Source organism: Toxorhynchites rutilus, chromosome 3, assembly GCF_029784135.1.
Source record: "Toxorhynchites rutilus septentrionalis strain SRP chromosome 3, ASM2978413v1, whole genome shotgun sequence".
Lineage (NCBI taxonomy): Eukaryota > Metazoa > Arthropoda > Insecta > Diptera > Culicidae > Toxorhynchites > Toxorhynchites rutilus.
This window is the reverse complement of record NC_073746.1, coordinates 277,461,863-277,579,262: the sequence shown is the minus strand read 5'-3', so window position 1 is coordinate 277,579,262 and position 117,400 is coordinate 277,461,863. Positions and strand designations below refer to the sequence as shown.

The 117,400-nt window shown below is 39.6% G+C and overlaps 5 protein-coding genes across 6 annotated transcripts; 2 read left to right on the top strand and 3 right to left on the bottom strand.

Annotated features, from left to right (window-relative positions):
* The first annotated feature begins 21,953 nt into the window (after positions 1 to 21,953).
* LOC129776235 (uncharacterized) lies at positions 21,954 to 35,654 on the top strand. Its single transcript, XM_055781765.1, has 3 exons — positions 21,954 to 22,540; positions 34,280 to 35,026; positions 35,084 to 35,654. Exons 1-3 carry the CDS (start codon positions 22,418 to 22,420, stop codon positions 35,507 to 35,509), a joined length of 1,296 nt encoding a protein of 431 aa, XP_055637740.1. The 5' UTR covers positions 21,954 to 22,417; the 3' UTR covers positions 35,510 to 35,654.
* An 8-nt stretch (positions 35,655 to 35,662) lies between these two features.
* LOC129776233 (hexosaminidase D) lies at positions 35,663 to 48,820 on the bottom strand. 2 transcript variants are annotated; one of them, XM_055781763.1, is made up of 4 exons: positions 47,923 to 48,820; positions 37,981 to 38,297; positions 36,319 to 37,892; positions 35,663 to 36,260 (listed from the first exon to the last, which is right to left on the bottom strand). In XM_055781763.1, the coding sequence occupies exons 2-4, from the start codon at positions 38,282 to 38,284 to the stop codon at positions 36,096 to 36,098; spliced, it is 2,043 nt and encodes a 680-aa protein (XP_055637738.1). In that variant the 5' UTR covers positions 38,285 to 38,297; positions 47,923 to 48,820; the 3' UTR covers positions 35,663 to 36,095. The 2 variants fall into 2 exon arrangements, with proteins under 2 accessions (XP_055637738.1, XP_055637739.1); XM_055781764.1 differs by lacking the exon at positions 47,923 to 48,820 and having other exon boundaries at positions 37,981 to 38,315.
* A 16,223-nt stretch (positions 48,821 to 65,043) lies between these two features.
* Positions 65,044 to 65,799, bottom strand: LOC129774261 (uncharacterized). Its single transcript, XM_055777978.1, has one exon. It carries the CDS (start codon positions 65,797 to 65,799, stop codon positions 65,044 to 65,046), a length of 756 nt encoding a protein of 251 aa, XP_055633953.1.
* Positions 65,800 to 74,292: 8,493 nt separating this feature from the next.
* Positions 74,293 to 75,293, bottom strand: LOC129776236 (uncharacterized). The gene is made up of 2 exons (XM_055781766.1): positions 74,796 to 75,293; positions 74,293 to 74,738 (listed from the first exon to the last, which is right to left on the bottom strand). Exons 1-2 carry the CDS (start codon positions 74,919 to 74,921, stop codon positions 74,337 to 74,339), a joined length of 528 nt encoding a protein of 175 aa, XP_055637741.1. The 5' UTR covers positions 74,922 to 75,293; the 3' UTR covers positions 74,293 to 74,336.
* Positions 75,294 to 92,408: 17,115 nt separating this feature from the next.
* LOC129774260 (uncharacterized) lies at positions 92,409 to 93,221 on the top strand. The gene has a single exon (XM_055777977.1). The coding sequence runs from the start codon at positions 92,409 to 92,411 to the stop codon at positions 93,219 to 93,221; it is 813 nt and encodes a 270-aa protein (XP_055633952.1).
* Positions 93,222 to 117,400: the final 24,179 nt, after the last annotated feature.

The window sequence follows — 117,400 nt, the reverse complement described above, 5'->3', positions numbered from 1 at the left end:
TACAGGCCTATCGTGACGAGACACACGGGGTTAGCGGGTCAATATTGTTCAGATTAGCTTGATGACATTCATTTCACACCCCCACCCAAAATCGGCTTTTTTTTCAATGATCTCTACGATCTCTATAATCTAAAAATTAAACGGCTGCACCTTGTACCATAGACTAATATTGGTCGTATCTTTACAAGCGTTTGCTACTTTTGTAAGGTTCTCCTCATATTTAGAACACGAAAAAAATGGCATTTGGTTTTTATATTTCATCAAAATAGCTCTTGAGGTCCATTGGTCTATCAAAGCACATGTTTCTAGTTATGGATTGCCAATGTATATTTGATTTCATGAAAAAGCTGTTTGTTATTCATCCGACGATTCATCCAAAATAATCGATTAATCGTTTAATCGCTACACTGAGATAAATGATTAGCTACAGTGATTTTGCTAATTTGAAAGTTTTTTTGGGACGTTATAATTATTTGTAATTGTAAATATTTTAGTTACTAGTGGTGCGGTTGCTGTTTGGTTTACCAACCTGTTTATGACATCTCTTTATCAGCCGTAAAAAAGGAAATCGAACTATGTATCGTGCCACAAACTCTGCAATCCATTAGGGGCTGTCCACATACAACGTTAAGAAAATGTCCACGCTTGTCCACGGAGAGAAGGGAGGGTGTATAGACTGAGTCCACGTGGACAGGAAGATTTTTTTTTTAAATACAATCGGCTATACATCCAAAATTAAATTAATGTTCAAGAATTTCAAACTCTCCGTATTTATCAATAAATGGATTGAGCAGCCTGAGAGAGCTGGCCAGTCAAAAGTTCATATATTTTATCTACTTCTTCAAAGAAATCTGTATTATAAAAATATCTCACGTAAACTGTGAATGACCAAGTTATTTCCTTCGATCGAACCTTTATAGTTACGGCGTATGCTACAAAATAAACGATTCAATAATGGTTGAAATGTCATGATATGCGTGAATATATAATTTTCTACACATTTTGTTTTATTTCGAGAACAGTTAGTCTTATACCAGTGACAGACATACAGCTGTACTTGCGTTGTACGTGTACAGCGTTGTACAGGTACCATCATACCATGACAGACATACTTTGGTTGTACATTGTACCGTATGTCAAACTGACAATCAGATATTTTTCCAATTTCCACCACATATTTCAATGAAAAAGGTTTTTATTTAGTGTCTAAACTATCAAACACAACAAAAAAGTTTCCAATCTGAGTTATTAACTTAAAAGAAAGTCAATGAAAAGAACGTTTATCAAGTGATTTGATTCTGCTTGTTCATGCTACCCACCACTAACCGTCTATGGCGCTGCGCACAGTACAACTGTAGCCATGTACAGCGGTAAAACAGGTCGGTACAGGTACAGCGATTGTACCGAGTTGCTTGCATGGTTCTAGCGCTGTACATGGTGACAGACATACAATTTTCGAAGTACAACGCAAGTACAGCTGTATGTCTGTCATAAGTATTAGGATAATAATGTCTGTATAGTTTTTCAAACAGAATTGCGTGTAACATAATTTTTCCAAAGTATTTTAATTTCGTCAATTTCTAGGAAACAATATTTACATTTGCGTGAGATTGTCAATGCATTACTAGTCATCAAACTTAAAAAAATGAGTGGGTTATATCTATGATATAACCGCAAGGTTGACGTGGGACTGCCGTTGGCTTATTAATCATTTGTTTGTATTGATTAAATTATTGATTGAATAAGACAATTTTCGAATTTAATTGAATTCAACATATTTGCTGTGTGAGTAAAGAATACGAACAAACGTCACGTAATGTAAGGCTTTGATGGTTGGAACACATTTCGATGGGAACAAAAATTCCCACAACTTGCGTGTATTTGCAATGCCAATTTCTCCAGGCATCTAGGTCTTAATGCCTGTGTTGGGGAACATACTTCGATAGGAACAAAAATCCCCCCTTCATTTGCTTGTATTTGCAAAGCGGATTTCCCCAGATATATTGATTTAAAATTTTGTGTTGGGGAAACCGTAAATCGGACCAATCAAAATGTGGCCGGAAGGGTGTTTAGATAACGCTTAACATTTCACAGGTGTTCAGTTGTCTATCTCAAGAAAAATAACATTTTATTCATTGTGATAGATGCGTAGAAATATTACCTATCAATTGATGCAAACAAAATATTCGAGTTATAAGCATTCGAACTCTTTCAGTTTTTCCTGCATGTACTGTGTTTAGGTTTTCATTGATTTAAGCGGAGGAAAATCAAAACAACATAAATGGGAGAAACTAAAAAGCAATACAAATAACTTTTCAGGCAAGATTAGTAAAAAAACAATGAGTCGTGGGATTTTTGGTGTAATTTATCCCCACGAGCTCTTTGGAAGTCATCTAGACACTCAATGCAGAATTGTCAATAAGCAGTTGAAAAATAAGAAAATATATATTGGAAATATTTTGAATACGCTATTAGTGCCCTCTGAAAATTCCCCGAACTATTGCGGAAAAGGTCTCGTATTGTCTTGACGACTAAAAGTGAATCGAGTGTGTAAATGAACCGATATTTCCTGTGACTAATCGTATTCCGGAGTGGGCAAAAAACTACACTCGACAAAAAAAAATAAAGGTGCAAAATGCGACATCGAAAATTTTGAGTGATTTTTGAAGAGTGATTTTTGAAACGCTGTAACTCTGTTATAAAATAATTCGTCAAAGCAACAACTGGACCTTGTATAGAATATTTTCAAGTTTGCAGTGGGCAGTTTTGACCATCGATTTCCTGTGCGTTCATTATTTCATGAAGTATTATTGTTACTTCAAAATTGAAGCATAATTTTTCATTCGATAGAGAATAACTCTATATTAAATAGTCCTACTGAAAATTACTATGAATCAAATGGAAGCGAAATAATCAGGTTGATTGGATTGTTATTGGGAACATATTTTTAAAATCTATAAAAACTTTGGAAGCAAAACAAAACAATTTTTTTGTTGCAATGTCTTCTGTCTAGAACGCATCTAAATATCAAACTAAAAATATGTACGTACGACATCCTAAACTAGAAATTTGTAGCTTGAAAATGCTGTATTTTTTATCTTCATGTAATAAAATATATCGAAACTACAGGCGTTCCGAAATCGCTGAATTTCGACCCTTTACTCCTCAATCCTTTGTCAAATGAAGATCTATAAATATCAGTACATGTTTCCTACTTCATCTTTTCTTTTCTTAAAATTCTTCTTAATTGATAAAAAAAACGATGCCTATGAAATTGTTCAGTTTGTTATGGTGCGCTTAAAAAACTCGAAAAGTTCGATACTGATGAAGTTCATATTATGACACAATATACAATCCACTTCCACAATCCACAATCCACAAGGATTGTTGTTGCTACTACCAACACCTCAGGAAGCTTTAAGATTTCCAGATAGAAGAAACACACTTCTGAAATAAAGCTGTAAACGTAAATTAAGTTTCTAGTTTTGAATATGTATCTTTGGAATTGTGTGATTCATATTCGGATGCGGATTATTCAACTGTATATTATGCGTTTCCGTGTTGGAAAACCAGATAGCCTACATATTTTCGCAGATAATAGAAAAACAAAGTATTTCGAAATTGAACTTATATGAAACATATGTTTTGTTTTGCTACTCATTTCTTTGACATAAAACCTCAATGTACCACAGCAAAGCGTGGTTGGGTACAGCTAGTAAAGTTTGAAGCAAAATAAACTTAAATGGAATTAAAATTTGATTTCTGCGCAATTCAGTTATTTCCTCAATAATTCTAATAAAATAAGGAAAATGTAGGAGGAAAAAATCTAATAAAACGTGGACAATAGGGGGAGGGGTATGAAAATGTCCACGGAGGGGGAGGGGGAGTCTAAAATCGTGCTTTTTCTGTCCACGTGGTATGTGGACGGCCCCTTATAATATTAGTAGAGTAGAATGAGTAGAATCAGATGGAAAACTGTCACCCCTCTACAAAATTAAAATCAGGTTCACATGAATTAGAACTAGTTTTCGTGGATTACATTGAGTTATCAATCAGTTTAATCAGTTAATCGAATTGTACGTTATATCGAAGCATAATAAAGTACTCACAAACGTAGTCTATAATACATTATTGTGAAAAAATTTTTCCTTTACACTTTGGAAATGTGTACGTTATATCGAGGTAAAATGTACGTTGTATCGAATGACGTTATATCGAGGGTACGTTATATCGAAGTTTCCCTGTAATATGGCATTGGCATGTGTTATTATTGAATGCTTCAAAGCATTCAAATATTGCTTGTTAACTACATATACTATTCGTATGATCACTCTCCATAAATTCTCGATTGGGTTTTGATCTGGTAAATGTAGTGTCCTGAAAATAGCAAAGGTTATTTGGTTCAGACTCCTAGCGTTGTGAACGGATCATTGTAGTGAAGCTCCCTACGATAGAACGCTACAGTAAACAAGCTGGCTCGTTCAGATTCTAAAGTCTCTATTCATTAAATCATACAATGGCCGTCCGGCTTTTATGAACTAATGTGTTATCCTATCGGATTACCCAATTATGTATCACGGTGGTTTTGGTGAAATTTGTCAAAATTCGAAAATAGTTATTAACGTCAATTTTATTTCATAAAAACGTGACAAGTTTTTGATTTGGCATGAGTGTTTGTATTTCGATCAATATCGAATGATACACAATGTGTCTTGCAAGTAACCTCTCACGAACATATAACCAAATATGAGTGGATCATTCAGATACTTGTATGAATGACAGTAATCGCTTGTGTTACATTAGATGATTATCCCTTTAACGGGCCTTGGGAACTAGACGACGAATCGACTCCAACTTCAGGGAACTACTCCTTACATGAGGAATAACACATATTTACATCTGAAAATTTTTTAACTATTGAAACAATTGAAAAAATTGGTGGCAATATAGTTGCCATGGCCCGTTAACCCCAAAAACACTTCACTTTATTGCGCCTTTAGTTATGCAAAAATGAAAACAATATTTTTAGTGCAGTGATACCATTTATTTCAGCGCTTTACAATATTTCTAGTGCAGCGAAAAAACTTGTTTTTTATATATAGAGTTTCAAAGGAAAAAATAAAAATTTTAATTACATCAAATACACCATTTATTTTATTGAAAGAACTACATGACCTTACACAGTAGATCCTAAGTAGTACGTTTACAGCGAAAAACTTTTCAACTTATTGCATTTTCAACGAATTTAACCAGAATTTTCTGCCGGCGCTCTAAAATCGTGGTTTTAATACATAATATATTTTTTTTGATGGCAATATAGTTGCCAGTACCAGTTAAAGGGTTAAACCAAGAGAGGAACGAAAACTGTTGTTAGCCATCCCTAGTTGGCTGCGCATCTTCACCGATAAGTCCCTCAATGATCGAGGAAGAACAACCCTACCTGTGACGGAGTGGGGGGGTGGGTTGTCACTCTACGAAAAATGTAACGATTCATTAAAAGATTTCAAACGCATATTACTCAAAATCGTAATTGTGACATATGTTGTGTTGTACACCATTAGACAGGAAATTTATCTAGCATTTTTTTGTTGAAACATAAACAGAAAATATAGTAAAAATGTTGAATAATTTGACGAATACAATGGGTATGTTTTTTCGATTCCACTAACCACTCACTTTCCTCCCCGTCGCAACGTGCAGCTGTAGAAATTTAATTTTTAATTTTTTTTTATTTTCAGCGTTCCGGAGGAGATTCGCAAGCAGAAACTATCCAAGTTTGCCAAAAAGTACATGGTGTGGCAAGCGATCTGCTCTTGCGGAAAGCGGAGCGCCCCCTTCGTGATGACCGGCACGGTAAACGGGCAGGTTTATCTTAAGGAGTGCCTACAGAAGCGCTTACTACCACTATTGAAGCAGCACGAGGGCCCGACCATCTTCTGGCCGGGTCTCGCTTCGTGCCACTATTCAAAGGACGTGTTGGAGTGGTACGAAGCCAACGGGGTCACCTTCGTGCCAAAGGAAATGAACCCGCCCAACGCGCCGGAGCTTCGCCCAATAGAGAAATATTGGGCGATTATGAAGCAGGCCCTCCGGAAGAACCCAAAAGTTGTCAAATCGGAGGCGGACTTCAAGAGAAAATGAATTTCTGTTAAAAAAAAACTACAACCTGACGTTGTACAGAACCTTATGGACGGGGTAAAGAGGAAGGTGCGAGCATGCGGGCTTGGGCTCGAAGTATGAATAAAAAGAAAATGCCAAAAGTTGTTTAATAGTTTTTATTTTACTGTCTAAAATTTTCAAAAGGATCGGTCTACTGGGCGAATTTCTACAGCGTTTTTTCCGTGATGCAATTTGATGTGACACACCCTTTAGTAACAATTTAAGTTTTTTTTTTACAAAACATATCCAAAAATTAGAGATGTGCTATGAATTTTCTAAATTAACCGATGGTTAAAAAATCAAATTTTCCCCCTTTTCCAAAAAAATAAAAAAATTGTAACTTTTGAACGGCTGGACCGATTCAGATGATCTCAGTCTTTTCAGTCTTTTTTGAAAAAGATATTACATTTGCGAAAAAAAATGAATTTTCTTTTTTGTAATTATTGATTGCGTTAGTTTTCCATAGTTTTCTCGGTTGAAGATAAAGGACGCAATTTTTTTCATAATTTTGCTCTTTGCCTCTTGAATGCTGAGGTTTTTTTACATACCATATACAAAAATTAAAGATGTATCTTTTTCCGTTTTTGACTTACGATTTTTCAAATTTAACTAGTTCTCAGTCTTCGTTCAATATTCCTATGCGACTAGAATCCAATTGTTTCACAAGTGTAATATTTTTTCATAAAACTAGCCCGTTGGCTTCCAGTTCCAGTAATTCAAAAGTTATGAATTTTTTAAAAAGATGTGAAATTGATGTTTCGCATTTTTTGTCTTTCCTATCAAAAATGACTTTTTCAAAGATTCATAAACATCGGTTGATTTAGAAAAATCATAACTTAGAAACGACAAAAATCACATCTCTGAATATAACAAAATATAGCGCCCTTTAGTCCAAAGTCATGAAAAACAACAAAAAGCAAATACAATCAATAATTACAAAAACAAAATCCAAAATTTTGGCAACGGTCATATTTTTACACACCTACACTTTACACTGCTATACTAAGTAATTGGCTTATATTTGATATGGCGATCATCTAAATCGGTCCAGTAGTTCAAACGCTATGAATTTTCGAAAAAAAGACATTTTTGGGGAAAAGGCGAAAAATGGATTTTCCGGACCACCCTAAAATGAAAATGGGCACCCTAATGAAAAAATTAATAATACGGGTCTAATATTTTGCGATAAAGAACAAATCTACCACTTTTCACGAAAATCTGAGATCCACTATATCGGTTTGACAGCTGTATATGTCTTCCTTAGAAGCTCGCTTCACTTCCTCGAATGTACTTGCCCATTCTCCATTCCCTTCCCTATACATAAGCAGAACTTAGCACCCAATGAGATCAGTTCACTACAGCAGTTACACGAACTTCCCAAGAGAGCACTCATGGCCATAGTATACTCAATATATATCACCTGGCTATAAAGTTAATCTAACCACCTACAAACAATGTCCCGGACAACATGGCGACGAAGGAGAAAATGCTATTTTTTTGCTATGCATTTCTGTAGTCATAGATTTATTTGACTTGAGTTTATATTTATGTAGATCTTAACTATTTAGACTTGTGTTTGAAAAAATAAATGATGACCCTTGTCTTCTTCTGCATAATTGAATAAACAAAAGAAAAGGGTTGTAATTGCTTTAATAGTATGATTGTGTACATTTCTGAACAGAATGTGGTTCCGGATTCTAACCGTTGTCTCATTTAACCCGTAAAGAATATACTTCATACTCGAAACAATTTTTTTTCAGGGCTTCCATTTGATGTATCAAAAATAAAAAATAAATATTTTGAACAATGAAAAAACTCAATTCAAATGCAATTACTAAACACAATCACAGTCCTATGTCAAGATCCCGTCCGTGCTCCTAGGCCCAGACCAATCAACTTATTTAACATATTCGTTGTCCCGTCACCCAGATATGCGTGACACTTTCCTCGTTCAAATTGGAAGGAATTTGATAAAATAGGCACCTAAATGTAACCACAGGATATGTAGAAAAATAATAAAATCATAACCATATTATTATAATGTTTATTCTTGAATAGCGTTAATGTTCCCTGTGGAACTTTTATCGTCTCAAAGTATGTATTAACTAGCGTCATTTCCTGATACTTAGTTGAGATTTCCTAAGCCAAATAACACGCCTTGAATGTATTCCGGAGGGGCACACTCTAGAAATCTCTGACGAAAAATCCCCCGGCCAGAACGGGAATCGAACCCGAACACCCGGCATGATAATGTGAGACGCTAACCACTCGGCCACGGGAGCATTGTAGTGCTCCCGTTTTTGTAGTGTGTGGTTTATACTATACTTTTTATTAATTTATAGTACGGATGGTTTGTACTGCAGTTATTTGCGAAACCCATATAATATGACTTTGGCATGTGTTCTTCTTCGTCTTAATTGGCACTCACGTTCCTAGAGAAACGTTCGCCGTCTCAACGTAGTATTACTAGCGTCATTTTTATTAGTACTTAGTTGAGATTTCTATGCCAAATAACGCGCCTTGAATGCATTCTGAGTGGCAAGCTCTAGAGTACGCGTGACCACAGTGCGAATCGGAGGAAATTTCTTTGACGAAAAACTTCCCCGACCAGAACGGGAATCGAACCCGAACCCCCGGCATGTTAGGTGTGACGCTGACCACAAGGCCACGGGAGCACATGTGTTACCGTTGTCAATTCGTCTTCAAATTAAAGAAAATATTGCTAGATTAGGTAAAAGTTGTCTATAAACTAAGTTTGATCTTCATTAAATAATTTATTCGCAAGTCTTGCAAGGAACTCAAAAACGTCGCGTTGTGCGACGAACGTGTTAACAGAGAAAATCTCTTGAAAACGTAATCCAGCTTACATTACTTGCCACGTTATCCTTCGACAGACAACTTTGGAGAGGAATCATGGAGAGGGAAAGTCAGCGTTCACCTAATGAAAACCCAATTCCAAACTTGTAGGGATTGATCGTAAGAAAAGTACACTAAAACAAGAGGCAGTATGGAAGTGTGCCTCTGGTGCTAAACGAGCAGTTTTATCGACGTGAAACGTAATGCAATTTTTTACATGCCGCAGCTTGATTGAAAGCATTGCGAATATTCTGTTTGGACTGATTGAGAAACAAGAAGGACCTGCAATTCGTCAGCAACATTGTTCGTTGTATCACAAACTACACTATACCATCATTTTTGTAATGAGACAAACGACAGCTAACTCTTTGTTAAAATGCATGTGTTCAGTTTAATTTAGATTGACAAATAACTCCCGTCCACGAAGATATACGGCGCTGCAAGCTGTAAAATAAATTGAATCAAATATGATGCTCTTGTTCATTAGTAGTGATATGTACGCGGGGAATTCGCATTCAAAGAAACCAACCGGCTGAGCATTTTTTCAATCTATGATAAGAGGAATTGTTTTCAAGCTCGGCCGTATTAGATGAGGACTACAGTACTATACACACATCTGGTGGAAGCATTGTATGGTGTCTATGCGCCGTTCTACTCTAATTTGTTCATTATTTGACCTGTCGCCTGTGAAATCATAGCGTGTTGCTTCGTGAACAATGTTAGCAACAATAGTTCAGTATTATTCAATTCATAAAAATGCAATTTTTAGGAGACAATCGTTTGTAACATGTAGTGCGTCCCATGGAAAAGATCGACAATAGAATATATTATGTATACCACTATCGGTAAAAGTAGGGGGTAAATTTTGATACGCTACTACACTGCGTTTCACAACTGTAGAACAACTCATTTCTTCTGAGTTTCCAGAGATATGTAAGAAGTCGGTTGAACTGAAGTATATAGTGTAGGATATAATGACTATCTTCATTTATAAGATTGGCCATTTTTTTTTTTTTTTTTTTTTTTTTATAATTCGTTTATTTGTACAGGCTCAGTTACATAGGTTTAAAGAAGCCAAACTCTCAACTATACTTTTACTATTAACATGTTTTCTTAATTCTACGGTTAATGAAATAGGAAACCGATTACTCGCGGTCGACTCGAGTTTAGAAGGGTGACACATTTTCTTTAGGAAAAGGATGGGATGTAAGGAGATTGTAACCATGTTCACACTCACACTCACACTCACTTTCACATTCATACTCACACATCACACTGAATTCTTAAACTATCCTCACATCTAATATGTATTAACAATTTAACTTATTCTAATGTTAGGGAACCGATAGCTCGCGAAGGACGAAAAGGAGGAGAAAATGGGGGGGGAAAGGATGTAAGAACAATCACACTCGAAGATCGATATCTTTAAGGAAAACATATATTTGGGACATGTAATCAAGGTCTAACCGAGCCAACACATCTCTCACCGGCACATTGGGCTGCCTTCCTCGAGCCCGAAGGGAGTTTTCTAAATTCGATCTGGCGACAAAATATAGCTCGCACGACCAAACAACGTGTTCGATGTCATGGTAACCATGGCCACAAACGCAGAGATTGCTGTCGGCAAGCTTGAAACGAAAAAGCAGCGCATCTAAAGAACAGTGATTGGACATGAGTCGGGAGAAGGTCCGAATAAAGTCCCGACTCAAGTCCAGACTTTTGAACCATGGTTTGAGGCTAACCTTAGGGATAATCGAGTGGAACCACCGGCCCAATTCATCTTCGTTCCACTTGCGTTGCCAGTTAGCGATGGTATTTTTACGAACTAAAGAATAAAATTCATTGAAGGCGATTTGACGCTGATAAATATCGCCTTCAATTGCACCTACCTTTGCTAATGAGTCAGCCCTCTCATTACCCGAAATGGAGCAATGTGAAGGGACCCAGACAAAGGTAATGACATAACAGCGTCTGGATAAAGCACTCAAAATTTCTCGTATTCTCTCAAGGAAGTACGGCGAGTGCTTTTCCGGCCTCACTGAACGGATAGCTTCGACAGAGCTAAGACTATCCGTTACAATGTAATAGTGTTCAACAGGTCGTGAGGCGACGCTGTCCAGCGCCCAGTGTATTGCTGCCAATTCAGCAATATATACTGAGCAAGGATACTGAAGACTGTGTGAGGTGCTAAAAAATACGTTGAACACTCCAAATCCTATGGACTCATTCATAGAGGACCCATCAGTAAAGTACATATTATCACAATTGACACGCCCATACTTTGCTTTGAAGATCGTAGGAGCGATCCTCGATCGAAGATAATCTGGAATTTCATGGATTTTCTCCTTCATGAACAGATCAAAATATACAGAGGAATTGATGTAGTCAGAAAAACAAACACGGTTGGGAATATACGAAGAAGGATCAACCTGCATGGTGATGAATTCATGATATGAGCTCATGAATCCAGAATGAAAATTTAGCTCGATAAGCTGCTCAAAATTTCCGATCACCAATGGGTTCATAACCTTACACCGGATGAGGAACCGAAGAGATAATAAATTGAAGCGATCTTTTAGTGGGAGTAGGCCTGCCAAAACCTCGAGACTCATGGTATGCGTTGAGGGCATACATCCCAACGCGATACGGAGACAAAGATACTGAATTCGCTCGAGTTTAATGAGGTGTGTTTTGGCATCTGATTGAAAACAGAAACTGCCATACTCCATCACTGAGAGAATAGTTGTTCGATACAACATTATAAGATCTTCTGGGTGGGCTCCCCACCAGGTGCCGGTAATTGTACGGAGAAAGTTTATTCTTTGTTGGCATTTTTTACTCAGATACCTAATATGGGCCCCCCAAGTACATTTGGAGTCGAACCAGACCCCAAGATACTTGAATGACATAGCATGAGTGATCGGTTTACCCAAAAGTTGAAGCTTTGGTTTTGCTGGTCTATGCTTCCTAGAAAAAACCACCATCTCTGTTTTCTCCGTGGAGAATTCGATCCCTAGCCCAATGGCCCAGGTTGAAAAATTGTTCAAAGTATCTTGTAAGGGTCCTTGCAGGTCGGATTCGTTTGATCCTACGACAGACACCACTCCATCATCTGCAAGTTGTCTTAGGTTGCAATTTTGTGTAAGGCAATTGTCGATGTCGCTTACATAGAAGCTGTACAAAAGGGGGCTTAAACATGAGCCCTGGGGGAGGCCCATGTAAGAGATCCGACTCACTGCCGAATCTCCATGAGAAAAATTCAAATGTTTCTCACAAAGCAAGTTATATAACATATTATTCAATAGAGGCGGCAGACCCCGAGAGTGTAATTTGTCTGACAAAACCTCTATTGAAACTGAATCAAAGGCCCCCTTTATGTCCAAGAATACTGAAGCCATTTGTTTTTTTTCGGCGTAAGCCATTTGAATTTCTGAAGAAAGCAACGCAAGACAATCATTCGTCCCCTTGCCCCTGCGGAACCCATATTGTGTATCTGAGAGTAGGCCATTCGTTTCAACCCATCGATCAAGGCGAAACAAGATCATTTTCTCCAACAATTTCCGTATACAAGACAGCATTGCTATTGGGCGGTACGAATTGAAGTCGGACGCGGGCTTTCCAGGTTTTTGAATAGCTATAACTCGTACTTGTCTCCAATCATCTGGAACAATATTATGTTCCAGAAACCGATTGAATAAATTCAACAAGCGATGTTTCGCCACACCAGGGAGGTTTTTCAACAAGTTGAACTTAATTCTATCCGATCCTGGAGCCGAATTGTTACAAGAAAGGAGAGCAAGAGAGAATTCTACCATCGAAAACTCGGAATCAAGATCGCACCTATCTTGTGGTATGTCTCGAACAATTTTTTGCACAGGAGCGGAATCAGGACAAACCTTCCGTGCAAAATTAAAAATCCATCGATGTGAATATTCTTCGCTTTCATTCGTTGATGAGCGATTTCGCATGTTTCGAGCCACTTTCCATAATTTTTTCATTGACGTTTCTCGTGACAAACCTCCCACGAAATTTCGCCAATAAGCACGTTTTTTCCCTTTGATCAAGTTTTTAAATTGATTTTCAAGGTCCAAATACGTTTGAAAATTCTCAATGGTTCCACGTTTTCGAAAAGCTTTAAATGCGTTCGATTTATCCTGATAAAGCTTGGAACATTGGCTATCCCACCATAGATTGGGAGGCCTTCGACGAATAGTGGAACCTGGGATGGGTTTCGTTTGAGCGCGAACCGCGCTGTCATAGATCAAACGAGAAAGGAAGTTATACTCCTCCAATGGAGGCAAACCATCTCTGGAATTGATGGCTAGAGCAATCGCGTCCGCATATTTTTTCCAGTCAATGTGTCTTGTGAGGTCATATGCCATGTTTATAGATTCAGAAGAATTCGACCCAATGGTGATGGAAATTTTGATTGGCAAGTGATCACTACCGTTGGGGTTCTGGATTACATTCCACTTGCAATCTAACGATAGTGAATTCGAGCAAAGCGAGAGGTCAAGAGCACTAGGGTTAGCAGGAGGTTTAGGTACACGTGTTGTTTCCCCAGTGTTCAAAATGGTCATATTGAAGCTGTTACAAAGGTCATATATCAACAATGAACGATTGTCGTCGTGCTGTTCCCCCCAGGCAGTTCCGTGAGAGTTGAAGTCTCCCAAGATCAATCGTGGCTCAGGAAGGAGTGAGCACATGTCAACAAGTTGCTTGCGGCTAACCGCAGCTCTCGGAGGCCAATACAAGCAGACAATACAGAGGTCTTTGCCTCTGATGTTTGCATGACAAGCAACAGCTTCGATCCGTCCAATAGTTGGAAGGTCAATTCTAAAAAATGAGTGGCACTTATTGATCCCCAAAAGCACCCCTCCGTATCTATCATCACGGTCCAAGCGTATAATATTAAAATCGTGGAAAGAGATATCATCTCGCGAAGAAAGCCAAGTTTCGGACAGAGCAAAAACATCACAATTGAAGTTATGAATTAAAAATTTGAATGTATCCAATTTAGGGATAAGACTACGACAATTCCACTGTAAAACAGTGATATCTCCGACCTCTCTATTTGAATTAGACATCAAGAGAGATAATCATTGCAAGGAGGGGCCATGTTTGCATCAATTGTTGCAAAATTGTCTTTAATACTGGAAGCATTGAGATGACAATGGTTCTGATGGAGTCGGAAACATTAAAACACTTGAAGATTTGATCCAAAAGGTCAGACAACTTTATAAATCCCGATTGGGAAGTTGAACTGGACGGAAAAATAGGGACAGTTGGGGTTTTTGATGTCCCCTCGAGTGCTGGGTCGTTCGAAGATGAAATATTCCCACGGAAGCCAGGAGAAACCTGATTTTGCTTGTCCGCTGCACTCGATTTTTTAGGCAAGCTAACAGAGGATATAACCGTGGGGACTTGTTCTTGAACTTTGGGAGTGGTCACATTTTTGCGCCGGGGATTCCCTTTGAAAATAAACGGTGTGCCCTCGCTAGCTGTGTCCGCTTCCATTTCATCAACTGGCAACGCGGAAAAGGTATTGTGTGTTGAGATTGGTTGTTGTTGTTGAGCCAGTGGAGAAGCGCCCTTTAAAATTTCCGCAAAAGTGCGTTTCGAGCGTTCCTTTAAAGAGCGCTTCTGCTTCTCCCAGCGACTCTTGTAAGTTTCACAAGCTGAGAGCACGTGTGGGGATCCTCCGCAATATGGACACTTATGCTCAGTCGCACTGCAGGATTTCCCCACATGTTGCTCTCCGCAAGTGGCACAGCGCTCCTTGTTGGCACAATAATCTGCTGTGTGACCAACTGACTTGCATTTGTTGCAAGTCATGGGCTTTGGCACGAAGAGTCGCAGTGGTAGCCTCAATTTGTCTACCATAACGTAGTCAGGGAGGGCGGAACCAGCAAAAGTTACTCGAAACGAGTCGGACGGCGTGAATTTTGTTTTTCCCTCTTCCTGGGACACTTTTCCTAACTGTTGGCAGTCCAAAATTTTAACTATCGACCGAGGAAGCTTTTTAAATCTGCCATCTCCCTTTTTTATAAATTCGCTCGTCAGACCCGTTTCTGTAATCACCCCCGAAATTTCTACGTTATGGCAGGGCACATAGGCGCGATATTCTAGGATGAATCTATTGTCGACAACAATTTCGTTAGCTTGCTTCCGATCAGCCACGACAACACGCAGTTTGTTCGGTCTAACCTTTCTCATTTCGACCACGGAGGAATAATTTTTTGTCAGATCTTTCATAATCTGAATGACGTTCAGCGATTTCCCGTTGGGTTTGGGCCGGAAGAAAACAACCCATGGACCAGTTCCAGGTGCATCCTCTGGATAAACCTTGACACGGGGAGAGGACAAAACAGAAGAAGAAGACGAGGACGAGGTTTGGGCGGGAACGGGGACGGTAGAGGGGGGAGATGAGGTGGATGGTTGGATGGATGGATCAGGAGCAACAGATGAGGAATGCGGGGTCGATGGTTGAGTTAAAACGGGGGGGTTCGGGGGATGAGTGGCGAGGTTTGTGGATTTCTTAGAGGGGGGCTTTTTAATCGACGACTCTTCTGTATCACACGGAACGCGCTTAAGCGACTTTCCGGCACCTTTTTGTGCAACGGAAAGGGAGTCATCGAAGGAGATCTCCATATTAAAAGATCCCCCACCTTCATCCATCATTTATGTGGCTGATAATTGCAATAGTTTGAATGATTCCTATAACCTAATAAAAAAAAACAAAGAAAAACAAAAAATAATAAAACTACTTGCTAACGCACACCAGTGCGATGATTGCGGTAACGGCTGCTGCTCGATCGGATGATTGCAGACGCCGCTGCGATTGTGCACTTTTCAGTCCGGTGCTCGTTCTCACGTTCTCACTCACAGCGATTCACACGAGATGCACTAGCACAATTGAACTTAGCGATCGGCTGATCGCGTGTTGGGCGCTCGGCACAAATGAAATGGTGTATCACACCACTAAGCGCGTTCTTCCACACTGATATTGTGTGCGTGCGACTGACCACCGTGTCCGACTCCAATTTGCGATGGCGATGAATTGGCGAGAAATGAAAGTCAGCCACTTTGGCAGGCCTTGTTGCGGCTTCTCCACTCGCTGATTGCGAGGTTGAACACAATGTCCACAAGACCACGGTAAACGCGTGATAATAAAAACACCAGGGCGAGTAAGGTTAATAACAGCTTACGGCACTCGATCACGATTACGGGAACGCGAAAGTAAACGACTGATTGCTTGCGCTGTCCAGACTTGAATGTAGATTGGCCATTTGAACTTTATTGTTGTGTTCAGGCGCGAAATATTTAAAAACCAAAAATTTTCATAACTATAGAACCAGATGGAAAAACTCTCACTCCTTAACAAAATTAACGTCAATTTCACATGAATTACAATAAGTTTCTAATTCCTAGGTCATCTTCAGTTCTCGATCAGTTCAAATAACCCCATCGGGGTGGTTTTGACCAAGTTGCGCCATGTTATAGTGTGTATCTCGTTCTACGCAGAAGATACTGCTCGTTCAAGCTCTTCAAATCACTCATACTGCTTGTAAGCTGTTTCTACTATTAGTACGATCACCATAAGTTATTAATTTGTTATTAATAGTTAAAATAAAATATTCGGGAAAAGAGCCGCTGAAAAACTTAGAATTTCTGAATTTTTTTCTATTTCATGAATAACCAAAACAACATTCTCATTAATGTTTTTTTGGGGAAAGAGCGGTTCCGGACTTCACCACTTTAAGACTTTTGGAATACTTCTGTGGTTTCTTGATTACAACATTAATCACTGCTTATGCTGCTGCGTAGCGGTTGATCAATGGTGATACAATAGACTGGGTATACTTTCTGTTCCAGATTCATACGTTAAGCTGTTTTCCTGCACCTTTTTTTCGCTTAAAAAAGGATAGCTAATTGTTATTCATACTACTGTTCGATATGAATTATACACTCATTTTATCGAAAACTAAAAAAAAAAATGGGCATTCAGCCCAACGAATTATTATTCCTATTCCACATTTCGAAATGAGCTCCTCTCCAAAAACATTGATTTTTAGATTACTCCTTCAAATGTCTGATGAACCATATGTTCAAAACTTTGATATTTCTTTCTGTGCAAGTGACAGGGAACACGAGCAATTAGTTCCACGTGAATGGTTATTGAATTGCCTGCAGGCTAGTGGGTGAAAATTATATGAGGCCCCTCGCATTTAGGTGCTCCGAAAAAGTATTAGAATTGAAGGAAGAGCCCATGTTTTGTAGTCGCAAGGTTGCAAAAAAAAGTAAATGTCGATCAAACGAGAATTTACGGCTCAAATAATTATACTGTGAATAGTTTACTTCCTGATCCATAGCCTACTTTTCACGATGTCTGAGTTTTACTGAGATATGAAAACATGTTATGTTTAAGGCGACTAAACAAATCATAGTTTGATTAAGTTTAAATTGAAGTATGTACATGAGTGGGTATTTCACTCCTTGGAACGAATGATTAGCAAGGTCTTAGATATACATCACTATACACTATACACTACATATATCAGACATTCCATGCCAAACCGATATATTGGTTTTCAGATTTTCGTGAAAATTGGTAGTTTTGTTCTTTATCGCAAAACATTTGTCCCGTATTTTTTTTTTTCATTAGAGTGACCATTTCCATTTAGGGTTGTCCGAAAAATCAACTTTTTCCTCTATTTTGCAAAAATGACTTTTTTCAAAACATTCAAAATTTTTGAACTTTTATTTTATATATATTTTTTACCGATTCAGATGATCGACATATCAAATGAAAGTCAATCACCTGGTCTTTTTTGAAAAAAAAAAAACTATACCTGCAGAAAATTTGAATGCTACTCTCGTTATTATTGATTGTATTCGTTTTTTATTGTTTTCATAGTCTCGAGACAGGGGGTTGGTGCAGGCCCTGCAAGCCATCCGTGAAAATAAAACGCACAGGAAAATTCACAAAGAAATTCGAGACAGGACAATCGGACTAGACCCACGCAAAGAACACGGACTAGAGATTGGAAACTCGGAACATGGAACTGCAATACTCTCAATTTTCTTGCGAGTATCCGAATTCTTTCGGAAATATTGAGAGGCCGCAATTTCAACATCGTAGCGTTGCTGGAGGTGCGATTCGATGGTGCGATCGTTGCAAGGTGGGTATACCATCTACCAGAACTGCGGCAACACACACGAGCTGGGTACAGCTTTCATTGTGAGGGGGGAGATGCAAAAACGGGTGATTGGCTGGTGGCCGATCAATGAAAGAATGTGCAGATTGAGGATGCGAGGCCACTTCTTCAATATCAGCATTATCAACGTCCACAGCCCCCATCTGGTTAGCACCGATGACAATAAACCGTACCAACGGTACCACCTACAGGAGCCGAACGTTGCTGCAACATACTTGCAGCATCTTGAAGCTGCATTACCGGGGGTTGACGAACTGGATGCTGCTCCCCTCGATGAATGCTGGAACACGTTGTAAGCGGCAATAAGCAGCTCAGCAGAGACCGTCATTGGGTATGAACAACGAGGACAACGGAATGAATGGTTTGACGACGAGTGCCGAGCGCTCTTGAATGAGAAGGAAGCAGCACGCGCAGCCATGCTGCAACGAGCGACTCGACAAAACGTGGAACGATACAGACTGAAGCGAAGGCAGCAAACACATCTCTTTCGGGAAAAAAGCGCCGCCTGGAAGAGAAAGAGTGTGAGGAGATGGAGCTGCTTTATCGTTCTCGAGAATCGCGGAAGTTCTTCAAGAAACTAAACGCCTCGCACAAAGCCGCGGGCCGAAATATGCAGAAACAAGGAAGGTGGCATCTTGACGAAAGAACGCGAGGTGATCGAATGGTGGAGGCAGCACTACGATGAACACCTGAACAGCGCGCAGACAAGAGACCAAGACGGCGTTGAGGAGGACTACACCGGTGCAATGAACAACGACGATGTACCACCCCGATGAAGGAGGATGTTAAGGAGGCCATTAATCAGCTCAAGAACCACAAAGCAGCTGGCAAGGATGGCCTCATAGCGGAACTCTTCAAGGGAGGTTCGGGAAAACTTGTGGAGTGTATGCACCGGTTGATAGTCAGGATCTGGGACACAGAACAGCTACCGGAGGAGTAGAAGAACGGAGTAATCTGCCTCATCTATAAAAAAGGCGACAAGCTGGATTGTGGGAACTATCGTGCTATCACAATCCTGAATGGTGCCTACAAAATTCTGTCTCAGATACTCTTCAGCCGTCTATCGCCAATAGTAAGTAGATTTGTGGGAAGTTATCAGGATTCATGCCCGGTTGCTCGACGACGGACCAGATTTTCACACTGCGGCAGATCCTCCAAAAATGCCGTAAGTATCACGTCTCTACGCACCACATCTTTGTTGACTTCAAGGCCGCATATGATACAATCGACCAATGACAGCTATGGAGGATCATGGACGAACACGGCTTTCCCCGAAAGCTGACAAGACTAATTCAGGCAACGATGAATGGTGTGCGGTGCAGTGGGCGGATCTCAGGCGAGCTGTCGGAATCATTTGAGACTCACAGGGGACTTCGACAAGGCCTCTCCTGTCTAGTCTTCAACGTGGCGCTGGAAGGTGTTATGCGGAGAGTGGGCTTCAACATGCTGGCACGATTTTCAACAAGTCTAGTCAGTTTATCTGCTTCGCCGACGACGTGGACATAATCGGAAAAACACATGCGACGGTAGCCGACTTGTATACCGGACTGAAACACGAAGCAGGGCAAATTGGGCTTGGGATCAATGCGTTTAAGACTAAATACATGCTAGCAGGAGGGACTGATCGCAACAGAGTTCTTCTTGGTAACAGTGTTATGATCGACGGCGACGCGATATATCGGTTATTTCAAAAGATAGAAAAAAAACTGTGTTCCACAAATATGACTCAAATAACAACATTGTCGAACTATGTTCATCTCTATCTACAAAACTAAGAAAGTTATATTTTTTATTTCATCGACAATTTTGGTCACCCAATTTTGAATACATAAAAATGAGCGCTCTATCATATGTAACAACTCGAAGATAGTTTTTGTCTAGAAAATAACTGTCGAGCTCTAAATGCTAATTTCCACTTAAATGCATCTCCTGGACCATTGTGCAATGGATGTATGAGAAAAAAGTAACCTTCAAATTATTGAACGGGACTTTCTTAAAAATGTTGACACCCACGTAAATAAACTATGCAACATTTCAGCTCAATCGGATTTCATCTACAAGTGTCGCACAGCTGTCAAAGTTTGAGTTTTTTGAAAACCGAAAAATCAGCCAAATTGTGGTTTTTAACGAAACGTGGAGATCTACTGTCATCTCGAATTTTTGTTGTTGTCAAAAATCGACTCTCTGGGTCATTTTACGGGAAGTGAGTCAAGACGAATGATCATTCCAATTTTTCATATGTGACTTCTTGCGAAATGTAAAGTACCCTATGCAAAATATTAGCTCAAACGGACTTCATTTACTAATGTCACAGTCGTCAAAATTCCGTTTGAAAAGCAGAATTTTGAAAAAAATAAATATATAGTGTAATATTTTTACAAAAAGACTTACTCATTGGTTTCAATTTTTTATATCGATCACCTCAATCGGTCCAGTAGTTCAAAAGTTATGATTAAAAAAAGTCATTCTTGAAAAAAGAGAAAAACTTGATTTTTCGAACCATTGGTTGATTTTGAAAAATCACAATTCAAAAAAGAAAAGAAACGCCTCTCTGATTTTTGGATATGTTATGTACAACGAAACCCTCAGCTCTCAAGAAAAAAATTATAGCGCCCTCTATCTTTAACCGATTGAATTGAAAAACAAATACAACCAATAATTACGAAAACTAAATTCGCAAGTGTATTATTTTTGTAATCCGATCTTCTGAATCGGTCGAGTAGTTCAAAAGTTATGAATTTTTAAATAAAGTCAGTTTAAAAAAAATGGAAAAAACATTTTTTTGGACCACCCTATAATGGAAAGTGGCACCCTAATGAAAAAATTAAAAATTTGGGTCTAATATTTTGCCATAAGCGACAAATCTACCACTACTACGAAAATCTGTAAACCACTATATCGGTTAGGCTTGGAATGGCTGATATTCTACATTCGGGTAGATGGAAATCGGGTAAATATTATGAAATCGGTGGAAATGTTTCTTTTCCTTGGAACTGATTTTAGGAAAATGGGTATATCATAGTCGTTTCCCAGCGGATCTTGACTCTTCGGCCAGCACTGAACTGTTCATCAATTTTAGTATCTCGAAACTATGTAAATATAATACTAAGAAAACAGGCAAGCAATGGAAAAATGCAGCTTTTAACATACTCAGCGGGAATCCAGAACATCTCCGGTGTCAGATAATTATCTTGGAATAATATATTAGATGAATTTCCCCGTCAAATGCAATCAGAGGTTCGATGGGTTCATCTTACTATAAGTTATGACCATTTGAGCATAACATATTTTCAGAATAATAAATCGGAGGGAATACCTTAGAATTCCAGAAATACATTCGGTGATTTGAAATAGTTCAAAAAAGGAGCAAAAGGGTTAGAACATGGAATTAATGATTCAACTTCCGTCAACTCTTGCGTCAACCATTTGTTTTAGAATAAAGAGACACACATTTGAACGTATTCGATATTCTCTATATCCTCTCGTATAGTGAAGTTTTTATTTTCGGATACTAGAATATATGCATGTTATACGTAGACTAACCCAATAAATGCGAGCCCTTCCCCTAATGACCCTGTATCTGATGCTGCTAAACGGTTCCAGTCAATTGTTCAGCGTATATTGCAACGAACTTGATTTGGTCGGCAAATGAAATTACTTTCGGTGTGGTACACACGACATACGATGCGCTGATCCATAACACCGGACTGTTTCGTCCACCAAGCCTCAGTAGTGAGTCTACGCGCGTTCGGTGCAGTTGCCGCATATCCCACGCATCCGAGAAGCGGTTCGAATGGGATAGATATAATTTTTGTCGCTCTCGCCAGCAATCAAAACGGAGATCCTAGCGGATGGAAACGTAAAATCGATAACACCTACATTCCCTGTTTGTGGTGCGACTGTGTGCGTTTCGTATCCTTTTCGGCGGCTATTCGTCCCCTCGGAGCTGGGCTCTGCAGGCAAAATTTTGTGTGAATGAAAAACATCTGATCTGGAGTTGCTGTTGATCAGCAGTTATCAGCGTGTTGCTGGAATAAGGCTGTGTGCTAGCTGTTACCGATTTGTACTTCCTGGTTGATTGATGCAGAAAAGAGGCTACTTTTGGGTAAACTGTTTAAGGGAAAGCGAACCAACGAGGTTGTGAAGTGCAATCCACCCGATTGTTGTGAAACAAACAAATAAAAATGGGAGTGAATGATACCGGAAATGAGAGCGAGCTTACATCATCGACATCCAAGATGAATCTGGAGATGCTGCAGAAGATTTTCCTGAAAATCGAACCCGATGTGATTATCGACTCGTATGAAGTGAGTGAATTGCCAATAATATGAGAATTAAATTTCATTTTATGTATCGTTCAAATGAATGTTCGAATAACATATACGGTGCATAATGCAACAAAAAACTGGGTTCTTCTTTTCGGTACCCATGCCATAATTATTTTCAGTTATAATTGTTAGTCTAACACAGTCTAACACAGTCTAACAGTCTAATAACATTTGATTCTTCAGGGTAGAGTATGTTATATAAATTTTATTAATGTGCAAAACAACTGCATTATTTATGTGAATTTCGTTTATCGTTATCGTTTATCATTAAAAGAAATTCACTGATTTTTTATGTTAATATTCTTGAAACATCTGTACCAAAGCATTTATTCTCAATGTAGAGCATAAGTCATAGACAACAATGTGATCCCCCCTTGTTTGTTATTAATATTTGTTCAATGGATGTACTATTTTAAACTATAAACTTCGCCTTCGCCTGTCTCATGTCAGGGATTTGTTGTCTGAAGAAGATTCTTCACTAAGTATTCGCCTGCAAATGTTAGATGGCGATGCAAACGGCCATTACTTACGCATATGGTGCGTTTTTCTTGTTTATGATTTTTGTTTGTCATTTGCTTTTTTCTATCAAAATTTCGTCGATAAGCATGCCATTTTTTGTGTATTAAACAAAAATATCCAATACAAATTATCAGTCGTTTCATACAACCACAAAATGGGGGATTTTGTGCTTGTACTTATCTGCGGAGAAATTGATTCTTTGCTATAAAATAAGAAAATTCGCTTTCGATCCGCTGGATGGAGGCTCACGGCATGCACTCAGCAAATGTTAATAAAGTTTGAAAGAGACAAGTTCCATGCAAGGTACAGAGAAAACTGGTATACACTCTGTCCAACTTTTATAAGACCACCTCGAATATTTATTGTTGCTGTTAGTATTTCAAAAAGATACTTCCATACATTGTTGAATGCTTAGAATAAAGTATATTTAACATCAATTACGTTCAAAGTTTGTTCATTTATTGGGATTAAATATGATAATTTCAGCTGTTCAGTTTCTATAAGACCACCTCCAAATTCACAAGCATTATCAATGAAAAATACAAAACAATCAGCAGATTTACATTTCAATAATTGGTAACTTTGCCGTTTCGGTTAATAACCTGGAAAAATCATGTTGGCATACTATTTACCAAATTCTGGAGAACGGATTTCTCGATATTTTCCCATGCCTCCGAAATTGCGGCCTTTAGTTCATCAACCGTGGTGTATTGCTTTCCCTCAGCGTAAATTCTGCGTACTAGGATTCCCCAAAGATTTCCAACAGAATTTAGGTCTGCCGGCCATTCCAATAAATCAAGTTTTTGGTCCTTAATCCATTGCTTCCTTGCTAGTATGAATAGCGGCATTGTCTTGTTGTAATGTGATTTTTTTGCGACGATATCTACGCAAAAACTGTAGGGGAGATGATTCCAGAACATGTATGTAATCCGTGCTATTCATTTTGAAGGATGTGTTTCTCCTTCCGTAAATACGCCAGTACCCGTTGAAACCATCAGGATCATCAAAATGGAACTTCTTTTCGTCACTGAAAATAACCTAGCAAAGTAAAAAGTAAAAAAAAATAATTGTAGAACTTTTCGTTATGGTATATGTATAGCAAAATGTACTCTTTTGAAAACGTTCTTTGTCATGACATACCATGCCCCACTATTGATTCATGTGAGCTTTGGCAAAACTCAGACGTCTTTCGATGTGAGATGATTCCCGTATCTTTGAGGATTCGTCAAATAGTTGAGAACTACTTGATGGGATGATCCAATCCGACGAGCAATTTTTCTAATTCCAACATTTTCTTGGTGAAATGCATCGGTTTGTCTTTTTTCTCTATCCGTGAGCACTTTTCCTTTCGGCATTTTCCAGATTTATTAATCAAACTTACTAAAAACAACGGAAAATGCAACTGGTCTTATAGAAACTTGACACTTGAAAAATAATAAAACATTTGTTTATGCTCAACGCTTGCACACACACATATGATGTGTGTGTTATAGGAAATGTATGATAACTACCAGTACAAGTTCACTAGAATATTAATTGAAGCGTTGTTTCTTTACAATGACACAAAATAGCAAGATCGTCACCTGGTCTTATAGAAGTTGGACAGAGTGTATATATTGGGTTGGGGAAAAAGAAATGTATGGCAACACTTAAACATATTTTGTGTTGTACTTATCGCATCGGGTCATACTATACGACTATTTAAAGACGACAATCTGTGCTACAAGTGTAGTTTTGACAGTGTTGTAATTGTCCTTTTCAGTCTCAAGTTATAGCGCGTTAAAGATGGGGTCCACCAAGCAAGAAATTCGTCATATTTTACGTTTTTACTACCTGCGAAGTAAAACTGCGACGAAGGCAGCCGAAAAAAATCGTGTAGTTTATGGACCCGATACTGTAACGATTCGCACAGCACAGCGTTGGTTTGATCGATTTCGTTCTGGTGTAGTGGCTGTCGAAGATACACCCCGTACTGGTAGGCCAATCGTCGTGGAAACCGATAAAATCGTTGAAATCATCCAAGTAGACCGGCATGTGAGCACTCGCTCGATTGGCCAGGAACTGGGTATATACTATAAAACCGTTGGGAACCAGATTTGATTCCAAAAAAGCTGGATATATGGGTGCCACACGAGTAGACGCAAAAAAATCTTTTAGACCGAATCAACGCCTGCGATGCACTGCTGAAACGGAATGAAGTCGATCCATTTTTGAAGAAGATGATAATTAGTGATGAAAAGTGGATCACGTACGACAACATAAAGCGAAAAAAGTCGTGGTCGAAGCGCGGTGAGCTGGCCCAAACCATCGCCAAGCCCGGATTGGCGGCCAGTAAGGTTTTGTTGCATGTTTGGTGGGATTGGAAGGGAATCATCCACTATGAGCTGCTCAACTATGGCCAGACCCTCAACTCGATTCTCTACTGTGAGCAGCTTGACCGTTTGAAGCAGGCGATTGACCAGAAGCGGCCAGAAATGATCAATAGGAACGGTGTTGTTTTCCACCAGGACAACGCTCGGCCCCACACATCTTTGATGACCCGCCAGAAGCTACGGGAGCTCAGATGTGATGTCCTATTGCACCCACCGTATAGTCCGGACCTGGCTCCAAGTGATTATCATCTCTTCCGGTCCATGCAAAATGCTCTTGGTGATACTCAAAAGATCGCATATTTGACTTAAATTGGATAAAGCGTCAAATTTCGATTACAAATACGACATTTCTTTTTCCCCAACCCTATATATACAGCCATTCCATGCCAAACCGATATAGTGGTTCTCAGATTTTCGTGAAAGGTGGTAGTTTTGTTCTTTATCGCTAAACATTAGACCCGTATTTTTTTTTTCAGTGGGGTGTGGCCAGGTGATTGACTTTAATTTGATATGTCGATCATCCGAATCAGTAGTTCAAAAGTTATGAATTTTTGAAAAAAGTCATTTTTCAAAAAAGAGGAAAAAGTTGATTTTTCGGAAATCAATGGAAATGGTCACCCTTCTGAAAAAAACAAAAAAAAACGGGTCTAATGTTTTGCGATAAAGAACAAAACTACCACTTTTCACTAAAATCTGAGAACCACTAGGGTAGAAGTAGGGTAGGGCGGGGCTAGTTGGTCATTTTTGAATACATTTGGTTATAACTTTGTAATAGTTTTGCGTTAGAATGTTATGTACCACAATGAAGCTTACTTTTTACCCTTTCAATGAAAAATAACCAGAGAATCAATTATTTGACATTTTTCTTTTATTTAACGTCTTTGTATTTCAGAATAAATTGACCAACTAATCCCACACACGGGGTAAATTGGTCAATAATAGGCATGTTAATTTTGAGCAAATAATAAGCGTTTTTCCATTAGAAGTTTCCTTCATTATGTATAAATTAACTAAATCAAAACAAAAACAGGTAACTAATATCATGTAGCAGGTAATAAAACAAATTAATGAAAATTTCAAATTATCATAGTTGAAAATTAGTCAGACAATCTTTTCTAGCGATTTTGTCTCTCTTCCACTTTGTGGCGAACCAGAGATGCCAGGTTTGAAGACATGTCTTCATTTTAAAGACATTTGATTTTGTGAAGACATTTGATTTTGTGAAGACATTTGATTTTGTGAAGACACTTTGAAGACATTATGAAATATATGAAGAAATTTCAGTATGATAGCGTACGTGAGTTTTTAAAAAAAAATATTTCCATGAGATTCTAACTATTGACCGACAATATCGTCAAAAAAGTAGGGCTTTAGTCTCAGCGATCGAAGCGGTCCGAATACATATTCTCTCTAGAGGACATTAGATCTTTTGCGCTCGAAAATTCGAATGATTTTGACATTAAAATTCTATTATTTTGGTCCTACTATACAATAGATTAACCTAGATCTTTCAAACGACCACTTCACAAATCTAAGGTCTTCCGGTTACATGTCTTTTCTACAATTAGTTTCATGAATATGGTTTGAGTTACAACCAAAATTTCAAAGCTGAAATAAACGAATAGAGTTATCACAGTTCCGTTTTTGTGTGAAGAACTTTCCTCCGATATTATGAAGAATACATTTTCTCGTATCATGTCAAGATTTTTGAAAAAAATCACCTGGCACCCTTGCGATGCACAACCCCTTGCATTCTTGCTTGCATTTGTTTTGATGACTTTTGTACCGTTCGCCCCAAAGTATATAGAAATAGCGTCCAAGTATGCTACATTACTCAATGCATTTTTGTGAGTTCTGATATTCAATGTGAGCGTTCAATATATTTAATGAAAATTTTACAACAAAAAATATAAATATGACAATTATATTGCAAGTGGTTTGTGTGGTATTTGTCTCGTTTCAAATACACTGAGTTTAGCAGTAAAACATATGCCTTCTATATTTGTTTATAGCTTGCGTAATGAAACACAGCATACCTGAACATTTTATAAGCGTTGCTCTCAAACGATCAATTTGTGTGACCAACCTCTATATATAAAAAAGAATATTCATGAAAATTCAACAAAAATAATTTTAAAAGCGGATTTCATTAACACTTAAAGCTAATACGTACAATAAAGCTTAGTTTTACGTTTGAGCCGATTTTTTTCATGGTTATTAACCAGTTTCAGAATACATTTTATAATGCGCAAACCGTGAATGATTTGTGGCGAAATCGGAACCATGTCCGTATATTTTAACCTACTTAGTAAAAAGTTTTTCCGATTTGCTTATTTTTTTGTATCAGCAATTCGCTTTTTTTCAACCATAGATCGCTAATTTTCGGACGCTCAGATTCCAAGATATCGTCACTGACCAACTTACCCATATGACCAACTAGCCCTACCCTACCTATCATCGCAATAGTACCTATTATGGTAATACGAGTGAGTTTTTTATTAGTTTAGAAAACATATCTTATTTTTAAAGGCTATAATATGATTTTTAAACATGAGAAATCTCTGCTTTTTTTATGCTGTGAAGTGGCTATTTTGATGCAAACACAGTGTAGACGCATACATTACAACCTTCTTGATGTTGTGATTCGACCAATTTATACGATTTTATCGAAATAAACACGTATTTTTGTATTACCATAATTGATACAATTTTACATCTACGTGCCAATTATCGCAATATCGCAAGCTGCCTCGTTCCTATTATGGTTGTATGAAATCGCTGGAAATCTGAAAAGCAAATCTTCTATGTCCCTATTGTGGATGTACGTTGTTATGTTATGGTTGTTATGCTATCATAGTTGTACCTCACGTTTTTACGATGTGTAATTGCATATCATAGGGCGCTTTTAAACGCTCAGTAGTGTTGTGAAATAACACTATGCGTGTCCGACCGAAGCATATTTGTTTGTTCCACTCTGTTGAAAATTAAATCTTAGGTGAATGTGTTACATCCTTTGTTCAGTTCCTGAAGAGGAGCGAAAACTGTATCACAGCTCTCACGTCTTTGTGATTCTCCTGTCAGCTAGCAGAGCGGCCCAACAACGAGGAGCAGGCAGTTATTTTACAACCGAGAAGCACATAACAGTCTAATCTAGAGATGAAACGGATATTCGGTATCCTGCCTATCCGTCAATATTTGGTATCCGGCCGGATACCGGATATTAAAAAAAACAATAATTTCTCATAACAGAAGATAGATCATAACCGGAACTTGTAATGTTTGTTAATTATTTTTTTGATTTGCAGTTAATTAAGTGTACCCTTATCATCCCGGAAGTTCTTATTTTTTTTAATTTTGAATACATGTTCTTTGCATATTAAAATAAAGTGGCACAAAATCTGACTGGAAGGCCATGGTTATCGTAAGAGAAAGTCAATTAAGAAAATCGATCAAAGCAAAAGCAAAAATTGCAGAAAAAAAAAAAAAAAAAAATGAGTCTTATACAGAATTTATTGGAATTTTCAAAACTGCTTTCCGATTTGGGAATAAGCGCGTTATTGAAAAAGTATTCATTAGAAAAAGGGATTTTTTTCATTCTATCGAAACTCCTGTAGTAAAATGACCTACAGGAGCGTTCTTGGAATCAAATGAATGCTGATTGATAAGGTTTATTGGATTTACCATTGACTTGGTTATTGAAACACTGTGTTAAACTACAAAATCTTTTTAGAAAAACTGAAAAAATGATTTTTTTTTCCAGTATTGTTCTCCACTACAAATACACACAAAAAGATAGAAGCATTCAAGTATTACATCTCAAAACTTGAAGCTTTAAAGAAGCTTTAAAATTATGTGTACCCCATCTTCATGCGTTGGTTTTCCATAAAGTTACAGCGTTTCTAAAATCACTTAAAAACTTCGACTTCGCGCTCCGTTTGCATAGTTTTTGTCGAGTGTAGAATCAACGACATAGTATTGCATACTAGGAATAAGATTTAGAAGCATAGTTTTATTTAAAAAATATTTAAAAAAAATATTATTGAAGTATTATTTGAATCCTATTAACACTTCTCCATGTGACACCGACTATTACCATAATAGGTACACTTATTACGAAACTCCAGGAACACTATCACCATAATGGGTACATCTTCTTCTTCTTCAATGGCACTAACGTTCCTAGAGGAACTTCGCCGTCTCAACGTAGTATTACTTGCGTCATTTTTATTAGTACTTAGTTAAGATTTCTATGCCAAATAACACGCCTTGAATGCATTCTGAGTGGCAAGCTCTAGAATACGCGTGATCACATTGCAAGTCGGAGGAAATTTCTTCGACGAAAAATTCCCCCAACCAGAACGGGAATCGAACCCGAACACCCGGCATGTTAGTTATGACGCTAACCACTCGGCCACGGGTGCACTTATAATGGGTACATGGAAGTGGCATTTTCAAACATTTTTTTTTTAAATTTAGTCAATTAATCATCAAAATATCGATGAGAGTCTGCAAAAACACAGTTCAAACTACTCGAGAAAGTATACTTTTGTATACTTTTGATCAAAAATAGAGTATTTGTTCGCCAATTTCTGCAAGTTGGTGACATATGTCCTCTATAATTGGTACACTTACCTTATATCAATTCGATTATTTTTGCTTTTAATACCAATACATTCTCTATGCAGAGAATTATTATAGGAAATGTAACGTTTTTTCCTCTCACCTTGCTATTTCTATTGGATTCTTTATGACAACGAATTTGAATCTGAAATATTTAAGGTAACCTAACCATGTACTGACAGGTTCGAAGAACAGATCGAACAAATATTTTAGGAATCCAATAGCTGAATATTTCCTTGTCAAATATATTTGATCAGTACACGTTGATCAAATATCTGTCAAAAACAGTCAAATATTTGGCTTCGGTCAAACAGTGTATGAGCACCCTTAGCATACACAACCTTTGATATAGATGTACTCACATTTTTCGAAACAGATGTACCTAGTACGTACTGACGCTGAACATTCCGGCCGATTTTTGGTAGAACCTGAAGAGAGTTCTCCTCACCATACTAGCGGATCGCTGTACGAACTGCTTTGATACTTAGGTTACCTTCTTTCGCTAATTTCCTCAGCGACAGTCCTCGTTCATTACCCTATTTGTGTACGATATCTTTGTGGCGTTTCGGTGAAACCAGTGTATACAAACGAACGCAGCCAATCATCCGTATGGAGAGCATCTCTCGGTTGAATGGTAGCGTTTTTCCAATGTGCTAATATTTTGTGTTGCGGTCTATAGTATGGTTTAACAAGTTCCAAACATCGCTCTGAAATAGTTACATGTTTCCATTTTCATATGTAAATACTGTTGTAGTATGTTTCCCACACGCCCTTTTGAGTTTTTTGTGATGGCCAGCAACTTTTGATTACCTTGGGGCCAACATACGAACAAGAAACGAGAAAATGTATGTATATCAAAGAAAAATTTAATGTTTATTTACCACAATATATTCTTTTGAGAATATAAACCAAATCCGAAATTGATCGAATCTTTTTGAATCAATATCCTTTAAGTGCGATTCACATACAACATCCACGTCACGTTCACGTTCCGTGCCGTCACGTTGCGTTAATCATTCTTCCAAGCAGTTCTTATACAAACATTCACATACACCGGCAACGGCAACTTCGACTTGCCGTTGCTGGTGTATGTGAATCAGCTGTGTCGCACCCACCATGTTTTTGGTGCCAACATCTCAAACATCAAAATTATTTGTTTTCTTTAAAACAGCGATCTGCGTTGACGGCATTGAGCTTCGTTTACTAGTTTAGGGGAGCGTTGAAGAGTAGCTGATTTTCAGTCAAAGTGAACGTTTTCAAAATTAAAATTATGAATGAAAATTAGCTTTTCCATATCAAATTAGTATTCTATTTAAATTAAAAACATTTTTGTTTGCAGGTGGGGAAAAAGTCTCATACGAAAATTGTTTATGAAGACAACTTTATATTATAATAAAAAAATTCAGCAACAATGTTGGAATTGTCTGGCCATATGGTTGAATGAAAGTCAGAAATACGTGTTTCTAATAATTAAATAACATAATGTGAAAATTTTCATTTAAATTTTAAATTTGAAAACCGGCTCCGTGTCTTCTAATCTGATAGAGATTACACTAACAAGTTTGGGACCCAAATTATGGCTCTAATTTGAAGTCGCGTCATCGCGAATTACCAATTTACCACCATCTGACATATCGTGATGTCGATGATGAACTTTTACAGCAGAGGGATCTCACTAGGCGGTGACAGTAGGAAGAGTGAGATAGCGATAATATTGCCATACACCTGATGTGAATGCTTCAATAGGAATTGCATGGAAGAATAATTGACGCAACGTGACGTGGATGTTGTATGTGAATCGTGCCTTTAAGTCTCACGAAATGTTGTGCCAAGATGATTCATGTATACCCTTTTTCTACCACAAGTGAACCGCATTTAAAATGTTATATATTACTATGCATAGCAAAAAAAAAAAGAAGTAGTATTTAGCATAATTAGGTACATGAATAAAACAATTTGATTAAATTTTATACAATTCAAAATTGTTGACGATATGATAATGTTATTTGCAAGAAACTCTGACAAAAAGTACAATATGGGTTATCTGATCCGTCGTGGTAGGTTTACTGTTAATAAAGGAAAAGAAAATGGAATTATATACGTCCCAATTGAACTGAACTGTAATTGAACACAATTATAAAGTGTGATTCAACCATAAAAATATGAACCGTTGATAGAAGGACAAACGAAGCTAACTCTTATTAGGACCATTTAATTATTTAATTATTTCTGTTTCCGGCACATCCGTATGTTTAGTGAAGTGGAACGAAGTTTTATTTATTCCTCGATAATTGCGTACGTGCTCCGGCAAGGATCTCACGGATCAGTGGAAGCCATGTAACCCTTCGCTCAACAAATAATACTATTGGGTGGCAACCATTGTTTTATGTTTTTTTTAGTGGTCACAAAAATTTTCTCGAGTTGGTGGTTTATTAAGTTTTAATTTTCACTTGACTGATTTTGTCGAATCGGTAAGTAATTTATCACTCTCAATTTTCATATATTGTTCATACATACAACGGTAGCGTTCATCAATTTTCATTTTTATGGCATTGTATAAAGTGGTGGAGGTTATCCGTTCCATTCCACGGAATGGGTTTATTATTCAGTCCGAGCGTGTTTCCAAATTGGTGTTCCAAGGTGTTTTCGCAGTGGGTGAGGGGCGATGCCCATCTGTCTTGGAACGTGTCACGCACGAGTGGCTCTTCCAAAGAACACCCGCTGCTTTTGATAATTATCAACATAGTTGTTATTTGGCTTGATTAGGAGTAATAAAAACATATCGCGTTAGCTCTATTTACACCAGTTTTAATAGTTTATAATTTAAGTTTAACCCTTTTTTCAGAACAAAGATACTAAATTTTAATGTGATTATGAATTGTTTTATTTTAATCCGTTCCATTCGCTTTATTCGGATATTAAAATGAATATTAAAATTAAAATTCGGGAATGTGGCTTATTCATTGAATTTGGCTTGAATCTTAAAAGTAAAAATTTCGGAAGGATGAAAGTAATACTTCTGTTTAGCGCTTGTTCTTCATCATAGGAGCGGCTGATAAAAGGTATTTTTTTTGCTGTTTGGTTTTTCAGTGTACTGTTTTCTACAGATTTCGGGTGATCCCTGCCATGTGCCAGAACGAAAGTTGTGTAGTTTTCATTGCCATTTCATTATGGAAAGACTTACAAACGAACAGATTCATTGAATTTTATTATCAAAATCAATGCAATCCAATGTGTCCTCTTTGTTTTATCGTAAAATTATCTCAGTGGTGAAGCACATTTTTGGTTGAATGGACACGTTAATAAACAAAATTGTCGCATTTGATCCGATGAGCAGCCGCGAGGAATACGAAAAATGTACTGTTTGGTGCGGTTTGTGGTTCGGAGGAATCATTGGCTCGTACTTCATTGAAGACGAAATGAGAACAAGATCGTTATCGTACTAAGTTTCCAACTATTTATTGCCCATAATACACGAGCTGAATTTGATCGACATGTGGCTTCAACAAGACGGTACCACGTGCCACACGGCAGACGAAACGAACCTATTGCGCAATGAGTTTGGTTAACAATTAATGTATTGCTTTGGACCAGTGTATTGATCGCAAACCAGACCTTGCAAACCATCCATGAAACCAACACGTATACGAAAATTTATGACAAAAGAATAAAAAGGTCAATCGCTATAAACCCAGGAACAAAACAGGGACTAGAGATTGGATCTGTCGGATATCAAATTGTTAGTCTCTCTATTTCCACACGAGCATTCTTTCAGAATTGGGAGATCGCCATTACCAAAGCGTAGCGTTGCAAAGGGTTGATGTACGTCTTTTGCGGCTTTGATAGTTATGATTTGGACGAATAAAAAAAAATAGCAGTGGAGTAAAGGATGAAATAATTTGCGCAGTTTTACGAAAAGCAACAATGTGATTTGGAGAACTAGTTCATGCTCTTTAAGAGTTGATTAATGTTACTTGTAGTCTACATACATGTCTAAAGTTGTGCTTCTTGATAACTTGGACAACTGTCAGTAACAACTGAACATTTAACACGCATCGCAACCGAAAAATATTTTGTTTTACGATGATGAGTTTACTCGAAAAGAACATTTGCGACGAAAAAGTAACTGAAGCATGTAGTATGTCCAGAGTTGTGCTATTGTTTTTAAATATAAAGTTTAAATATTTTTTTTCTCTCGTCATTACAGGAATCGAAGGGGGCCGATCGCGGTGACAACTACACGGCCGCTCTCTTTCGGCTGACCCTCAAAGGTCACACCCCATCGAGTGATGGCTCGAAGAAGCTACGGTGGGAGAAGACGGTGATATGCAAGCGCCTGCCGGACTGCAAGGTCAAGCGGGAGGCATTCAAAAGTGAAACGCTGTTCCGCAACGAGGTTGAGTTCTACAACACCATTATGCCCGAGTTCTTGGCCTTCCAGAAGCGTAAAAGTGGCAGCGGCAACGCATCGGAGATATTCACGGCTGTTCCCCAGTGCTATCTGGCCCAGGATGACCTGGTGATTCTGGAGGATTTACGCGTCCGACGATTCAGCATGCCAAATCGACAGCGGGGTCTCGGGATGGAGCAGATGAAGGTTACCCTGGTGGAGCTGGCCAAGTACCATGCGGTCAGTCTCGCGTACAGAGAACAGCACCCGACGGAGTTTAAGAAATTAATCTCGAAAATATCGGAGGGAATTTTCGCCAAAGCTAATACCGAGTGGTATAAAAACTATTACGGTATTTTGACTAAAAATGCGATTCAAATGGTGACGCAAACTGTTCCCGGAAAGGCAGAGTATGCAGATAAGCTGAAAGCGTTCGTGAAGAATTTCTTTGGAAATATGGTAGACCTTGTGAACAAGGATACGAAGTTGTCGGTTATTTGTCACGGAGATTGTTGGACGAACAATATACTCTACAAGTATGACGATAAAGGATCGATTTGTGAGGTATGTAAATGTAATGTTGAGTGAGGAGACAAAGCTAAAATTGGACCTCTTCTTCAGACCTATTTTGTAGATTTCCAAATGATCCGGTACGGATCCTTCGCGCTCGATCTGTCCTATATGATCTACTGCTGCACCGATGCTTCCTTGCGTAAGACCAATTTGCAGAATTGGTTGAAAATTTACCACCAGCAACTGGTAAAGTCGCTAAAACTTCTCGGCTCTCTCGAGGACCTATGTACGGATGAGGAAGATCTTTTGCAGCAGATCAAGGATGAGTTCAAGGAATGCGCTCGCTTCGGGCTAGGAACGGCTATGGATATGTTACCGATTAGTACTTGTTCGTCAGAGGAAGCGCCTGATCTGTACGTGAGTGCATCGGAGGGAGTTCCAGCACCTCCGGAGCTGAACGTCCCGACAAATGAGGATTGCCGACGGAAAATGACTGATATTGTGATGGAACTAGTCGACGGAGAGATGCTCTAGGCGCCAAGACGGTGCTTCCCACTGGTCCGAGCATAACTTATGACTTTTACTAGTTACTAGTGAGACTGTGTAGGCCGTTTGTTGTACTAAATAATTACTGAATCTATTTGTGATGGGGAAATAAAACTGAAACTGAAAGCATGTTTTGTTCGGTTTCTTCAATGTTATATTTTCTGGTATATCGAGGATAGTTCTACAACATTCACTAAATTTGTTTTAGATTTTCAGTCTTGTTTTACCGAAACGTTTTGCTAACAAAGTGGGATTGGACTCGGCCTTTTTCAATGGAATGTGTGGTGGTATTGTGATGATAAGAGTTTCCCAGTATGTGCCTCTCCTCAACATAATATCACATCACAACTTGGCAGCTAAAGTTTTTCGAAAGTGAATTCATCTACAACTGATTGTTTTTTTGGTTTGGTCACTAACACACTCTAAAATGTTTTTCGATTCACTCCTGGTTAGCGATGTATAGTTTGTGATGAAAATATTCCTTAATGAATGAGTAAAATGGGAAAACCTTTTGACACTTGCTAAAACTCCGGACGCATCAATGCCTCAGTGGAATTTTAACGTACTTTTCTAGCTAGGTTTTCTCATCGATTCCCAGCGCTTCGAATGGCTTCAGGTAAGACAGCGGCCGCTGTGGCCAAGTTTTCCGCTTCTTGAGTCCTTCGCCGATTCGCTCAAGGTTTTTGAGTTCAGCCAGTATCGGATATATGCGTTGCTCAATAAATTCGCCAGAGGTCCACTGCAAGAAACAGTGAAACTTAAGGAATCGTTACATTAGGCTCCAAATAAATACATACATGATCGTAAACGTCAGCTAACGTAGATGCCGCGTTCCGCGCTAGGTTAGTGATCGAATTCAGTAATCGATAATCGTCCCCGAGGATGTCATCTACACGTGTGCCCGAGGTAAAATTATGCCGTATGTTGTACTCGGTCAGCCATCCCCGCTTTTGTTTCACATCGTCTATGTACTCCTTAGCCTCTGCCATCAGTGTCATCAATCGAAGGACGAAGCGATATATTGTACTTCCTGGAAACATGCAGCGCGAGAATGTTGATAGCATTGAATCTTTGTGCAGTTCGATCCACGTGTGTCGATCACTTGTAGGCTCCGGACAGGTGAGACTGCTCAGAATAGGATTGGTTTTGGGGTTGACATCGAAGTACCCTCGGGAAGCAGTCGAGAGGCAAATGGCTAGCGATGGAAGCGAGCTGGGCAACAGTTCACAGAGAACGGCAAAATGGTCATACCGTTGCCACCCGGTTAGTGCTAATCCCTGCAGTCCTTGACTGAACCGTGTTCCTTCTCCTTGCATAACTGCCAGCCAGCGAAGAGTATTCTCCAAGTGCCGTCTGATGGGAGGAAGCATCAATGTCTCACCGTGTGCCCCTTTAAAAGCGGATGCAGCCCAAGCCGTGTTGAAAACGGTAGAATATTTATCCCACGTGGAGGACTGCATGAACTTGTAGATATCCTCGGCGTAAACCCAGATCATAGGTTCGACAAGTTTTCCAATCCCTGAAGATTGCAGAGTCTCTAGCGACATATGCCGAAGCATATCGTCCCAGATTATAATTTTGAGATGTGGCCATTTCTTGTGGATCATAGAGGCCACATTATAAACATGATCAAGAAAAAGTTTATCCCTGAGGTGATTCTTACAACGACTGCAGCGAGCTATCTGGTACACTTCATCACAACCTATATGAATATGTGTTAACTTTGGCGTTAGCTTATCTATATCGTCTTTGTGGAGTAGATTGGCGTTTTGGGATGGAATATGATACTCAATCACCTGATCGAGGAGCTCCTCAAGGAATAACAAAGAAGAATTTTGACTGGGACAAAGTGCTTGCGGAGAATCATCCACTTCTCGAAGATGTTGGAATTCCTGCAACTTAAGAACGAACTCCAAATGGCCAAAGGTTTGAACTAACGGGATAACGTTCAAGCCCAGAGCGAAAGCCGTTTTCAAAATTTCCAATATTTCGTCTTTATTGTAAGCATTTTTCGCAGCGATCGCAGATAATGCTCCGCTAAATGGGAACATATCTTCATATTCGAGAAGAATATCGGTGGCCCCCAGTGTTTTTATAATCGGCATTAGTCTCTTGAGATAGGATATTTTTGGTGGAGCTCCTTTCAGATCTAAATGGACCAATCGATGCAATGGTGGTGGATGACCGCCTGGTCCAAGGCCAGCAATAATCGGGACGCCCATTTTTTTCAGCTCGTGTTCGTAGTGATTCTGTTTCTCGGCTGCGATTCGTAGTTCCTCGGACGATTTGCGCTTCACGGCTTCCTGCTTCGAACTGTGTTGCTTTTCGTCACGGTCCTGCATGATGGATTCCCATTCGTTGAAGAATCTTCCTATTAGATGACGATTTAAAAGATTTATCAAATTCGTCAATCTGACTCTGACTCTGACTCTGACTCTGATTCTGACAATCTGACTCACCTTTATTTCGCAACGAAAAGCTCCCTGTCGGCTTGACAAACTTCACTCCGGCTGCGTTAGGAAACTGGCCATCATCTGCCGAGCCCTCGTCATACAATCCTAGTTTTTGCAGTAAGCTCTCGTGGTGATTTCCGCTGCCACTGCCACCCATCATTAGCTCTCGCACGGAAACAATCTTCCCCCCGTCCGTAATGTGCGTTGTGTACAGAAACCCCCAGAACCATAGAGCCACTAGAAAAAGAAGCGAGGTGGCAAGCAGGAGCAGTTTCTTCCGCCAAAACAGCATCAATATACGGGAATGCATTACGATTTTTTGTCTACAAATGGAGAAAGGGAGGCTAAAATTAGGGGAACGATTGAATTATTTTGTATTTATTGTTTACTTTACAAAACCGGAAAATTTTACCACCCACTTTACTAACTGATTTCGACTACAAATGGAATCATTCATCCTGTTATTTTAATTTGATACACTACTTTATAGGGGTATAAGGGTATATACCTAGTCTACCTAAGGTATATACTTAGGGTCACGGACGAAAGCATGACGTAGTACTGTGATTGTCCGGAACAATTGTTTTGACGTAGGATTACGTGTTATGTATCTTATTTCGTAATACTTATTGGGGGTACACATTGTGTTTGAGCTACACAGCTGTACACTTCGTAGTTGCTCTCCGTGATTGACCTGAACCAGGGAAATTGCACAAAGAACATACTGATCCGCCTTTGGGATTAGCAATCCATTTCCGTTGTGCATGTTTCGGCGATGGGTGCTTTGAATAGTTTAAACGGTTTGTAATATTTACATAATTTCATAAAAGTAGCGAAACAGAGCTGAGAACTTATGAGAACTTGGGATGAGATTAGTAAAACCTAACAATTTATATTTTCCCGTAATGTCAACAACGGCCGGCGACAAGCCAGGTAATCCGAATGTGCTTTTTCTTGGCTTTTTTTTAAATTTTATGCGTTCAAACCACTTAACTAAATTCTACTGAAATTCTCACATGTGATTTTCTCAGACGAGAAATCGTTCAACTTGAACGGACCGGATGATTATAACGTCCATTGGCAAAATTTGCGCAAGGAACCACGAATCCTCTATGAGGAATTTTTGGGAAGGGTCTGTCATTGTCTGGAGAACATTTTGTGACTCCGGAAAACTATAATTTAAATTTTTTTCACACAAAACGAATAGTTTTGACTACATTAAAGTACTTGAAGCTGATTTTCTACCAATGATTCACACAAAACGAGGAGCAAAGATTATTTTGCGGTAAGTCAATACCAGTACTCAAACGATGTCGTGGTTTACGTCTAGAAGTTGATGTTATGGACTGACCGACATGTTTTCCTGACTTGAACCCTATTGAGAACCTCTGTGGAATGATTGTTCAACAGATTTATGCTGATAATCGTCAATTTTCAACGGTTGATGAGCTGAAAACTGCTATTCGTCAGTCGTGAAATGATATTGAACTGACAAAAATGCAAAACTTGACACAAAGAATACCAGAGCGTATCTTTCAAGTAATCAACAGTTCACTCTACGAAAAATGTAACGAAAAATTAAGAGATTTCAAATGAATTTTACGCAGAATCGTTCTTACTACAGGGAAACTTCGATATAACGTACCCTCGTTATAACGTACCCTCGATATAACGTCACTCGATATAACGTACACCTTTTCAAAGTGTAAAGGAAATTTTTTTCTGATAGAACAATGAATTATCTGTATTGTGATGCTAAAACATGTTTTGTACCTTCAATCGATCTCGATATACAGCTGGTTTTGTGATTCCAGATTCTAAATGAATCAAGCTCTAATCAACAGTACGAAGGGAAACATCATGAGAAAGGCTGGCTTCGTCTTCTGATTGAAGTTATTCGTTAACTTGACTAAAACAGCAACACAATAATGTATTATAGACTACGTTTGTGAGTACTTTATTATGCTTCGATATAACGTACAATTCGATACAACGTACAATTTTGAGAGTGAAATGTACGTTATATAAAGTTTACCTGTATATATGTTATAATATGTTATATATATGATGTAATATATTAGAATATAATATATTTATCGAGCTTTTTTTTGCGTGATACCTCAACAGTGGAAACAGTAAAACAAGTGAGCAATTTGACGAATAAAAGAGATATGTTTTGCGAGCGAATCCAAAGGTAAACCATGTATTATGCATAGCTTGGTTCCCCGTGAATGTTGTATGCAACACAAAATTGTGTACAATAATCATTTCTTTCGAACAAATTCAATTTGTAGGAATAAGGGTTATGTAGATTGTGGAATGGGTTAGTAAGATTGCTGCAATTCCATAGAAAATCATTATTTCAGTGATACTAAGGTGATATTGTCATGGTCCACAGTGTGTGTGACGTGAAATAAAGTCTGCAAACGAACATTATTTCACCGAAAAAGCTACTACTCCCGATGACTTAGAATAAGACTTATAATGAAAATAAGATAATGGAAAGACATCAAAATACCATTAAAAATTAAGCAGCTTTATGATTTCATTTGTATTTTGTCTCAAAACATCACGAAATCGTAAGTACCTTCAACATTTATTTGTTTCTTTCCTGTTAACATCATATTCAATGTAATCAATGATGACATTTTTTTTTGTTTATCGATCCACATATATTTCGTCTACCATTCCACCCTTTTATTTGTCACACTGATATCCATTATTCATTTTCAGTTAGACAGTTGAATCTCCTGCCAGAAGCTAATTTTATTTTTTGGTCGTTATAATCCGTTTGACGGTTATGAGTACATGAGGGCCACCATTTGGAGTTTCAAAAGAGTTAAAACAACAGATTTATGAACAATGAAAAGAATTACAAGAATGACAAGAATTAAAAGAATTACATTGTTTCGAACAATCACAGTCCTACATCAAACTCACGTCCGTGCTCCTAGGTTCAGATCTTTCTACTTTTGTTCGAAAATTTCATAGTAATCATAACTGAAGACGGGGGTCTTCGTAGCCTAATTGGTTGCGTGTCCGCTCACTAAGCGAACGATCATGAGCTCATAACTCAGGGCCCCTCAACTGACCACCTTAGTGTGTTATTCTAGCTACTATGTCCACGCAACAATCATCATGTATCGGTAATCTCAGTCCCTTACCGCTCACATTTTCGGTCTGCTGCATCGGTAATTGGCACTATTAATAACGCAACAAAGGAAGCCTCATATCAACAGTCCCGCTGTGAACAGCTCAACTGCGAACATTCGAACAATAGCAATATTCTTACGCCGGAAAAAGGCGACATGTGTTGTGCATCGATAGAATAGGAATCCTTTGGGCCTAAACGGCTACTGTGTTATAGATAAAACTAATGTTTATTGATAGATAGTGATACTCTTACGCCACGAAATGGTAACAGTGTAATATACAACAAAAGTTATCTTAAGATAAAAAATGTACACGAATGAATTCGGCTCTGTTACAGCTGAATTGCTCATTTACATAATAAAATAAACTGTTGGGATAAAAAAAATAACTGAAGACATACTTGAACGATCTAATTCTGATTCTATGTTTATCGCACGCATAATTACCAGCGATAAGACATGGGTGTACGAGTATGACATACAAACGAGTCAACGATTATCAGCATGGCCCCGCTGTAGACGAAACCGAAAAAACCACGTTAATGTGTCGATCAAAAGTGAAAGTAACGTTGACTATTTTCTTCGATATTCGTGGTGTTGTTGATTCGCAAGTCCTTCCGGAGGGGCCAAACGGTGAAAAAAAGAGTATTACTTTGGCGTTATGAGGCGTTTGAGAATTTTTCGCAAACAGCCAGATTAGTGGAAAGATAACACTTGGATTTTACACCACGATCATGCACCAGCTGATCGATCGATCATTGTGAACGAATGTTCGTGACCAAAAATGACACGAACGTGATTGAGCAAGCACCGTATTCTCCAAATATAGCCCCGTGTAATTTTTAACCATTCCCGAAAGTCGAATTACCGTTACGTGTAACCCGTTTTGACAGCATTGAAGACATAAAAACGAATTCACTGCGTGAACTGAAGGCAACTCCCGAATACTGCTTAAAAGAGTTTCGATGACTGACTAATTTTACGTCAAGTATACGGTCGTGTCTCGAACACAACCTTCCTGTAACTTTTTTTAATGCTTACGTTAGTTATGTCAATTTATACTGATGAAAAGCACAATATCACTTCTAGGAGGAATAAATGAGTTTTTGATGGAAATTCGAAATAACTCCATACGTTGGTTGAATGAAATTATTCCTCTCGCGAGCGATAAACTTCTCATATATTAGAAACCTGTCTGTTTCATCTCCACAATATTTCCGATTTACCCGCATCATTTTTGGTGAAACTTTTGACCGATTGATCCAAAAAAAAACAGCGAGCGTTTAGGTTTTGGGAAACATGACTTTAGAAAGATAGAATTTATGTTCTAGTGAACATGTCCGTATTACCCCGACTTCTCCTTCAACTTCTCAATGAAACCATATGAGGGGTTTAGAATGAAAGGGGTGTAAGTGATTTGATCGATTTCTCTACATCGACTCTCTCTTCTGGTCATAACTTAGCTGCAAATACATTCCCAGTTGTATTTGACAATGTGGAAGATAGGTCAAAACCTCATTTATCGGATTCTATAGCGAACTTAAATTGGAACTTTTTTGCAGTTGAGTTATTAACTAAAGAAAAAGTTGATGAATCAAAAGCTAACAAGAACTATAAACATAACAGAATATCATACTCTTCTTCTTCCAGTATGATATCAGATTTTTGGTTTCCGTAAAATTGACCCAATTTATCTGTCGAACGGCTCCAGAATCTGTTCTATAAACCCAATACTAAACAAAGTGCATACCGCAAGTCTTTTCGAAGTTTCTTCTCTGCTGAACGTGTGACGATAATCATGAATGCTACATCCGGATCACAGGGTCATTCTTTTAGAAATCTACCCATACATCATCTTGTATGAATTCAAGTACCATTCTGAACGTGTTCAATGCTACGGAAAGCACTTTCCTGGATCGATTATTATGAGTAGGTGGTTGCTCATTCGTGATACAGTAGCACATCATCAACTTTGTAGGGCGGCTGTTGAAACATTGTTCGATTTACAGGATGCAGTAAATAAATAAAATATTGTTCGATTCTATTTGTTTAGTTTCGGTGACATCAAACATTTGTTATGGAAACCTCTTGGTTGATTTCTTCATGAAAATAATCCTGCATTTGAAAGTAATTAGAATAGATTATAGAAAATGAACTACAATACATCAACTATTAATTTCAAAGCTGTGACGGCAAAAAAAAACCGATACCGGTAACACTAGAGCCGCTCTATCCAGCGATGATACAATTCAGCAGCGCGCTCTTTGGCAGCCCGTCAAAACCATCAATTGAATGAGGTTTCCCATTATCTATATAATTTTCTATATTTACAAGCAAAAACATCAAATTTAAAATTAATTGAACTACGTAAGTCAAAATGAACTGAACATTGAACTTAAAAACTATATAAATATGCACATACTCAATTGTAGAGAGGATAAAAGCTAAAAGCTAACAGGTCGTCTTGATAGGATCTTTTCTTCGCGATAGCTTCACCAAAATTGTGAGTTACACAGAATGAAATCCAACATAAAATAATAATAACATATTTACAGCAAAAAGTCAACTACAACCAGATCGTGTTTTCTTTATTGACTTGTTGCAATCTAACCCAACAAAAGCAACACAATCATCGCATTAGAAGAACGTGTGCTTACGCGTAACAGGTCACAAAAGTTTGTCTTATACAGTAATATCAACCTCCTAAAAAATTCTCGACCGATCCAGTAATGACATCCAACGTTTTTTTTTTGCCGCTGTATTAATTTGTTTCTGCTTGGAAAATATATTTTTCCGCATCTTCATCCTCCTCAGTTTGTTTCGCTTTTGAATTATTCACCATCCGGGGCCCATCCATTAGCTTCTCTGGAAGCTGCGACTTGCATCGCGTTGTGTCTACCGATTTTGATGCCACTTAAAAATTCCGTCACTTTGCTGAAATCTAACGAATGTGGCTGTAAGTATTTCGCATGGAATGTGAATTTGTCGGCACAGACTGTGGAGTTCATGTTGCCACTCCGAATCAGAAAAAAATCTGTTTTCCCCCGGATGATGCTCGCAAGCATTTATGTATGAGTTTATCGCCGAGAACAGGTTGGAGCAGAGCGATACGAATTTGACAACGAACAAGAACGAATAACGAAGACAGGATTTTTTGTTGTTTTCCAACGAATGTCACGTGTATGCCAATCGAATACAAATTGTTTCTAATCAATCACTTCTGGAATGGTGTTTAAAAAGAGTGAAGCTGTTCATATACTTTGTCTATTTATGTTATTATTTTGCTATTTGAATGTAACAGCAAAATTTCAAATGTTAAGCTAGATTCATTCGCTAGTTTCGTATAATTCGATTATTGAATAAGCGAATACCTCAGGATACAGTAGAAAACCATCTAATAAGCATCGAAATGTTACAAACTGAATAGTAGCCGCAACCGTTGAACAATATATTTCCCAAACAAATATATATGATAAAATTCTTTTACTATTCTCTGACCGAAAAAGACATCGATGTAAAAAAAATTGAGAAAACCTTGAGGAAATCTAAGATTTATTAGTGGAACATCGTTAAATACTAGATTTGTAGCAGAGAGAACCTATTCTGAGTTATTAAAAACCCCTTGACATTCACCAAATTTAGGACCATGTGACTTCTTTTTATTCGATGCTCAATGCTAATGCTAATGGTAATGTGACTTCTTTTTATTCGATGCACTTAAAAACCACTACGAGGAATCCAATTTGAGAGTGTGGAGACAATAGGGAAAATAAATACATTCTTTGAAATATATACCTGGAATTTGTGTGCTTTTTGGAATTTAAATGCTTTATTTATCATCTAAATATATATTATCACCTTCAAAATAGGCCCCTTTTGAAGCAATACACTTTTTCCATACACTTTTTCTTTTTCGAACAATCCAGTCATGGAAACACTTTTTATAGCTGTATTCATGAATTGCCTTCAGTTCACGCAACGAATACATTTTTATGTCTTCAATGCTGTCAAAACGGGTCCCACTGAGCGGATTTGAGTTTCAGAAATAGGAAAAACCCATGTCTCGTCGCCAGTATCTTTTTTTTTCTTAATTTGTAGGATATTTTTCAATGAAAGATAAAACAATTTTCTATATTTCATTCTCTGATCAAAACTATGTAGCTACTAGCTGGCCCGGCAAACTTCGTCCCGCCCAAAATTTATTTTTTGTTATCAATACCTCCAAACATTCACGTATTCTTACTTACGATCATGGGTCCAATCGCAGATCTGTTCATTGATTCTTCTTCTAATTGACCCTTTACAATTTACTTTTGATATACATTTTCTAGGACAGAACCTATCCCCCCCCCACCCTCTTAGAGAAGGAGGAGGAGTGTCTATCTAGCATAAAAACATGTATTGCACCCTAAAACCTCCACATGCCAAATTTGGGTTCGTTTGCATGCTTAATTCTCGAGTTATGCTGAAATTTTTATTTAATTTGTATGGCAGCCCCCCTTAGAGAGGGGGAAGAGTGTCGAAATTTGCAAAATAATTAGACAGCTTTTTGGAAAAATCTCATTTTTTTTCTCAAATTTTAACAAAAATTTATAATTTAAAAACTATGATACCTAGAAAATTCATGTCAAAGGATGAAATGTAGGAAATTGTTTAAATTTTTAGGAAAAAATACCAAATTTTTTTGGAAAAAAATTTCACTGGAAAAAAGTTATTTTAAAAATTAAAATTAATTTTTCTCAAGATTTTTTTTATTCAAATTCCCAAAAAAAAAAAAAAAAAAAAAAAAAAAATATATATATATATATATATATATATATATATATATATATATATATGAATAGCCATTAAAATTTACAACAAGTCGTCCATACATCGGAAGATGGGCACTTTTATAGGGAAAAAGTTTTTCTAACAATAACTTTTTTATATTTTCTTTGAAAAAATACAACTAATCCTAATTTTGTTTAAAGTCAAGATAGCGATTAAGTGTATTCGACAAAGTTTCAGATCTTATTAAAATGTGATCTTTTGTGGAAGATGTCAACTTTCTATCTGTTATAGTTTTCGGAATATAAGTCATTTTTGTATTGAGACTCCTGAAAAAAATTATGTTTTGCTCGTAACATTTTCGTGTGTTTCACGTTTGACATGTTCTTGACATGTTTTCAAATAGAGAAAAGTTAGCAGAGCATGTAAATTGCGATAATTTATACAAAAAATGTTACGAATTAAACATTAATAGTATTTTTCGAAGAATAAAAAATTAAAAAGTTGTTGTTAGAAAAACTTTTTCCATGTAAATGTGCCCATCGTCCAATGCATGAAAAACTTGTTGGAAATTCTAAGGGCTATTTATATATCAATTTTTTATATCAATATTATATCAATTTTTTCAGAATTTTGAAAGCATATGTTTTCGACAAAAATGAATTTTAATTTTCAAAATATTTTTTTTCAATTAAATGTTTATCCAAAAAATTCTTTGATAATTTTTAATGGAAACCTAAGTAATTTCCTACATTTCATTCTCTGACCATCTTTTTGTAGACGTTATAGTTTTTAAATTAGGATTTTTCGAAAAAAAGTTGAAAAAACTCAAAATTTCAAAAAAACCTACAACAAAAAAATCCGACCTATAAACATTTAGTCAACGAATTGAATGTAGGAAATTATTTTGGTTTTCAAAAAAAATTCATTGAAAAAAATATTTTGAAAATTAAAATTCATTTTTCTCGAAAACATATGCTTTTAAAACTGTGAAAAAATAGATATAAATAGCCCTTAGAATTTCCAACAAGTTTTCCAAACATTGGACGATGGGCACATTTACATGGAAAAATTTTTCTAACAACATTTTTTTTTCATGTCATTACACCCACAACGTTTCACTACTATCTGAGATTGTGCTGCCAACTCCTGAGACGAGTTGGCATGAAATTCGTCATATAGATTATAGTTTTTCAATTGGAATCTTTTGTAAAAAATTGACAAAAAAAACTTTGGCTTTTTCAAAAAAGTAGTCTAATTCTTTTTTGAAGATTTCAAGTGTGCAAAGAGGCTTAAACAATCAATGTATTCACAAAGTTTCGCTGCCAATGGCCAGTCGAGTTGACATGAAATTCGTCATTACTTGCGTTAGTTCCAAATTATCTTTTCACTGTTACAATGTTTGAAATCACGAATTGTATTTTGAATGTATCAATCATAACATGTTCAATGCATCAATATTTTTAGTGTCACATTAGTGTATCATTATTCCTCACGTGGAAAAACGATGAGAGCTTATTCAAGGTATCAATTATTTTTAAAGCATGGAAAAATTAGAATTGGGTATTTTTACTCAACATGTTCAGATAATTACTGGCAATACAAGTTTAAGGCAAAATTCACCGCTCAGTCTGCTTCTAGAGGTATACATTTATAGGTGCTTCAAAAACACCTGAACCAAAGCAGAAATTAACTGTGAAAAATCTGGAAAGAATAGGTTACTGTAAGAAACCATCCGTCTTACACTGATTTACATAAACTGAACCCAAGTTGATTTGTTTTCACCCGAAAGCACATGTTTTACATAAATTTCATAGCTCTATTAAGAGCTCAGAAGTTAATAATGAAGGTAAGTTGCAAGGCTATTCAAAAGTAATAATGTTTCTAATAATCTTCATTGTCCAAAATCCGGTTATATACTAGTTTTAGTTTTTGCACTAAAAATTCTCAGTCATATCGCAATCGTTTTTTGTATATACATTCGAATAAAATATTCACTAAAACATAAAATATCTGCAAGATGTACCTTTTCAATGTTTTGTATCGGTGAAATTGTATTATTCAGTCGCCAGGAGAATATGCTATCCAATTGTGTGTTTACTTTAAGTTATTACGTTTAGTATTCAACAATCCTTTTGTTTCACTACTAAAATGAACATCTCGTTCATTCCAGTCGATCGTAGCAAGAAAACCCACATTCAATGTCAACAATGAGCATTGCAATCACCAAAAATTCGATTCAATTTTTCTCATTCTCAAATCCTGTATTCGGACCAATCACATCTGGTTTCACTCACGAGAAATCACAGGGAATCCGTTTTCACACCACACAAACCACAATTTTTCATTAATCCTTTCCAATCGGTTCTGCCTGCACTCGCTTCGCTAGCGAGAATGAGAACGCAAACTTATAACTCGCATAAACTTCCTGCAGCAGTCAATAACTTATAATATCCGAACCGAATTCCAGACGCTTAGGTTGTGGACACTAAGTGCAAATGCTTCCGCCCAGATACAGATTTCCGTTTGCTCTTGGGAAAAGCTTTTATATGTTCTGGGGGGAGGCAAAACATGCTCGCTGGGCGTCTCTCATTTTGCAATCATGTAGCGTCATTTCTGGTGAAGGAGAGGGATAAGGAATCACTCTCTAACTTCTCTCGGGTTCTCTATTACAAGAGGTGTTGTTAAGGTATCATGTATTACATTGTGCTGCTACGGTATCATTGTTATATTATTCCTTTCACTTCATGATTCACAAAGGCAGACTTGCGCGAAGATACACTAAATTATATTTTATTTTTCTCCTAAATGAACTTGACTGACTGATGTCTGAGTCCCTCATCCTTTCTGTTTCCTTTGTTTATCGTAACCGAGAAGAATACGCCAGAGAGGGGTTTGTTGATAACCGGCAAAACCAGGGTCGCGTTCAAAACAAACATCGCGATTCTCGCACTAGAGGGAAAATCAATCGTGAGCATACACGCAGGCGCTCTCCTAATTTCGGAAAACCAGTGTGGAATGTGCAATGTTTTCATAAAGAGCGGGTTTAGGGGAAGTAATGGTAAAGTGGTCATCGTGAGGAAAATTACCATTTCCTTCGTCCGTATTGCATATCATGCATGTCATATCGTGCTAAATGGGATATGCGTTGCTTCTTGTTCAAATTTGTTTAAATCATTTTTCAAATAGTCGGTACATGAATGGAAATATCAGAGCCTAATCACCTAGAGTTGTGATTGAATTTTCTCATACGTACAAAAACGTAGAAGGAAACACATAACGCTTCTCAAAATGAGGCTTGGTTTTGGTTGAAGAAGCCAGTTTTCCCGGGGTCAACGTTCAAAAATGGGCTCTTCAAGAGCAACGTGTGTTGAGGGTCTAAGTAAACGGAATATTGTAAGAACCATTTTGCCCCCAAAAACATAGTAATACAGCCATTCCATGTCAAACCGAGATGGTGGCTCACAGATTTTCGTGAAAAGTGGTAATTTCGTTCCTTTTCGCAAAATATTAGACCCGTATTTTTTACTTTTTTTTTAATAGGGTGCGCATTTCGATTCGATTTCGATTTCCGAAAAATCAACAACCCCCCCCCCTTTTTTTTTTCTTTCCAAAAATGACTTTCTTTTAAAATTCATAACTATAGAATTACTGGACCTATTTCGATGATCGACATATCAAATTGAAAAAATAGAAAAAATATCACATTTACAAAAAAAATATTTATTTTATTCTTCTAATTATAAATTGTAATTGTTTACTATTGTTTACATGGTCTCGGAACCAAGGGCGCTTTATTTTTTTTTCTTAAAGCTGGGTTTTTTACATAACATATAAAAAATCAGATATGTGTTGTTTTTCGTTTTTTGTTATTATTTTTCTGTATACAATCCAATTCTGTATATTAGCGAGAAAAAAGTTTTTTTTGCTTGTTGTATATACATATATTTTTTTTTTGTTGTATATACATACTAGCTGACCCGGCAAACGTTGTTCTACCATATATATTGTTTTTTGAGAATATTTTTGGTGTGAAATAAAACATAACTAATGTATATTAAGCGTGTTTGAATGTTTTAAGAATCTATAAAATTATTTGAATGTTATCGATAAAAAGAACGAATGAAACAATTTCTACGGAAGTTGGTATGATGTTTCATGATGCAATGTATTTTATTAACGTGACTGATATGTTTGATTTCTAAAAAGTTAAATGTAAACATGTTTACAATTTAATTTTAGTTAACTTTTGAGAGATCAAACATATCAGTTACGTTAATGAAATACATTGCAATAGAGGGCGTGTCACATCAAATTGCATCACGGAAAAAACGCTGTAGAAATTCGCCCAGTAGACCGATCCTTTTGAAAATTTTAGACAGTAAAATAAAAACTATTAAACAACTTTTGGCATTTTCTTTTTATTAATACTTCGAGCCCAAGCCCGTATGGTCGCACCTTCCTCTTTACCCCGTCCATAAGGTTCTGTACAACGTCAGGTTGTAGTTTTTTTTGAACAGAAATCCATTTTCTCTTGAAGTCCGCCTCCGATTTGACAACTTTTGGGTTCTTCCGGAGGCCCTGCTTCATAATCGCCCAATATTTCTCTATTGGGCGAAGCTCCGGCGCGTTGGGCGGGTTCATTTCCTTTGGCACGAAGGTGACCCCGTTGGCTTCGTACCACTCCAACACGTCCTTTGAATAGTGGCACGAAGCGAGATCTGGCCAGAAGATGGTCGGGCCCTCGTGCTGCTTCAATAATGGTAGTAAGCGCTTCTGTAGGCACTCCTTAAGGTAAACCTGCCCGTTTACCGTGCCGGTCATCACGAAGGGGGCACTCCGCTTTCCGCAAGAGCAGATCGCTTGCCACACCATGTACTTTTTGGCAAACTTGGATAGTTTCTGCTTGCGAATCTCCTCCGGAACGCTGAATTTGTCCTCTGCGGAGAAGAACAACAGGCCCGGCAGCTGACGAAAGTCCGCTTTGACGTAGGTTTCGTCGTCCATTACCAGGCAATGCGGCTTCATCAGCATTTCGGTGTACAGCTTCCGGGCTCGCGTCTTCCCCACCATGTTTTGCCTTTCGTCGCGGTTAGGAGCCTTCTGAACCTTGTATGTACGCAGGCCCTCCCGCTGCTTGGTCCGCTGGACGAATGAACTTGACAAATTCAACTTATTGGCGACATCCCGGACCGAACTTCTCGGATCACGTCTAAACTGCTTAACTACGCGCTTGCGATCTTTTTCACTGACGGAGCATCCATTTTTGCCGTTCTTCACCTTCCGGTCGATGGTTAGGTTCTCGAAGTATCGTTTTAGTACTCTGCTGGCCGTGGATTGGACGATTCCCAGCATCTTACCGATGTCCCGATGTGACAACTCCGGATTCTCGAAATGAGTGCACAGGATTAATTCACGACATTCTTTTTCGTTCGACGACATTTTTCCAAATTTACGAAAAATTGACAGTGAAGCATGGCCAACGTGATCTATACACTCTTATCTGTTTATAAGCGAAAGCTGAAGATATAATTCCTAAAAATTAAATTTCTACAGCGTTTTTTCCGTGATGCAATTTAATGTGACACACCCTTTAACATGTTTTTGTCGTGAAGTAGAAAAATGAATTAAGAAAAACAATATTCATATCGTTCAAATGCTGTTTCGTTGGAAGAAAATACGCATTTCTCTTTTTCAATATGCATGGCTAAATTTATGGGTCTCGTTCATAAATTGGCAAACCAACGATACGCCAAACAACAATGGAGCTGATGTATCGTTCTTATTTGGAACCGCATTACTTCGTTTTTTTTTTTTTATTAAATCGTTTATTTTTACAGGCTCAGTTACATAAGTTTAAAGGAGCCAAACTCCTATCTGTATAGTTACAAGTATACATAAACATTTTTTATTAATTCTAATGTTAATGAAGTAGAGAACCGATTACTCGCGGCTTGCTCGAGTTTAGAAGGGTGACATTTTGTTTCAGGAAAAGGATGGGATATAAGGATATGTTGACAATGTTCACACTCACATTCGCACTCACATTCATCATACTCAATTCTTAAGCCTATCTTATATCTAACATGTATTTACATTTCACCTTATTCTATTGTTAGTAAGAAGGGATTTGATTTCTCGCGAAGGAAAAGGAAAAGGAGAATATAAGGATATAAGGACAATCACACACGAAGATCGATAGCTTTTAGGAAGACATATATTTGGGACATGTAATCAAGGTCTAACCGAGCCAACACATCTCTCACCGGCACATTGGGCTACCTTCCTCTAGCCCGAAGAGAGTTTTCTAAATTCGATCTGGCAACAAGATACTCCTCGCACGACCAAACAACGTGTTCGATGTCGTGGTAACCTTGGCCACAAGCACAGATATTGCCATCGGCAAGATTAAAACGAAAGAGTAGTGCGTCTAACGAACAGTGATTGGACATGAGTCGAGAGAAGGTGCGAATAAAGTCCCGACTCAAGTTCAGACTTTTGAACCATGGTTTGAGGCTAACCTTAGGGATAACCGAGTGAAGCCACCGACCCAATTCATCTTCGTTCCACTTACGTTGCCAGTTAGCGATGGTATTTTTACGGACTAAAGAATAAAATTCATTGAAAGCGATTTGACGCTGATAAATATCGCCTTCAATTGCACCTACCTTTGCTAATGAGTCAGCCCTCTCATTACCCGGAATTGAGCAATGTGAAGGGACCCAGACAAAGGTAATGACATAACAGCGTCTGGTTAAAGCACTCAAATTTTCTCGTATTCTCTCAAGGAAGTACGGCGAGTGCTTTTCCGGCCTCACTGAACGGATAGCTTCGACAGAGCTAAGACTATCCGTTACAATGTAATAGTGTTCAACAGGTCGTGAGGCGACGCTGTCCAGCGCCCAATGTATTGTTGCCAATTCAGCAATATACACAGAGCAAGGATTCTGAAGACTGTGGGAGGTGCTAAAAATTTCGTTGAACACTCCAAATCCTGTGGACTCATTCATAGAGGACCCATCAGTAAAGTACATATTATCACAATTGACACGCCCATACTTTGCATTGAAGATCGTAGGAACTATCCCCGATCGATGATAATCTGGAATTCCATGGATTTTCTCCTTCATGAACAGATCAAAATGTACAGAGGAATTGATGTAGTGATGTAGGTTTACCCAAAAGTTGAAGCTTTGGTTTTGCTGGTCTATGCTTCCTAGAAAAAACCACCATCTCTGTTTTCTCCGTGGAGAATTCGATCCCTAGCCCAATGGCCCAGGTTGAAAAATTGTTCAAAGTATCTTGTAAGGGTCTTTGCAGGTCGGATTCGTTTGATCCTACGACAGACACCACTCCGTCATCTGCAAGTTGTCTTAGGCTGCAATTTTGTGTAAGACAATTGTCGATGTCGCTTACATAGAAGTTGTACAAAAGGGGGCTTAAACATGAGCCCTGGGGGAGGCCCATGTAGGAGACCCGATTTACTGTCGAATCCCCGTGAGAAAAGTTCAACTGTTTCTCACAAAGCAAGTTATATAACATATTATTCAACAGAGGCGGCAGACCCCGAGAGTGTAATTTGTCTGACAAAACCTCTATTGAAACAGAATCAAAGGCCCCCTTTATGTCCAAGAATACTGAAGCCATTTGTTTTTTTTCGGCGTAAGCCATTTGAATTTCTGAAGAAAGCAACGCAAGACAATCATTCGTCCCCTTGCCCCTGCGGAACCCATATTGTGTATCTGAGAGTAAGCCATTCGTTTCAACCCAATGATCAAGGCGAAACAAGATCATTTTCTCCAACAATTTCCGTATACAAGACAGCATTGCTTTTGGGCGGTACGAATTGAAGTCGGACGCGGGTTTTCCGGGTTTTTGAATAGCTATAATTCGCACTTGTCTCCAATCATCTGGAACAATATTATGCTCCAGAAACCGATTGAATAAATTCAACAAGCGATGTTTCGCCACATCAGGGAGGTTTTTTTAACAAGTTGAACTTAATTCTATCCGTTCCTGGAGCCGAATTGTTACAAGAAAGGAGAGCAAGAGAGAATTCTACCATCGAAAACTCGGAATCAAGATCGCACCTATCTTGTGGTATATCTCGAACAATTTTTTGCACAGGAACGGAATCGGGACAAACCTTCCGTGCAAAATTAAAAATCCATCGATGTGAATATTCTTTGCTTTCATTCGATGAAGAGCGATTTCTCATGTTTCGAGCCACTTTCCATAATTTTTTCATTGACGTTTCTCGTGACAAACCTCCCACGAAATTTCGCCAATAAGCACGTTTTTTCCCTTTGATCAAGTTTTTAAATTGATTTTCAAGGTCCAAATACGTTTGAAAATTCTCAATGGTTCCACGTTTCCGAAAAGCTTTAAATGCGTTCGATTTATCCTGATAAAGCTTGGAACATTGGCTATCCCACCATAGATTGGGAGGCCTTTGACGAAAAGTGGAGCCTGGGATGGGTTTCGTTTGAGCGCGAACCGCGCTGTCATATATCAAACGAGAAAGGAAGTTATACTCCTCCAATGGAGGCAAACCATCTCTGGAATTGATGGCTAGAGCAATCGCGTCCGTATATTTTTTCCAGTCAATGTGTCTTGTGAGGTCATATGCCATGTTTATAGATTCAGAAGAATTCGACCCAATGGTGATGGAAATTTTGATTGGCAAGTGATCACTACCGTTGGGGTCCTGGATTACATTCCACTTGCAATCTAACGATAGTGAATTCGAGCAAAGCGAGAGGTCAAGAGCACTTGGGTTAGCAGGAGGTTTAGGAACACGTGTTGTTTCCCCAGTATTCAAAACGGTCATATTGAAGCTGTTACAAAGGTCATATATCATCGATGAACGATTGTCGTCGTACTGTTCCCCCCAGGCAGTTCCGTGAGAGTTGAAGTCTCCCAAGATCAATCGTGGCTCAGGAAGGAGTGAGCACATGTCAACAAGTTGCTTGCGGCTAACCGCAGCTCTCGGAGGCCAATACAAGCTGACTATACAAAGGTCTTTGCCTCTGATGTTTGCATGACAGGCAACAGCTTCGATCCCTCCAATAGGTGGAAGGTCAATTCTAAAAAAAGAGTGACACTTATTGATCCCCAATAGTACCCCTCCGTATCTGTCATCACGGTCCAAGCGTATAATATTAAAATCGTGGAAAGAGATATCATCTCGCGAAGAAAGCCAAGTTTCGGACAGAGCAAAAACGTCACAATTGAAGTTATGAGTTAAACATTTGAATGTATCAAATTTAGGGATAAGACTACGACAATTCCACTGTAAAACAGTGATATCTCCGACCTCTCTATTTGAATTAGACATCAAGAGAGATAATCATTGCAAGGAGGGGCCATGTTTGCATCAATTATTGCAAAATTGTCTTTAATACTGGAAGCATTGAAATGACAATGGTTCTGATGGAGTCGGAAACATTAAAACACTTGAAGATTTGGTCCAAAAGGTCAGACAACTTTATAAATCCCGATTGGGGAGTTGAGCTGGACGGAAAAATAGGGACATTTGGGGTTTTTGATGTCCCCTCGAGTGCTGGGTCGTTCGAAGGTGAACTATTCCCACGGAAGCCAGGAGGAACCTGATTTTGCTTGTCCGCTGCACTCGATTTTTTAGGCATGCTAACAGGAGGTATAACCGGAGGGGCTTGTCCTTGAACTTTGGGAGTGGTCACATTTTTGCGCCAGGGATTCCCTTGGAAAATGAACGGTGTGCCCCCGTTAGCTGTATCCGCTTCCATTTCGTCAACGGGGAACGTGGCGAAGACATTTTGTGTGATGATTGGTTGTTGTTGTTGGGCCAGTGGAGAAGCGCCCTTTAAAATATCCGCAAAAGTGCGTTTCGAGCGTTCCTTCAAAGAGCGCTTCTGTTTCTCCCAGCGACTCTTGTAAGTTTCACAAACTGAGAGCTCGTGTGGGGATCCCCCACAATATGGACATTTATGCTCAGTCGCACTGCAGGATTTCCCCTCATGTTGCTCTCCGCAAGTGGCACAGCGCTCCTTGTTGGCACAATAATCTGAAGTGTGACCAACTGACTTGCATTTTTGGCAAGTCATGGGCTTTGGCACGAAGAGTCGCACAGGCAGTCTTAATTTACCCACCATGACGTAGTCAGGGAAAGCGGAACCAGCAAAAGTTACTCGAAACGAGTCTGACGGCGTGAATTTAGTTTTTCCCTTTTCTTGGGATACTTTCCCTAGTTGGCGGCTGTCCAAAATTTTAACACCCACCAACGGGAGTCTTTTAAATTTACCAACTCCTTCCTTTATCATTTCACACGTCAGACCCGTTTCAGTTATCACCCCCGAGATTTCTACGTCATGGGACGGCACGTAGACATGATACTCTAGGGAGAATCTCTCGTCGATCACAACTGCATTTGCGTGTTTCCGATCACTCACGACAACACGCAGTTTGTTCGGTCTAACCTTAGAGATTTCGACCACGGAGGAATAATATCTTGCCAGATCTTTCGAAACCTGAATGACATTGATGGATTTTCCGTTCGGTTTGGGCCGGAAAAAAACAACCCATGGGCCAGCTCCAGGTGAATCTTCTGGATAGACCTTGACACGAGGAGAGGAAGCAACTGAGGGGGAGGTCGAGGTCGATTGTTGAGCGGGAGCGGGATCAGTAGGGCTGGGAGGCAAGTTCGGGAGTTGAGTGGAAACGGGAGCGGGAGAATGAGGGGGTGAAGAGGAAAGGTTTGCAAATTTTCTTGAGGGAGGCTTGTTGAGGTGAGTTAACTCTTCCTGTGAAGAGACATCTTCTGAGGGGGGAACGCGTTTAAGCGACTTCCCAGCACCCGTAGCTGGGGAGGGGGAGACAGTGGATTCGATATCCATGTCAACGCTTTCTTCCCCTTCTGCCATTTAAAATGGCAGATGTACACTTTCTTATAATTTTTGCAATTTTTTTTTATAATTAACCTTAACCTAATAACCTTAACCTATTAATTTCAGTATACTTATTATGCACACCAGTGCGGATTATTTATAACGGTGCTGCGTGTTGATCGTTCGGTACAGCTGAACCCGTGTATCGCACCACGCGGTGATGATGTCGAAGACGGTGCTACGGCGATAACACACCAGCACACAGCGCTCGCGTGCAGGGTTTCTTCCTCTCGCTTGTTGTGTCTGCTTCAATGAATTCACAGGGAATCCCGTTAGTGTCCAACACGGTGACCGGAATAAATCGCCACAGTAAACAACTGCAACAGAAACAACCGCTTAGAAAAAGTGTAGTAGGCTAGAAATATTTGGCGCGGGAAAAACATCATGTGCCTCACATTTCTATTATAAATTTATTCTCTTGTTCTCGTTTTTCGAAATTTATTCTGAGGACAATGTAATGGGGACGAAGTCCCCATTTGGCGAGGATAAGGAATCGAGGCGGCCCATGCCGCCAAGATGACGCAATCCGAGTCCACCGCCGACCCGCCGTCGGAAGCGGCGGTGTCTCGCACGCAAACCTGGGATCCACTGATTGCCCGGTTAGTTTGAAACATAGGATACGATCCTTTAGCAATGTCCGACCGAGCTCTAGCGAGCGTCGGACGGTATACGTCTGCCCGGGGCGTTACGTTTGCCTGGGGCGATACGTTTGCCCGGTTAATTCTTGTTTTGAAATACAATACCGCGCCACAATATTTATAGCCTACTACACATTTTATAAGCGGTGGTTTCTGTTGCAGTCGTTTTCTGTGGCGATTTATTCCGGGAACCGTCCAACACTCACTTCACCAGCCACGAAAATAACGGTATCACTTCAACGATGGACGATAACGATATAAAACCGTCCGGCGGCTTCGAGCTTAGGAAGGCGAATGACACATTACTTCGTTGTTGTCAATCAATCGAGAAGTTTTCACAGCGGTATTCCAATTTAGAATCACAGCCACATCGCCACTTTCTTATTCACGGACTTGCAAATATATTAATTGCCCTTTGCTCAGCTGAGGCGAATATGTACTACTCAACGTTTTTCAATTTCAATGTCTGTTGATATATTAGGTATCCGCCTACGCTTGCGATCGTGTCGTTGGTGAAATCTCAAGGAAAATGCCTTGTACATATTTCATCTACCATGCAAGGCGATAAAGGTTTCGAATTCCCACATCGACCATACAGTAACATGATAACAGTATCGAATAGTTATTAATACTCCGCAATCCGATTGGTTTGAAATTCGGTTGAATTTCAAGTTCGATGTCGTATAAATACATAAAAGACATAGTCCTAACCCTAACTTAACTTTTTTGTCTATAAATTTCCTCGCATTTCCACCAAAACTTTGTACATTACATAAAATTATAGTCAGACACAATTTTCGTTCAAGATTTATCCCTCCAATTGCAGTAAATGTGTTGCTTTTTCACATCGAACACATTTTTGATATGTAGAATTAATTTTCATTAACAAATTTTGGTTCAGTGTGTTTATTCCTCCCGAATATATATTTTCCATTTTTTCTTCACAGAAATGTAACACGGAGCTCAATGTTGTCTATGTCGAATTGCGTCGCAAGGTCGACACATTTGCACAACTCGATTGGACTTGAGTCGAACGGATTTCAGAATGCAGAATGTTGACATCGGCGTTTCTGAGGAACAGGTATAGATGAAGCAGAAGATCAGGATCACGGCTACCTAAGATATCCCGGACGGGGATATCCGATTGTCTGCCTTTTGCTCTCAGTGCTCTAGAGAGCTGAGAGCGAGCAGCATGGAACCGGATACACGACCAGACAATATGCTCAATGTCGTGGTAGCCATCGCCACAATCACAAAGATTGTTTGCTGCGAGCCCAATGCGATAGAGATGCGCGTTTAGGTTGTAGTGATTGGACATAAGCCGAGATATCACGCGAATGAAATCACGACCGACATTCAATCCCTTAAACCAAGCTATCGTCGAAACCTTAGGGATAATCGTGTGTAACCAACGACCGAACTCATCTTCACTCCACATGCGCTGCCAACTAACGAGTGTGTCCTGACGAGGAATGTGAAAAAATTCGTTATAAGCAATTTGCCTTTCAAAAAGTGTGCCTTCTGAAGCGCCCACCTTAGCTAGCGAGTCCGCTTTCTCATTCCCCGGAATCGAGCAATAAGAGGGAACCCATGCTAAGGTAATCTTGAATAATTTTTCGACCAAAACACTCAATAGTTGTCTTATTCTTGTTAGGAAATAAGATGAGCGTTTATCAACTTTCATTGAGCGGATTGCCTCTATTGAGCTGAGACTGTCTGAAAAAATAGGTGTGTGGTTGTTTGGTTTGGAGATTTTCTCAAGGTGTGTTGTTTGGTATAGAAATCTCAACTACTAAAAATGTTGCAAGTAATACTACGATGAGAAGCCTAACGTTGGGAACGTTAGTGCCATTGAAGAAGAACACGGAGAAAGTCGTATGAACGACGTGCGTCAACAATGAATTCCAGATTATAGTTTTTTCTTCGAATCACAATTTCTCGCGTCTTTGTTCAGACACCTTCTATGATTTTAGTAACGCTTGCTTACTGAATCTAGACACATGCTCTTCAGGAGATGATTTATTAGAATTGATGACAATAACGTGATTGTCATTTTGCAAACCGAGCAAGCGTGATTTGAAGTATTTCAATAATTCGTTGTGCTCATTCAAAAAAACTTCCAGCTTGCCAACGATACGCTTGGCTTTAGACGAAGTGAGGTTACTTGCGAATGTGGGGATGAAAGTTCGATGCAACGGGGCGCTAAGTCTGCCATTTGAGATCATAAATACATTCGTTCTTCGTTCTGTTTGAAAAACGACCGACGGTTGAATTATTTAAATATTGTTTGTACAAAACTACTAAAATCGCGATTTATAATATGGTATGGGGGCTTTAAAATTGTTTGAAAAAAAATTAAAGAAAAAAAAATATTCAGATTTTTTTTTCTGCATAGAGGCACCCTTATCCGTATTAAATATTGAAATATACGGTATCCACGAGTTTTGTAAATATATATATATATATATATATATATATATATATATATATATATATATATATATATATATATATATATATATATGTGTGTGTGTGTGTGTGTGTGTAATGTAATTTTTGAATTCAATCTGTCCGGAATTTGATTTAGTGTCCGAAGTTTGATTCTTTTTCGCTTCATTTGAAAAGCATTTTTTTCGATGATTTTTTTATGTTTTCAATCAAATTGGTAACAAAGCATATTGAACTAATTCATTAAAAATATCAACCAAATACATGTGCATAAAGTTTAGATCTGTTTTCTGCATCATATGCCTTAAGCGTCCGAAATATGATTCAGAACGGTATATATGAACGAAAAAACTTCAGAAAATATGTTTTCTTTGTCTTTATTCAGTTTTAATAGTCATCTAATTCAGCCCTCTCAAAACAGATTAATTTTTGATACTCCAACACAAATAACGAAATTCGATTTTTTTCCTGTTATTAATTGAAAGTAAGCAACTGAATATAATTCATGAAAGTATAAAGAGCTAGAAAATAACACAAAAACGTATTAATCGATTGTGGTTTCAATGGTGTGAGAATCGGAACATACCATAACTGCATGCTCGAGACAAACATATTTTTTACATTTCATGCAGTTGTAGCGCGTTTTCGGGTCTTTTTTTTCGAAAAGGCCAGGTATAGACATGGTGCGGGCCGCATTATAGCCGCGGCCCACATTTTTTTTCTTACTACTATTCATAATGAAATGTGAAATATACGTATTTAACTGGTACTTTTTTAGACTCACTTTTTATTTCAAATTAGAAAGCATTCAGTTCTATATCTGTAAAATTCATAACTCGGAAACAAAATGAGATAAAAACTCAAAACTTTTATTGAAGGTATTAAAGTATCCACAATTAAAATTTTTAGCAAAACTATACGACTTCTTCACACAGAGTCGAAAACGCTAAGGCGAATCGTGAATCGGTGCAGCTTATCGATAGAAATCTTTGACGACCTCGGACGTCCCTTTTTGGGCCTATCGCCCACATCAGTTGTTTGTCGTAGACCTGTTTTGACGTTTTCCCGCTATTAAATAACGTGACAATTGCCACACGTTTCTCGTACAGACCGAACTTCATCGTTGCTAGGAAACCGAACAAATGCTGATGGGATCACGAAACTTGGCGAGAGTGAAGGGGAACATCGAACTACACAACCCTCCTGTGACTTTTATTACCACCTTAAGAATAGGGCTCTTCTGAAGCAATCCTTTTTTTCCAACGAACAATCCAGTCGTCGAAACACTTTGTATAGCTGTATGTTCTTTTTCAATTCAATTCTTCAGTTTACGCATTGAATTCGTTTTTATGTCTTCAATGTTGTCAAAACGGGTCCCACGAAGCGGTAATTTCAGTTTCGGAAATTGGAAAAAGTCACACCCGTGTCTCTTCGCTAGTAATTATGCGTTGGGTAAACATGGGATCACAATTTGATCATACAAGCATGTCGTCGGCCACTTGATAGCGATGAAATTTTTGAAGAAAATTGAGCACTTCTGGCACTAGTCGTACTGCGACTTTTCTCATGCTCAAAATATCTAACAAAGTATGACGAACGGTCTCGTGAGAGATATTTAGTTGACGGGCTGGCGTCAAAAAAAGGACATCGAAAAAGTGTCTGCTCAACACTCGTTGCGGTTTGATTTTATTTTTTTATTGTATGATGTGAATATAGAACGTTTCCTTGACTTTTGGACGAATTTTGGCGATCCTTTTCTCCGAGCAATGATTAGAAACGAGAGATTAGGATTCCTTTCCGGCATCTTGTTTTAATTTGTGTTAGCGATCCTTTAACAATGTTTGTAATGAATTTGATTTTACTTTGTGTGTTAAGAAAATGTTCTTAACGCACTGTGTACTTACAGTAGAAACCCGATTATCCGCGGAATAGACTGGCTGAGTAACCGCGAATAACAAAAATCGCGGTTAACGCAATAGAGGACTTAAAATGAGATGCAAACACAAAAAACAAGATAGATCAGCTTGAAAACTATGTTAATCAGTATTTAAATCATGAAACTATCCATCTGTAAGATCGTGACACCATTGGTCAGATAATGTGAAGCCAATACATTATCAAGCCTACCACTCACTGACAAATTTCGCGATGGCCTATAGAATCAATATGGAATTTCGCTTTCACGGATAATGCCTAGATTCATCTGGCTGCGGCGTTCATATCCGGTATGTTCGATTATTAGACTAGCGACCAAAGATAAAAACATATAAGAACGGTTTTTGTACAAATTCAATTTTTTTCCAATTCAAAGTTTACGTGATTATCATTGTCCCGACCTTTCAGTTCAATCAACCCCACTCTAATCATCGAACATACCGGATACGAATCCCTCAGCCTGATGAATCTGTGCATTATAAATGAGAACTAGCTAAAAAAGCAGTCATACACACTGGTGCACTTTGATATAGTACCAAAAAATAGCATTTCATTGCATATCATATTGCACCAATACGTTTTGCGCTGATTTCATCCTTCGAATATTTGCCGAAAAAATTCTCCAATCTTCCAAATCGAACATATGTCAGCCCAAGCTCTAGCTGCTCAATCAGTTGAATCGAATTCAGCGATAGGCAAATATTCAAAGTGACTTGCATTGGGAATGTTGAGTGCACTATTTCCTTTTTTTTCGCCCTCAGAGCTTACAGTCAGTCGATCATTGTTTCAGTTGAGTGCACTATTTCGTTCGCTTTTCTCTAAAGTGCGATTCACATACACAGTAACGGAACGTAGCGTCGATGCTGACGTATATGGTGTATGTGAATGTGGTCATGAGATCACACTCGTTCACGTTGACGTTACGTTAAATGTGTACCGCATTTGAACCTCTCGTAATGGAAGCGAAAGTAAATTGACAAAGAACCAACTGAGGAGAAGAATTTCCAATTAGAGATTGGATCGAGCTCGTTTCGGGAACAATTGAGCAGCATTCGATTTCCAGCAGCTCGGTTGAACGTTGAGTTAAGCTGGTTGAGTAAGTTTCACAAAGAAAGTTCCCCTTCCAAGCGTAGATTTATTTGTGAAATGCCACCTCTATGGCGTCATAAACGATGTCGGTATTGTTTGAAAGCTTCTGTTGTGTCGAAGCTGGTGTTATTGCTATAATTGCAATTATTGATTCGTTTTCCCCTATGCACGCAACGTAGATTTCACGATGATGGTGTTGTAATGTTGAACAAATGACTCACCTGAGATTTCCGTTTTTAATTGACGAGATTTTCCATTACACCACCATTGGGGATAAGGATTCTAGCCGTTATCGCGATTGGACTGGCTTTGGGGCGATTGGCGAACAAACTTCACGCATTGCTTCAATTGCTTGCTGGGCATAGATTCGGAAGTGGAACTACAAGGTGTTAATCCAACTGAAGATAGTTTGAAATGATTTGACTGGAAGCAATTAAAAATAGAACGATAGAACGTTGTTAATTGCGCATATACTTCAAAGAACTAACCCAACGTTCGAGATCACAGAAATGAACGGTGTAGCTTGCTTGTCCTGTGCTTAGCACTGAGTGAAACTTTCTCAACTGTAATCCTCTTTTGGAGGTAAACAATACCGGAACCGAGCGATTAACAAAATGCTCCGGTTGATCTGGTTCACTGACCGTGTCGACAATTGACTCACATCGATTTGTCATTGTCACTAAACAGCTCGACCGCAAAACGTTCCCACGATCTCTTTTCGACTCAAAATACTATTCCCTACTGCCACAGGATGAACCGAACCATCCGTGTGTCAACAGGCGGTCACGTATAGGAGTATATAATAATTATTCATGTAGACTGGTTGAACGTGCGAAAGCGGTCACATTTCATGAATAGAACAGACGTAGGGTAGAGCAGACAAATATTGTTAGACGGACACAAACCAAGCAATATTTTGCATTTTGTGAACATCGAAGACTTGACGTTAGCAGGCTCCGAAAACTAATTCGATGTATTTCTTCTCATATTTTGACGCCACCACAATCACGCATTTCACCTTTGGAAAATTTTGTCAAATGCTTATCAAATCATACCTTTTAACGACAAAACCGAAATATGGAGACGTATGGTATTCGACACTGAGTCGTGGTGAACGTGAGTGCGCCAAAATGTAGGCTACTCATAATATCTATATCAAGACGGTGAGTTCTGGCCTGAATAGTTCGTAGGGGAGGATGGTCTTAAATCGACTCTCTAAATTGGAAGGACCATTGAATACCTAAAATATTTGTTTTCTTTGCGATTTCATCAATGAATTGTTTTAGTTAACAGCACAGCACACAGCGAAAATCGATTTTATTCTTCGAGTATACATTAAAAACACAAGATTGCACTTAAACTCTAGAATGAAGTTTGTTTCATCTGGCTCAACGGTTGCTGGAATGCGACCCGGATATCACAGTCTTTATAGTTGGGCTCATCTACACGCTGATGTGTCGAATACCAATCCACTGATCGTGCAACAATTTTGGGCTCCAAGTCGCATCTGAGTCCTAAATTATTCGCCATACTCACCTGAAGCAATATTAAATGGACATTTTTAACGACACTATGGGCATTCGTGTGGCTTTAACGACTAAACTATAATGGAATTTACAAATTCAAAGATAAGATTAAGAATAGCCATAAGTACTGTCATTGAAATCACGACTGCTGCCACCATGGCGCATGGCGCGAAATGCGAAATGGCGTCTGAGGTCGGCACGGCTGCACAATGACATCCGTGCCGTTCGTTAACGCGTTCGGCACAATCCTTCTCGCGAACAAAAGCGTTTAGCAGCCGAAATGAACATTTACAAGCGCAGCAAAAATCGTATTTTGCGTCAAGATTTACAGCTTGGTGCGTACAGTCGATGTATTAGTATTAGATGTATTACCACGGCGTGTCCACCGGATAGAGCTGAGCCGGTATTTACAACACCCTCTTCCTTCGGAAGATGTATTACCACGGCGTGTCCACCGGATAGAGCTAAGCCGGTATTTACACACACATACACACACATAATCAGTTGAGGGCCGTGGTGGCTCGTGCTGTCTCAATTATTCGTCTCCACTCCTGGGCCACTCGTCGCCAATTCCGTAAGCGTCCCTTCACTCGCAAGTCGGTTCGATCTGGTCGAACCACCTGGCACGTTGAGCCCCTCTATTTCTGGTGCCGGCGGGGTCATTGAAGAGATCGGATTTCACTGCACTGTCGTCTGGCATCCTCGCGACATGTGCGGCCCACCGTAACCTCCCGACTTTCGCCAGCTGTACAATGGGAATCTCTCCAATTAGTGCCTGTAGCTCGTGGTTCATACGTCTGCGCCACTCTCCGCTCTCCGTTTGTACTCCACCAAAAATAGTCCGCAGCACTTTCCGCTCAAAGACGGCCAGAGCGCGTATGTCCTCCGTGAGCAGCGTCACAGTCTCGAGTCCATAAAGGACCACTGGTCTTATTAAGGTTTTGTACACCGTTAGCTTTGTGCGACGCCATATTCTCCTTGACCAAAGCGTCTTGCGGAGCGCAAAGTATGCACGATTTCCAGCTTGAATGCGTCGTTGGATCTCTTTCGTGGTATTGTTGTCGGCGGTGATCAGAGATCCCAAGTACACGAATTCATCAACCACTTCCACTTCATCGCCGTCTACTGTCACTGGTCGGAGGTCGAAGCCACCAGCCAAACTGTCAACAAGTACATGACTAAATTGGACATTCTTATGCGGAAGTGACAAGATAGACCGGTCATGTGTGAGCAGCAGGCAATCACCCAGAAAGAGCGGCTGCAGATAGACGTTGTACCGAAGTCCGTCAATCCTCCCGAAGTCCCCTAGCTGCGACCGATAGAAAATTGCTGGGGCAACCATAAACAGAGAATCTACACCAATAATTTTGTGCTCAAACAAAGAAGCAGCTGATCATCCAGACCGCGAAAGATCTGAAGAACATGACATTTATCTTTTGTAATTTTTTTTTGTCACCATCCAAAATTAGTCCCTTTTTTTTAAAATACCTACGCTAACAATGGAACAGAACCATATTCGAATGCGAGTTTCTCAACACCAATTGCTACGGTTCGATATGTTTGAGATTTGGAGTTCCCATCATGGTCCTAAATTGAAACGAGATGCGAATGAGTGATAGCACCCGTTTCATCTATGTAAAAAAAATCGTTTAGTAGATTACTTCCAAACTTGTAAAACAATGGACTAAGTTTATTATTGAAACATTTGTTGGATAGAACTGGTTTACAAAAGATAAAAATAATTTTTCACACTGCTCAAATGACCATCGCGGAAATCAGTAAATTTAAAGTATGGGCTGTTCCTACTTTCACCCTATTATCGGAATAATGGGCCATCGCTCAAGAATTTAATGCCTGTGGCGGGGTTAACATATAATTATCTGTATTACAGATAAAAAAAAGCCAAGAATCTGCAGTTACAGATTACAGATTTTTTGAGCTTAGTATAGAATTTACATATTTTTGAAAAATCTCGATCGAAATATCTCTTACACATTTACATAAGCAGACACAGAAACTCTACATACCATAGTGATGCTAATCAATGCCCACCAAATACAAGAGACTGTGTTTTACGCTTCTATTAATAACTAGCTGACCCGGCAAACTTCGTCCCGCCCAAAATTTGTTTTTGACATCCGGCGATCCTTTTTTTTGGTATAGATAGAAGAAGATATAGGAGTGCGTTTCATCACATTAAAATCCATTTCCAGTTTCGATCATAAACCAATTTCGCTAGCGCAAACATCAAATGGACTAACAGCACTTGTCACTATGTAATTGTAGAAAATATGGGAATTTAATTTTCCGAATTTTCCCTTTTTCCTTCAGAGTTTTCCGATAATTTTCAATTGTCATGTTTGGAGAGGTGTCATACCATCATAGAAACATTCCTCATACCCTAAAACCCGCACCTCCCAGATGGACGATGGACCAGTTCCACTATATGCTGGATGTCCTCACCGTGGAGCTCGCCGAACGAAAACCAGTCGTTATAGGAGGGGATTTCAATGCTTGGGCAGTAGATTGGGGAAGCAGATGCACCAACGCGAGAGGGACTTGCTTACTAGAAGCTCTGGCCAAGCTGGATGTTACCCTGTGTAACGAGGGTACCACTAGTACCTTCCGTCGAGATGGCCGAGAGTCCATCATCGAAATCACCATCGGAGAGCACTTGATAACTTCGAAGCGAGATTTAAAATACCTGGGGGTGCAGATCGATGATCGACTGAACTTCAACAGTCACGTCGACTACGCTTGTAAAAAAGCAACGAAGACAATCAATGCACTGACACGAATCATGCCCAACAACTTTGGCCCAAGCAGCAGCAAGAGGCACCTTTTAGCTAGTGTCTCCTCATCGACATTAGGATACGGGGGTCCAGCCTGGATAGCGACGTTAGAAACTCAGCGGAACACGAGGAGGCTGAATAGTACGTACCGGCTCATGGCGATGCGAGTCGCAAGTGCGTACAGAACCATATCAACAGAAGCGGTCTGCGTCATAGCCAGGTTGGTCCCTATCAACATCATCTTGGCGGAAGACAGCGAGTGCTATATGAGGAGGGGAACCAGAGGAATCCGGAAGCTAATGAGGGCAGAGTCGATGGCTAGGTGGCAGCAAGAGTGGAGTGCGGCTCAAAACGGCAGATGGACACACAGGCTCATACCGACACTAATGGGCTGGGTAAACAGGAAACATGGAGAGGTGAATTTTCACCTAACGCAGTTTTTGTCTGGGCATGGCTGCTTCAGGCAGTATCTGCACCGGTTTGGACATGCAAGATCGCCTCTTTGTCCGGAGTGTGGAGATGTGGAGGAAACACCGGAACACGTCGTATTTGTATGTCCAAGATTCACCACAAGGCGCGAGGGGCTGCCTACCCTTCATGCTGGGAACATCGTAGAGGAAATGTGTCGTGACGAGGGCACCTGGAACGCAGTGAACAGTGCAATCGTCCACATCATGTCCGAGCTACAGCGGAAGTGGAGGACCGACCAGCGTGCGGATAACGCCTGACTATAAAAGATGAACCACAGTGAGATCTGAAGCACCGGAGTATCCCACGAGAGCGGCCGTGACGGAGTGCGCGATATGTTGGAGGGCACTACCTAATCGGCGCTCCGCTGGGAAGAGAAATCCTGCGAGGGTGACTGTGACGGGGCGCGCGTTACGTTGGAGGGCGCTTCCTAATCGGTTCACGTTTCGACAGGTGAGAAATCCCGCGAGGGTGGCTGTGACGGGTTGCACGTCAAGTTGGAGGGCAATTCCTAATCGGTACACGTCTCGACGGGTAAGCGGAATCTGGCAAGGAGGATTGACAAATTGCTGGCAATGCCTTATGGTGGATTGTAAAGAAGAATACTGCGAGGACTTCGACGTAGCGAGCGCCTAGGAAGGCGTCACCAAATCGGTGTGTACCTCACGAGAGTTGCTGTGACGGAGTGCGCGTTATGTTGGAGGGCACTACCTAATCGGCGCTCCGTTGGGAAGCGAAATCCTGCGAGGGTGGCTGTGACGGGGCGCGCGTCAAGTTGGAGGGCGCTTCCTAATCGGTGCACGTCTCGACAGGTGAACGGATACTGTCGCGAAGAACAGAAAAATGCCTGCCTGTCAACGCCTTATCGTGGCCTGGATGGAGGAACACTGCGAACATTTCGAAGGAGGGAGCATCATGGAGGAAGCCATCGACAAACTGGTGCATACCCCACGAGAGTAGCTGTGACGGAGTGCGCGTCATGTTGGAGGGCACTACCTAATCGGCGCTCCGTTGGGAAGAGAAATCCTGCGAGGGTGACAGTGACGGGGCGCGCGTTAGGCCAGGCGCAAATTGAGACGCGTATAGCGCGAGTAACCTGCCGCGATATAGCGCCTGTTTTTGTGACTAATGAAAACAGATAGAACGGCGCAAATTGGCCAGATGACGCGAGAGTGTGGAGCGCTCGTGAGACACGACTCGCGTGACGCTGTGGCTGAACCACAGTTTCTCGTGCTGGTCGTACCGGTCGGGTGATTGTGTTAGTAAATAAATATAGCAAATCTGTGTGAATCAGACGTTGTATGCGAGTGGCACGTTATTTACACCAAACTCCACCACGCTCCACCACGCTACGTTTGTGGCACGTATGAGTCATGCTGGTAGTCTCGTGTTCGTTTACGAGCGCTATACGCTTCTCAATTTGCGCCTTGCCTTAAGTTGGAGGGCGCTTCCTAATCGGTGCACGTCTCGACGGGTAAATGGATGCCTGCAAAATGGTCATAAGCGCAGTGGAGAGCAACGAATGGTGAATAAGAATATAGAGAAAAAGGGAAGGATCAACGCTAGTTTGCGTTGAAAACTCGTGAAGTGCATGAGCACAGCCGCTCCCTGAAGTAGTCGCCTAGATGTGGTCCCGGGGGGAATGAGGCTACGAGTAGAGGGCTTGGTTTTTGTGGGTGCGATCCCCACTCGACGTCTGGGTTATCCCTTCCCAGATAAGGCTGGAAGAGCGTTCCTCACCTCTATAAAAAAAAACATACCCTAAAACCCTCACATCCCAAATTGTGCTTGATTAGCTCTCGAGTTTTGCAGAAGTTAGTGTTTCGTTTGTAAGGCAGCCTCCCTTAGAGAGGGGGATGAGTGTATTCACCATAAAAACGTTTCGTACCCCGTAAAACCTTCACATGCCAAATTTGGCTCCATTCGCTTAATTAGTTTTCGAGTTATGAAGAAATTTGTATTTCATTTGTATGACAGCCCACCCTCAGAGAGCGGGTGGACTGTCTCACCACCGTAAAAACATTTATTGCACCCTAAAACCTCCACATGCCAATTTGGTTTCATTTGCTTCATTAGTTCTTGAGTAATGCAGAAATTTGTGTTTCATTTGTATGGCAGCCACCCCCCCCCCCCCCTCCCTAAAGAGAGGGGGAGGGGTATTTAACCACCATAAAAACATTTATTGCACTCTAATACCTCAATATGCCCAATTTGGTTTCATTTGCCTGAATAATTCGCGAGTAATGCAGAAATTTGTGTTTCATTCGTATGGCAGCCCCCCCTTAGAGCGGGGGGAGGGGCTCAAACTATCACGAAAACCTTCCCCGGCCTCAAAAAACCCTACATACCAATTTTCATGTTGATCGGTTCAGTAGTTTCCGAGTTCATAAGAATCAGACAGACAGACAGACAGAAATCCTTTTTTATATATATGGATAAGGATGCGCAACTTTGAAAAATAATAAAACTCTGTTTACAGGCACATTTGCACATATTTGACTTCTTCGGGGCGTGTTGTCCAGCGTTCCTCTAAATGCCCATTCACAGAATTGTACATGGCTAAATAAATAAGACGTTCGGAAACTGGGGCAGGTGAAAGCAGCAACAGTTAACGAAAAATCGATACATAAAATGATTCGCATGAAAATAGTTATTTATTTATTCATTGTTATTTATTTATTTTGCTATACTAGAGCAATAAGCCCTTACGAACACTCGTTGCACTAGTTCCAGATGGTTCTTGTTCTTGTTCTTGAGCTATAATATATTCCTGAGAGAAGGTGCAGATGGGCATGAACATGAACTTGAACATTAGTTATATCAGACAAACCTATTATTATTGCAATCGATGATCGCTCTCGAAGGATTCACATTATATTTCTTCCATGGCATAGTAAATCGAATATATATATATATATATATATATATATATATATATATATATATATATATATATATATATATATATATATATATATATATATATATATATATATATATATATATATATATATATATATATATATATATATATATATATATATATATATATATATATATATATATATATATATATATATATATAAGGGTGTCAAAAAAGTCCTGCGGTACTTCCGCTATAGTACTATTACTATAGCTTGTTGGAAAGGTATTTTTGCGCGCTATAATATAGTCCTTGACAGTGTTTTGTTTGGTTAAGTCGTTCGTGAGTTATAGTGTCGCAAATATGGAGCAAAATAAAGAGAAAATCCGACATATTTTACTGTACTACTATGACAAAGGCAAAAATGCATCTCAAGCTGCCAATAACATTTGTGCAGTTTATGGACCCGATACAGTTTCCATTTCCACCGCACAACGATGGTTTCAACGTTTTCGTTCTGGTGCAGAGGTCGTCGAAGATGCGCCACGCTCCGGAAGGCCTGTCGTCGAAAATTGCGACAAAATCCCGTATCGACGCATGTGAATCGCTGCTGAATCGCAACAAAATCAACCCGTTTCTGAAGCGGATGGTGACTGGCGATGAAAAATGGGTCACTTACGACAACGTGAAGCGCAAACGGTCGTGGTCGAAGCCTGCTGAAGCGGCTCAGACGGTGGCCAAGCCCTCATTAACGGCCAGGAAGGTTCTGCTGTGTGTTTGGTGGGATTGTCAAGGAATAATCTATTATGAGCTGCTTCCCTATGGCCAAACGCTCAATTCGGAGCTGTACTGCCAACAACTGGACCGCTTGAAGGTAGCACTCATGAAGAAGAGGCCATCTTTGATAAACCGAGGCCGCATTGTCTTCCATCAGGACAACGCCAGGCCACACACTTCTTTGGTGACGCGCCAGAAGCTCCGGGAGTTCGGATGGGAGGTTCTTTTGCATCCGCCGTATAGTCCGGACATTGCACCAAGTGACTACCACCTGTGTTTGTCCATGGCGAACGAGCTAGGTAGTCAGAAGTTAGCCACAAACGAGGCCTGTGAAAATTGGCTATCCGAGTTTTTTGCCAATAAGGAAGCGAGCTTCTATAACAGGGGTATTATGAAGTTGGCATCTCGTTGGGAACAAGTCATCGAACAATACGGCGCATATTTGACTTAAAACAGATGATTGTAACTAATTTTATGAACAAATGAAAATTCAAAAAAAATACCGCAGGACTTTTTTGACAGCCTAATATGTTTTTCAATGTAATCCGGGGCTTTTGTCTTCTTTCGGCCCTTTATTCTAACTCGTTTCAACGTTTTTCAGATGTACGGTACGTTGGGGTGATTTGGATTTGGATTTTTTATAATATCATCTGCTTTTATTATTGAAATATTTGTACTCAGCGGTACCAAGAACAAAGCAAGCATTTGATTCTAATAAAATGTAAGTTTTGACGTAGGACTACGTCTTTCATTTCTATACCGGGTGTAAAATCAAAGTTTCGAAAACTAAAGCGTTACGCCGGAGAACGAGATTTTGAGCGTTAATAGCTCCTAAACAACTGAACGAAATGGTATGATAAACACTTCGTTCGAAAGATAAAATGTCTACGCGTTATATACTTGTTACTTTCTCATCCAAAAAACTGTTTCAATAGCCTTAAAATTGCTTTCAAAACAGGTTATTGAAATCACCAATCGGTATATAAGCGAGCGCCGCTCGGAAATCCACTCAGTTCTAATTGAACAGCGATTGGAGCATGTTGTCGCTGTTGTGGTGAAGCTAACTTCGTTTATCTTGAAAGCGCTGATGCACGGTATCACCAAGAGCCTATTTGTGCACCTTAGGCCAGAAGGGAATCCATCAGGACGAGAGTGATGCCACGGTTCCGCTTGAAACATCGGAGCAGCCGCCACACACACATACACGCGCGGAACCCTCGTTGCTCTCATCTTTGCTGAAAAATGATCTACCAGTTCCCCTGGGAATTGAAAAATACATTGATGTGAAAGAGTTTATTTTAATGTTTTCTATCCATACAACACTGCAACCAAATACATTTGGTTTTGTGATTTTTCAATCAATCGCAATTGACAAGAAAGCTTCTGAATATTATTTTTCCCCATCAGTAGATAATTTTGGTATCCAATATTGGATGCATAACATGAAAAACGGAAAATGTTTCACATCGCGAAAATCATGTAATTTTCGAGCGATTATTTGCTTCCTACTCATATAATGCTGCGACCAAATACATTTCGTTTTGGATTTTTCAATCAAGTGCGATCAAAGAAAGACCACGTCTTTCGGCAATTTATTAAAGGTGCAATGAATCCTAAGAAGTAATTCCCGTTCTACGCGCACTGGCAAACGATGTTTGCTCAAAAATTTCTCAAATGATAAATGGGTGTTGTGAGAAAGGATGAGCGAACGCAAAAAATATGTAGACTGATTCGATGCAACAGTTATTTTGTATTTTGTTATTTTTGAAATGGAATACAAATCATATCACAATACAAGCAATGTATTATGTATTATACAACTTTCGTGTGATTGCTTTTTTTGCTGAATATTGTGCCTTCAACGTAACGCTCTCGTTTTCGAAGTCTCCCAGATATTCATTTATTCATTCATTCAGAATTGATTCAGAACCAACTAAAAACAAATGATCACTAAATCAAAGATAGTCCTACGTCACCCTTGCGGTTATGCCACAGATATAACCCACTTCCTGTTTTTCGATCATGGTTTTAGTTTTTTCCGCTGATTCAACAAACTTTTCCTGTATTGTACAGTAAGAAGGCCATTAAAGACGGCTTTTCTTTGTACAAAGCATCGGAAGTGATTGAAAATGCCCGAAAAACAGTGACAAGATTCATGCAAAATTCAAAATGCAATTTTGCTGGTCTGGCTTCTGGCCAAGACAGCTGATTGTAATATTATCCCAAATTATATAACATAAACATAAGTATGTTTTTTTCGATGGAACACACACATGATCAATTCACCCCACAAACTGTCCAAATCACCCCGCATCAAATTTCATCCATAAATCATCTTTTTCATTTCATGATATATTTGGTAATTTGAAGCTCGATATAATGATCAAACATTATTGATTGAGAGAAAACAGGTGGCTCAGTGTACAATGTGACTTTTTTTTTTGTTTAGATCGTATTGGTTTGTAAATATTGGGCGATTTGCATAGGGGGTCCAAATTGCTCCCAATTACCCTACCGATGAGAACAGTTGAACTTTTTTGCGGCATCCCGTTGGCATGCCGCATTTACTTTAAAAGCACAGATTCCTGTCATATATTTGACAGGATGTATTACTAATACGTCAACGTCTGAGAACGTCAGGAAACTCTGTAATCATGGGAGCTGGTTCAATTTTTTAACAAAGTGAAAGAGGAAGTCGACACCAAGCATTGGTTCAATATCTGAATTTATATAAAAAAAAATCTAGAACTAGTCTAGAAGTCTAGAAGAACAGACTTCATTGCAGGGCAAGATATGGAACATAAAGTTGAATTCCGACTATCGAGAAAATAACATAAAACAAGTGGAAACCAGTGGAAATGAATTACGTTTTCACTTCTAAATTATAACATAACATACATATAACATTATAACTACTCTCCCTTCTATTCCCTTCTATAGATAACCGAAACGAATCATATCCCTTACAACGTCCCCGATTCATTTCCTGTACTTTGCCCCCGATTGCTCGTTCATCCCGGATGGCAAATCCATCTGTTTGGTCTCATCCAACTTCTCTGCTTCGGCGTCAATAGTAGGGAGGTCTGTTTTGTTGGTGTACAAGAGCGGTACAATTAAGACCGCCATCAACAAGCCAAACTTGCCGCACGTCTGCAGTTGTTGAAACAGCGCTGTGAATGGAAATTGCCTTGCCGTGTCGCCTCCCAGTCTTTCGAGGAGTTCTTTTAATGATGCGTAGTAAAGATGTATTAGAGCGTTGTAGTGCTGTCTGCGGAGCTTCTCGTCGGTACAGCAGAAAATGAAATACAACAGGTCTAGAGCTGGAGAAACGTATCGGGAGATTTGCCAGTCCAGCAAAATGATATCCACGGGATAACCATCCTACGATAAAACACAAAATAAAATTCATCAATTCGTTGCATTGTTTCGCAAACCCACCTTGTAAGCGAACATCATATTATTGATCCAACAATCGCCGTTGCCTAGAACGCTATACGGTTCGCTCAACTGTGGATCTGTTAGAGTTGTCAGTTCTTCACCTATGTGGCTTTTGAGATTCATCATCTTTTAACGAGCTATATCTTCGTTCGGCTCTAGGGCGCCTATCGCTCCGTCCATCGAAGTTGTCATCAATCCCATGAATGTTTTGCTCGTGACCATTTTACTAAACATCGGATCAGGCACTTTGAATTGTTCGAAGAGCTCCGGTCGCTGTTCCTTCAAAGCGAATGACACAGCGTGTAATCTTCCCAGCTGAATCGTCAATAGCCTGGCGTGCTCGAGGTTAACTGGGTACGATTTGTCGCATATAGGGTAGTTTCGCAGCCGCAGATCTTCCAACAAAATTGCCGACTCCTGTTTATCGCTATCGAGATGGGAGAAATAACATTTCGGTGTGTGGAAGAATCCAATCCCAAGCTCTTCGGTGACGCCCTTTTCCCGTTGGAATTAGAAAATCTCAGGCAACAACAGCGAATTCGCTTGCACTTCCCGCTCGAATAATCGTATTACATGGTACCGTTCACGTTGTGAACTGTTTATCGGAAGAATCTTACATATTATCACAAGTTCGCGATTGTCCTCGATTATCCGTGCGCAGAAAATCTCGGCTACAAAACCATCGCCTTTGTTGTAGCCCAACTCGAAGCTGATTTCATATATACCTGGAGTGAATCCTTGCTGGAGAGCGATGTGAGCGATGGCATCGTGCAAGTATTGGGGTAACGAACTAGATTCCGAGGAAGTCATCACGACAGATGACTTCGAAGGTTCGAGAGGTTCTTCCATATTTATCTGTTGTTATTCTGGCAAAATTCCAACTGCAACTGATTTTTTTACATTTTTACAAGGTTAGAAATACTCACCGATGTTATCTTATCAAAATCTTATATTTGCCACTCATATGTCTGTCGGGTGTAATGTAGTGCATTTTTGCATTTTTTTCTGCTCCAGCAATGTTGTTTATTGTTTTCGTTTATACCAAAATTTGCCAGAACACGAGCGTTGGTGGTGCTGAGCAGCTTATAGCTTTATTTGGTACAAAATATTTTGAGTACATTTCTTCTTTTGATGCATATTAATAACACACACATTACTCACTAATTATGCGCGAAACAAAATTTCGTTTTATGTTTTTTGTTAATTATTTATATCAAAAAATTAAAAAAAAAATCTATTCTAAGCATCGCAAAATTGAATGTACACCTTAAATTTATCCAAACAAATTAACCTTTGAGGTAAGATGTTTGCGAATTAGCGTCCTTTTTCGTCAGTGGGTGATGTTAATGCCAAACCCCAGTTATGGTTTTTGTTTTTTTGTATTTGAAAAAGTTTTTATCAAAATGGCAAGTGAGAGGAAAGAAATAGATATTGTTACACGTACAATGAAAATAAGTAAGACTTGTCGAGGAAAGACATTGCGGAAAATAGCAGCTGCTGGCGGAAGAACCCACTATACAGTAAAGAAAACCATAAACAAAAGGAAATACGAAGAAATCATGAAAAATCTCCCGGATAGAGGACGCAAACGGATCCTGATGATGAACGAGTAATTTTGCGAACATTGCGAAAGAACCCTATAACAAACATTCTCAAATTGACTACCGAAGTAGTCGGCATCATTGGAAGACCTGTCTGCGCAAACACTATCCGGAGAGCAGCATACAGGAACAATCTGAGAGGTCGTGTTGGCCGTGAAAAGTATTTCATCTCAAAGATGAATATGAAAAAACCACTACAGTTCACTAAGCCATATGTAAACAGACTAAGGCATATTCTTTTTATGCAAAACTTGAACTGTACACTCAATTTTGCCACTTCTTAACTAGAGATTTTTTGTTTCTATTTCAAATATGGAATAGAAATGTTACCATTTTATTTTTTTTTCTTATCGATTTTACGATGAATATAAGTCGCATTTAATTATTTACCTTTTAACCCCGAAAAACCCATAAATAACAAACCAGCACGAGGTGTATACTCAATTTTGAGATTGACAGAATGTTTCGTTCTGTAAAAGTGATTATTATGTAGACACTAGCTGAACCGGCAAACTTCGTTCCGCCCAAAATTTGTTTTTTGTTATCAATACCTTCAAACATTCACGTTTTCTCACTATAAGCAAGTTCATGGGTCCAACCGCAGAACTGTTCATTGATTGATCTTCTAATTGACCTCGTTGAATTTACCTTTTACTATAAAATTCCTAGTATTTGAAATATGTGTAATATGTGTATGACACACCTCCATTCCAGAGGAGGGACGTGTGTCATACCATCATAGAAACATTTCTCATACCCAAAAACCCTCACATCCCAAATTTTGCTTGATTAGTTCTCGAGTTATGCAGAAGTTTGTGTTTGTGTGCACCCTGTAATTTGTGTTTCGTTTATATGGCAGCCCATCCCCTCCCCTAGAGAGGGGGGCGGAGTGTTTAACCATCATAGAAACATTTATTGTACCCTAACACCTCCATATGCCTAATTTGTTTCCATTTGCTTGATTAGATCTCGAGTTATGCAGAAATTTGTGTTTCATTTCTATGACAAATTTGTGTTTCTCATTGTTGGTTTTTTCACGCATCCGTCACCAGTTTCGGTCCGTTCGCGTCCGTTACAGCCGTCCAGTAATCTTAAGAACTGATAGATAGAAGACGTCAACATTTAACGGTTGTAGAATTTTCTTGATCAGCAAGGCTTCGACTTGAAGTTGCTCGCTGCGACTAGACAATCGGACTAGCCTGGACAAGAGAATGATAATTCGGGACATGACATCTCAACATTCTTGCGATTTTTACTATTTTCTCGCCATGTGTGGAGATTCTAGTGGAGAGAACCTTATTAGATTATAACGATGTATCAAAAGTAATGGTCGGGATATAGTTCAATGTCACCTATTTCAGCTATCGTTCGTGCCGCAGAATGTTCACACTTTCTACAGTTTGCCGGAATTTATAGTGCAGAGTCTTCTCGATCCGGTTCATTCGACGATTTGCAGTCGCATGCAGGACCTCTACAGTACTTCCAATCGATGCGCATAGAAACTCGTTCATCATACCCGATGCTTCTTTAGAAATTGGTGGACACGTTGTCTGTCTGCAAGAAACTGGAATTGACATTGATTCAACGCCAATAGGTCGAAGTGGATATGAATGCATTTGCTAAATACACGTCTTCAGTTGTTTCTGCATTTCGTTCGAAGACTGGAAAGAGATCTGAAGAACTGAAGGGGAGGGAAGAACAAAAACGCCAAGATTTGGGAGTATCAGTTCCCCAAAAGTGCACTGCAGTTGTCATCCGCCTAGATACCGAGGAGTAGGCCGTAAAATTAGGGCTGAGGTTCTTTTCTGCAAACTGGAACTGCTTGTCGTATTCTGAGTTGGTAAGTAGCTTGACGGGTGAGAGATTCGGAACAGTAGATCACCAAAACATGCATGGTTGACAAACAACTACTGAAAAGTGCTATGGAGGCCGGAGAAAGGTCAAGCTTCGGGTGACCAAATTCCGGGAATCCCGATAGGGATTTGTCATTTTTTCTGGTGTTGCCGTTTCCCTCTTACATTCCTTCGAACCATAAAGTCCTCAGGAATATTAACCATCGATTGGTGGTGCTAAAAGAAACTAATGGTATTAGGCCCAAGCCCAGTGAACGTTCTCTGATCATCCTCTTTGGGTGCTTCGGTGCTAAGGCTTGGCCTATCCTTCATAGAGTAGTACGCAGGACTGGGATTGAACATTTCTTACCTAGATACGGGGTCAGTTTCAGGTTTCGATATAACAATAAACACAAATTGTTGTTTACTGATTTATGCATTCTTTATTATTTATCAAGGAAAATAAGTTTAGATATTCCTGCAATTATCAATGGTACCCGTTAACAGATGAAAAAATTGTACAACGCAAACCAAAAAAATGTATTTGTATTGACAAGTTTGCTTGTGATTGAAGAAAAGTTCGCTTTTGGCGTGGAGATCTTGATACTCTAAACCATCATTATTTGATATAATTTGGCCATCGACTTGAAAATAAAAGTTAATTGAGAATCTGAACAATGAAAACAAAACAAAACAATTTACTGTATCAATCCATAAAATTGCGTTAAGAGAAATTGATAAACGAAATGTTATTGCTACTGCGAACGCCAACCGGATGGGGAGTAATAATCCCACTAATCCATCCCAAAAACCGTGATGCTACTCGCCACACATGTCCATAAAGATGTGAACTTGGCATTCCCATTACCTCTGCCACGGGAGCGAAACAGTTACAAACTTTGCCGTCGTCGCTTTCGTCGAAATCATCGTCAGCGCGCGTCTGAGAAGGCAAGAACCCGTTAAATCTACTTGGCACCGGTCACAGTGTGACCATACAATCCGGCCCGGCCCGTTGGGCCATCGATCATTTATTCGATTAGCAGCCACACAAATTAAAGCAAAATAGGAAACAAATTATTATACAATTAAGCACGCTACAAATGGCATAATGGCTTCGGTGTCGGTGCGCGGGAGAAGATCGGAAGAAATGGGGGAAAATCCCAGCTTCACAAGCGGCTCAATTGTTGTGCCATCATCCACACCTATCTTTAAGGAATAATATCGATCTCTTTCATGGCAATCACTCATTGCTGTGCACTGCCAGAAAAAAATACGCATACACTCGTGGAAGCGAAGCTATACTGGAACTAGTTGTTTTTTAAAATTCCATATATGGAAAGATACACACAATTCGGTTTGTTATTTTGGGTACGCAAATTATGTAATTGAAAAAAAAATATTGAAAACAACAAACGCTCGTTAACGGTTTCGAACAATGTGATGAATTAATGCAAGGATGAACGACGATAATATGTACCATCAATTCGAAGTAAACGAAATATATTTAAGGAATTCATCGATAAAAGGTTATAGGCAAGCATTCGTTTATATTTTTTTTTGTTAACAAAAACTTCTATTAAATTTATGGCTGTAACAAAATGGTAGTTCTTTCTCATGATAAATTCAGATGAAAGCACAAATTGATTCATATTTCTGAGCGCTACCGACGAGACTGAGATGGGTTCCACAGTCAGTTTGAATGCCGCATATTGAACCCGTATGAGATAGAAATATTCAAACTATTTTCCCACACTTTTCGGCAAATTCGCCATAGACAAGATGGAAAGAAAGATCTGCCGAAAGGCTGTCTGCGAGAATGCGTCCGCTACGCGAGGAGACGAACGAACCGTTGATTTTTTTGCTCGTCTCATTATTCATCTATTAGCACCAACTTATTAATTAGCTCGCACACATATGGTACTAGTCGAACCCAGTTCATGCGGGAACAGTCAAAAATGGTCACCAAGTGGACCAAGTCACTGCAAGCCAAATGCTCCCCACGGCGAACTTGTAACTGTTTCCAAATCTCCGTTTAATTGGGGAATGTGGTTGCTCGCGCGGGGGGTTACGAGGAAGTGAAATACAGGTCGGACTCGATTATCCGGAGTATTCATTTTTTTTCACTCCAGATAATCGAATAAAAGAGGCATTTTATTTTTGATTCATCCCTATAAAGTCAGAAAACACCTTTCTCACATGAAAAAAAAATATCCAGATTCTCTCAGGAGGTGATAGACGATCATATTTAATGAGAAAATTCCTCCTACGCATATGTTCGAATTTCAACAATGACAGAGTTACAGAACAATTTTTTTTGTTTCGGGCTCTGTTGCTTCAAACTGACTCTACATTAAAAAGTACGCTACGGAAGACGATTCTGAGGCTTTCATTTGAAAGAAATTTAGTACAGGATATAGTAATGGAACAACTAAATTAGTGAATTTTAATAACATTTTGAAAAGTTAATAATTTTTAATGTGTTATTATTAATTTTATCCTAAAAATTTGTTTCTATCAATTAAAATGAAGTTCTTTAACCGCTCCACAATTTGTTCTTTGACGCACAACTTCTATCTTTCTTAATTTGGCTGCAATATCGATATGAACAATTCCTGTTGAAAATTGAAGTAAAATCTTCAAAAATCACGATTTTTACCCCACTGTACATGTAATAGCCACTTAAACTTCACCCTAACGTTCATTTCTCCCCATGAAATAAGCCATATTTGAAATATAAAAGAAATATTTTTTTCCAAACTGAATATAATCGAGTCCTACCTGTACCGTATTCTATTAGTTGACTATCATTTCATTTCAATATTGAGGGGATTGCAAAAAATACATAGTCAACCATTATGTGGCGGCGACCTTTTCGAATTTATGTTGTTCATAGTGTAGTGTTTTCTCCAAATCAAGCCATTCAGCCATTTTTTGCGGCGACCAAATTGAATTTTTCAAGATCATGGAATACGCAGTTTTATAATGACAGTAGAATTAAATGTATGTTCCAAATTGCAGATTAATCATTCAACAGGAACGGGGTCAATTTTCTATTAATGTGGGACAACCCAGCAAACATTCAATCATATAATACATAGTAACAGGTCAAGTAGAATGAAACCATTCAAAAAGTAATTAGTTGTTTGGGCACTGCGGCCATCTTGAAATTGGATTTTTCATTATCTGCTATGTTCTACTAGTCGAGAACTTTCTTTTGATACATTTTTGGGCATTTTTCATAAATAATTGTGTTTTACTAGTCAAGCTCTTTCATTTGATACCCATATTGATGGGGTTGTGAAATGAATATATATGGCACCATTTTGTGGTGGTGGCCATTTTGGATTTGAATTTTTCATAAAGAACTGTATTCTACTAGTCAAGCCCTTTCATTAGATACCCATATTGATGGGGTTGTGAAAAAAATATATATGGCGCCATTTTGCGGTGGCGGCCATTTTGGATTTGTATTTTTCATAAATAACTGTGCCACTAGTCAAGCCCTTTCATTTGATACCCATATTGATAGGGTTCTGAGAAAGTATGAAATCCACCATTTTGTAGTGCCGCCATCTTGGATTTGCATTTTTCATAAATAGCTGTGTTCTACTAGGTAAGCCCTTTCGTTTGATACCCATATTGATGGGGTTCTGAAAAAATCTGTAATCCGCCATTTTGTAGTGGCCGCCATCTTGGATTTGCATTTTTCATAAATAACTGCATTCTACTAGTCAAGCCCTTTCTTTTGATACCCATATTAGCTATTTAATATAGAATCATTATACAAATTATTCAAAGCTTCCGAAAATCAAAAAAATAACATACTCCGGATAATCGAGTCTAAAATTCCGGATAATCGAATCCCGGATAAACGAGTCTCCAGATAATCGAATCTCCGGATAATCGAGTCCGAAGTGCAGTTGGTTTTTGTTGGTGTTGTAGTTTTGTTTTTAACATGTTTTATTTTTGAGCAAGAAAGTTTAATGATTGATAGACGCTATTGAACAGTCATTTTGAGAGGACTTGTTATTTAGATATAGAACAATTCCATGCCAAACCAGCCGAAAAACAGAAAACTTTCACGCGAACCTCTTCGATTTTATTGAACTTTGGTACATATGATGGAAACTACCCAATGTCACTGTTCACTCACGAGACGCGACACGGAACTAGGACATAACACTTATAATCCTTACAAACATTAAAAGGATTATAAGTGTTATCCCGTTAAGGAAGGTAATTTTATTTTATTAAAATTACCTTTTTCGTCGACCGGTTTCGGGCTCAAAGTTGCCCATCTACTGGACGGTGTCCTACCTGTGTACCCAACGTCACAATTTTTCTTACCATATGACCAATTCATATTACGACAGTTTTTTGAAGGGCGTATTCAAAATTGATCTTATTGATCTTTTTTTTCAAAAAATCGTTACTCAAAATCCAGATGTCTGATTAAAATATGATGTTTGACAAAAAAGATAGTGAAATTTCTATACGAAATCGGAGCCTTAGTTGTACTGTCCAGCAGCAGTATGCATTTTCTAATATTTCACGAACATGGTTTGAATTATATTAAATTGGTTATGCCGACACGACATCACTATACGTCAAACATTGTTGAATAAGAAGGGTTTTCCAATAAAAATATACAACAATATATCGAACGGGGGATGTTTTCAGATATAAACGCTTTTAATATTAAATTCAATTTTCAAGTAAGAATATACTTTTCTACGATCAATTATCCCAAGTTTTGATCTGGTGAATAAACTGTCCAGTCCATAATCTAAATCGCCTGTTCAATGATAGACGAAGTCCGTTTGTTCAAGATAACGAACGGTTTTATCATAAAAACTGAAAATAGTAAACTTTTCAATTTCATTAGCAAAAAAGCTGAAAATTCGAACTTTTTTCAGTGTGGAGCACAGCAAATGACTGCGAGGTTAACGGAGATGATTATTATATTCCATTCCATGTACATCATTTCAACCGAGCTCTGTAATATATCTTGATAACTGAAAGCAAAAATTGGTGGTGCTCTAGTTATGAATCATAGTGTAGTTCCAATCTATTTGTCAAATATATGCGGAATATATGCTGATGATGAATGCTTTCATATGTATTGTCACCTCTTCATTGAGTACTTTCAAAGTTTCTGAAAAAAAAACCTTAGAACTGGAATATACTGGGAACAATATTTAAGAATTGTTAGAAGGCCAAATCGTCAGTGCAGAACAAAAAACATTTATTGCAAGCTATTATCAGTCAAGCAAATATATTAGCTTAAACTACACAGTATGCATTAGCCTCCCACCATTACAGAGCTGATTAGCAGCTATCCAATCTATAAATCCCAACATTTTTTGCCATTAAACAATAATTTATGCCCATTAGCCAGGTAAGACCAACTCAAATTTGATCGCACGCCCGCGACAGAAGCATCCTGAGGCGGGCTAAGAAGTACCGCTATCTTGCCCTCTATTGCCCCATCTGAGCCCACGAGAGAGCCACGGGCAATAATTTTGATTACGCGCTGCAGAAGAATAAAAAAAACAAGCGGAGTCTTGAACTCCAACTTCGGAGAGACCCTCCGATCGGTATTTGCCATTTGAAATCTCACATAAGTAGAACTTATTTTATCATGCCCTCGTTTTTGCGTGAATTGCAATTACCCACTCTTTAAATGCAGCTTGCAAGCTATATGGTACACGAAGGGCAGACGGGCATGCAGGCTCTCCCCGTTTGCATCAACGTGATTTCCTTCCAGCTGCGGCCAACAATTGGTTCTTGGTTATAAGAAGCCTTTTCTCTGGTTCATGATTTTTTTTGCCCGTTCCAAGTTTCAGCCGGATAATTCAATATCTGTTAGCATCAGCAGCAGTAGTTATTGCAACCCATGCCAGCTTGAATATGGCTTTGAACTTGATCCCCGCCAACTTGCTAACAGGCTCATCTAGATTCCTCTCTTGAGTAACAACGGAAGAAAAAATTGTAAAATTATTGAGTAGTTGTTCAGTTACTGGGTGGAGCAATCAAACCAAGCAGATATTTTCGATCGTATACCAGGGTTGGGTGTTTCTTTGGAGTCATATTACCAAAACCAACATGGGACATCCATACATGGATCACCTTGGATCTACTTATTTTTTCCTCACTGCAGATCCATGAGAAGTTACATCTACCTACTGAGACAACAGTTAATGGAGTTTGAAACAGGTGACTATATAAAATGTCATTATAACTTTCTTGAAGTGACACGAGTGAGAAGTAATGTGATCGTGGTGGAAGAGAACTTAGACAACGCCCTTACAATGGACACCCTAGCAAGAATGTAACACAACGGACACACGTCGTTGGGGGATTTTTTACGATTATTTCCATCTTCATTACATTTTAACATCACACTTTATTGGAATGTGTTGCGCTGAAATGTTACTCTCGAACAGTAATCTAATGAATATAACAATATATTCTTCGATCAGACACAACCTGGCCACACCACAAGTGGCTGAAAGGCGTCTGAAGAACAAAGTTTATGGACCACATTCAAGAGCAATCCATATTATACGTAACGGGTATTGCAGGAAATCACACACAAGAAAAAAAGTAGAAGGGTCTATGTATAGAGGCACGGACGGAAACTTGACGTAGGACTTTAAGGACAATTGCTTTTGAATTGAGTTTTTGTAACTATTTAGAAACACATGAATTCAACCTATCCAATAACCCAAATGGTGGGGCCCAGGAAAACAGTTTGTTATATGGACTAAACTGAACTTCAAACGGGTTGTAAGAGTTGTAGTGATAGAAAGAGTTCGGAACCATTAATAATTAATACTTTCTATTTTCAATAGAAAACTGTTGAAAATATTTTGTAAGGGGTTGTATCTTGACATGACCATATTTTCGACATAGAACTATGGAATTATATTATTCAATCCACTTGTGTATCATTTAATAATATCATATCGGATATTATTTTAGAATTTTTGAAATAACTTTTTAGTTAAATAATTATTTTTACTACTTCTGTAGTAAAAATTATCATTTAAAATTTGAACAATTTCAAACTGCGTTCGGGCCTGGTAAAATGATAGATAATAATTTGTCTCCCAAAATAGATATCCCCAGACGTCGACACTGTAGTTTTGCATATTAGATATAGGAAAGTTATTTTTCATTCATTTTTTTTTTTTATCCAAAATATATATTTTTATTAAGGCTCATATGGCGTCAACCTGACGGGGCCGGGAGTTCAATATTTCGACAATGTTTGCCTTATAACTATGTTAGTAATATGTAACCGATTACTCGCGGTTGGCTCGAGGTTAGTATTACAAGTGTTTTCGTAATTGTGATGTTGCTGTCTCCAATGCTCTGTACCTGTGCCCGACACGGGATACTTCCTTTTGGGATGCAGCTGACCATTAATCAGCAACGCCCCCTAGTCTGTACCCCATATCTAGCGTGGTGCGTCTTCTCGACTCGAGGAATCCAGGATAGGATGGTCACTAGCCGGCGCAAACATCAGCTCTTGTAGAGTTGTCATGAGCGGTATAACCTTTGGCTCTTGTTGAATGATCAGTGGACTGCACAACCTTTGGCCCGTGTATCTGTAAAGAGTGTGTGTATGTATTGCCGCGACTAAGTAAAAGTTTATAGATCGGATAGGAGGGATATGAAACAGGGACACAACGAAGGAAACATCATTAAACGTTGACATGGGCGTTTCTGAGGAACAGGTATAGATGAAGCAGAAGATCAGGATCACGGCTACCTAAGATATCCCGGACGGGGATATCCGATTGTCTGCCTTTTGCTCTCAGTGCTCTAGAGAGCTGAGAGCGAGCAGCATGGAACCGGATACACGACCAGACAACATGCTCGATGTCGTGGTAGCCATCGCCACAATCACAAAGATTGTTTGCTGCGAGCCCAATGCGATAGAGATGCGCGTTTAGGTTGTAGTGATTGGACATAAGCCGAGATATCACGCGAATGAAATCACGACCTACATTCAATCCCTTGAACCATGCACTCGTCGAGACCTTAGGGATAATCGTGTGTAACCAACGACCGAACTCATCTTCACTCCACATGCGCTGCCAACTTACGAGCGTATACTGACGAGGAATGTGGAAAAATTCATTATAAGCAATTTGCCTTTCAAAAAGTGTGCCTTCTAAAGCGCCCACCTTAGCTAGCGAGTCCGCTTTCTCATTCCCCGGAATCGAGCAATGAGAGGGAACCCATGCTAAGGTAATCTTGAATAATTTTTCGACCAAAACACTCAATAGATGTCTTATTCTTGTTAGGAAATAAGATGAGCGTTTATCAACTTTCATTGAACGAATTGCCTCTATTGAGCTGAGACTGTCTGAAAAAATAAAATAATGGTCGATGGGCAGTGTTTCAATGATCCCTAGTGCGTAGTATATCGCACCCAGTTCAGCGACATACACGGAACAAGGATCTTTGAGTTTGAAAGAGGCACTAGAATTTTCATTGAAGATGCCGAAGCCAGTGGACCCGTTTATGAATGAACCGTCAGTAAAGAACATTTTATCAGATCTGACTTTCCCATATTCTGCCGAAAATATCGGCGGAATAGAATCGGAGCGTAGATGATCTGGGATTCCATGGATTTTTTGTCGCATGGACAGATCAAAATTGACAGAGGATTTGCAAAAGTATGGGAAGCAAACTTGGTTGGAGATGCCCGGTGAAGGGTGCACTTCATGGGTAAGGAAATCATGGTACAAAGACATAAAACTTGACTGAGGAGTCAGTTGGAGTAGATTTTCGAAGTTATCAATCACCAATGGATTCATGATCTTGCAACGGATGAGAAATCTGTAGGATAATTCTGTGAATCGAAGAGTAAGCGAGGGTACTCCTGCCAACACTTCGAGACTCATCGTATGTGTCGAATGCAAACACCCCATGGCTATACGCAAGCAACGATATTGTATTCTCTCCAGCTTGAGAATATGAATCCTGGCAGCTGATCGGAAGCAAAAACTGCCATATTCTAACACTGATAATATCGTTGTTTTGTACAACTGAATGAGGTCTCCTGGATGGGCGCCCCACCATGTTCCGGTTATTGTTTGGAGAAAATTGATTCTTTGCTGGCATTTCTGTTTCAAATACGCAATGTGTATTCCCCAGGTACATTTAGAGTCAAAATATACTCCAAGGTATTTGAAAAACATCGAGTGCTTGATCGTTTTGCCGGATAGGTGAAGCTGGAATTGGGCGGGTTCGTGCTTCCTAGAAAAAACGACCATTTCGGTTTTCTCCGTAGAGAATTCGATACCCAGCTTGAGAGCCCACGTGAACAGGTTGTTCAGGGTATCTTGCAAGGATTTTTGCAGAACGGCGGGATTAGTACCGGTGATGGAAATAACTCCATCGTCTGCAAGTTGTCTCAGCGTGCAGTTTCTAGTTAGACAATCATCCATATCATTGACGTAAAAACTATACAAGAGGGGGCTTAGGCAGGAGCCTTGTGGTAGGCCCATAAAACTGTATCAAGAAGATTTCAAGCTGCCATGATTGAAAAACATGTGCTTTTCTGAGAGTAAATTGTACAGGAAATTATTCAGAATTGGCGAAAGTCCACGATTATGAAGTTTCTCTGAGAGAATTTCCATGGAAACTGAATCAAATGCCCCTTTGATATCGAGAAAAACGGAAGCCATTTGTTCTTTACGAGCAAATGCGATTTGGATTTCAGAAGATAGCAGCGCGAGACAATCGTTCGTCCCTTTACCTCGGCGGAAGCCAAACTGCGTATTTGACAGCAAATTGTTCGCTTCAACCCACTTGTCCAAACGAAGTAGAATCATTTTCTCTAACAATTTACGAATACAGGATAACATTGCAATCGGCCTATACGAATTGTGATCGCAAGCCGGCTTGTTGGGTTTCCGTATGGCTATCACTCTCACTTGTCTCCAGTCATGCGGGACAATATTCAGCTCCAGAAACTTGTCGAACAAGTTCTGCAAACGCTGTTTTGCCAAGTCGGGAAGATTCTTCAACAAGTTGAATTTAATCTTGTCCGACCCCGGAGCTGAATTGTTACATGAGAGAAGGGCAATTGAGAATTCCACCATCGAAAAATTCTCATAATCGCTTTGAAGTGGAATGTCGCGTACGACGTTTTGTGCAGGAACGGTGTCGGGGCAAACCTTCCTTGCAAAGTTAAAAATCCAACGGTCAGAGTATTCCTCACTTTCGTTTGTATGGTTCCAGCCACGCATTTTCCTAGCCGTATTCCAAAGAGTGCTCATAGCGGTCTCCCTTGACAAACCATTGACGAACTTCCGCCAATATCCACGCTTTTTTGCTTTAATCAGACCTTTTAGTTTGGCTTCTAGAGTTTGGTACTTTAGAAACCATTCCACTAATCCAGTTTTCCTGAATTTTTTGAAAGCGGATGATTTTTCAAGGTAGACCTTTGAACACTCCTTGTCCCACCAAAGTGATGGAGGACGACGTCGGAAAGTGGTAGCAGGAACACGTTTCTTTTGAGCTTGAAGTGCGCTTTCGTAAATCAAACTCGATATAAAGTTATACTCTTCGAGTGGAGGAAGTTCATGCATTGAAACAAGTGCTTCAGATATTGTTTCTGCAAATTTTCTCCAGTCAATATTTTTCGTGAGGTCATACGCAATATCGACTGACTCACGAGAACCTGATTCATTGGCGATCGATAAAATTATTGGCAGGTGATCACTACCGTGGGGATCTTGGATTACCTTCCACGTGCAATCCAGGGATAACGAAGAAGAGCAAAGTGATATGTCTAGCATACTTGCCCGTGCAGGAGGGTTGGCTATCCTAGTTGCTTCCCCTGTATTTAAAACTGTCATGTTGAAGTTGTCGCACAGATCATAAATCAACGTGGCACGGCTGTCATCGTAGTGTGACCCCCATGCTGTTCCATGGGAGTTGAGGTCACCTAAGATTAGCCGCGGCTCCGGCAATGCCTCGATGATATCAAAAAACTGATGGCGGCCGACCATGGTTCTTGGAGGAATATATATCGTGGCAATGCAGAAGTCTTTGCCATTGATTTGTGTCTGGCAAGCGACAACTTCAATGCCTGTCATCGATGGGAGAGTGACTCTATAGAAGGAGTGACATTTTTTGATCCCCAATAGTACGCCATAAAACGAGTCATTTCGATCGAGGCGAATAATGTTGAAATCGTGGAAATTCAGCTCGTCGGCTGAAGAAAGCCATGTTTCACAGAGGGAAAATACATCACAGTTAGAACTATGAACTAAAAATTTAAATTAATCTAGTTTAGGGATGGTGCTTCTGCAATTCCACTCGGGACATTTTCATTTTTCATTCATAATTTTCATCTTAAGTGGTATAAACTCACTTGAAAATCCTTTATAGTTTTTGTCGCTTTCCAATCTCATGATAGGAAGCTCAATGTCGTCAACGCGTTTAGTTTAGTTTAGATTTTTTTTATTTATACGACACCATCACATGTCGAATTTGGTTCCGTTTGCTTGATTAGTTCTTGAGTTATGTAGAAATTAATGCTTTACTAGCTGACCCGGCAAACTTCGTCCCGCCCAAAATTTGTTTTTTGGTATCAATGCCTTCATACATTCACGTTTTCTTACTATGAGCAAGTTCATTAGTCCAATCGCAGAATTGTTCATTAATTGATCTTCTATTCGACCCCTTTGAATTTACCTTTTACTATAAAATTCCAAGTATTTATAACAAAGCTCATCATTATAATATCAGATTATTTTCAGACACAATTCTCGTTCAAGATTTTCCAACCACTTGCAAACAACATGTTTCTCCGTTACATGGAATAAATGTTCGATGCAGAAAATATGATAGAACAAAGACAGCCCTAAATCGGACAATTCCTTCCTCGAGTTCTGCTCTTATCAACACATCCGGCGATCCTTTTTTTTAGTATAGATAGAAGAAGATATAGGAGTGCGTTTCATCACATTAAAATCCATTTTCAGTTACATTAGAATCCCCTTGTTAGTAAATGGTTAAAATTCATGAAAACTTTAAGTGTTTCTATTTTCCCATACATTTGTTCTGTCCATTTGAGTGCTTTCCCGAACAGAGCTATCAATAACGAGCAACTTATCGACGACCAACGGAGGGGAAATCGTAGGATTTAAAGTCTCCGTGAACAAAGGAAAAGAAGAAGAATGAAGGGGAATTCTTGCCTAGAGTATAAACAGTGGATCTCGCTGAGGCAAACTTTCATTCGGCATCGGACTGTTGAGTAATCCAGTTCACTTTGCTTTCGCTGCGCTTCGATCTAAGATTGGACCACACCAGTGGTAATCCAACTTGGAAATCGTCGTTTGATTTTTCTGTTCGTTTTTCGCGTTATTCGTATCGTGTGTTCTTCTTTCCGCGTCATAAATTGGACGCTTCGCGTAGTGTGCGATGAGCAAGAAGAAGAGGAAGGCAGGCTCGAGCCCTGCAAAAAACGAACGCATTGCCAGGGGCAATAAAATTTCGAGGTAAGCGTCATCTAATGATGCGGCGGTGTTGGTGCAGTGAAAAGCGCTCGCACTGAACCGAGCCTTCGCGAATGTGACACCGCACCGAACAATAGCGAAGTAGGCGATTTCGGCACGTCGATCGAAAATGTAAACGCCGTTACCCAGGCAGCAACCAAAATCAAGCTCCCCCCGCTGGTGGTGAAGGCGGTCGCTTTTGACAAACTCATCAGCGAATTCGCATCGATGGATGTTACAGCAGAGTACAAGCTGTGTGGCATAATTCAGTCTTTTTCCAAGCAGTTAACATTGTTTGTTTTCCGTCATCATAAAGGCCGTTTTATATTATCCAGCACGTAGCGTAAACGGCACGTACCGTATCATGCACGTACCGTACATGATGAGCGGAGAAATGCTACTGGTGATTGAACCGATGTCGTACCGAAGAGCGACGAACGCACCCATACCACGAACTTCGACGTTTTATTTGTATGTATGGTGCTACTCGCCCGTGTAGTTCGTGGCCGGCACCGGCATTCCTTCATGCATTTGTCTGAAACGTGCTGTGTATGCACGGAGCCGTTCCGCTATATGTACGAATACACATTTGAAACACACGCAACAATATTTGTCTTGCATGAAAAGTGCCGTGCCGGTTACGCTACGTGCTTGATAATATAATATTACCTTAAGGGCTTCATTGGTGCCTTTGAGAATGCATCAATGCATCAAACTGACGTTATGGCGAAGCAGGCGTTAAGGTTGTGCGCCAAAAAATTATTTGGGGAATACCAAGCATCTTGAATGTCTTACTGGAATGTTATAAGTTATTTGGGTTCGCGTGCCAGTCGCAGAACTGCCTTCAACTAGGATTGCATTTGCGCTAATATTGATGATAATGAAGCATTGCTACTGTTTTTGAGGTTGTTATTAACAAAAAGAGTTTATTTCTCTTGTTTAGTCATCAAGAAAGTAAATGTTCTGGAATTTTGTATGTGATTAGGTTTTGCTTGCTAGTAGCAAAACTCCATTCACTAAGGGAGACAGCTGCGCTTATCTCGAGCATAAGAAAGTAATGCAACTCTTTTCGAGGCCAGTAATATTAACAGAAGCGTTTCTTTTGAGAATAACGCAAAATGATGAGAAATGTTTATATTGCTAGTAGTTTCAAGCCACCAATGTATGGCTCTGTATGCATGCTATGGCAAACGCTTGTTTGGCGCTTGGTTTACGCTTAGTTTGTACGAACGATATCTAGAGGTGCGATTCCTTTGAGGCAATACTAAATAACATGTAGCATGATATTTGATACTTGCAAGTGTTGTCATTGTTGTTGTTTCCATGCGGTGCCAATCATTTCATTCTCCATTCAGTATTGTGGTGTTTGTTTTGATCGTTATTCCTTACCGTTTTTATTGTGATTTCGCACTCAAATATTTTTTAATTAGTGACTGTCCATTGACTGTTTGTTGTGCGAATGTGACAAAGTTGTCGATATTATCGTTCTTACGTTTGTGTTGCAACTGTAGCTGCCTAAAAGTTTTCGTTTTGTTCATCTGATTTATGATCCACTTTTACACAAAAACAATAAACATTCCTCGGCACCTCTTTGCTGTTCTTGTGTTTGTGCTGTGCTGTAAGCCTACCGATAGGCGAATAAGTTCGACGGTTATCATGGAGAAGATTTGTGCAAACTGCTGCCAAATGATAAACGGCATTGAATTCGTCACATGCCGTGGATATTGTGGTGGCATATTCCACTTGCAATGTGCTGGCCAGCCGGTAGTGACACGTGCCCTTCTGGGCTATTTCTCGTCACATCGGAAAAATCTCTTTTGGATGTGCGATGAATGCGCTGAGCTGTTCAGCAATTCCCATCTCCGCTCCATTACTAAGGTAGCAGATGAAAAATCTCCGCTGGCTGCACTCACGGAAGCAATCACCAATTTGCAATCGGAAATAAAGCAATTGTCATCTAGGCCCACTTCGTTGACCATGTCACCCGCAGTGAAGCGTTGGCCCTCATTAGAACCTGTTCGAGCTGCCAAACGTCTTCGTGGACCTGATGTCACACAAATATCGTCTGAATGTCAGTCTGGCTCTAAGCTGATTGGGAATGATGTTGTATCTGTTGCCATCAGTGCAAAACCAGCACCCAAATTTTGGCTCTACCTGTCTCGCATACGTCCCGATGTGACCAATGGGGAAATTTCAGCAATGGTGCGTGCAAATTTGCAATTAACCCAGGATCCCGATGTAGTCAAACTGGTCCCCAAAGGAGCAGACATCGGCAACATGACCTTCATCTCGTTCAAAGTCGGGCTTGATCCAGCTTTGAAATCCAAAGCAATGGACCCTTCGTCTTGGCCAGAGGGCATCATGTTCCGTGAGTTCGAGGAGATTACTGTCCGAAAATTTCGGAAACCTCCCGTTGTCAACCTGACGCCAACATCCATCACACCACCGGTAGATGCAATGCAGAATTGATCGATGTTCCAATGCGTTATGATGAGGACGGTGGGAACCCAAGGGTTCCCATCACAGGCGAGTATATCCATTCTATTCTCTCGACCCCAGCACTCAATCAGTCTGTGTTGCAGCATACTTCTACTTCCATCGATGATGCCGTCTGGATTTATTACCAAAATGTAAGAGGATTGAGAACCAAGCTGGACAATATATTTCTTACTTCCCTCGACTGCGGTTATGACGTTATATTGCTGACGGAAACTGGACTAAACGATAGCATCAATTCACTGCAAATTTTCGGATCATCGTACAACGTTTTTCGATGTGATCGATGTTCTCTGAATAGCGACAAGCGTAATTTTGGCGGTGTACTGATATCTGTCGCCAATCGACACGTGAGCACACGCATCGACACGCTTAACGGAAATCGACTGGAGCAAGTGTGTGTTTCTGCGAATATTCGGGGCCATCGTTTCCTGATGTGTAACATTTACATTCCACCCGATAAAAGCCGGGACGTTGTTTTGATGGAAGATCATATCGCCACCGTCCGTGAACTAAGTGTGTCCGCCAACTCCGAAGCTATCATTCTCGCTTGTGGCGACTATAACCAGCCGCGTTTAGCATGGTCTAACGACGACAACAGCTTACGTCTCGACAACCCGATACTTTTGACTCCGGCGAGCGCAGCGCTGATTGACGGAATGGATTTCTTGAACATGAATCAAATTAATGCACAACTAAATCACCTGCGCCGTACATTGGATTTGGTTTTTTTAACCGAAGGAAGCCATGCTGAAGTATTGACCGCCGTTGATTCACTAGTGTCCGTAGATCCTCATCACCCTCCTTTGACCATTCGCTTCAACGCACCAGCTAAATCAGTGACTTCGCTTCCAGTGGGAAATGTAGAAGAAAGGAAAATAAATTACCGCAAAATTGATTTTGACAGCCTTTCTGCCCATCTGTCCGGTTCTGATTGGAGTTGTATCTACGATTGTACGAACGTCCATGACATGGCATTCAAATTTTGCGACATCATTCGCCAATGGCTGATTGCGAACGTTCCTTTGAAACGGTGCCCAATTTCACCTCCTTGGAGTACGCCTCTCCTCCGGAGGGCGAAGCGTGTACGCAATCAATGGCAGCGACGTATGCGAACTCATCGATCCAACTTTACAAAAGTCAATTTCAAACATGCAAGCGATGACTACAGGCATCTAAATGCTGCACTCTACAAATCACATGTATTAAGGGTGCAGTTTGGTCTACGTCGTGATCCAAAATCCTTCTGGAGCTTTGTCAATAGCAAACGCAAAAACCCAATAGTTTCGTCCAATTTAGTGTATGAAGACAAGGAATCCAGTGATGAAGCCGAAGCGTGCAACTTCTTCGCGAGACATTTTGCTTCCGTCTTTCAACCCGAGCCATCTAGCGATTCCGATGCTGAACTGGCTGCGTCTAACATCGTTGCGGATGCAGTAGATTTGGATACGTTTGAAATATTACCTGCAATGATCATCCACGCCTCCAAGAAATTGAAGAATTCATTTTCTCCTGGACCGGATGGTATCCCTGCATCTGTCTTCTGTCGCTGCATAATTGCAGTTGCAGAGCCGCTTGCCTTCATTTTCAGACACTCGTTTGAAAGAGGAGTGTTTCCCATGTGCTGGAAAGAATCATATATGTTACCTGTACACAAAAGTGGGGATCGACGTAATGTGAAGAACTATCGTGGAATAACCAGCCTCCCCGCTGCATCGAAAATTTTTGAGATTATCGTCAGTGATCAAATTCTACATGCTACTAAGTCCCATATTTCGTCCGATCAGCACGGTTTCATTCCCGGTAGATCCGTAAGTACCAATCTGTTGGATTTCACCAGTACTTGTTTCGAAGCTTTAGAACAAAAGGCACAGGTAGACGTGATCTACACAGACCTAAAGGCAGCCTTTGATAAGATCGACCACAAAGTGCTACTGTGTAAACTATCACGGATGGGCGCATCGAACAGATTGGTGTCGTGGTTGTCGTCGTACCTTACTGATAGGAAGCTTCGTGTCAAGCATGGCTCTAGCGTATCATCATCGTTTGTGAGCGTATCTGGTGTCCCACAAGGAAGCAATTTGGGACCTTTATTGTTCGTGTTATATTTCAATGACGCTGCATCTTCGTTAGGCTTCAAGAACAAACTTATGTATGCTGATGATTTGAAGATCTATGTCGTGGTACGTTGCATCGGGGATTGTCTACGTCTTCAAAGGCTACTCGATGAGTTTGTTCACTGGTGCCGCAAGAACAAACTTGTTATTAGCATCGGTAAATGCCATGTAATGACCTTTCATCGATCCAAGGACCCAATCATTTTTGACTATCACATCGTTGGAAATGTTCTTGAGAGAGTAGATGAAGTGGTAGATCTTGGCGTAGTGCTGGATCCTAAACTTTCCTTCCATTCTCATTATACCTGGACCATATCTAGGGCAAACCGATAACTTGGTTTTCTATTCAAGATTGCCAAAGATTTCAAGGACCCGCATTGCCTAAAAGCATTGTATTGCTCTCTTGTTCGCCCGATCCTGGAGAATGCATCTGCTGTTTGGGCTCCTAATGATGTCACGTGGAACCTAAGGATTGAACGAGTGCAAAAGAGGTTTGTACGGCTTGCGCTCAGAAATTTACCGTGGCGTGACCCATTGAACCTACCAGCATATGCTGACAGGTGTCGCTTGCTTGGACTTGAAACACTTGATCGGAGACGAAAGATTCAACAAGCGACGTTTGTAGTTAAACTACTCAATGGCGATGTCGACTGCTCGTATCTCCTATCGCTTTTGGACTTTCGAGCCTCGGGTAGGATGCTGAGATACCGATCCCTAATGCAGCCGGGATTTCATCGTACTTTGTATGGATACAACCAACCTGTTTGTGCAATGATCCGCATGTTTTCGTCCGTTGAATCAGTGTTTGAATTTGGAATGTCTACGTCACAATTTGTTAATAGTATTAGAAGACTGCATGTATTTTAAAACGTGATAGATTATTCATTAAGACTATTTCTGTCAGATGAATCAATAATAATAAAGAATAATAAAGAATAAAGATATATTGATGTAGTTATGAGATATGGAATAATGGTGCTGGTGCAACATGTATATAATCGACTGTACCCGAGTCTATGTCAATGTCGAAAAAGGCCACGAAGGCTATTCCTTCGAGGTAAATTTTCAATGCATTGACATGAAATAAATTGCGACATACGATTGTTTTGCGAGGGCAAGAATGAATCATCAATCAATTATCGTCAACTGATTCTACAATGAAAAAATCATTTCAGAGATTATTCTACTAAGCAGTTGTTTCTAAAATTTCACATCATTATGGAATAATATCCGAAGGTATAAACAAGCGACTTATATAAAAAAACAGCGTAGTTCTACGTCAACAATGCGGTCGTATCTTGGACACAACCTCCTATAATTTTTTTTCTCTTCTTTAACAACAAGTTATCACTTCCAACTTTATGTAATAACTTGTTCTAATGTCTAGCAACATGTTTGATTTGAGCGCGAAAAAATCAAAAACTATGGATGGGTTATACCTATGATATAACCGCAAGGTTGACGTAGGACTGCCGTTGGCTTAGTAATCATTTGTGTTTTTTCAATTAGCAATAATCGCACCTCGGATGTTCTTCATTGGGTATAATATCGCTGCTTCGCAGAGCTATCTTTTGTATGTATTGATTAAATTATTGATTAAACTAGTGAATGAATGAAACAATTTACGAATTCAATTGCAAGTAAATCCCAATTTAGGTCAATTCATGCATTATGGTAGTGGTTATCGCAGCAAATAGTTATCAACATCTTGCCTAATCATCAAACGGTATGCGTAGAAGTTGTATCCGCTTTTGTAGGCCGTGTTAGCAAAACGAATTCCGGAGTGTAAAAATACATGGGAGTATAAAAGTACTGCCAAGATCTGCAATGTCGATTTTCCCAACTTATTGGTTTCGGAATCTGTGTTGGGAAAACACATTCCGGTTTGCAAAACTGCAAGCTAGTACAAAAGTACTCGCAGTTTGCATCTCATTTGCAATGCCAATTTCCCACGCTCCATGGTTTTGAAATCCGTGTTAGGGATATATTCCGATTTGCAGAAACGCAAACGAGTAAAAAGTACCCACAATTTGCATCTATTTTGCAATGCCAGTTTACCCAGGCTCCATGGTTTTGAAATCTGTGTTAGGGAAACATTCCAATTTGCAAAAACGCAAACGAGTACAAAAGTATCCGCTGCTTGCATCTATTTTGCCATGCCGATTTTTCCAGGCTTCATGGTTTTGAGGTCTGTGTTAGAGAAACATTCCGATTTGTGAAAGCGCAAACGAGTACAAAAGTGCCTGCTGATTGCATCTTATTTGCAATGCCAGTTTCCCCAGGCTCCATGGTTTTGAAGTCTGTGTTAGGGAAACTTCCATTCATTCTAGCGATGGTACCTCAATCGTTGCGCAATCATAACTGAGTGGATTTCTGAGCGACACTCGCTTTTATTCCAATTGGTGTGATTTCAATAGCTTGTTTTGAAAACAATTTTAAGGCTATTGAAACAAGTTTTTGGATCAAAAAGTAACAAGCATAGAACGCGTAGACATTTTGACGTGGGACTACGTCTAACCGGAATATATGGGGGGTAAAATGAAAACCTAAACACAGAAGTTGCAGGAAAAAATGAAAGATTTGGAATGCTTATAACTCGAACATTTCTTACTGGATCGGAAAGTTTGCATCAATTGATAGGGAATATTTCTAAGCATCTATCGCAATTAATAGAATGTTAATTTTCATTAGATAAACAATTAAATAACTGTAAAATGTTAGGCGTTATCTAAACGCCCTAACTGCCTCGTTTCGATTGGCCCGATTTACGATTTACCCAACACAGGCATCAAAACCAAGCAGCCTCCGGGAAATCGGCATTGCAAATACATGAAAGTAGGGGGTCGTTCTCACCAAAATGCGTTCCCTAATACAGACTTCAAAACTAAGGTGCCTGGGGGAATCGGCTTTACAAATACATGGAAGTTGGGGGTATTTTTGTTCCGACTGAAATATGTTTCCCTAACACAGACTTCAAATCCATGGAGCGTGGGGAAATTTGCATTGCAAATACATGTACGTCAGGGACATTTTTGTTCCGACTGAGATGTGTTTATCTAATACAGACTTCTAAATCTGGGGAAATCGGCATTACAAATGCATGCAAGTCGGGGGCCTTTTCGTTCCGAATGAAATGTGTTCGTCTTACAGACTGCATGTTTACCTAACATGGTCTTGGGACACTAGAGGCGAATGAACTTTAAAGTTTAAAGCCTCTATAGTATAAAAAGTAGAAGTTGAAGTTGTTGATTCGTGCAAGCCGGAGGTGCTTCTGCGTGTTTTTGCACTCCGAAAAGTGTTTTCCCAACACGGAATTCAAAAGCGGGTACGAATACAACGTTTCGGCTCGGTTATTCAAGATCGCATTGAAGGATATGCCTTCATATCTTCTGCTCACTGAATTTTTACGCATACCATTTGATGATTAGGCAAAATGTTGATAACCATTTGCTGCGATAACGCCTATTGATTAAACAATATGCGATCGTACATGTCAAAATCGAAACTGAGTTCCTGAAGTTCATCAAATCAAGCAACTCGCGGTTCGAGAAGTACGTACATTTGGGCTAAAGAGGCTGTCATTAAATTTACGTGTAACGAAGAACATAATCTATCACAATGCATGAATTGACCTTACATAGCATTTTTTCAATCTTTTTACTCACAAATCAAATATATTGAATTCAATTGAATTTGAAAATTGTTCCATTCAATCAAAAACAAATGATTGCTAAGCTAAGGTAGTCCCACGTCAACTTTGCGGTTATATCATAGATATAATCCATCCTTTTTTTTTATCGTTCGAATGAAGTGTATACCATACCATTTCGTTCAGTTGTTTTGGAGCTATTAACGCTCAAAATCTCGTTCTGCGGCGTAACGCTTCCGTTTTCGAAACTTTGAATTTACACCCCAGTATATAAATGAAAGACATAGTCCTACGTCAAAGCTATTCATTTTGGAGCCATATTTGTGTCAACACTTCCAATGCAATTTTCCCGTAAAGTTATTGAAAAACAGTGATTTTGTTGAATTTTCAATACATATGAACTGTTTAGGACCTGTTGAGTCTGATCATGAATTTTATTAGTTGTTTCTGTTGAAACTAACATCAAAATTTCAAATACAAAAACAACATTTTTACCGGGCAGGTGCCATCTATATTGCCACCAACATTTAACGCTAGCCGGGCAGTGGCAACTATATTGCCAACAATTTTTTCAATTTTTTTATTGTTTTGTGTATTGAAATAAAAAATATTTTGTGTATTTTAGCATCTACATTTCCCTCAAAAATTATTGCACATCTTTACATAGCTCTCGAGCCGCGAAAGTTTATTCACCTCTAGTATGTGAAGTGACGATTTTCCCAGGCTTCTCAGTTTAAAAATACTTTTTAGGGAAACATATTCCGGTCTGCACAACGACAAGCGTGAACAAAGGTACTCAACACCAAAAAATGCCCCGACTTGCATGTATAGTTGCAAAGCGGATTCCACCAGGCACATTGATTTTGAAGTCCGTGTTAGCGAAACACAGCTCGGTGAGAACAAAAATGTCCTCGACTTGCAAAGCGGATTTCCACAGGTACTTCGATTTTGAAGTCCGTGTTGGGGAAACCGTAAATCGGGCCAATCAAAACTTGGCAGTTAGGGTGTTTAAATAACGCTTGACATTTTACAGTTATTCAATTGTTCATCTCATGAAAAATAACATTTTATGATTTGTGATAGACGCTATATTTCCTATCAATCGATACATCATTCCGATCTGTTAAGAAAGCTTCGAGTTATAAGCATTCGAAATATGGGTAGGGTTAGCACACAAATTGGCAGAACAAATGTATGGGAATTGAAGAATGAAGTCCTTCCAGTTTTCTTGAACTTAAACCGTTTAAGGATTAGCGAATCGTAATGTATAACATATCAAACAAATCTTAGAGAATTTCCGATTCGATTGGTATGTAAATCATGAGAATTCGTTCACAGTGAAAATAGTTATTAACGTTAACTTTGTTTCATAAAAACGTGACCTGTTTTCTGATTTGGCACCCTTCCTGAAAGACGTAATTCTACGTTAAAAAAAAAGGGTGGGTTATATCTATGATATAACCGCAATGTTCACGTGGGACTACCATATCGTACCAATCATTTGTTTGTATTGATTGAATGAAACAATTCTCGAATTCAATTGAATTCAATATATTTACTTTATGAGTAAAAAGATTGTATAACTCCATGTAAGGTCAATTCATCCATTGTGATAGATTATGTTCTTCGTTACAAGTAAATTTAATGACAGTCCTTCTACGTTTGGTATGCCTAGGACAAAATATGTGAACGGAAGAATTATCAAACGATTATTTCATTTTACGTTTCCTTCTGAAGTTTGCATCTCTCAAGTGTACATACTTCTCGAACCGCGAATTTGCTTGATTTGATGAACTTCAGGCACTCAGTTTCGATTTTGACATTATATGTCGAACGCATATTGTTTAATCAATAGGCATCATCGCAGCAATTAGTTATCAACATCTTGCCTAATCATCAAATGGTATGCGTAGGAATTCAGTGAGCAGAAGATATGAAGGCATATCCTTCAATGCAATCTTGAATAACCGAGCCAAAGCGTGGTGTTCGTACCCGCTTTTGTAATCCGTGTGAGGAAAACACTTTTCGGAGTGCAAAAAAAAACATGCGAGTGCAGAAGTACCTTCGGAAGACCGTGTTTTTTTTTTATCCCATTTATTAATTTTAAGGCTCAGTAGCATTTTAGCTGTAACAGAGCCGAATTTTTAATCGTGTTCATGTCACATGGTTATCATATATCTATAATTAGCACATTACACAATTTGCCATTCGCCAGTATTCCTTCCATACCATTACATATGGTACATTCACAAAGTAGCCATTTAGGCGTAAGAGTATTCTTTCTGTTCTTCCATTATCCAGTTGGACCACCGGACAGCGGAGACAGTTGATTGATCATTGTTGAGTTATTTATAGAACATCAGCCCGATGTGTCTTGCAGAGCAGAGCAGTTGTATGGATGAATCGATCTTATTTCGATCGTGGATCGATCTCCATCGCTGATGATTGTTGCGTGGACGTAGCTATTCTGTAACAACACAAAGATGGTCAATGAGGGTCCTGAGTTTTGAACTCACGATCGATCGCTTACTAAGCGAACGCGCAACCAATGTGACTACGGAGACCCCCCCGGAAGACCGTGTTAAGGAAAAATATTCTAGTTTACACAAAGGCAAGCGAGTACAAAAGTACTTGCAGTTTGAATTTATTTCCAGAGCCGATTTCCCCAGGCATCTTATTAGGCAAACACATTTCAGTCGGAACAAAAATGCCCCCGACTTGCATGAATTTGCAATGTCAATTTCCTCAGACACCTTAGTTCTAAAGTCTGTGTTGGGGAAACACATTTCAGTCGGAACAAAAAAGCCCCCGACTTACATGTATTTGGAATGCCAATTTCCCCACGCTCCATGTATTTGAAGTCTGTGTTAGGGAAACACATTTCAGTCGGAACAAAAATACCCCCGACTTTCATGTATTTGCAATGCCGATCACTCCAACGCTGCTTGGTTTTGAAGTCTGTGTTAGGGAACACATTTCGGTGAGAACAAAAATCCCCATACTTTAATGTATTTGCAATGCCGATTTCACCAAAGCTGCTTGGTTTTGATGGCTGTGTTCACATTTCACATTTCACGCTTCACATTTTACAGTTATTCAATTGTTCATCTAATGAAAAATAACATTTTATTAATTGCGATAGAAGCGTAGAAACATTCCCTATCAATTGATGCAAACATCTGTTCGATCCAATAAGAAATGTTCAAGTTATAAGCATTCGGAATCTTTCATTTTTTCCTGCTTGTTCTGTGTTAAGGTTTTCATTTTACCCCCCATATACTCCGGTTAGACGTAGTCCCAAGTCAAAACAAACGATGCCAAGTAGGGGTTGAAAGCCAATGCCGACTGAGTTGTTGAACTGTTCTACATGACCACGCTATCCACATAACCACTGGTGAAGTTATACTTAAGCATGAGAATATTACACCAGATAATAAAATGGAGTTGGATCATAAAAGTATACACGGAAAGTGTTTCCAGAGAGTAAAACGGAGAACGTAATCAACGTGAACCTTTAACCCTCTCGCAACAGATACACTCAATATTAATTTTCTGCTCATGTTTTGTCATCCCGATTTAATACATTAAATGAGCCTCAAAATAACAGAAAATGTCATGGTTATACACTCATCTCTTACTTGAGTAAATGATGTACCAGTAGCACATTTTTTGTTACTTTTACGCTCATTTAATGCAATGAATGAGGGTGTCAAAAAAGACGGGTGGGTAATGTCGGGGACATAACCGGAGTGACGTAGGACTATACAAAGGGGACAGCTTTTGTTAAATATATATTTTAAATATATTGTTTTATTTTCTTCTCCTACGTGAATACCTACCTATCTACCTGAAAAATGGATTAGTTTACTATATACTCTTTATGAATATGTTGATGGTTCTGAAAAGAACCTTTGGTGTTGTGTTTTTGTTATCACTCGATATTCCCATCTTGTTCGGTTAAACCTTCCTGTTTAGCTATTGCGTTTGCCACTCGCCACAGCTTTCACAGTTGGAAAATTTCTTCCCATCCAGCTTGTGACATGTTGTTCAGTAAATTACATTTAATGCGACGTGCCGGAGAAACACTTTGCCACTCACTGAAACTAATTGTTGCTTTGATGAGCGCCGAACCTCAAGCTGCTCTGTTCTTGATGAGGGTTTTCTGATTGTCGTGAGCAGCTTTGCAAGCCAACTCGAGCACTCCGACGGCCGAAACTCTATAATCGCTGTTAGGTATACTGGTGCTCCGGCACCAATCCGTTCGGCCTAGTTACCCTTGCGGAGCAATCAGTGAATGCGACCAACAGGGAACTGGAGACTTGCACGGTTCGAGTGAGACTTTGCCCTTCACCTTAACTTGTCTTCCTTTGTTACGTCCACGATGCCGATGCCGTACAACCACACGGGTTTACGGTTTGAAAGAAAATAAGATATTTTCTTCTTCTTCTTCTTTTTGGTTTTAAGAGGGTTTAAACTTTTCAGTTCATTCGCCTCTAGCTCTGAGAAGAGCCATTGAGCACCAGTCTTGAGGAGGCTGGTGGAAAAAGAAGAAAAAACCATATTCAGCGGACCTGTCTGCTCAGATGTAAAACCGGGCGAAGGCAGGAAAGGATCCTATGCCATATAAGATGTTTAATATAAGCTGTAACGTAATTGTATTGTTATTAAATTGGTACCAAAGCGGCGACGAAGCATCGTAGAACCAAGCTCTAGAAACAAAGGGAAAGGGAGGGAGTGGGGGGGGGGTTGGTGAAAAGGAAAGGAAAGGTAAGGAGAAGGGGTGGGATGGAGTGGGAAGGAATGATGTGATGTTGGGTGATTTATAAATGTAGTTAGTTTAATGGTGTTAGTAAAATGCTGGATAAGTATGAATTAGTGTGGTTAGAATTGAGTAAATAAAATAATAATATGTTTAAAAGGTATGCTGTTTTATTATATAGTACTGCTGCATATGCTGGAAAAAGTTAATTTGTGAGTTATATATGGAAGATGCTTATGTTTATATATTTTTATTTGTTTTAATATTTTTGTATGTTATATGTTTATAGATGCATACACATACATACGCCATTTTTGTAAGATTTGTAATTTTGTACATAAACCTGTGCATGCATGCGCATGTACATGCATACATATATATACATTTTATTTACTTATATCTACATGTATATGCATACGCGGCGGTGAAGTGACTAACTGAAATAAGAGTGTATTTTAGATTTTACCAAAGAAGCCGGTTTCTTTCAGAAACGCAATCAAATTGGTTTCCTGTGTCTCGTCTCTACTGAGAATGTCTCGGAGACTCTGACCTATATTGTGTCGGACACGAGCATCTTTGGTGTGTTGGCATTCTAGTAGAAGATGCCTGACTGAAACTTGGGCTGAGTTACATGCGCAAAGTGGTCTTTCGGTTTTCTTCATTAGGTGTGAGTGTGTGAAAAAAGTGTGTCCAATTCGAAGACGGGTTAGCACCCGTCTTTCTTTGCTGTTATTTTGATCAAACCAAGGAAGTGTGGTATTTTTGATTTGATGGAGATGGGTGGGAGGGCTATTTAACCAGCCTATGTTCCAGCTTTCGCGAATTTGCTGTTTGACCCAGCGAACTATATCAGTTCGAGGACAGGGTATAACTGGTGGTTCCATTTTGCTACCCTTACCGGCCAGTTTGTCTGCGGCTGTGTTTCCGAGGATTCCGGAATGACCAGGAACCCAACAGTAGGAGATGTTTTTTTCTGAAGCAGCCTCTTCTGTCTGTATTATCCATGGGTGTTTACTGTTTCCACTGAGCAGGTCTTGAAGACAGCTAGCTGAATCGGAGAAAATTACCGTAGGAAGGTGATCATGGGTACACTCTTGTGTAGCTATTAATAGAGCAAAAGCTTCCGCACTGAAGATGGAGCATTGCGGTGGAAGAGAAAAGCTACCGGTGTATCTGTTCTCGAAAATTCCACACCCAACTCCATCGGAGTTAACAGAACCGTCTGTGTAGACCTGGTGTTTGTTTTGAAAGTGAGTAGCCGTGAGATGGTTGAAGCAGGCTTTAATTTTTGGTGGAGGGTCGCCTGCACGGACAGTCTTGAGAAGATCAAGATTCACGTTCGGCGGTATGACGTTCCATTTTCTTCCCGTGGCAGTTGAAAGTGCACATATATCGGGAAGGTCTTGGTTCGTGAGGTCTTTGAACCAATTTATAGCTCGAATTACTGATGGTGCATTGGGGTCATTGTCAGGAAGTGAAAGTTGTCGGATGGCTTTGCCTGTGATGATTCTTGTTACAAGGTGTTTGAAAGGCAGATGACCACTTTCCGCCATAACAGCAAGAGTGGGGCTTGTGGTGAAGGCTCCTGTTGCTAGCTTTATTGCTTTGTTGTAGATGGGTTCAATGGCGTTGAGTACTCTGTCCCCACCACGGCTGAAGATGCCTACTCCGTAAAGGATTTGGGGGATCAACCAGATATTGATGATTTTAAGCAGTGTTTCTCTGTGTCCAGAGGATAAACTTCCTGTAATGGATTTGAGGATATTCATTTTCCTGCTGGCGGCTTTTTTGACCAATTGAGCATGATGTAAAAAGTTAAGCCTGGTATCGAAGGTAACACCCAGTATTCTGAGTGTTCTCTTCTGAGGGATTTCGGATTGATTAAGCTTTAGGACGGATTTCTTTTTGAGTGTTTTGCCAATGTGAATGAATCGGGATTTTTCTGGCGAAAATTGGAATCCTATGTGTTGGGCCCAGTTTTGTATGGAATCAATTGTACTCTGAAGTCTCTTTCTCTGTGCTAAACCAAAGCCACTGACAGAAACAAGAGTGATATCGTCAGCATAAGCAAAAATGTTTATACTGTCGGGAATTAATTCAAAAATAGGTTGCATGGCAACATTGAAGAGTGTTGGAGAAAGGACTGAACCTTGGGGAAACCCGTTTTCAAGAATTTTTAATGAAGACTTGTGATTGTTGATGATTGTTTTAAAGGTTCTGTTTTCCAGAAACCCTTTGATGAAGAAGCCTAATCTACCACGAACCCCCCAGTTGAAAAGATTTTTCAGAACTGGGTACCTCCATGCTCGATCGAAGGCCTTGCTAAGATCGAGTGATACAACATCTGCGTGCAGATTACTTTCAGCGGCGTCGTCTAGGACTTTTTCGAGAGCTACGAGGCAGTCTTCTGTACTTTTACCCGCGCGGAAGGCGAATTGTCTAGGGTCGAGCAGCTTGTTTGACTCTAAAAAGGTCGTTAAGCGCCGGTTGATAATTTTTTCCATGATTTTACCGACGCAACTCAGAAGAGTAATGGGACGGAAGTTGTCCAGCAGGTGATTATTCTTGTCTGGTTTAGGCAGAGAGACCATTAGGCCCTCTTTCCAGCAATTTGGGAAAATTCCACTGTTCCATACGTTGTTGTAAAGTTTTAAAAGAACTTTTTTCCCAAGATAGGGTAGGTTTTTCAGCATTGGGTAGCTGATGTCATCTGGTCCAGTGGAGCCGCGTGTTGTTTTGTTTAAGGCCCATTCTAGTTCTTTGAGGGAAATAGTTTTGTTGAAGTCAAAATTTGCGTCGGTGTTAAAATCAATGGGGATTTTTTCGCATTCTGCCTTGCGGGTTTGGAAGGTGGTATCGAAGCTTTGGTTGGATGAGGTGGAGGCAAAGAAATCTCCGAAAGCCTCTGCTATAGTTTTCCGATCATTTGTATAATGACCGGCAATTAGAAGGTTGTATTCATTGTTCCTTTTTTTGCCATGAAGCCTGCCAATTTTGCTCCATAATTCCTTTGACGACGTGTTGGGATTAATATCGTTGACAAATTTAATCCAGCTGTTATGCTTGGCTGTTTTAATAATAGCTCTAGCATTTTTGCGAGCCCTTTGGAATTCCTCTAGCAGAGTGTGCTTAGATGGGTTATCCGGATGGGCCTTTCTTAGCTTGCGTAAGGCTTTTCTCCTGTCTTTGATAGCTTTATTTACTTCAGGTGTCCACCATGGGACGCATTTTCTACCAGGATTTCCGCTGGTTCTAGGAATGTGCCGAATTGCAACCTCAAGGACGGCTTGGGAAAAGTCCTCGGGTGTCCAATCTTGTTTGGCTGAGAGGCAGCTTTCAATGTCACATTGATAGCCAGCCCAGTTTGCATATTCAAATTTCCATCTAGGCCTTGTTGAAACTTCTGGAGAAGGTTGGCCAAGGGAAATACATATTGGGAGATGATCGCTGTTGCAGCAATCATCGTGGGTGTTCCATGAAAGCTTTGAACAAAGTTGAGGGGATACGATGGTGAGATCTATGGCCGAAGAAGAGCCAGAAGCAGAATTGATTCTGGTGTGTTGGCCGTTGTTCAGAAGAGTGAGAGTATTATCGGAGAGAAAATCCTCTAAAATGGAACCTCTTCGATTGAGGTATGAACATCCCCAGGCGTATGAGTGAGCATTGAAATCACCCATAAGGAGAACTGGGGAGGGAAGTTGGTTGAGAAGATGTTCCAGTTGACCCCGTAGAGGAGCCACATCGGACGTAGGAGAAATGTATATGCTGGCTACTGTGATTGGAAACGGAAGGTTTATGCGTATTGCCACTGCTTGTAGAGCGGTGTTAACGGGGAGAAAATTGTGGGGGGTGCCGATTTTTATTGAAGTTGCAACCCCGTTGAATGAAGGGTTGGGTCCTTCTTTGAAATAAGTGGTGTAACCTTTGATAGAATCTTTGTGAAAATTTTTCTGCGTCATAGTCTCTTGAAGAGCTATGATTGTGGGATTATATTTATAAATTAATGTTTGTAATTCCGGAAAATTTCTTTGGAGACTTCGAATGTTCCATTGAATAGCTAGTTTGCTCGTTGAAGTGAATGTATTGACGAGTAAGGTGGATCTTATTTCCCCTTTGAAGGGGTGCTGTTCTTTCCGGATTTCTTGTCATTTTTGTTTGGGGTGGAGGAAGTTAGTGTTTTTGTCGTTTTCTTGTTGTTGTTTTGTGTGTTGTTGTTTTGTGTATTGTTATTGTGTGTGTTGTTGTTTTGTGTGTTGGTGTTTTGTGTGTTTTGGTTTTGTGTGTTATTTTGTGTGTTGTTTTTTTGTGGTGTGGTTTCCGTTGATTCCTGATTGTTTCGTGTCTTCTTTCTTTGTTTCTCTTTATTTTGTCGAAGTTCATCTTCCGAGGTTTTTAGCTCCTCTGAAGATGTGTCTTTGGAAGATATCTTCCTTTTGGTTTTCCTTGGAGCCTCAGAGATTGCCATAGAAACATCGGAATCATATTCTGATTCGGTGGTCGAGGTATCAGATTCGGACATAGTAGTGTCAACTGTGGATGGAGTACTTTCGCGACTTGTTGCCGGACTGTTTTCAGCTGAAACGCAACTACATTTGCACTTGTTGCAGCTAGCAGTCGGTTTTTGAATAATATTTAGCCTGTCTTGTAGGACACTTGAATATGAAGGTCCATTATTTTTAATGTTGTAAAGATCCTTGGCTTGTTTATATGAAATGCCTTGATCTATTCTAATCTTGGTTATTCCGTTTTCTTTTAGCCATGTTGGGCACTTCCTGCTTGAAGAGGAGTGGTCCCCTTGGCAATTAATGCAGTGGGCGACATCGTTACATATTTTAATTTCTGTGCCATGTTCTTTGCCGCAATTTCGACAGAGTGGATTCTCGCGTTGGCATCGTTTCGACGTATGTCCAAAGCGGAAGCACTTGAAACATTGCATCGGGTTCGGGTAAAAATTCCGAGTTCCGATGCGAAGGAATCCAAATAAAATTACTTCTGGGATCACTGTCCCACGAATGGTAAGAATAAGGGTAGCTGTGGGGATAACTATATTGTTTTCCTTCCTAGTGATCCGCTTAACTTCGATCACTTGTTGGTCGGCAAGTTCAGTGAGAATTACTGATTCAGGTATTTCAATCACTTCACGGCATGTGACAACGCATTTGCGTTGATTTAATGTTGGGTGATATATTACCTCAACAGGTGTTTTATCGATGAGTTCATTTATTAAGAGTAGCTTACCGATGGTGTCCTCGTCTCTGGCCGTTAAGATGTACTGCGTTCTCTTCTTATCGTCCTTTGATGGTCGGGCGTTGTTTTTATCAAAATCTTTCACGAAATTGGCGATGGTTTTGCTCACAACAAATGGGTTGGATGGTAACACATGATCTCCTGTAGCACGCAAGAGTAAAATTTGAAGATTACCGTTCAGAGGGTCAACCCACTCTGGAGCGGTACGTTGAGTCGGCTTTCCTTGGTAAAAATTTGTAGCCCGGCCTCCCGGAGGCCCGGAGCTACTGGACGCCATGATATTGCCTAGCTACACCCTGGGTATAGCCGGCAGAATGGTTTCGGTTTACACAAACCTCACAAAACACTATTCGGATGTGTGCGAGAAAACGTTTAACACACTCAATGGAGAAAAACGAAATAGCCCAAAACTGATTAACTGTAACGCGAAAATTTGGAAAAACGTACTAAAATTTTTCAGTCGTATACACTTTCAGTTCAATCACTTCACCGTTGTAATTCGTTTGCGTATATTCACGCTATGTATTATTTGGTTCTAAACACTAAAAGAGGCACTATGAGGGTAGCGTCAGTGACGCCACGAAAGCGCGCGCTTTTTCCGGCAAGCCGGTGAGCGCCCGCTTTCCACGGTCGAAACGAGCTGATGCCTTCTCCTATTCGCCTTCTGCTTCCACGCCAAATGAATCCGCTTCAAAATCGCCAACGGGAGACGTCCCAGTCTGCTGTCCAAAACGCCAAAACGCCGAGCTGAAAAAGACGACCTTCTCGGTCGGAGGTAAAAATCAGTATGAATAAGATATTTTTTTGAGGTCCGCGTGTTTTATACTCTTGCGGTACACACTCACAGGATAGAGACAAATCGGCAGACTCAGCAAGAGGGGCGAGTCCAACGAGACGAACGAATGAGCGTTAAAAGGGAGCGATGGCAAAAAAATACATGCATTACGATTTGTTCGCTCGTTGGATTCACATGCAGGCTAAAAAGGGTTCAGGATCACAAAATTATCTTCAATCTAAAGAGTTTATTGTTTTGTTATCACTCGATATACCCATCTTGTTCGGCTAAACCTTTCTGTTTAGCGATTGCATTTGCCACTCGCCACAGCTTTCACAGTTGGAAAATTCTTCCCATCCAGCTTGTGACATATTTTACAGTAAATTACATTCAATGGCACGTCGCATTACCACCACTCAGTGTCGGATTGGAGGTAATTTTAACCTGTAATTGAACATTTGCGATGACAGTGGTACAGTGTCGACTTTCAATGTGGGGTCATAATTTGGACCCCGAACTCTATGTTTACAAAAATGTCCAACTAAATATGTCGCATTACAGGTCCGTCCAATTAGCTAAATGTCGAGATAAGTGTAAATTACTGTACTTTCAATCTAGAAGCAATTTAAGAATTGGTGAAAATCAATAAGCTCAGAACAACTTCCAAATTCACATACTCATCATATCCTGGCAAACAAATTATGAAAAAAACAATTTGTGTTTTATTATTATTTTGGATATTGTTTAAGAAAGCATTGAACTGTATTTCCTAAACTCTTTTTTGGAAGGTTTAATGGCCCTGAAAAGCGCCTTGTTTTATGGAATGGTTCCAATTTAGAAAACTTAGTACTCGTGGTTTTGAAAAAAAAAACCATTTCGAACGCCCTCGATGCCGCCTTGTTCTGGATTTGCCACCAAAGCAGTTTGTATAAAGAACAAACTTTTTTCTTCTGGTACCTGATGCCGTTTTGCGATTGCGTTTGCCACTCGCCACTCGCTGCAACTGCCTGTTGTCTTGATGTCCACCGAACCGAATGTGTTCTGTTCCGAATGCGGGTTTTCTTATCGTCGCGAGCAGCTTTGCCAGCTAACTCGATCACTTCGGCGGCCGAAACTATATAACACCGGCTAGGTGGACTGGTGCACTGGTACTAACGCGCTCGGCCTAGCTACCCTTGCGGGGAACTCCAGATCAACACGGTTCGAGCGGGATTTTGCCTTTCCCTTCACTTTTCCTCCTTTACCATGTCCAAACATGGCTGCTTGGGTTGGTTTGTTGATGTGTTGTGATGCGAACCGATGTGGTGTACGGTTTGAATGAGAATGATCGTTACGGAAGGAAGGAAGGAAGGTATTGTATTATAGAGACTTTAAACTTTTGCAGTTCATTCGTCTCTAGCCTTGAGAAAGGCCCTTTGAAAACTCTACTCTATTCTACTCCAGCGCTACCACCTCCGCCCTCTTGCCTTGAGAAAGGCACTCGATCCCTCGCCGTCCAGCTCGTCCAGCAACGATGTTGTCCAGTCGGTGTCCACACAAAGAATGATCGTTACGGCAGCGGAGCGGGGATTTTTAAGCTGACTGGCTGGCTCGAGAATTACGCATGTGTGAGACTGCGACCAATGTTTCGTTCATTTTTTTTCTTTTTCCTTTCCAGTCGTGCTTCATTCTATTTCGCTGCTGCTCTGGTTGCCCGTTTTGGTCGGTACGATTTGAGGAGCACAAAATGGACCAATCAAAAATGGGCACATAGTGCATTTTGACAATGCTTGATATTTCACAATTATTCAATTATTTATCTCAAGAAAAATGAAATGTTATTCGTTATGATAGATGTGTAGATATATTTCCTATCAATTGATGCAAAAACCTTTGCGATCTATTGAGAAATGCTCGAGTTATAAGCGTTCCAAATCTTGCATTTTTTCCTACTTGTTCAGTGCCTAGATTTCCATTTCACCCCCTATATCTTCCGGTTAGACGTAGTCCTACGTCAAAATATGCTAAATATTGATTAATTAGAAGATCAACCATTGAGTAGTTTTGAAATTGAACTCGTTCGCAACCATTCGGCTATGGAGACCGTTCATCGCAAATTACGAGGATATTAATATGAATTCCTTGATATTGAACATTCAGTATTCGGGAAACAATCCCCCCATTTCCTATTCTGATCGGCGACGTGAGATGCCCGAGTTACAGTATTCCCGAAGGCGAATGGCGTGACTACAGTCATCTTTGAGATGAGATTTGATGTTGTGTCTTCTTCTGTTATCCACTGGGGTATGAGGTAGACTGTACACTTCGTAGTTGCTCTCCGCGATTGACCTGAAGCAGCCAAATTGCACAATGAACGTACTGAATGAGGCTTGGGAGTAGCAAACCGTTCTCATTGTGCAAGTAACCGTAATTCGAGTTTTTAATAGTCAATAACGACGTCGGCCACGTCATCAAGGGAAGGGAAGGAATGTTACTCGCGGCTAGAAGGATTGCCTTTAAAGCGTGGTTCAATTGCGATTATCATGGAAGGGATGGTAGTTAGTGGGGAGAGCTAAAAATTAGGATTCACTGAGGTGAATGATGTGATTATGAAAATGCGAACTTTCGAACACTCGACGAAACGAAAATCCAAAAATATCATATGTCGCAACACGCAACAGAGATTATTTTTTGGTAACCTGAGAAGGAAAACCTGTAAAATGGATTGGAGCGACTATATATTCTATCATTATTCGCACGTATTTTTTATCGAAATCCTATCGCGACGGCGGAGAGTTAACTGTGGGAATCCAGAGGAGATATCCGAGAGAGCTACTGTAAAATCAATCGGCTCGACGATATATTCCGATATTCATCGCGTGTACGCTACGAACGTACGCACGGTAATTCATTAAAACCTCGTATGATATTTTTCGATCGTCAGAAAGGCTCTTCTAATGCTGTCAGTCAGCTCACTAAACTGCTACGAAAACCGTTGGTATTGATAACAAAGTTATGCGATACCGTCGATTGTTTCAACAGTAGGAGAGGGCGAGAAGTACCCAAAATATTAGGCTGTCAAAAAAGTCCTGCGGTATTTCCGCGAGGTGTCGTTGTAAGCGCGTAGTTCTAGTTGTATTCGTTGTATCGAGTCATACTATAGCTTGTTGGGAAGGTATTTTTGCACGCTATAATATAGTTCTTGACAGTGTTTTGTTTGGTTAAGTCGTTCGTGAGTTATAGTGTCGCAAATATGGAGCAAAATAAAGAGAAAATCCGACATATTTTACAGTACTACTATGACAAAGGCAAAAATGCATCTCAAGCTGCCAATAAAATTTGTGCAGTTTATGGACCCGATACAGTTTCCATTTCCACCGCACAACGATGGTTTCAACGTTTTCGTTCTGGTGTAGAGGTCGTCGAAGATGCGCCACGCTCCGGAAGGCCTGTCGTCGAAAATTGCGACAAAATCGCTGAATTAGCCGAAATAGACCGGCATAGTAGAAGCCGTAGCCAAGAGCTGGGGATAAGTCATCAAACCGTTATTAACCATTTGAAGAAGCTTGGATTCACAAAGAAGTTCGATGTATGGGTGCCACACACGTTGACGCAAAAAAACATCTTTGACCGTATCGACGCATGTGAATCGCTGCTGAATCGCAACAAAATCGACCCGTTTCCTAAGCGGATGGTGACTGGCGATGAAAAGTGGGTCACTTACGACAACGTGAAGCGCAAACGGTCGTGGTCGAAGCCCGCTGAAGCGGCTTAGACGGTGGCCAAGCCCGCATTAACGGCCAGGAAGGTTCTGCTGTGTGTTTGGTGGGATTGTCAAGGAATAATCTATTATGAGCTGCTTCCCTATGGCCAAACGCTCAATTCGGACCTGTACTGCCAACAACTGGACCGCTTGAAGGTAGCACTCATGAAGAAGAGACCATCTTTGATAAACAGAGGCCGCATTGTCTTCCATCAGGACAACGCCAGGCCACACACTTCTTTGGTGACGCGCCAGAAGCTCCGGGAGCTCGGATGGGAGGTTCTTTTGCATCCGCCGTATAGTCCGGACCTTGCACCAAGTGACTACCACCTGTTTTTGTCCATGGCGAACGAGCTAGGTAGTCAGAAGTTAGCCACAAAAGAGGCCTGTGAAAATAGGCTATCCGAGTTTTTTGCCAATAAGGAAGCGAGCTTCTATAACAGGGGTATTATGAAGTTGGCATCTCGTTGGGAACAAGTCATCGAACAAAACGGCGCATATTTGACTTAAAACAGATGATTGTAACTAATTTTATGAACAAATGAAAATTAAAAAAAAATACCGCAGGACTTTTTTGACAGCCTAATATATAAAAATGGATTTCTGTCTGTCTGTCTGTCTGTATGTATGTCTGTCTGTCTGATTCTTATGGACTCGGAAACTACTGAACTGATCAACATGAAAATTTGTATGTAAGAGTTTTCGGGGCCGTGGAAGGTTTTCGTGATAGTTTGAGACCCCTCCCCCCTCTCTAAGGAGGGACTGCCATACAAATGAAACACAAATTTGTACATTACTCGGGAATTAATCAAGTAAATGAAACCAAATTAGGCATATTGAGATTTAAGGGTGCAATAAATGTTTCTAAGGTGGTTAGACTCTCCACCACCCTCTCTAAGGGGGGGCTACCATACAAATGAAACACATATTTCTGTATTACTCGAGAATTATTCAATAAAATGGAACCAAATTATGTATATTGAGGTTTTAGGGTGCAATAAATGTTTCTATGGTGGTTAGACTCTCCACCCCACTCTCTAAGGGGGGGGGGTCTGCCATACAAATGAAACACAAATTCCTGCATTACTCGAGAATCATTCAAGCAAATGGAACCAACTTAGGCATAATGAGGTTTTAGGGTGCAATAAATGATTCTATGGTGGTTAGACTCTCCACCCTCCTCTATAAGGGGGGACTGCCATACAAACGAAACACAAATTTCTGCATTACCCCCCATTCCCCTACGTGGGAAAATCCTTCTTTTATACATAAAGATGTATACAAAATTGAGGTATTTCATTATGTCAGTATCGATATTTAGGATGTTTTCTGCAATCACGTTGATTACCAAACATTTTTCTTTTTGTTTCATAATGTTATATGATAAACCAAATAAGGTATGGAAAAGGTGCTACTAAAATCATGACGGGTAAAGTTCGAAATTATCATAATTGAAAATTAGATTTGGTATTTGAAAAAAAAAACATCAAATTTATCATGAATGTGCCTTTGTTCAACCAACAATTCAAGTGGTATGACATTCTCAATCAAATCGTCAATTAGGTGCGTTAGGCGCGTTAGGTGCGTTTATGGCAAATCACATCTCTTACAAAAAATGGCCACCTTGCCCCCGCTATGAGTCAAGCGAAAGTGTTTCAATAATTCTATAGAATGCTTTAGAAAACAGACTATAGAATGCCTTAGAAAACATACTATAGAATGCTTTAGAAAACATACTGTTTTCTATACAAACACACTTGACAGACCTGGGTGTTTACTATTATAACAGTGGTCTCAAACGACATGTACATATTTACCACTAAAACACTAAATTTCTTGCAAGCAAAATAACAAATCGGTGCTCGTAACCATCTAAAAAGTTTATTTTTATTATTTACCATGACGTTACACCTATACATCTTACCCCGGGTGGCCGTCTTCCCCCGTCCTTTCCAACAGGAAATTTGGGTAAAGTACCAAAAGCTCGGCTCTGTGGCTGACAGAACGCGTAGAGAGGGTGTGCGTAAAACTGACCGTCGCACTGAGGCATTGATTATCTGAGAAATCAAGAAAACCCCATCGGTATCCATCTGATCTATCAAGGTTTTCCAAGGTTTCAGCTTCTAGTATCCGACAGTACAATTAGCCGCAGTAGCAGGGAACATGGATTTCAGGACTAGTTCACTCGTAAACTACCATACATCAGTCCTAAAAAACACAGAAAAGCAAATTATCTCAAACATACTGCCAAAAAACCAGCTTGAGCTTGAGCTTGGGAAGACTGTACACTTCGTAGTTGCTCTCCGTGATAGAGGATCTTTTCAAGTCTAAGGGGATGGAAGTTCTGAAATGGCATGCTCAAAGTCCAGACTTAAGCCCTATTCTGGCCAATGAGGGTGACGAAAATGACGTGACGAACAAGAACACGTAATTCAAAGGCTTATCGAGAGCCTGGAAGGAGATTAACGCACAAGATCTGAAAAAATTGGTAGAGAGCATGCCTAAACGTCTTCAGAAGGTGAATGAGGCTCACGGTGGTCATATCCCATACTGAAGGTTTTAAGTTTGCTTAATCATATTGTTTTTTGTTAATTTTTAAAGTGGATTTTTATAGCTCGGATTATCGCGATAATTTTAATGCGTTGTTCCTTTCGGTTTTTCAAATGCACTATTAAAATAAAAACATAAAGTTCAAATCGAATACTACATACTAAAAATCAAATAGAATGCGCAAACAGATTCTGAATTAAAGAAAAAATAATCTCTGTCACGTAAGAGACTGTTCATCCTACCCACGAAATTTTTCAAATTTTGTACTTGAACAGTCATAGTGTAACATTAGATAGCAAATAATGTAGTGTGACCGGTCATACATCCAAACATATTTATCTACGCATACCAGAATCATCTTCTACTTCCAACGTTTCCATAGAGTGAAAAATATGCGCTAGAATCGACAACTATTGCTTAAGAATAAGCCCAACCACGATCCTAACATGCACATCAAACATATAGCCATTAAAGCTGGTTTTGAGCCGCACCGTTTTAATTACTCTCACTGGTTTACGAGTCACATTGACATCGATGCTCAATAAAAACGAGCAATTGATTTGTCCGGAAAGCACTGGGTTTTATTTGCTTGAAACACTTTCTTTGTCGCTTTCGATTAAATCAATTAAATACAGAAAAAGAAGGTGACAAAACATCCATGCGTAAGCTCGATCGAGTAATTTCTGGCGAACGGCCGGTGTAAAAAAGCGGCCGATCTAAAAGATACAAAAAGACGGAGCCAAACACAAACAAATTACCGTTAGCCGATCATCATGGTTTGCAGTGATTTGATGTTTGTGGCTGTTTAGAGAAACATCGTTTACGTTTTTCACTTTTTTATTTATAAATTTTGTAACAATTTGTTTAAAAAAAAACTAGACAGAAGCGGTGGTTGTTCCAACTGTGAAGGAATTCAAGGAACTCGTGTCGGTACAGTAACCTAGTTACATTGTGCACCTCCGAAAATATCACTGAAAATGCGACAGTGTTTCATATCGGTATAAATCTTCTGCCTCAAGAAAGTCTAATGACACAGGTTGTGATGTTGCGGTGAATCCGGAGAAACCATTCGGATGTGGAATGAAGAACGAAAAACAACTGTGAATATAAAAGCTACAACTTATTTGCAGCCTCTCGTTTTTGTTGTATCCTCGGATCATACGTGGGAGCTTACACCATATTTGTATATGCCAATAGTGGATGGCCCACTGACGCGAAAGAGAGAGAGATAGGCCTTCCGGACGCGGGAAGAGAAAGGAAAGCGGGATGGCACCATCATCACGAGGTCACCCAGCCAACGGTACATCGACTGG

What these genes read in the sequence shown, in the direction of transcription:
- LOC129774260 (XM_055777977.1), top strand. Translation starts at nt 92,409, where the DNA reads ATGGAGAAGATTTGTGCAAACTGCTGCCAAATGATAAACGGCATTGAA.
- LOC129776236 (XM_055781766.1), bottom strand. Translation starts at nt 74,921, where the DNA reads ATGATGAATCTCAAAAGCCACATAGGTGAAGAACTGACAACTCTAACA. An exon ending in ATATGATGTTCGCTTACAAG is followed by an intron (nt 74,739 to 74,795) that starts GTGGGTTTGCGA and finishes GTTTTATCGTAG; the next exon opens with GATGGTTATCCCGTGGATAT.
- LOC129774261 (XM_055777978.1), bottom strand. Translation starts at nt 65,799, where the DNA reads ATGGTTGCCCCAGCAATTTTCTATCGGTCGCAGCTAGGGGACTTCGGG.
- LOC129776235 (XM_055781765.1), top strand. Translation starts at nt 22,418, where the DNA reads ATGGGAGTGAATGATACCGGAAATGAGAGCGAGCTTACATCATCGACA. An exon ending in TGATTATCGACTCGTATGAA is followed by an intron (nt 22,541 to 34,279) that starts GTGAGTGAATTG and finishes TCGTCATTACAG; the next exon opens with GAATCGAAGGGGGCCGATCG. An exon ending in ATAAAGGATCGATTTGTGAG is followed by an intron (nt 35,027 to 35,083) that starts GTATGTAAATGT and finishes CCTCTTCTTCAG; the next exon opens with ACCTATTTTGTAGATTTCCA.
- LOC129776233 (XM_055781763.1), bottom strand. Translation starts at nt 38,284, where the DNA reads ATGCATTCCCGTATATTGATGCTGTTTTGGCGGAAGAAACTGCTCCTG. An exon ending in CTTTTCGTTGCGAAATAAAG is followed by an intron (nt 37,893 to 37,980) that starts GTGAGTCAGATT and finishes GTCATCTAATAG; the next exon opens with GAAGATTCTTCAACGAATGG. An exon ending in TAGCTGACGTTTACGATCAT is followed by an intron (nt 36,261 to 36,318) that starts GTATGTATTTAT and finishes TGTTTCTTGCAG; the next exon opens with TGGACCTCTGGCGAATTTAT.